This window comes from Phyllostomus hastatus, unplaced genomic scaffold (genome assembly GCF_019186645.2).
Source record: "Phyllostomus hastatus isolate PE091 unplaced genomic scaffold, TTU_PhHast_1.1 phas_contig_137, whole genome shotgun sequence".
Classification (NCBI taxonomy): Eukaryota; Metazoa; Chordata; class Mammalia; order Chiroptera; family Phyllostomidae; genus Phyllostomus; species Phyllostomus hastatus.
The window spans coordinates 8,049,969-8,155,170 of record NW_025333583.1 but is presented as its reverse complement, the minus strand read 5'-3'; the positions used below and the strand labels follow the sequence as shown (position 1 = coordinate 8,155,170).

Genomic DNA, 105,202 nt, shown 5'->3' with positions numbered 1-105,202 from the left:
ATCAATAAAATATATTAAAAAAAAAGAAAGAATCTTAAAAGTAGCAAGAGAAAAGCAGTCAGTTACCTACAGGGGAATTCTCATAAGGCTGTCAGCTGATTTCTCCAAAGAAACTTTGCAGACTAGAAGGGATGGCAAGAAACATTCAAAGTCATGAAAAGCGGGGACCTACAGCCAAAATTGTTCTATGCAGCAAAGATATCATTTAGAATGGAAGGGCAGATAAAGAACTTCCCAGACAAGAAAAAAAAAGAAAGGAGTTCATCATCACCAAATCATTATTATATGGAAAGTTAAAGGGAAAGAAGATCAAAACTATGAACAATAAACTGGCAATAATCTATCAACAATTGAATATGAAAAACAAACTAGGCAAACAAGAAGAACAGAGACAGAATCATGGATACAGAGAGGGTTTTGATGGTTGCCAGATGAGAGGGAGTAGGGGGGAATGGGTGAAGAGGTGAAGGGATTAAGAAGTACAAATATGTAGTTACAGAATAGCCATGGGGATGTAAACTATAGTGTAGGAGATGGAGTAGCCAAAGAACCTATACATATGACCGTGGACATGAAAAATGGTGTGGGGATTGCCTGAGGTAGTGGGGGGTGCTGGGTGGAGGAAAGCAAAGGGAGAAAAATTGGGACAACTGTAATAGCATAATCAATAAAATATAATTTAAAAATAAGTAAAACGAGACCAAGGAGACATGGCAATAAATGCAAGGTATGATCTTGTGTTGGATCCTGGGTGGGGGAAAATGTTACTATGAAGGGCACTATTAGGACAACAGATAAAATGTGAATATAAATTGTGTATTAAAAAGATCATATCAAGATCAAATTTTTTTTATTTTTAAAAATATTTTTTTTATTTATTTTTAGGGAGAGGGGAATGGAGGGAGAGGGTAAGAAGCATCACTGCCCGAGAGATACACCAACTGGTTGCCTGTCGCACACCCCCAACAGGAAATTGGCCCACAACCCAGGCACATGCCCTGGGAATCGAACCAGTGAGTTTTTGGTTTACAGGTCAGTACTCAACCCACTGAGCCACATGAGTCAGGACAAATTTCTTGGTTTTTATCATTTCACTTTGACTACATAAGAGAATGTCCTTATTTTTAGAATATATATTCTGAATATTTTAGAGGTAAAGGGTAATGTTCTCTGCAAATTGTATCAAATAGTTAGGAAATATAAATAAATAAGAATGAGTACATGAATATATGTTGTGTGTGGAGGGAGAGAGAGAATTATAAAGCAAATGTGAGACACTGTTGGGAAGAAATACACATGATAAATATAACAGAAGTTTTCTATGCAACAGATAAACACACTGTAGTATACTCGGATAACTAAACGGGATGAACAACCTACAAGCAAGCACAGAAATATGGGTGAATCTCATAAACAAAATGAGTAAAAGAAAGTAGAGGCAAAAGAATATGTGATGTATGATTATATTTATATAAAGTACATGCATATTGTTAGAAATCAAGATAGTGGCTACTTTGGGGGTCAGGGGAGCAGTGACTGGAGGGGTCTTCTGGGGGCTGGTAATGTTTATTTCTTAATCTGGCTGCTGGTTATGTGGGAGTGTTCAATTTGTGAACATTCATTCACCTGTACACATTTCTGAATGTGTTGTAACATCCAAAAAAAAATTTTCAATACCAAAGTGTATTGATCATCAACATCTGCATAACAAGTTACTCCAAACTTAGCATCCTAAAACAACAAATATCCATTATCTCACCTGTTTCTGAGGATCAGGATTCTGGGAGCAGCTTAGCTCAGTGGGAGCCCTTGTTCAGGGTCCCCCACCAGGTTGCAATGAAGATGCCAGCCAGGGCTGGCTGCAGTCATCTGAAGGCTTGTGTGGGGCTGGAGGATCTGCTTCCACAATGGTGCATTTGCAAGGCCATTGGCTGGAAGACTCAGTTCCTCACTTGCTGTTGCCAAGAGGCCTCAAGTCCTCATCACACTAACTTCTCCCTACAGCTGCTGGAGTGAAATGAGAACACAACAGCTACTTTCTGTGGAGCAAGTGATCTGAGAGAGTGGGATGGAAGCCACAGCGCTTTCTATGACCTATTGTCAAAAGTCACACTCTGTTACTTCCACTATATTCCATTTGTTAGAAGCAAGTGACTGAGTCCAGTCCATACCCTTGAAGCGAGAAGTAGCAAAGAATTTGTGGACATACTTTAACCACCACACCAACCTTATCTAATTGAGGCAAAACAGTTCTTTCAACATTAGAAAAAGAACTCTGAATTCCAAATCACTTATAAATGAGATATAGCTGCATTAAGAATTTGAATGCACAAAAGTTTATTTGTTTAGAAAGCACTGTTGCATTCCACAGACTTCAAGAAGAGGGGGAGATGTCAATGAACAAAACAAGCTTTAATTACAGGAATATTTTTTCTAGTTTAAAGACATTTCAAACAAGTGGGATTAGGAACAGGATGATATTAAAATTAATATAAATTCTCTGCATCAGAATCTCAGCCTATTTCATGAAATTAAAGATAAATATAAATCAGAAAATTTCCACTTAAAAACTCGAGCTTGCTAGAAATTAGAAGAAAAAAATCACATCCACCTAAATAAAAATATTTGCTCAAAAAAGAGCTCTTCTAAGTTATCAAATAAAAGTTGACATTATTTGAACAAGTGTCGGAGAACTATATTTGAAGTTAGGTTTATAGCTACCTCCTTACATTCTCTTGAGTAACCTAACACTAGAGTTTTTCAGCAGCGACAAAAACTTGCGTTAAAAATACTTACAACTTAACAGTGGCACGTTTATGTATTTTCTTTAAATCATTATTTTTTAAAAGAACAAATAATTTTATTTTCAATTAAGTATATTTTAATTTTTAGTTTTTACTTTAATATTTAATTTAATATGCTAATAATTTATATTAAAATAATGTATATTTAACAATCATATTTTTAAAAGATTTTTATTTATGTATTTTTAGAGAGAGGGGAAGGGAGAGAGAAAGAGAGAGAGAGAAACATCAATGTGTGGTTGCCTCTCACTGGGTCCCCACTGGGGACCTGGCCCCACAACCCAGGCATGTGCCCGGACTGGGAACCAAACCAGTGACCCTTTGGTTTGCAGCCCTGCTCAATCCACTGAGCTATACCAGCCACAGCTAACAATCATATTTTTTTAGTTTACAGTTTTACATTTAGTTATGTATTTATTTATGTTTGTCTTTCAAAAGTAGTAAAAATTTTTTCTTTTTTCTTAAATCATCACCTGAGGACATTTTTTCATCGCTTTTAGAGAGAAAGAGAGAGAAACATTGATTAGTTGCCTCCTGGATGCGCCCTACCACGGATCAAACCCAAAACCTAAGTGTACGCCCTGACCCGGGATGACACTCACAGCCCTTTGGTGCACGGGGTGGGCTCCAACCAACCGAGCCACCCTGCCAGGGCTGAGCTCTCATTAACTCTAAGCAGGGTCCCCACTTTGGTTCGGGCCATCATTATTTCCTGCCTGGATTACAGCAACAGCCTCCTACCTAGTCTCCCCTCTCGCAATCTCCGAGTTCCTCCAGTCTCTTCTCCGCTACAAGCCATAGTGACTTTCTCAAAATACAAATCCAGTCATGTCACTCCCCTGCTTAAGGTTATCTAGAGTTTCTCATTGTATTTATGTTAACATTCTCAACACTAACCTGGCCTCCACCCCCTGAGCTGATTTGGCCTCTGCCAGCTCTCCGGCTTCAGTTCTCTTCCAGCCTGCGTCATATACCCTAAGATTCAGACGCCCCAAGCTTTTTAAAAGTTCATTTAAAGAATCTCGTTCTCTCTTTTCTCCGGGTGTTCTTCTCTGCTGTTTCCTCTGCCTGGAGTATCACCTCCTTCCACCCCGTTCCTTTCTCTTGGACTTCACCCAGCCAACACCTCTCCACTCACCCCTCAGGTTTTAGCTTGAATAACATTTCTCAAACCCAGAATGGGATACCTGAAATGTACTGCCACATTACCTTGCCTTTTTCTTTGAATGCATCATCCAGTGACGGGCATGTGGAAGGACACTGGATATATTGTCTGAAGGAAGAAATGAGCTGAATGGCTTCTCTTGGATTTTGGGGAAGGATTGCCCAAGCCAGCTGGTTCATTTTCACTTTAGGTGGGGCTGACTCCTTTCCCCCAAACATGAGACTCAGGCCTGGGCCACAGGCCCTGGCCATAGGGTCATGGGTCAGGGCTACGCAGGTCCCAAGTTAAGGCAATAGGACACAGTCAGGGCTGAGATTAGGCCTTCTGCTTGAGGAACCAGGAAACATGTTTTTAATTTCTACTGGCCTTAGAGATGTAAGGGTGGAAGTAGCAAACACATAGGGAAACAGAACCAAAAGTTGGAGTGGGAGAGAGAGGGGAATAATGAGAAAGGAGTGTCCTCCTCATTCCCATTGTGGCCTGGGTTACCCCTCCATTTTGGAGGACACTGCTGCACTCTAAGTTCATTCCACCTGTTTACTTGTTCCCCGTGGTCAAACTTACGGGGAGATAGAATGTGCCCATCCCCAGGCATGAGAGGCGAGAGGCAGGTGAGAAGCACAATGTGTGGAAGCTGCAAGACCACAGCCTGGTGCTCCCTGAGGAAAGGCAGGACGTCATCAATCCAGCGACTCTCGTGCCTCATTCCAGAAATATTGAATAAGCACTCAGAATATTCAAGGCAGTGTTTTTCAAAGTGCAGTACATGGATAACGTGTCAGAATTCTCTTGGAGGCTTCCTACTAAATCAGCAGCTCCAGGGTCCAGGAATCTGCATTTAAAGCCAGCTCTGTAGGTAATTCCCATTCAAACTGAAGTCACACAGTTCTAGGCACTGTGCTGGGTGCTAGGGACCTGACACAGAACAAGGCAGATGTGGTTCACGACTTCCCTGTATACCTGTGTGTGTAAACAGCTGATTACAATAATAAGATGGTATGGGTGCGAGACAGAACTAGGGAGATGGCATAGCCCGTGTGCTTATCCAACTGGGGGTGGTCAGGGAAGTCTTACAGAAAGGGAACCAAAGCTAAACCTGTAGGCTGGATCTGAAGCTCGGGAGAGAAAGCTGTACTTCAGAGTAATATGGGAATCGTCAGCTTGTGGAGAGTAAGTGAGACCGTGGCCATGAGCACCATGGCTAGGTACACAGTAAGAAGAGGGCGAAGGACCGACGTACGAAAAACCCCAAACCCTTCCAGCCCTCCTTCTCCAACATTTCTTCTGTCCTTGCCTTTGCCGGTCCTTTCGCCCTTCGTGGAGCTAAGCTCGCCACAGGGTAAACTCAAAACCCAGCCTTGAGGTGCAAAAACAAACGGCTATCGGTTCTGCGGGGACGCTCCCCTAGCCGCCCTGCGACTGCGCGAGACGTGCCGCCCTGCGCAGTGACGTCAGTGCGCCGTGCGCGCTAGGGGAGGAGTGGGAGCCTCCGGCCGGGAGGAGCAGAAGCTCCGGTAAGCCCGGCTGGGCGGGGGAGAGGAAGGGGAGGGGCAGGGAGCCCCCTAGAGTGCAGGGTCGCGGTCTGGACTCGTGGCGGGAGTCCTAGAGATGCTCAGCATCGCTTCTTCTTCCAGCAGGCCCTTCCCGGCCCGGCAATGGAGTTTCCGGACCTCGGGGCTCACTGTTCCGAGCCAAGCTGTCAGCGCTTGGGTGAGGGGCGGAGCGCGAGGTGGGGTAGGGCAGGGTGGAGAGGGCTTGGAACTGCGGGTGGGCTCCCGGGGGCTGGAAATGCCGGAGGGGGCGGGGCTCGAGGTTGAGGCGGTGTCCAAGGGGGCGTGGCTAAGGTAATGGACTAGGGCCGCGGTGGTTTGTTGCAAATAAGGTGGGTGTTTTCCTTCCCGAGTGGAAGGCTTAACTGACCCGGAACGATGTCAAGTTCCCGCTGGACCTGCAATGTGATGTACTCTCCGCAGATTTTCTGCCGCTCAAGTGCGACGCCTGCTCTGGCATCTTCTGTGCGGACCACATAACCTATGCTCAGCATCACTGTGGATCTGCTTACCAAAAGGTGGACGGGGTGGTCTGAGGGTGATGGGGAAGGGTGAAGGATGCATGCAGAATCCCCGCAATCCCTTTGCCTCCAGTTTTCTCTCCTTTATGGTCTTTCTGAGGTTCTTCAGGACCAGGGATTTGAAGTGGAAGCGGGTCACAGACTGAGCCCTCTTCCTTCACTATAGGATATCCAAGTACCTGTATGCCCACTTTGTAATGTGCCTGTGCCTGTGGCCAGAGGGGAGCCCCCTGACCGAGCTGTGGGGGAGCACATTGATCGAGACTGTCGCTCGGATCCAGCACAGCAAAAACGTAAGGCAAGTGTTGGAGGGGTTGGCCATGACCCAGCTGGGTCTATGGATGCCTGGAAACCGGAACAGCTATTCTGATTGGGTTGGAAAAGGGGTCAGAGCCTCAGCAGAGACAAACCTTCCCACTCCACCTCAGATCTTCACCAACAAGTGTGAACGCTCTGGCTGCCGGCAGCGGGAAATGATGAAACTGACCTGTGAACGCTGTGGCCGAAACTTCTGCATCAAGCATCGTCACCCACTGGACCATGATTGCTCTGGAGATGGGCACCCGAACAGCCGGGCAGGGTAATTGCAGCTGAGTCTTCTACTTGCCTTTGGGACTGTCCCATCCTTCTGGAACTGACTCAGCCTTTTTCACTACAAGGTGGGAAGCTTGATCCCTATCCTATCCCCTTTGAGTGGGGCAGTCTTAGGTTTAAGTGTGTGTTTTTCCAGATTGCTTGGAGGAGCTCCCTCCCCTCCGCCCCACAACTTCCCGGGTAAGGCCTGGGAGGAGCATGCATGCTGACTGCTCTTGGAGACATGTCAAGGCTGTTTCTTCCCTACAGGCTTGCTGCCATCGCCAGAGCACAGACTCTGACTTCTACAAGCACCATCCCCAGCCCAAGTCGGACCTTGCCTTCATCTACTTCTCCCAGCAGGTAGGTCTGCCCGTTTCTTCTCTCCCTTTTTCCCCTTCACACCTCTGATCTCTGCCTCTTGAATGTCTGCCTTAGAGCCACAGCCCGGTCTCCATCACAGACTGCCCCTCCGGTGATTGCTTTGCAGAATGGCTTGGTGAGTTGGGCAGAGGTTGGAGGAACAGAGGCAAACCCACACAGAGTAGAGTCCAAAGCAGCTGGTTTTGTTTCTCCTTCCGCAGAGTGAGGATGAGGCTCTGCAGCGAGCCCTGGAATTGTCCCTGGCAGAGACCAAACCCCAGGTCCCAAGGTACCTACTCTCTGGTGAAAGAGGGTGGGATATGGGCAAGGGCTCTGTTTGGTAGAGGGTCAGTGGGACCACTCAGACCTGTTGCAAGATAATAGTTAAAAACTTGGCCCAAGATTAAGCTTACTAACTATATGAGCTTTGACCAAGTTCTTTAACCCATTAGGATCTTAATTTCCTCTATAAAATGGGACCATACTAATACCTACCTTGTAGGGTTGTACAGAGATTGAGATAATACTCAGAAGTACTCAGCACAGTGGTGCCTAACAGATCGGATGTTTACATTTTAGATATTATTGTCATCCAACTTACCCTGTCCCTCTCCCCCAGTTCTCAGGAGGAAGAAGACTTAGCTTTAGCACAAGCACTGTCAGCCAGCGAGGCAGAGTACCAGCGACAGCAGGTGTGAGGATGGGGTAGAGGCGGGGTCCTGCACGGGGAGGGTGTAAGGAGTTTGGGGCGGAGGAGTGGTGCTCCCGAGTGGTTGAAAGTTTTGGAATGGGGGTTATCCTTTTGTTTGCAGTATGACTACAGCCCACGGTGAGCTCAGAAGTGAGAACTGTCCCCTCACTTCCTTGACACGGCACCCTGTCTTCCCCTCTCCTTGCTCCAGGCCCAAAGCCGCAGCTTGAAGCCGTCTAACTGCAGCCTGTGCTAGGGCCTTGGGCTTGGGGAGGGAGGCTCACCTGAGGAAGACTGTGGCCCTCACACCTTTAGGGTCCACAGGGAGAGGAGGCCAGGAGCAGCCTGGAGTGAAGACGAGGAGTGACAGAGAGGCTGTTTCCAGGGAGCATTAAGAAAGCCAGCCTGTGGATGGAACTGAGCCAACAGAAGGCCCCGCTGGCCCCTCTGCTGCGTGAGACAGGGCAGCTGTGCAATGTTCCCTGGACGGGCCCTCGGAGGATGCTGGCCAGGCCCCACTCCGCCCCCTGCACCGTGTCGTCCCTCCTACACTGGGGTCGCCCCCACGTGTAGGGACAGGGAGGGGCCTGGGAAGAATAAAGGACGTGGGTAGTTAATAAGACATCCAAGCGGTATGTGTCTTTCTCTTTTCCAACCAAAATCAGAGTCCTGTCAAGAACGCTCACCTGACCTAAGAGTAAAGGCCCACTCCAGTGGGCCACACCGTGAAGTCACTGATCCGAGCACAGTCCACAGCTTTATTTCCTCAGAGAGGGCTTTCCCGAGAGGCCCCCTTCCCTCACTGGAGCCAGCACCGCACCCCCAGAACAGGGTGAAACATGCCAGGGGAGGAGGACAGACACGTCTTCCTGCCCTCTGAGTTGCCCTTTGGGAGGGAAGCGGCCACAACTTTGGTCACCATGCCTTAGACAGGTTTGGTGTCTTCGGAGACTTCCTCCTGTCCCCCCTGCTGCAGCTGCCACATGTCAGCATACACCCCACCTCGGGACAACAGAGCCTCATGCCTGCGGCAGGGAGAAAGTGTCAATTAGCTTTACTACAAGAGTCCTCACCACCAGTGGGACAACTGTAATAACATAACCAATAAAATACGTTTAAAAAATAAAAGTCCTCGCCACCAGCCACCAGCTCACAGAGAAGACGGGGCAGGGGGTTGGCAAGGGCTCCTCCAGAAACCCCTGGGACTTCACAGCCGTATCCTGGGCCCACCATGCGGAGGCCCAGCCCTGCCCACTCTGCTACGTCCCTTACCGTCCTCTCTCCACAATGCAGCCATCCTTGATGACGAGGATCTGGTCGGCACCGACCACAGTTGAGAGCCTGAGAAGCCAGAGACCAGTTATGCAGCACGCCACTGGAGGTGGGCCCTGCTGCCCGCTGCACCGGTCGCATACCTGTGTGCCACTACAATGGTGGTGCGGCCGGTGCAGACTTTGGCCAGAGAAGCCTGGATGGCCCGCTCATTAGACGTGTCCAGTGCTGACGTTGCCTGCAGAGAGGGTCTGGGTGTGACTGCCCCTGCCACCCGAATCCCCCGTGGGAGGAGCATGCAAGCTACTGGTTGAGGCCTTGGGAACCACAAAGAACCTTGTTTGTGCTTGAGAACTGTGAGGTGTTTTGTGAAACATGGATCTGGGGTATATCTCTCCCAGGTGGAAAACAGTGCCCAGCAGGAATGGCGTGTGCACAGGCAGGGCAGGGGGGAGGGGCGAAGGCTGCCCAGGGCCCTCACCTCATCCAGCAGAATGATGTCGGGGGCCTTGAGGATGGTGCGGGCAATGGCGACGCGCTGCTTCTCCCCACCACTCAGCTTCAGTCCCCGCTCGCCCACCTGCGTCTCGTACCCTGTGGATATCGCCCACCTCCCAAGTCACACATGATAAACTTGGTTTCTGTGAGCAGATGAGGCAAGGAAGGGACGGAACAGAGGTCAGAGGGAGTAACGGGGCTGAACCAGGCCAGGCAAGCTTACCTTCAGGGAAACCCATAATGGAATCATGGATGCCCGCAGCCTTGGCAGCAGCCTCCACCTCATCGTTCCCAGCCGTGATGCGGCCGTAGCGGATGTTGTTGGCAATGGTGTCATTGAAGAGAACGGTGTCCTGGGGCACAACTCCGATGTGAGACCGGAGGGAGATCTGGGTCACCTGGGGCCAAGAGACCACATGCCTTGGCCTGTGAGATTGATTCCCCGCAGGCCTGGGAGGTAGGATGGGCCGGCGAGAAGCAAATGGGATGGAAGAAAGGCCCTGGGTAAAATTTCTGCCGCCATCACCCCAAATCCCAGCTGTGTGGGCCAATCACTCAACCTCTGTTTCCTAACGATAAGGAGAAAGTCCACCTCCTCTCCCTGCTTCCCAGACTGCCGCGGACCTTTGTGCCCTGGACGGCACTGTACAAATCATTCCTGTGACTCTTGTCCTCGTGTAGGCCAGATGGTGCTAGAAAGGCTGAGGTCTCCTGCCCCGGCTTTTTGCAGAGGTGCATCTCCTCTTCCTGGGTGCTCAGCACTTACATTCATTAACACACAGGACCCTAAATGACAGTTTTCTCCCAAACAACCTCACCTGTGAAATGTCCTGACCATCTATTCGGATGCAGCCAGAGGTGATGTCATAGAAGCGAAACAGCAGACGCAAAACTGTGCTCTTCCCTGCTCCAGACGGGCCCACCTGTGGCATTGGAAACAGGAAAACCATTCCTGGGCCCGCTGGCTTTCAAGGCTTTCTCTCTAAGAGACCACCAATGTCCACATTCACTCCTGTGACCCATCATGACAGGGGCCTCTGACTCCCAGCCTGGGTCACAAGCAACCAGGGGTGCTGGAATAAGGGAAGGTGGAGGAGGCTGTGCCAAGTGGCTGGGTCTCCCCTTACCAGCGCCAGGGTCTGTCCAGGCATCACAGTGAAGGACACATCCTGCAGGGTCTCCCGCCTGCAAGGGACAGTGGGCATGGTCAGCAGGTCTGCTGCACTCCCAGCGCCCCCTTCCAACAGCAGAGCTCCTACTGGGCCCTGACCCTCCCCTGCCTGGGCTCTCTTCCCAAAAGGCAGGGACGAGGGGGCAGGAAGGCAGTGTGTAAGTGGACAGGGGGAAAGGGGGCCTTGGAGTGGCAGGAGGTGAGGGGCTCACCCATCGGCGTAGCTGAAATGCACATTCTCAAACTCAATCCGGCCCCTCTGAAAGCGCAGGGGCCCTGCTCCAGGAAGGTCCTTCACCTGGGAGAGCGCCACCGGTGCACGCAGCAGTCACAGCTCTAGCACTCTCCAGGCACAGGGGACACCATGCAGGCTCCCCCTCCCCAAAACCCCACCCCTCCAGCTTCACTCACTTCTGTCTCCTCCTTCAGCAGGTCGAACATGTTCTCCATGTCAATGAAGTTGGTCTGGATCATCCTGCAATGAGAGTGCTGGTTGGAGCTCTTCTGAAGCGCTGGGAAAACAATGATGAATGCACCTGGCCAGGTGAGGGCCAGGGGTCAGGTTACCTGTAGTAGGTGCCAAACCAGTTGAGGGGCATGTATAGCTGGATGATGTAGGTGCCAAAGAGCACAAAGTCCCCAACCTGTGGAGATCCAGGGAAGAGAACCAAGTCATAATAGGCCTTTGGTGTCACCCTGCCCGCCCCAGGAGCCTGGTGGCCCAGACACAGGCTCCGGGCCCCTCTTCCCTGTCCCCTACACAATCCCCTCACCTGTAGCTTCTGCTCACTGACAAAGTATGCGCAGAGTAATGAGCCAGCGAGCAGCCCAAGTCCAATCACCAGGTTCTGAGTCTGATTTAGCAAAACCAGCGAAGCGCTTGACTTCCACTCCAAACCCTGTGGGAATGGTACAGGAGAGAGGATTGTCACATATGTGCAGACCATCACCAAAGCCGACACTGGGTCCAGGGACCTTCAACCTCACAGCCCAGATTGTACTCCTTTTGGCCCGGGCAGCTCCGTAAGGCCAGGTCGTTGCTCTCAGAAGGCCTCAAACTAGCATCCTCACCTGGTATTTTAAGATGGCCTCTCGATAGCGATCCACTTCATAACCTTCTGCATTGTAGTACTTCACCTGATGAATTCAAAGCACCACTGTTTGACATGGCTGGAGCACTCGGCACCTGGACCGTTGCCTCCAGATCCCCAATCCCTCCTTCCTAATTTTAAACAGCACACCTCGCACCCCCCAGCTCCTCAGCAGCCCCAGAGATCCCAGACACACTCCTCCACGTTTCTGTGTCTCACACCACTGCCACTGAGGTCTCTGTTACCGTCTCAAAGTTTAGCAAAGAGTCCACAGCTCGTGCCCGGGTAGCATTCTCCTGTGTGTTCATAGCACGTCGAAACTTTGTTCTCCACTCAGTGACCATGATGGTCAGGACTAGAGAGTGGAAGGAGGAGAGGAAAGGAGGAGAGATAGAAATATCACTCCCAACAGCAGAGACTGCATGTGTATGTCTGCTACCTACTACTGCTAACCCTGTACTACAGCCCAGAGACCCAGGTTCTTAAGTAAGAATACCCTACGCTCCCTGAGGGAAGGGGCTGTGTCCAAGATATATCTGCAGCCTGTACAAAGCCTTGTGTATGAAAATGCTTTTAGCCTTGGCTGGGAAGTGGATTTTGGCCTTGGTAGGCTCAGTGGATTGAGTGCCGACCTGTGAACCAAAGGGTCACCAGTTCAATTACCAGTCAGGGCACATGCCTGGGTTGTGGGCCAGGTTCCCAGTTGGGGGCACATGAGAGGCAACCACGCATTAATGTTTCTCTCCCTCTCTTTCTCCCTCACTTCCCCTGTCTCTGAAAATAAATAAATAAAATATTTAAAAAAAAAGAAAGAAAGAAAATGCTTTGGGGGAACAAATCAAAGCAAGTTGCATCTGCTACACAGTGAGGATTCTCCTTGACCCGTAACCACAATGGGTGTCTAATGGGACCAGGATGCTCTGGTCCTCCACCCAGGTCGAGTTAAGGTTCCCTTGGCAGAGGAGCAAGCTCGCCACCATGTGGAGGAATAGCAGGGGACTATTCCAAGCCCACTGATCTACAGCATTCCAAACTGAGTCACCCAAGTGGGTCAGGGCTCACGCCCAAGGGAGTCCTTGAAGAGTTCGGGGAGCCGGTTTCACCGATCAGCACTCACTGAGGTAAAGACTCATGCACAGGAACACAATGAGGCCAAACCAGGCGTTGAAGAACATGCTGAAGTAGACGATGCCGATGATGATGTCGGCCAGCGTGGGGAGAACGTTGAATACCAGGTAGCTGGGAGGGGGGTCAAGGGGCAAAGAAAGGTTTAGGGGCTCCAAGCCGGAGTGTCAGTGCAGTGCTTTGTTTTCAGCAGCCACAGACTGCAGTCAAGCTAAATGCCCCTTAAGAGGTGGGCGGCTAAATGACACACAGCACGCCCAAGCCACAAAGCGCTCTGGGCCAGTCCTAATGAAGAAGGAAGATCTGCACGCTTGGCTGAGAATACGGCTCCACACTGTGTTGTTACTAAAGCAACTCTGGGAGTGATTCCTGTATCATGATACCATTTGTTTTGGGAAAAACCCGCACAACACCATTTCAGCTCTGGGAGTCGGCGCACATACACGTAAAAATGCAAAGAAGCAGAACTCATACTAAATGGAGAGGGAACCTCTGGAAAAGTGAGTGGAATTCAAGAGATTTGCTCACAGTTTAAGCTATTAGGACAGAATATGTACATTAATCTTATTAGAAAAGGAAAGAGGGAGGAGGGGCAGTTCCTTGGGCTGGGTCTACACTGACAGCCCCTCCATCCCTGCTTTTCCAGCCCCGCCCTCCCCCACTCCCTCTCCACAGGCCTGGCACCTGAGCAGTCCGGTGACGCTGGATGTGCCCCGGTCCACGATCCGCAGCACTTCCCCTGTGCGGCGCCCCAGGTGCCAGCGCAGTGAGAGCTCATGCAGGTGGGAGAAGAGGCGCAGCTCCACCCTCCGCGATGTGAACTGCTGCACCTTGATCCACAGGAATGTGCGGAGGTTGCTCACGAAGCCTGGGGAGAGCGGGGGGAGGCCTCAGGAGGGCTGAAGGGCCAACTGACATCGGCCTAGCACCCGGATGTGAAAGGTCGGAAAGCACCAAGGGGCCCAGGGCAGCAATGCCTGTGGGAGGCGAACATCAGGAAGAGGAGAAAGGGTCTGCACCAGCCAGGCTGAGAATCCCTCCTACCTGTACTGCCAGTGCCACCCCCCTGGAGGAACTTGAGAAAGACGTAGGTGGTAACAGTCCAGGCCAGGGAGTTCCAAGGTGCCTTCTCAGTCAGCAAGTTCACTATGGAGAAAATGAGTCAAAGCCCACTTATGGCCCCTAGGACTCTCTTCAGAAGAGGCTGCCCCAGGCACCAGCCATAGCTTCTTTCTGACCACCCAGCTCCCGACTCTGTCACCCTACATTAGGGTCCCCCTAGGTGAGGGTCCCCCCACCCACCAGGCTAATGAAGGACCAGGGCATGGAGCTGTCCCTCCTTCTCCCCCTCACCTATGTCCCTATAGAAGATGGGGACCAACAAGTTCAGTCCCCGGTCCAATCCCATGAGCCCCAGGCAGATGACTACGACAAGTTGCAGAGCTGGACTCCCCTGGGGCCACAGGTAACCACTCAGTAGGCGGAGCTTCCTGCCAAGGTCTCGCCAGGTAGACTGTGGTGGCCCCTGTGTCCACTGATCCTAGGGTAGTGAAGCACATAGGAGAGGGGAGCTCGGAAATCAGAAAGAAGTGCACTAGCCAGAAACCGCCTAGGAAAAATGTGTGGGATTATGGGTCCCAGGGGGCTATTAGACATTTTGGACCCATATGTAATCCCTGATGGGGTCAGAAAGGCTGACTCAGCACAATGTGACACTTGGGAAAGAGAGTTTACTATGGTGGGAAAAATGATGGCAGAGGTGAAGGCAGACGCTAAGATTCAGATATCGAGGTGTACCTGGCTCCTCTCTACATCTTGGTCCTCTTCATTGACCTGAAAGGTGTATGACTGGGGACGAAGTCCAGGGGCCCAGAGCCCCAGGACAAAAAGCCCTCCAGAGACCACATACCGCAGCACCCACAGGCTAAACTGAACCTAGAATGAAATGCGGGGAGAGTATCAGACAGGGCCAGATGCTATTGTTACTACTTATAACAGTTAGGGACTGCTATAGGGCACGCATCCAGGTCCATCTCAGGGGCCCAGCAACTAACAAGCTGCAAAAAAAAAAAAAAATCCCCACAATGACTCAGCACAGACACACCCCACCAGCTGGCTATCAGCTTCCAGCCAGTGCCAGCCCCTCCTGTCTTCCCTTTCTTAGAGTCAGCCCTATGCGAAAAGCCAGTATGATCAGCCCCTGCCACCCACGCTTTCCCTCTCCCCATGAGGTCCCTCACCTGCTGGCCCAAGTCTGCCCTTCCCCACCACCATTGTGGGCTGTTCCAAGACACCAGGGCCAAGTTCTCGGCTGCAAACGCCACAGTCCAGAGGAGCAGGAGACCCGGGCTGTGACTGAATTTGATCCAGGCGCCCATTGCTAGCTTCTGCCATGCCTGGCTCCGTTCCACGATGAGCAGCCCCAAGCCACAGGCGCTGGCCAGAGTCCCCAGTATGGAAGCCAGCAGCAGGTAACCTGGCAGTGGGGCCCCCTGGGCAGTGCCCAGTCGACCAACCAGGCAGGCTAGAGGCAATGCCACCTGAAGTGTGGCCAGAAGGAGCTGCAGCCCGTAGGGAGCGACATGAGGGCCGGCCCTCCAGGACAGCACTTCGGCAACATTTGGCCGCTCCCGACGCTTGCAGGGAAGGGCCAGCACCAAGGCCAGAGCCCCCAGGGCCATCAGCATCGAGGGCATGAGCGTGAAGAAGAAGCAGGGACTCAGGCCACCCTTCACCCAGGCTGGCCCCACAGGCCCTTCAGCCTCGCAGTAGTTGCCCACAGTCACCATGGCAGTGCGTGGCCGCAGGCTGAGGCTGCAGGGACTGCGGGACGAAAGAACGAAACCGGCCGCTGGGGAGGGTCACGGACGCTGGGGATGGGGAGTCTCGGGTCATGGAGCCGCGGGGTCCGCTGTCAGGGGTGCACGTGGACTCAGCCACACCGCCCACTCGCTTCGCGCACGCGCCACCACGCACTCACGCAGGGCACGTATGCCGTCTTCTCCCGGCTGCGCCTAGCTCCCGGCTCACGACCCTCTCAGGCAAGTTCCCGGCGACAGGAATGGTCAGTGTCTGACACATGCGCTGTAATTCGCAGCAGCCCAGCCCACCGTGACTGCCTCCAGTCCCTACCCAGGGTCCCCATTGGCCAAATGTCACCGAAGGGGCGGGGCAAGTGGTACACATGGGGAAGGCAAAATAGACCAGCGGAGGCAACTTGGTCACGTGCTGGGAGCGGGAAATCTGACCGCCAGTCTGGCTGGAGACCTTGACCTCCAAGGAGTCACGGATCGGAAATGGGCGTTCTGCTAAACCAGCTAGCTCAGTGTGTCCAAGCCACTGCTGGGCCCACTTTTCTATAGGGCCCGTCCTGGTCCCAAGCCACTTGGAGGGATCACACGCACTTAATTTTTCTGGTTCCCAGAATTGTAGCCGCGCGAAACGACAAAGCCACAACCTGGTCAAAGTCCCTTCTTTATTAAGGGTTATCAAGCTGTACACGGTCCCCACCGCTTTCCGCTGTGAGTTCAGGAAGCTGTGAGCTCCGGAAGGGCAATTCACTGTTCACCCGCAGAACAGAGCTCAGTGAGGGTGGGGCGGAGGGTAAGAGCTGAGTCCCAGCATGCAATGCGGCAGCCCAAAGCCTAGGGTGAGGCCATCCTGTCGCCCCTTTGTCCCCCTCTAGAGGACAGCCGGAGGCAGGCCACAGCTCTCTTGCTGGGAGGTAGACAGACCAGGGCACTCTCCAACCCTGTCCCTTGTGCAGGTGAGGGGGAGGGGGGTGGTACAATAAGCAGTAATGGGGCACAGGAAGGCCTCAGTCTCCCAGGGCCCCATCCGAAAAATTGGACAGGGCAGCAAAAAATTTCCACCCTGCTCCTGCAATTTAGAAAACTTCCCTCTTAGTGTCAAAAGATAGCATGAGAGGAGCTGGGAACTAGGACCTCTGCGCCAACGCAAATCAAACGCTGAAGAGAAGGGGAGCAAGCGAACAGAACCAGAGCAAGCAGCACACATGCCAGTGATGTGCAGGAAGGAGAGGGGTGAGCAGGCTGCAGCACTGGGAGAGAACTGGGGGTGAGGTAAGGGCCACAGCCTGAGCTGCTCATCTTTTCGGGGCCAGGAGAGGGAGGCCGCAGAGGTTGAGGGTTCAGGCCCAACCCCCCATTCCACAGTTGGCACAGGTTCTCCCTGCTTGGCAGCTTCTGTGGTGGGCAGTCCTCTGGAGATTTGCAGGGGTGGATGCAAAGGTGGCAGTACCGGGACTGGGGACCAGTTTCTAGCACCACACTCTGAGCCACGGGGGTTCCTGGGGATGAGCTTGAGTCCTGTGTGCCCTGGTTCCTAGGCCCCCAATTTCTCTTCTAGGGCTGTGGTGAGCCCAGTGTTGGCACCTCCCTTGGCCAGGCACGGACACACAAACACCACACGCGTGGAGCCAGGCAACACTCAGAGAAGCCCTCCATGGCGGGCGGAGGAGATGGCCGGGCAAAAGAGGCCTCCATCCTGGGGCACAGGGACGCTCGTCAGCCTTGTCTATACCTGCAGAGAGAAAAGGGTTAAGGGTTGGTAGTGGAGACCGTCTTCAGCTGTTCACAGAAGCGTGGACATAAAGGAAAAGGAAACCTTGATTCTTGGGGAGGTAAGTGAAGGAGAAATCAAGCCCTGGATTTCAGAGCAGATAGGAAAAAAAGAGGAGTATACTTTGGAGGGGAGGGTGCAGTATCTGTGCTTGAGAGGCCCACCTCTCTTTGCATGAGAAGCCTTGACCTCAGCCTGGAAGTTCCTACTTCTAGCATTTGTTACCAGGCCCCAGAGTCCTTACCTTGTGCACCTGAGGGGGAAGCTCATCCTCCGAGCCCTCCTCTGGCACGGGCTCTGGGTGCCTTGACACTGACTGTCCATCTTCAGCCCACCCTCCAAGCGGTAGCCGGGAGAGGTGAGAGGGAGCCCTGGGCACTGTGCCAGGATCTAGAGACACAAATAAACACACTCTTAGAATGAATACAAACAGGAATGAGGACAAGGGTTCTAGGGCTTCCCTGGGTGATGGTAGGGAGGAGTTATTCTCCTTGGCCTGGTTCCTCTGACCTTTCTTTCCCAAGAGGCCCCAAAAGAACCACCCTTCCCTGAAGGTTGTGTCCTCCTGTACGCCCACTGGATACCTGTGATGCCCCCGTAGCGTTTCTGGAAGCCCCCTTGCAGGGCAGTGGTCTCAGGTGCTCCAGGCCGGGGTGCAGCACAGGGATAGCTGGCAGAGCGGGGGATAGGTTGGGGGGCTCGGGCCCCCTCTGCCCCCTCTTCAGGGGCACTCTCCCCACTCTCATCACTTTCCCGGCGGTGCCACACGTGCCGCTCCGGTTCAGCCTGAGCCTGCTGCTTGTGGAGCTGAGAAGTGGGGTGCTCATTATTTGGGACGGAAGGATAATCTGTCTGAAACAGCTGCTTCCCACCATGGTGTCAGCCACTTCCTACTTACACCACCTCACCAAGAGTCACTGACCCAGAGTACCTATTGTGCTAGTAGTGCGTAACGTGCACTTGATGTTTCACGGGTTGACTTCTTAGCAGACCCCTGACTGAACCGCTGCACTGGTCATAGTAGCACTCATTGTACGTGGGCATTTGATTCAAGAACAAACTGCACATCTAAGTGCCACGCACTCTTTTAGGTGCTGGGTGTATAGCAGGGAAAAACAGACAGAGATCCCAGGCCTTGTGGGGCCAATACACCAGGGAGGGAGAAGGGCAGACAATAAACAAATAAATAAGGAAAAAATACAGTATGTCAGATGGTGCTAAATACTATGGAGGAAAAGATAGCAGGGAGATTCAGAGGGGTAAACAATGGAGGCTTTTACTCAAGGTGGCCGGAGACGGTTTCATGGAAAAGGTAAGTGCAGAGACCCGAATACGGAGGGAACCATATGGTATCTCAGGGAAGGGGGTCCTTGCAGGGGAAACCACAGTGTGTAAAGGCCCTGGATGAGAATAAGCTTGGCTGAAAGGCTAGTAAGAAGAGGGTGTATGCTGGAATGGAGATTACAGAGCAGGTAAATGACAAGAGCAGGGATTTGAATCTACATATTGCTTCTCCATGTCTAAAACCCTCTATTTTTTTTCCACCATAACAAGGACCCAGCTTTGTCCTCTATTCCAGGGGTCCTCAACCCCCGGGCCGTGGGCTGGTACCGTCTGTGAGCTGTTAGGAACTGGGCTGCACCGCAGGAAGTGAGTAGCCTGCAGCAGGCAAGCGAGCAAAGCTTCACCTTCATTACCACCTGAACTCTGCCTCCTGTCTACCATCCCCCCGCCCCCATCTGTGGAAAAATTGTCTTCCATGAAACCGGCCCCCGGTGCCGAAAAGGTCGGGGACAGCTGCTCTAGTCTATTTTCCAACTGCCGCCTTGGTTCTATGGCCCTACGCCTTGCTGCCCACTCACCTGGTGCATGTAGAGGGCGTGCAGGCTCATCTCAGTGGATGCGTATTCTGACAGCACCAGGCTCTGCAGCTGTCCTTCCCACACGCTGCTCCCGGAGCTGGCTGTCCTGGCGTCTACCCTGTCCCCCCCAGCACACACATACGGCAGTCAACCACATTTCTGAGACACGAGTTGCTAGGTGCTGTACTGCCATGCCCTCCCATCTTGGCCCACCTCTACTCACCCCGAACCTGTCATGGTGCTAGTAGCCCGGCCGGTGGGAACCTGACCAGGCTGCAGAGGGGAGAAGGAGCGCAGGGCAGAGGCGACTTCAGCTCTGTGCCTGGAACCTTGGAGGTCTCTGGGCAGTGAGGGTCCCCGGCAGGACGAGCCAGCTACCACATTGGCAATAAGGCTCAGTGGCTATGAAAGAGAGGGGCAAGTAGAATTCTCAGGGCAGGAGGGAGACCTCTGGGCCCCCCACTATTCTGCACTCAGGACCCAATGGCACAGACTGAACAGACAGAAGGAAAACTATAGGCTGGGCCCTTCCACCCCATGCCTAGTCCTCAACTCCAGTTCCTGGAGTCCACTCGGCCCATCTGCTCCCAGTCCCCAGGAACACACCTCAGACTCAGATTGTAAGGACTGGATGGATGTAAAGAGGGCATTTTCAGGAAGAAGACCCCCTTGGGCAAGGCCCGCAGCTGCTCCGTCCCGCTGAACCTGTTCCTTGAGGAAACCCAGGAAGGCTGTGCTCTCACGTGGCGGCTGCCAGCCAGGGTTGGTGATGGCAAAGTGCATGAGTGACAGCTCTGTCTTCCCATCCTCGGCTTGTTGGTACACGGAGGCCTCGGTCTGACCAGCAGATAACCACTGCACAAGGGAGGCTACAGTGAGGACGGTCCGCTCATAGGAACCCTTTTGTGCTTTTCCTGCTGGGGAGAGGCTCTGCCCCCCGAGGACAGAGACAGCAGCACACTGCTCTGTCTTGTCCAGGGGCCCTGGTTCCTACCCTAGGAGTGGCCACATGCTGGGCTAATTGCTTGGTTTGTGCTTTTCTCAAGGGAGCTTCTTGGCCAAGGGTTCCAGTTTAGGGCTAAAATCCAGCCCAGGCTCCTGTTTATCAGGCAGTGTGTGCCCTGGTACAGGGCTGTCCTTTTGTGATGTGTTGGCTTAGAAGGGTGCCTTCTCACAGTTTGCCAACACCACCTCTCGCCACCTGCCCCCTTCCTCTCCCGGTACCTGGGGATGCCCATGCTGGCGAACATCCATCTGGGCAAAGGAGCAGGTATCTCCAACACCGACGACCTCCACGGTGAAATTACGGAAGAAGTCTATAATCTCCAGGGCCCGCGGACGCAGGCAGAAGATGAGAATGAGGGGTGTGACAATGGGGCTGAGTAACTCCTCCAAGATGAACACCTGAAAGGGAGGGGACCAAGGTCACGACAGCAGGAGGGACCCCAGCCCTCACCACCGAGCTCCCAGCCAGCTTCTAGCAGGCCCTAACTCCAACTCCACTCACTGCCTTGTACTGGAAGAGCTGGGCAAACTCGTCCCGGGTCTGCGAGCGGTGGGCATTACCCTGCCAGTGGTCAGGCATGTAGTGGATGTGAGCGAGGATCACGCGGAGCAGCTGCTCGGGGCAGAACACCATGTGCTGGTCCGGGATAAAGGATCTATGGGATCGGGGTTATGGTGAGAGGTCAGCCTTGCCAGAGAACGCTAGTCGGCTTGCTCCCACCTGCTACCCTGCCCACCTGCACACGGTCACAGTGACCCCCAGGAGTGTAACGGTGGTGAGGACGTGTTCCACGGCTAACACATCTTCGTCATAGATGGTGAGGGCAATAAGCACGGCCAGGATGGAACCAGCAAAGAAGGCACCATTCTTGGCCAGCAGTGTCAGCAGAGGTGACAAGAAGCAATTCATGTACTTGGAGGCGGGCTTGTAGCCACGGTTCAGGCGGGACTGCAGCTCATGCTCCAGCTCGTTGAAGTGGCGGAGGTAGCAGCGGCCATAGAGTGACCAGCAGCGTGCTCCCAGGGCCCCTGGCTCCCGCTTCAGCACCTCAGCGTAGCTGAAGAAGGCGTAGAGGATCTGCCAGATGAGGATGAGGGGGCACAGCAGGAAGTTGGCAATGCCAATCCACAGGATGCGGTTGCTGAGGCGCTGGGCCAGCTCTAGCCGTTGCCCCCCACGCTTGTACTCAGCCTTGAGGCTCCATTCATTGAGAAACAGAGAGCCAGGTCCCCAGAAGAGGATGAGCTCGAAGTTGTACTTGAGGCCACGGGTGAAGAAGACAACTTCCCCGAGGCCGGGCAGGCGGAAGCGCAGGGGCAGGAGGGATTTGTTCACCAGCGCCACCATGTAGTTCTGGAAACGGAGGATGCGGTGGTAGATGTCCAGCTCTGTCAGCTCACGCTTGTGGATGCAGATCTGGTGCTCTTTCTGGGTCTGCACAATCCGGGCCTGCACTTCCTGCCACGTGCAGTATGGAAGGGCTGACTGTGGGGTGGGGAAGAGACGAGGTAAGGAAGGTGGGGCAGTTGGCCTGACCCCTTGCCCTGCATTAGCTGGGAGGGTCGGGTGTCCTATGCTTAGCTGAGTGATACTCCCTGACCTGCCAGTGACGGCCGAGGATGCCCGATGCTTGGGAACACGCCCCGCCCTTCCCAAGCTGTAGGAGATGGCCTGGGCTGTGGTGCTAACTGCCTGACTTCCCAGTCTCACCATGGGGATGCGCAGAGCATGCAGGTAGAAGGAGTGGATCTCCCAGTAGCAGCAAATGTTATAGATGAACTTGATAAGCCGGTGGACCCAGAAGACACCAGCAATGACCAGGATGGTGATGAGGGAGCCATTTTCCTGAATCCTGGTGGAGGAAAGAAAGGAGAAAGAGGGGTGCCTTTAAGGAGTCTTGGCAGACATACTGCTCTGCTGGAGGATCCAGTGAGGCTGAGCCCAAGCCCAAGTCTGTGTTCTAAGGTATGTGTTACTGCCTCACATTCCACTCCATTCCCCGCCTGCTAGCAGAACTATAGGCTCTGATGCCCTCTGAACGGTGGTGGCCCTTACCTGGCACTACAGACTTGGGCAGGCAAAAAGGCATCTGGCAGAGTGACCTTGACGGGCTCGGTAGGGTGGAGACTGTGGTTCACCATCTTGTTGGCAAATAGGATGTCATAGTCCACACAGCTGACCAGAAAGGTGGTGAAGGCAACCACAAAGAGGAACTGCCTGGGGAGTTGGGAAGAGGCGTACAGCCCGAGAGTCAGCGAGGTGCCCGTGAAATAACGTAGGAAAGAGAGAAGTCTGGAAGCAGCAGGAACACGATTATGGAATAGCCTCTGGGGAATGGAAGGGCTGGAGAACTCCCAGCAGGCTACCTCTACTGCTTAGCTCCACAAACAAGCTCCTATTTTTTTCCTTCTTAGCCTCAGGCCCTACAGAATCAGTCTGCTTCCCCACCTCAGCGTAATCTCTGCCACAGCTTACAGGACTCTCTCAAAAGTCTTGTGATTGTTGTCTCTGGATCCTGGTCCCTGCTTTCCTTCTGATCTGGTGGATACTGGGGAGGGAAGGGAAGGTTTCCTAATCCCTTCCTCTTTGGCAAGGCCATAGGGCTCCTTCCTCTTAGAAGGCTCTCTGCCCAGCAGCAGGCCTAAGGTGCAGCCAAGGCAGAAAAGACATGTTTCTCAAGTGGGTGGCATCTCTGAATGAGCCATGCCCATCACACTGGAGCTCTGAGGAAATGATCGAGTCTGAGTTATCTTCATGGAAGAGACAGAACTTGGAAAGTTTTCCTCATATGGAAGATAAAAAAAAGGTGAAGGTTGTAAATTTTGGTGCCATTCCCAGTCCCTGAACTACAAAGGTCTGCTGAATATTGAGCCCAGGACTGAGAGGCAGGTAGGGCCAAGGCTGAGGTCAAAGAGAGGAAAAACTGAGATGTATTCCGTCACCAAATCATCCATCCCTTTTTATACTTACATGAGCTCAAAGATCTCCCCGATGAGCATGCAAGTGAAGCCATTCTTCTGGTGTAGATTATAAACGTGTAATTCTTAAGAAAAAGTGGTTGGTAGAGATAGCAATGAAGAGCACAGCCTTTGGTGTCTCAAACCTGAGCTTAAGTCCTAGCTCTAGGACTTTCTAGCCACGTGACTTTGCCCAAGTACTTAATCTCTTTAAGCTTCCCTCTGTAGTGGTGGGTTGGGAATAATAGCACCTAAGTCAAAGGATTATTAGGTCTAAGACAATGCATGTAAAGTATTTCACACAGAGGTGACACAGAAGGAGTCAAAAGACATTATTATGGTTATTAGAATCCCATCAAAATGGAGGATCACCCTTGGAGAGTTTCCTTATAAATTAACACCACAAAGTGAAAGGAACATAGCTCTTGGTAAACATGAGCCATCACTATCTACAATGACCATTACTTCCTCATTTCCTTTTAGCCTCAAGAGTTCCATCCCTCTTCCAGGGACTGTAGTCAAGCCCACCCAAATTTCCCAACTGGGGCCCTGCTCAGAGATGGGCTAAAGGTCCCAGAGCTCCAACACAGAGACACAAAGGATATTCGAGAGAAGAAGAGGTCAAGGTTTTCGATGTGGTGCCAAGGTGCTGTGTGTGCAAGAGCAGAGATGTCAGAGCCCTGAAGGAACACCAGCCCCTTGCTCCCGCAGTGTTCCTCCAGCAACCCTCCCCCGTGCCCCAGCTCTGGCTGTCATGGCCAAGGACTCACACTTGCTCCCCTCAGGGACGTGCACCAATGGGTCCTCCTCTCCTGGGGGCGAATCGCTGTAGGAGGCCTCCAGGCGCTGGTATTCCGTGTCAAACTGCGCCATCACCACCGCCCCCTATCCACCTTATCCACCTGTCAGGAACAGGGAAGAAAGGACCTTGGGTCAGCCCCTGGTGCTGCTCATCTGCTGCCCTGCCTCCTAAATCAAGAGTGAGAAAGAATCTTTGGTCCCTACTACCAGTCTTCTTGGCTCAAAGACAGAGGAGGAGGAGGAATGAAAGGAGGGCAGCAAGCTCAGGGCTTGGGAGACCAATGAGATCAGTCATTCCTAGAGCCTTTACACTCAGCCAAAAGGCTGAGAAGCAGTTCTTTCTTGGAGCCTTTACTGAGTGTCTGTTGGGGCCTTACTGGCCTGAAGCCAGACTCTGCCCCTTTGGGTGGGGGCTGTTTCATCTTCTATTAGTGGAGAGAAGCAACCCTCCACCTGCCTTCCTGGAGAACCTGGTCTCCCAAGAAACTGGATGTTTGGAAGCGCTTTGCAAACAAAAGTTTGAAAAATAAGCACATGGCCTTACCAGCTCCATGGACAGTGTCTGCTCTACTCCAGCCCTTGATGCCCTCGCTCTGCAGCTGCTAGAAGAGAAGGTGTCAGGCCCCAGAGTAGGGAGTGGGGACAGAAAAAAACCCAACCTTCCCAGGCACCCACCCACCCACCCCTCCTCCCCAACTAAGAGGAGGCCAAACATGGGGTAGGGGGCATCGTTCCAGCCTAGGGTTATGCATTTTCCCATTTCCTCCGGTAGTTCTGTACAGGGCCACCCACTCAACTCAAGAAGAGGCTCACTGGAAAGCTGTGAAGACTGAGCCGGTACAGGTCTGAGGTGGGAAGGCCCCTCTGAACTGTTTCTCCATTGCTCCACCTCAGCCTCAGAAATCAGGCCAACAGAGTCCACAAAGCGCGAAACCCAAAACCCAAGGTGAGAGTCATTTCCGAAGAAGCCCTTCCTGGTCGACCCCTTCCCCTGCGTCCCTAGCACCGAAGGGCCAGCGGGCAGGCACAGCTCCTGGATGGGAATTCCTGACACAGATCCAGGGCAAACTGTGTGTTCCGTTAAGACCACGAAGCCAGGCATGGTCTGGGTGGCACTCACCCAGTCCCGAAGCCCTGGAGCCATGGAGCCCCGGAGTCCCGGAGCCCTGGAGCCCAGCCCAGCCTGGCCCGGTGGGATTCCCCGGGTTAGCAAGAAAACAGGGTCCAAAGGAGCTGACCAAACCCTCGGAGCTCACCACTCACCAGGGCAATGTGAACCCAGGGCCCATGGAACCCCGGCCGGCCCCGCCTGGGCTCAAGGGTTCCTGCAGATGTTGGAGGAAGGAGCCAGTCCGACAGCCGGCCCCCAGGTGGACTGGGTTGCTTCCCCACAGCCAGCAGCCACTACCCGAGCCCAGGGCGCCCCAGGGTCGCCCGTCACCAGGCCAAGGGCTCGGTTCCCTACAGCGGACAACCTTGTGCGCGGGCCCGCTGCCCGCGCGCGCCCCTGCCGGCGCGCCCCCGCTATCAAAACATTCCGGCTGCGCGCCTGCGCCCCGCCCGCGGCGCCCCTACCCCCGTTACCCGCCGCGAGCTCACTTAGGTCTCCGCGGACACCCTTGATCAGGTCGGCCCGAGCCCTGAGACAACCAGTAACCGGTCTCGCGTTTCACCTCAGGAATCGTGACCCGGGTGATTCCAGGGGCTCCGACGGCTCCGTTGGGCTCGACCTGATCCCGAGAGCTAGGCCCGGCGTCTGCCACTCACTGTCACCGCAGCCAGCCTGCCCAATGAGCGCGGGGGGCGGAGACACAGCGGCCAATTCTTGGCCTAGGGGACGGGACTAAGGGCTGGAGGCGGGTCTTGAGACGTCAGAGGACCAATAGGGAGCTCGACGTGGGGCGGGGCCCCTGTGTGGGCGCTACCGTTTGTCCTCTTCGCTGCTCCGTAGTGACGAGATTGCACTGGTGTTGCAGGAATCCGGGTTTAGAACTGAGGATTCTGCGGTGCGGCTCAGCTGCCGGGGGACCGGTGGTGCAACCTCTGAGGGCTGGGAGGAGTACACGTGGATTAGTCATTGCTGGAGCTTGTCGCGCGGTTAACGAAGAGCGGTCGATTAGGAACCTCACTGATTTTATCTCTGTTGAACTCGATTTGAAAGCTGGATGATCCCTCATGTCACTCTTGAGTGGTCCGAGACTGTGGGTTTTGAGAAAGCCGGCTGAGGTTACGTGTCTCCCGATACCTGGGTGAGGGCGGAGGTGCCTTGCTGCGCGTTGGAGACCGCGGCGGGTGGGGGGAGGTCTGTTTTTTTCCTTCTGCTCAGCCATGTCGCCGGCTCCAGCTGCAGCCCAGGCTCCTATGTCGGTCTCCCTGTTTGATCTCAACGTGGATGCCCCGGTCCTTCGGGGCCTGAGCCTGGTGACACACCCTCCTGGGGAGACTCTGGCCCAGGCTCTGCGGACTTCCTGCCCAGGTATCCGGGAAGATTTGGGGTGGACCCACGAGGAACATGACAGGGCTCTTTGCAGCTTATTTTGCTTCTCCAGAGAATACATCCAGTTTGGTATTCCTGGCTTAGGAGCTCTTGTTGACATCTCTTTCCAAGGGATAAATTTTATCTTAAATTCATTCAATCTCTATGTTGTTTCTAGTACAGGCCCCTGAATTTATCTCCAAATAAGTCTCTTGCCATTGTTTATGTCTTGTCTTATTAACACCACTGCCTGCAAAAACACTTCAAAATTCCTAGGTATTTTTCCAAAATTCCTATAGTCCAAGTTTAACTGGATTCCAATCAAATGATTCCTTCATGCTGATATGACACTACATTATTTGATTTTGTACAATTTCCGTTTGTCTCTGGCTATGTTTTTTTTAACCTTTTTTTAAAACAAACTGCACACTGTAATTGGAAATGTAAGCTAAAAAATTGGTATTGGGGGAAGTGATTTTTGCTCGATTAAAAATAACCTTACCAAAATATATTTTCTGCAAGATTATCTAAATCTCTTTGGTGAAATACAATGCTTGATTTATAGTCATGTTGCACATCTTTTCAGAAGTGTATTTATTGTATAAAGTGGTTATTGTGGCATTTATGTCATGATTACTAGACTGTAAATTCCTTGAAAGCAAGGATATGCCATCTCTTTATTTTGTATCCTCCTCTGCTTTATATATTAGACACTTGATATAATTCCAGGTACTATGGATTCGGGCTCCCTTTCCACCTGTAATTGCCCTTCCCTTATTTAGGTTCAGAGGAGAGAGCAAGCCCAGAAAGAAAACCACTCCAGGGTCCTCTGGATATTTCAGGGAAGTTACTTTGCTCAACCTGTGACCAGACCTTCCAGAACCACCAGGAACAGGTAAAAGCTGCCAGGTACAGAACTAAAGGGTGGAAACAAAAGTAAAATGGTGGGTGAGGAGAGGTAGGTATTTGATATGTCTTTAATGAATAAAGATCCATTTTTTTCAAAAGCTCCTCACCCCAAGGGTAGGTTTATTGATTTTAGAGAGAGAGGAAGGGAGAGAGAGAAACATCGATTGGTTACTTCCTATACATGCCCCAGCTGGGTATGGAACCCTCAGCCTAGGTAGGTGCCCTGACCAGGGATGGAACTCACAATGGAACAGCGCTCCAACCAACTGAGCCACCTGGCCGGGACTAAAGGTCCATGTTTTGAATAAGGCAATTAGTGTAACCTGGTCATACTTCCTGGCATTGTTACTGGTCTCGGGTAGCATAAAAGGCTAGGCTGGGCCATATTTCCATATTCTGCTTCCCTCATTGATTCCTACCAGAGGGAACATTATAAGCTTGACTGGCATCGGTTTAACCTAAAGCAACGTCTCAAGGACAAGCCTCTTCTGTCTGCCCTGGACTTTGAAAAGCGGAGCTCCGCAGGTGATGGCTGGTGGGAGACCTTTGTGGGAGACCTTTGTGGGAGTAGGACATAGGGGTGGGAGAAGACCCTCGTTTAGGAGCTCGTGGGAAGCTGAAAGTTGGAGCACCGAACTTGGGTGTCTTATGTTTCAGGAGATCTTTCCAGCATCTCAGGATCAGAAGACTCAGACTCAGCCAGTGAGGAGGACTTGCGGATACTACAAGAGGAGAAGCCTGATTTTGAGAAGTCTAACCAATCCCGAGGCTCCCGCTCCCATCGGGTTCTTTTCCAAAACGCCCAGGGCCAGTTTCTTTATGCCTATCGCTGTGTCCTAGGCCCTCGCCAGGCAAGTGACAGCACAGGTTGTATGGTTAATTCCAACCTTTGGTACACTCAGCCTCAACTCTTCGCTTAGCTCAGTCCATTTCTCACTTCTTCCCCTCCTTCCTGTTGGGTGTGAGTATTGAGCTTGACATCACAGTCTTGGATTGAGCGGCCTGGGTCTTGGAAGGGTCAAGTATAATGGAATCAAGTTTGGAAACAGACCAACCTGGGTTTAGATTATGGTTCCACCACTTGATCTTGACTACCTCTACCAGCCTCCTTATTTGTAAAGTGGAGACAAGCCTCAGGGTGGTTGTATTAAATGAGATGTTGCTTGTGAAGCAGTTAGCACAGGCACTTGGTTTCATACTGTCAATTAATGTGACAGATGTTTGTCCTGCTCCTCTGTTGTCAGGTGCCCCCGGAGGAGCCAGAACTGCTACTACAGAACCTGCAAAGTGGAGGTCCTAGACACTGTGTGGTACTCATGGCTGCGGCCGGGCACTTTGCTGGTGCCATTTACCAAGGGTGAGAGGGTGCTGGGTGGAGTTATGGACGGAGTGGATCCTGCTCAGCTGGGAGTGCCAGGTTTCCGGTACTGAGTCTTTGTTGTCTGCAGAAGAGACGTGGTGGCACACAAGACCTTTCACCGCTACACAGTACGGGCCAAGCGCGGCACAGCCCAAGGACTTCGTGACGCCCGGGGCGGGGCTTGTCGCTCTGCAGGAGCGAACCTGAGGCGCTACAATGAAGCCACCTTATATAAGGTAAGTTAGGCATCTAAGATCTGGTGGTCCGCTAATGCACATTTTCAATTCATTAAATGTTACAGTAAAATGGTTGAATCTTGTAACTTCCAGTCTTTGTTATTTCTGGGTAGACAAAGGTAGAATAGGATGGATCCCCAGGAATCTTAGTCCTTTCCTTCTTTCTGTGTTCATTTCTACCTTTTACTTCCTATACTTGGGGCCATTTTTTGGTTGGAGATTTAAAGGTAACAAGTGAAAAGATACAGGACTGAGTTGCTCTGTTCTCTAGGACGTTCGTGACCTGCTGGCAGAGCCAGGCTGGGCTAAGGCGCTGGGGGAGGCTGGGACAGTATTGCTGCGCGCCCCCCGCTCTGGCCGGTCCTTGTTCTTCGGAGGCCAAGGGGCACCCCTGCAACGGGGGGATCCCCGGCTTTGGGATATCCCCCTCGCTACCCGCAGACCCACCTTCAAAGAACTACAGCGTGTGCTCCATAAGCTGACCACCTTGCACATCCACGGTGAGCCTTTGATCCTGACCCCCAGACTCCCTAGACCTTCCTGTACCTTCTAACCCAAAGCTCGGGCTCTCATTTCTGCATCCAGATGATTTCCTAGCTCTCAGACTGCAGCCCAATCACAGCTTCGTTGAGAAAAGACCTGGGCTGGCTTCTCCTCAGCTAAACTGGAGCAACGTCTTTTGTTTTATGGCAGGAGAAGACCCCCGGGAGACAGTCAGGTTGGCCTCGCCTCAGACACACTGGAAGACAACGAGAGAGAGGAAGAAGGCTACCAAGGAAGAAAACAAGGTCCCCAGTGATGAAAATGAGGCGCTGGGGCAGAACGAGGACTCTCCCGAACAGGGTTTGAACACCATCTGTCAACTCTCAAGTGTCTATCTGGGCGTCTGTCCTGGAAATGCAATAGCAAACCCCCTGCTCTCACTGTCCGGTTCACAGATGAGCCCTTACGCAACATTCACACGGGTCTGATTATAGTATGGGATATGGGGTAGAAGTTACTGAGACGTGTTTAGTGACCTTTCCAAATCCCCTGTTACTGCTCTTGTTCCTTGATATATTATTAGTACTCAGAAAAGTCTTAACATGAAGTTGATTTTCTAGCCCTTGGATCGTAGGCCTTATTGGATGCTAAGGACTGCTTCCCTGGCTGCACTCTTGGCCTGCATAGCTGTCACTGCTCCTATGCTTTCCTCTGTGTGCACTATCCTAAGGCTGCTCATGGGCGAGTCTAGGGACCTTGGTCTCTGCCTAGCTCCTTCTGGACTTGCCCTCGTTTGGGCTGAGACCCTCATTTCTTCACGGGATACAAATGGATTTAGCTCTTGATGTGCTACTTTATCTTGGCTGACAATACAAATAATTTTATTTCAAAGTGACCTGTATTATCTCTGTATGTACATTCTTATGCACCTGGGGCAGCCCCTACCCTTCCACCCTCTGCTTTTTCTTCAGATGGATGTAACATGTCAAGTTTTTCCCTAGGTTCAGGGTCAGAGGGAGAAGATGGCTTCCAGGTGGAGTTGGAGCTAGTAGAGTCGACAATTGGGACCCTGGATCTTCGTGAGTGTGAAATATTGCCGAAGCGGAGGAGGAGAAAAAGGAATAAGAGGGAGAAAAGCCGAGACCTGGAGACTGGAGCACACGTGACTCTCCCCCAGCAACCTCGAGAAGAGGTCTTCTCACAGCCAGCTAGAGCACATGCAGCCCCTTTGGAGCCTTCCCTGGATGAGGACAAGGTCCCTGGTCATTCAGAGCTCTGGGACATGCTTCTCGCTGCTTGCCGAGCTGGAGATGTTGGGATGCTGCAAATCTGGCTAGCTGCCAGCCCCATAGACCCCGAAGTTCTGTCTCTGCTCAGTGCCCCCTTGGGCTCCGGTGGCTTCACCCTCCTGCATGCAGCAGCCGCAGCTGGGAGAGGTTCAGTGGTTCGCCTGCTGCTGGAGGCAGGTGCTGACCCCACCGTTCAGTAAGTATGGGTCCCCACGCTGAGCCCTTCATATAGAGAGGATGATCTGAGGGCTAATGTTGGCATTGGCTACTTGACAGTATTCCCCTTGGTCTTGTTATGGGGTGTTTGGAGATGCACAAGGCAAGCTGAACCCGTTTGGGGTTTTCACACCGAGGGACTCCCGGACCCGGCCACCATATACCGTCGCAGCTGACAGATCAACACGGAATGAGTTCCGAAGGTTTATGGAGAAGCATCCAGATGCTTATGATTACGGCAAGGCTCAGGTCAGCTGGGAAAGGAAGAAGCAGCAGAGTGGGAAGGCATCATAGATCCTGGCTGAATCTTTTCTACTTTCTTACTGTTTTACCGAGGGTAGTTTGTATAGGCCTTACCTCATACTTTCCCGGAAATCCTCCAGGTGCCGGGGCCACTGACACCAGAAATGGAGGCGCGGCAGGCTCTGCGGAAAAGGGAGCAGAAGGCAGCCCGACGGCAGCGGGAGGAGCAGCAGCGGGAGCGGCGGGAGCAGGAGGAGCGGGAACAGGAGGAGCAGCGGCGATTTGCCTCTCTGAGCGACAGGGAGAAGGTGAGGCCGCAGGTCCTCTCTTCCGCAGCGAGACTTCCTTGGAGGTGTAATCCTTTCCAGCGTGCAGCTGTCACTGTAGGGTACGCTGTCCACCCTTGGAGGCTTGTCCTTAACACAACTTCTCTTCCCCTTAGAGAGCTCTGGCTGCCGAGCGCCGACTAGCTGCCCAGTTGGGAGCCCCCGCCCCCCAGATCCCTGATTCTGCAATCGCCAATGCCCAGTATGTGGAGAGGCGGGAGTGATGGGTGGACCATAATGTTGGGGCAAGTCGAATGAGTGCTTACGTAGAGAGCTTGTTGAAGGGATTTGAGGAGTTCTTTGAACCTTTGGAGTGAAAACAGAAATGGCAAGAGGGACGGGGAGAACTTGAATTGGAGAGTTCCTGGGGTACCTGTCCATCTGTTTTTCTTCCTCTGTTCAGACGCTGCTGGAGTTGTGGGACCTCCCTCCAAGGTCTCATTCCCTTTCACTACCTTGACTTCTCCTTCTGCTCCACACGCTGCCTGCAGGAGCACCGCGGCCGGGCGGGGAAGCCCTCCTCCTGACCTCTCACGGCTCCACCTGGGGTCAGCGCTACACCCTGAGAGGGCACATTCACACTGGTCCTAGGCTTCTTCTTCCCCGAGAAACCAGAGTATTTGGAAGATTAGGGTGAGAGACACTCAGGAGCCAGGGCAAAGATGGCCACAGAGGTGTGTGGAGCTGGTACTGTCTCTGGAACTTTAATTACAATAAAGTTTTTGGTAAGGGAACTGCACTTGTTCAGTTCTGGTGGCCTTTGGTTCTTTTTGGCCACTGTGGCCAGCGCCAAGGAATCCTGCCCGCTCCATGTCCCAGGTCCAGGGGTTACCTTTCTTTCAGTGCCCACTTAACTCCATTGGTTGGGGGGCACTTGGTGTGTCATCTGAGAGGGAATAGATATATGTCTTATGCAAGGTGCTATTGAGGATAGGACTATCCAGGAATTGGATTTGGGGTTGGGGAGGCACATTTTCTAGCTCCAGCAATGTGATTTTGTTGAGAGCTCCCCTAGGAAACAGCAGGGGTCTTGGCACGTAGAGGGTCTGTTGCGGCCCCCTCTTTGTCCAGTACCGGCCCAAGTTAAACCCATTGATCCAGACTTGGCCCTGGGGGGAGGGAGGAGAGAGGGAGATAAATGGGCAGTTCTCAAGGTGGTAGAATCACCCCCTTCTGGGCTTGTAATCAGAGGAATAATTTCTGATACCCGTTCCATGATTTTCCCGGCTTACCACCCCCCACCCCAAACCCTCCCTCCCCCCACCCCCAACCATCAGCAATACCTTGGTCCATCCAGGTAGAAAGAGAAATGTGTCTCCACCTGAGTCTAAAATTGAAAATGTTGTAGAGTAGAAGGTGGGGCCAGAGGGAGTTTGAGGATGCAAGCTTTTTGGCAACTGCAGGGGAAACCACCCCTTTACCAGCTTATCAATTTTCAGGGGGAACATCAGCCACTGGGTAAGGATCGTTAGCCCCAGAAGTGGTGCCTCTAATAGGCCCTGTGAAGAAGGCAAATGAAAATTCAGCACTCAGTGACCTCTAAGGTGAAAGGCTCCCTAATCAAGCCCTGAGATGCAACTAGGAGCCATGTCCACATCCCCACGAGACACTACACTTTGCTAAGGATGTGGCTCATGCTTTTCTCTCCCATCAGGTCCCTCTCTTTCCAAGGGAGTGTGGTCCTAAGGACACGGCGGAGAAGGGACGGGCAAAGCTAGCTCACCTTGAAGTCACTGTGGTTAGACCCAAAACTGAGCCTCCCCATGTTCTCCAGCAAGACATCCAGTTTGGCCCCCATCTTCCCCGTCAAAAATAGTTTGTGTTTTGTGTTTCGTTCCAGAACACCCTGAAACACCTGTAGATAAGAGGATCTATGAGGGGAGGGGCTCAGCATCTAGTTCCCGGCCACCAAATAGAAAGCCACGCTAGGACACTTATTTGGAGCGCAAAGAGAAGGCAGCCCATTTGTCAATTACCCGTCCATTCCAGAACCTCACCCCCAGTCAACTCTTGTCCCAGCTTATCCTTGGACCCCCTGCAAATGTGGGCAGGCAGTGGGAAAAGGGAGACAGGGGAACTTAAGGCTGAAGGGTACTTGGGAGGAGAGGAAAGTGGGCCTCGCAGGTAGCCTGGAATTAGGTGCGTACCCCATCCACCATCACGTAGGCACGGTCATGAACTCCATTGTTCGGCACCCAGAATTGTGTTGGCTCAAAAACACTGTGGCTTAGATAGGTCCGGTACAACATGAAGCCAAGGTCCTGGGTGTGGAAGATGAGTATTTAAGATAAACTGCGATGAAAATGGTACTGTGGGGAAGACGTGGAACTCAGGGAACCTTTGGCTATAGCTGTTGTGGACGGTTGCCTTATCTACCAGATGTGGATTACACCTTACCTGCTTGACAGCCTCAAAGGTCATTGGCAACACTGAATGGATGGGCCCTCGAGGGCACAGGAGGTGCAGAAAATCCAGCAAATATCCATCCTATTAGAATAAGGGGATGGCCAAAAAAAAAAAAAGAAGAAGAATAAGGGGGTAGTAACAATAAAAGGGAAGTTTCAGGATAGGGAGCAGACAGGATAAAGGGCTACTTAGAGATTAATAGGACAGAATCAAGCAATAGGGAGGAGCTTACCAGGTACAGGGTCAAAGGTCCAAGCATCATCTTAGGGCTGGGGGGAGGTAAAGGTCCCAAGGGAATTTCCTGAAACTGAGCCCAAATTCTGTCAGGAGCCATAGAAAAACCATACAACTCCTATTTCAAGACCCTAGCATAGGGTTCTTAGCCTGGGGTACAGGGAAGGGCTTCAGGGGCCGTAAAGATCCTGTAATTCTGCACATACTGGTGTGTATCTCCCAGGGAGTCCCATTTGGGCAAATGAGAAATACTTCTATGGGGTGCTCACAGGGCTCTGTGGTCCAGACAACCACAAGTGACTTCTAGGAACCCTTTACAAACAATTTAGGCACTCTCTTCCCCAAATTAATAAAAGCCTTTAGGGCTTAATGAAGTGGTAGGGCACCTGGCTGATGACATTTCGAAGAGCAAAAAGCTTAGGTGTGGCGTCCCCTGCTTCAGATATTGGTGCATCATAGTCATAGCTGGTAGTAATTGGAAGGAAGCGCCCCTTCTCATCAGCACCTGTTGCCATCAGAGGGGCAGCTGTGGCTATATCCAGCTTTCTTCCAGATATCCTAATCCACCCAGCCTTCAGATTCGAATTCCTTGCTAGGTCCCTGCTTCCACCCCTCACACCATCTGGACTCACCATTCCAGTATCCAAAGTTGGTACCTCCGTGAAACATGTACCTGAAGTGGGGGGAGGTGGAGGGAAAGGCACAAGCTGACCCATGGGATCTGAACTTGCATCCCCAGCGCCCAGCTCCAGATTCACGGTGACCCCGTGTCGGCACTTACATGTTCACACTGGCTCCCAGCTTCAGCATGTTCTCCAGTCCTTCGGTTACAGCTCTCACGGACCGCGTGGAGTGGTTCTGGCCCCAGTAATCCAGCCAGCCGGTGTAGTACTCCGAGTTCACCTGGTGGGAGTGAAAGGAGTCATGGGCAAGACGGGGGGAACTGTACTCAACCCATTCCCAACCCCGACTCTCGCCTTAACTGCCCTCCCTTCTGGCTTCTCACCAATGGCCCATGGGGTTCATACGCCCTTTGCAGGGCAAACAGTTGGGTCATGTTTTCAGCTGCAGAAAGGAGGCACAGGTGAAAAAGACGTCACGGAAGAGGTGCCCCTTCCCCAGACTCCACTCCTAACCCTTGCTCAGGAGACCTGGGCCAAAATCTACAGTGGTGTAGAGTCCATTCAGAGAGCCACATTTGAGTCCTTCAGGCCCATCCGTGGTGAAGAGCAAGATCTTCTCTCCCAGCAGCGCCCGGAAGAGCCCAGCCAGGTGCCTCATGTAGCTGAAGTCGCAGGCCCTATAGCTACCGTATTCATTCTCCACCTGCCAGGAGAAAGGAAACGTGGAGCTCAGCCGGGAGGTGGAGAAGGTTCGGCACCCCCGGCACCTCCTTCCCCTTGCCCAGTCAACTCTCCACTTGTACCTGAACGCTTATGATGTTGCCCCCATTGTGGTAGAGCCATGGATATATCTTGGGCAGCAAGACCTTGAACCAGGAGTCCACTGCGGCAAGGAAGTCTGAAGGAAGGGGCAGCACTCTGCTTGTCAGGGCACCACCACCTCCACAGTGCCCACCCCCAGCACTGACGCCAGCGGCTTCATTTAGGGCTGCCTGAACTCCGGCCGAAGTCTGCGTCCCCCTTGTCCACACCTCAGTGTGGGAAACAGTGATTCTTATGAGAAGCAGCTCTCAACCCTAAGTTCTTATATATCTGCACAGCAAGAAAGTTTGCGCACAGGCAAACTTAAAGCAGTGTTTCTTGTAAGTTTATTTTTTAACTGAAAGAAAAACGTTAAACACGTTGTCGTGGGGTTACTATCATGTGATCAGTGTACACTCAAGATCGCTATGAAGTAGCACGGGGATTCACAGAAGGGTAAGATGTCTGACCTGCACCACGATGTAACCCGACAGTCCCGGGGACCTCAGTCATCAATTGAACGACCATTACATTAGCTGTCATGCCTTAAATTCTCAACCGCTATTGTGATTTTTGTTGATTCACCCTCATAGTCTTCCTGAGTGTTATTACCTTTGCCTAACACTTTTTCCTCACCCTCCTTTACCTAGCCAACTCCAACTCGGTCTTCAGGTCTTAACTTATATTTCGCTTCCTCAAGAAAGCCTTCGGTACCCCAGATTTGGGTGGATCCCCGTTACACGCTCTCCTGTCATGTCATACTGCTCTTTCAAGCACATAACCAGTGGTAGTTAAGCATGTGTTTCTGTAACTCTTCTTGGTTGCTCCCCCCGCTAGTGAGCAGGAGCTCTGTCTGGTTCATTTACTTGGTCCCTATCATTGAGGACAACTTCTGCAGATAGCACATTCTCAAAGGCAGACTTGATGAAAGATATTTTGGAGGATATTTTTGTATTCTTAAAAGATTTAGCCCTGGTTGGTGTGGCCCAGTGGATTGAGCACTGGCCTGCAAACCACAGGGTCACTAGTTTGATTCCCAGTCAGGGCACATGCCTGGATTGTAGGCCAGGTCCCCAGTGTGGGGCACACAAGAGGCAACCATACATTGATGCTTCTCTCCCTTTCTTTCTCCCTCCCTTTCCTTTTGCCTAAAAATAAAATAAAAATAAATTAAAAAAGATTTAATTCCTTTATATTTTGTGTGTTCTGTATAAAGGAGGCCCAGGTTTTATTGCCTTCTTTAATCCAAGCATACATTGAATTTCATTCAACAAGTACTTGTGGGTGGTAACTAAGCACCATGTACTGTTCTAGGTGTTAGGGACATTGAATATAACAAAATAGACAAAAATCTCTGCCTTTGTGGAATTTCCTTTCCAGTGAGGGGAGCAGACAATAAATGCGCAGTGGGTTAATGCCACGGAGAGAAAGCAACGCAGAGAAGGAAGGTGTAAAATGATGCAGTGGGGGAGCTCAAATGTTCAAGGGTGGCCCAGGGAAGGTCTCGCGGCGAAGCTGATCTGCCAGAAGCCCCGGGGGGTGTGAGGAACAGCAACGAGGCCAGTGTGAACCATGAGACGAGCAGGCGTCGGGGAGGTGACTGGGCCAACTGGGTAGGATCTAGTGGACCATCTGAAGGAATCTACAGTTCATATTCTGAATGAGATGAGAACCTGCTGGAGAGGTTTAAGCAGAGGAATGACATGATCTGATATATAGTTAAACATATTTTAACAGGATCACGCTGGGTGCTGTATTGAGAATAGACTACATGGGGGACGGGCAAAGAAGGGAAACCATTTAGGAAGCTGTTAAAATGATCTAGCTGAGAGAGGTGGTTTGGACCAGGGTAGTGGCAGTGGAGATGGTGAGAGGTAGTTGAATTCAATATATTTTGAGGGTAAAGCTGACAGAATTTTCTGATGGATTAAATGTGGGGTGTGAGAAAAAGAAAGGCATGAAGAATTATACCATAATATTGAGTCTGATAAGCTGGAAAACAGATTTGCCATTAACTGAGATGGGGCGATTGTCGGAATTGCTGGTATAGAGGAGGCAATAACATGAGTTTAGTTGTATCATTACAAGTTTTAGATCTCCAAACGCAGAAGTCAAGCAGGCAGTTGGATACATGCCTTTGGAGGCCAAAGGAAGGTCCTGGAGATAACATATTTCAGAGTCATGAGCTGTAAGATGGAATTTAAAGGCATGCAAATGGATGATGAGCTCACCCAGGGCACGAACACAGAAAAGAGAAGCAGCCAAGCACTGAGCCCTGAAACACTCAAGCATTTAGCCAAGACTGAGCAGTGGCCAGAAAGATTGTAGGGAGGGAGGCAAAGATGAGAACTGTGGTATTGTGGAAGCTGAGAGAAAAATGTATTTCAAAGGAAAGTGATCAGCTGTGCTGATCACTGTTGACTGGCCAAGGAGGATGAGGCCTGAGAAATCACCATGGAGTTAATAATAAAAAGGTCACTGATTTTCCTGAGAAAAACAGATTGCATGTTAGTGTTCCATCAATACTTTATCTTTTTAAATGCATTTCATAGTCAGTTGAGTTTGGGAAATGCCTTAAGGAACATAAAGCTCTCCAGTACCCCGAAAAGTAGAACAGCAGCCGGAGAGTCCTCAGCAGATATAAAGTGGTACCAGAGCGACCTTTTCAAAGATAAAATTAATCCCTTGCTCTAATGACTTCCTATCTGAACCTGAAACGAAATCCAAACTTCTTGAAATATTAGGCACCTCAGAGCTTAATGCTGAGTTCATCTTTTCCTTCTCTACACTCTGCCCCCACGTGATGTCTCGGCACCCATAAATTTAAGTGCCATCTTTAGCTGGCACTTATTCCAAAATTCAACTCAGACCTCCACCTAAGCTCCACACTCACATATCCCATTACTTACTTCAATATCCTCACTTGAGTCAGAAATGATAAAAATTGAACTATTTTCTCCCCCCAAAAGTCATTCCTTTGCCACTCCTTGCCTTCTCTATCTCCTCCCTGTCAGTAAATAGCACCGCCATCTTGACTGGCCAGAAACTGCATTCCTTTCTCCCCAGACCCTACTAACACTCTCCCCACCCCCACCCTTCCCGTTAAAATCTATCAAGAAGTGCTGGTGATGTCACCTCCAATCTATATCCCAGTTCTGCTCTCTTCTCCCCATTTCCTCTGCCACCACGGTAGTGCAGGAGCCACTGTCTCCTCCACTACCGGTGCAGTCTCCCCGCTGGTTTCTTCGCCATCACTCTCACTGCCCCTCCCGAGACCCACCCTCCACGCCCAGGCTGAAGTCATCTGAAAACAAATCCAATCACGTCACATCTCTGGTTAAACTCTTTCAAAGACTGTCCATTGTGCTGAGAATAAAATGCAAGCTCCTTACAACGGCCTGCAAGGTCCTGCATCGACAGTCACCACCTATCTCTAATTTCACATCACACCACTCTCTCCCTCACCCACTGTGCTCCAGCCTCGCTGGCCTCAACCCTGCCCTGTTCTTTCCCATCTCTGGGCCTCAGAGTACCTTGTCCCCCCTGTCTTCATATGACTAGAGATTTTCCTTGTCTCTGATCAACAGAATGTCATCTTTTTTTTTTAATTTTTAAAAGATTTATTTGTAGAGAGGAAAGGGAGGGAGAAAGAGAGAGAGAGAGAAACATCAATGTGCGGTTGCTGGGGGCCATGGCCTGCAACCCAGGCATGTGCCCTGACTGGGAATCGAACCTGCGATGCTTTGGTTCGCAGCCTGCACTCAATCCACTGAGCTACGCCAGCCAGGGCAACAGAATGTCATCTTTTCAGAAAAGTTATCTCCTGACCTCTCTACCTAAAAGAGCCCCTCTCTATTATTCACTAACTCAACTCCTTGTCTATTTTCCTGTGTGGTATGTTTACAACTCGCAATATTACAGGTTTGGGTTTCTTTAAAAATCTGTTTCTTCCGCTATACTAGAAGTCCCGCTGCACAGGGACTGGGTCTGTCCGGTTCCCCAGTTTCTAGCATTCTGCTGGGCACGAAGGAAGCAATATGATCTCCAGTTTGGGGATGCTCTCTTCTGTTTGGGGCACCCAAGTGACCCATTTGTCATTGTTGTTTGCTTTTTTCTGTGTTAAAATTTTTTTTAATTATTTATTTTTAGAGAGGGGAAGGGAGGGAGGAGAGGGAGAGGAACATCAATGCAAGAGATACATCAATCAGTTGTCTCTTGCACGCCCCCAAGTGGGGACCTGGCCTGACTGCAACCCAGGCTTGTGCCCTGACTGGGAATGGAACCAGCAACCTTTCAGCTCACAGGCAGGCGGGTGCTCAGTCCAGTGAGCCACACCAGCCACGGCTATGTGTTCATTTTTTTTTGTCTCGACTTACCTGGATCTGAAGTTCTCAGACGAATGTTTGGTTTACGAAGCAACCAGGCTGGGAGACCCCCCTGACACAAACATAAAGACAACAAAGAAGTTTGTGGGTTTTGTTGTCTGAGAAGAAGTTAAAGACTGTACTGAAAGTGGCCCTAGAGGGTGGGCAGAAGGGAGAAGCCCAGGAACCCCATCTGGGTGGCTTTGGTTCTATCCCTTCTCCAACTAACTCACCATCTCCCACTCTGCACAGATGTAAGGTCCAGGTCTCAGGATGACCAACAGGTTCGCTAAAGATGCCTCATTCAGAAATGCAATGAGATCCCGGCTGCCATTAAAGTTATAGACCCCAGGCTCTGGCTCATGGTAGTTCCAGGGCACATAACTGAGAAAGGAAGAGGTTAACAGGGCCCAAGGCGGGCATGGGGAGATGCCCGGGAGGTATAAGGGCTCCTGGCCTTGCAGGAAATCTCTAGGAAAAAGCTGTCGAAAGGAGGTCCGGGCCCACCCTTCCCACCCTTTACCTGGAAGTCCTGGAACTCTACCCCCTCCTCATACCCAGCCAGTGTTCCTGTCCCGACCCCCCTTTTTAAGGGGGTGGTAGGAAGAGTAAATCCCATCCCTCTCCTGAGCCCCTCTTACAACTGTATGGCGTTGAGGCCACTCATTCTCATTTTGAAAAGCCGGTCTGCCCAAAGCACCCGAGGTACCCGAAAGTAGTGAAGGCTGCCAGACACGTAGCGGAACGGAGCCCCGTCCAGGAGGAATCTATCATGATCCCGATCCACTACGAACGACCGACTGTCTGCCTGCAAAGGGAGAGATCATGCACAGTAGAGGTCTGGAGGAAGCGGGGGGAGGGGCGGGTGGGCGAAGCGGGGGCGGGGGAGTGGGGAGCCGGCCGCTGTTCTGCTCAGTGTTCTGTTATTTTTCACTTTCTCTCCTACGCCTCACCGCAAACTAGTTCAATCCTCTCATTTTACCTGGGGCAGCAGTAGCGTCAGGGGCAGCAGCAGCAAGGAAGGAAGACCGAGCGGCTTTTTGGGAGCCATGGCGCTTAGACGGCGGCCCAACTGTCACGTGGCGGATTCCTGGGAGGAAACTTCGGCGAGCAAGGAGGGGCGGAGAGCACCTCAAGTTGCCAGGCAGTTAGCTAGCCTGGCTTAGTCTCCGGCTACTATACTAGTTTGGAAAATCCTCTACATCTTGAACCAGTTTCATCGGCGTCACCTGGGAGCTTGTTAGAACTGCAGAGTCTCAGGTCCCACCTCAGACTTACAGAACCCGAATTTGTATTTTAACCAGATTCCGGGGGATCGTAAGCACATTCAAGAGTGAGAAGCAGTGCTCTACTAGACTGAGCTCCCTAAAGGTTGGGGGTGCCTTGTGCATCTCGAATCCTCAGCCTCTAGCACCGGGCAGGTTATATCTAGATGACCGGGGGGGGCGGGGGGGGCGGTGCTAAGACAGGGTCAGAACCGAAGGGAACTGTAGGAAGATCATCCCAGTCATGGGTAAGGGAGGCAGTGGGGAGGTAGGTTACAAAACGGATCTTTTTTTCCTAGAGAGCCCTATTTAAACACCACCCAGGATATTCCATCTTCTCTGGATGTGCACTCCTTTCCAATTTACCCCTGCCGGGCTGCACAAAGAGGGGTCAAGGACAGCAGCTGGGTGCCAAGGCTTAGGAATTTGTGAATTTCCATTACTCCTGCCTTCACAGTCCCAGGTGTGGGATGGGAGGACCAGAGTAATAATAAAAGTAATAACAACAATAACAACAACAATAATTCTGCTTGACACTTATTGAGGGCTATGCATCAGGTATTTTGCTAGGCACTACACACATCATTTAGTCTTCAAACAACTTCATAAGGTAGATAATTATCATTTGCCTTTTACAGTTGAGAAAATTGAGGGATGGAAACATTAAGCAGCCTGTCCAAGGTCACATAACTAATTTAGTAGAGGTGGAATCGGAACTAGACAATCTGTCCTCATGGTTCATGCACTTAACCTTAGGGACTAGCCTATTTTGTAAGTAGGGAAAGTGAGGTTAAATGACTTGTTCGAGGTCACACACCTAGTAGGCTTTATTAAACGACCAGATTTAGACCCTCGTCTGGTTCAAGAGCTTGAGCTCTTAATTAGCGAGACTAGGGTAGTGGGATATAGGCCGGAGCCCCCAGGGTTGTACAGATCAGAGCTCCAGGAATCCAGGTGGCCCCCACCTACTCTTGGGCTGGAGGGTAGTCTGCCACCCAGCGCGCCGGAGGTATGACGCCTCCTACCTCCGGCATTGGGAAATGGAGGTCCTGGGGGCCTCGGGCCGGGCCCGGCTTTGCTCCCCCTTGGTGCAGGTGCTTGCGTCCTGACCCCTGCTGAAGGCCAGGTGTGGAACCTTCACTCGGGTCCCGGAACCCGTCCCACCACAGGCCTAACCCGTCCGCTGGTCAGCTCTGCGCCCCCACATCGCCCGGATGCCCGGCGGTTGCTAGGATACTGCGGGCTGTTACGCAGGCGCGGAATGATGACACAACCACTACTTCCGGTCCCTGGCGCTTCCCTCCTGCCCAAGCCAGGTCAGTGGGGGAGCTGGGCTGGCTTACCTGGGGTGTACACGCAGAGGCCAGGGGTGGGCTCTGCAAACGATAGGTCCGAGCCTCACACCCCCGGGGAACTACGCCATACCCTTGCCTTCGCGGCCCGATGGGCATGGGATCCGGGGCCGTCCGAAGGTGGGCTGGTGGCGGAGGAAGCGCTCTGGTAGTTGCTGCGTGGCCTGAGGCTTTGAGGCACCTGATCCCAACCTCCTTGGAGATGGTATCGGCAGGGCCGGTTTTCTATAGGTTCCGATACCTGGGCCCGACCTCTCCACATTAGTACTTCAGGGGCCGTCTGGATTGTGCCCGACCCGCGATCCTGCCGTTCTTTTCCTTTCAGCATGATCCGGCGGGGCCCCAGCGCATCCCCTGGGAGAGCGCACTCAATCTGGACGAACCCATTGGCAGCCTCAGACCGCCCTTGAGGAGGATGACTGAGACATTATGGGCCACGCGCTGTGTATCTGCTCTCCGGGAACTGTCATCATTGACAATAAGCGCTACCTCTTCATCCAGAAACTGGGGGAGGGGTGAGTGTTTAGAAATCACTAGTCCCCAGGATTATGGTGATTGAAGGACAGCGATCTTCACCTGATAGTGGCAAAGGTTATATTCTGTCACCTATCCTTTAACTTACCTTGCAGAGCCCTAGTGACATGCTAGTCAAGAAAGCAGATTCTGGAACCAGGCCGCCTACTTCACCTTTTGTGACCTTGATAGGGCATGGTTTCTTCATTTGCTTAATGGAGATAATTACTGTCTTGCGTCACTGATGGGGCTGTGAGGATTAAATGAGATAATGCATATAAAATATCTCACCAGTGCCTGGTTCACAGCACTTAATGAATGTTAACTCTTTGTTAATGTTTATGAGCATCTGTTATGTGCAGAGCACTAGGTTATGATCACAGGACCTCAAAGATTACTTTGTCCCAGCTCTGGAGCTCAAAGTACAATGATCTTCCGGCTTCTCTTAGAGTCACGTCTTGGGAGGGTTTCTATTAAATGGGAAGGACACCCCCTGTTCTCCCCAGGGAATTCCTCTGGGTCCAAGCAATGTGGGAGATGACCATGGCCCTTCACTGACCCCTTTGGCCCACAGTGGGTTCAGCTATGTGGACCTAGTGGAGGGGTTACATGACGGACACTTCTACGCCCTGAAGCGAATCGTGTGTCACGAGCAGCAGGACCGGGAGGAGGCCCAACGAGAAGCAGACATGCATCGCCTCTTCCAACACCCAAACATCCTTCACCTCGTGGCTTATTGTCTGAGGGAGCGGGGCACTAAACATGAGGCCTGGCTGCTGCTACCCTTCTTCAAGGTCAGAAAGTCTCCTGGCTGTGGAGGGGTTGCAACAGAGCCACCCACCAAGAGCTATGTGAGCAGTCAAGTATGTGAGGAAGCAGAGGCTATGTCCTGGGTTTGACCGCTTCAAATTTGGAGTTTAGAGGAATCCAAATGGGACTGTAGGGTGTGCGGTGTGTGTGGTGAGAAGGTTGATGGGCTTTTGACATGGGGAAGGGACCAGGCTCAGGGAGCAGAAGCTTGAAAAACAACTGCGGGCATCCTTGTGTTGCAGAGAGGTACGCTGTGGGACGAGATAGAGAGACTGAAAGACAAAGGCAACTTCTTGACTGAAGAGCAAATCCTTCAGCTGCTGCTGGGTATCTGCAGAGGTCTCGAGGCCATTCATGCCCAGGGTTATGCCCACAGGTCAGTGGGAGGGCCCTGTATGCTTTCTGGGGCAGAAAGGAAGAGCTCCGTCCAGAGAAACGAGAAGTCTCGGCTCCCCTCCAAAGGAATAGTCCCCATGATTTTGTTCGTGGCCCCCTCCCCGGGACTCTAGCCTCCCTGTCCAGGGATGCTCATGGGTCATTTCCACTTCCTGACAGGGACCTGAAGCCCACCAACGTCTTGCTTGGAGATGAGGGGCAGCCGGTTTTAATGGACTTGGGTTCCATGAATCAAGCACAGATCCGTGTGGAGGGCTCCCGCCAGGCTCTGGCTCTGCAGGTAAGAGTCTCCAGGTTCCTTTGCCCACCTGTTCCCCATCCCTGACCTCTTCTGGCGCATTCCCCATTTTGGTCACGTGACCATAACCTGTCCCCCACTTTTGAGCTCTGGGGTCACTGTTCCAGGACTGGGCAGCCCAGCGGTGCACCATTTCCTACCGGGCCCCGGAGCTGTTCTCGGTGCAGAGTCAGTGTGTCATCGATGAGCGGACTGACGTCTGGGTGAGGAGCATGCGTGTGGGAGTCTGGGTGGGGAGGAGCGCTGCTCTGTGCCTACTGTGGAGTAGCGGAGGAGGTCTTTGGTTTCCAGTGCATGGGGCCCCAGGAAACATGTATGTCCCCATCGCCCTCGACTTCCTTCCTGGCAACTGTCACTGACACTGTACTTAATTGCTCAGGAAGTGGTATAACCCTGCCCTTTGAACAAGGTTGGTATAGCTAAGTGCTGGGGCTGAAGACAGTGGCTAAACAGGGGGTGCAGAGGCTTCCAGCTAACTGGCCGTTTCTCTGGGCCCTGGTGGGGTCACGTGGCTGAAGTCAGCATAGTCCTTTTAGCTCATATAGTCTCCTTTCACTACAGAATTAAGAGGAGAGTTATAACCTCCATTGATCCCCTTCCATGGAGTAACCAGGTTATGCTCAGTCTCTAGGCTGTGTGTTATATGCTATGATGTTTGGAGAAGGCCCTTATGACATGGTGTTCCAGAAGGGTGACAGTGTGGCCCTGGCTGTGCAGAACGAGCTCAACATCCCACAGAGCCCCAGGTGAGCAGTAGAAGGGCAGCAAGCACTTCAGACTCTCCCTGACATTCCTGGAGCCTCGGCGTGGCGGATGGGTGCCCCTCGGTCACCCTGCGCTCCTCCCTCCACAGGCATTCTTCAGCATTGCGGCAGCTGCTGGCCTCAATGATGACTGTGGACCCCCAGCAGCGCCCTCACATTCCTGTCCTCCTCAGTCAGTTGGAGGCACTGCAACCCCCACCTCCAGGCCAGCACACTACCCAGATCTGACTAAACCAGTGGCCACATGGAAGTGGCCCCTGTGCCTTGGAACAATCTGCCATCCCTCACTGGAAGCTCTGTTCTTTCTGTCCAGGCCTGCTCTCTTATGGTTGGGGGCAGGGGTTTGGGGAGAGTCAGCTCGGTCTTCTCTCTCGGCTGTGTTCTCTTACCCCCAGAACAACTGGACAGGGAACCTGAGTTGGGGTGGGTGAGGGTGGGTATGGGGAAAGGGAAACTGGAAGAATATGGTAAAGGCTCCGAGCAGGACTGCGGAACTTACATCATGGTCTGCCTCCAAGTCTGGGAGCAGGAGAATGTATAAATAAAAGAATAAAGCGAGCCCTGCCTGGTCTGGCTCATTGGATTGAGAGTGGCCTGCGAACCAAAGGGTTGCCAGTTCGATTCCCAGTCAGGGCACATGCCTGGGTTGTAGGCCAGGTGCCCAGTGCGGGGGTGCACGAGAGGCAACCACACTTTGATGTTTCTCTCCCTTTCTCCCTCCCTTCCCCTCTCTCTCAAAAATAAATAAATACAATCTTTAAAAGAAAATAAAGGGAAAGCAGCTTGGTGTGGATCTCAGTCTTATCGTTCCCAGAGTGAGAAAAGATGTGAGGGGCCCAAGGTCTTGTTTCCATTTCCAAGGAACAGCCTGGGAAGAGGAGGGACTGGTGTGGAGTCCGGTCAGGGGGCAGGTATTCTTACATTAAACCCAGCCGGTTGGCAATGGGCAGTTCTAGCTTGTCTTGACACTTAAAGCTGCCCTGGCTTGAGTGGGCTTCTACGCCAAGAACCGGGAACAGGGTCCCCTAAAGGCCCGTTCTGCTCATTCTTCCCTTCCTTCTTTCCCAGGGGTGGGTGGCTTAGTCAGAGCAGCCCAGCTGGTTTGCCGGGCCAGGGCTTCTCTGGGTGGAGACACCTGTGGAAGCTTTGGGACGGCTACATAATAGGTCTCCCAGCCTCAGCCTGGGGGCAAAGGGAGTGGAGGTGGCAGCCATTTGGGCCTAGTCTCTCCCAGACGGTTTTAGCTCACTCATGGTTAATGATTAATGAGGCCGGTGCGGTGTGGCAGTGTCCAGCTGCCACTTCCTGCCTACTGTGCTGAGTAAACAGGGGCCCTGCATATACTGGGCTCACAACCTGTTCCTCAGGGAAGGGCACTGCGTCCCTGAATCACAGGGAGGGAAAGCAAGGGCAGGGTTGGCTTCTCCTGCTCCTGAGATTGAAGCTTCTTTCCCTCAACCCTGCCCACCTTCAACATGCTGACGTCAGTGTGGGTCCTGGGGTGCCTATTAGCAAGGTTGAAAATTTCCCTAGGGCCCCTGAGGGCCCACCAGCTAAAACAGAGGCTGAGGCCAGAAAGAAGGCACAAACAGAGGGGAGATGACCCGGCTTTTAATGGCACAGCCCGAGGCCCCAGCACAGCAGCAAGTCAGTAAGCTACACAAAGCTGTTCATGCGGTGACATAAACAACTCCGGGAGGTGGCCCTGTTCCCTCCCATCCCCCACGCTTATGACTAGGCTCCATGCCAAGGAACTCCAGGGCAGCTCGGCCCCACTCCCGAGCCCTCATAACAGAGGTGCCTGGGCCAGGCCTTGCTTCTAGAGTTGATGAATGCATAAGCCACAGGAAGAACAGCGTCCTAGTCTCAACTCAAATACAGACACTGCTGGACTTAAACTCTCACTTGGAAAGGAAGTGAAGACTCATATCCTTCGATAGTTTGTGGCTGGATGGACAGGTCCAGGATTCAGTCCTCATTTCCTCCCTGTCCTGGGTGTCCCTTAGGATCTTACAGCAAGGACCATGGGGCCATGTTTCCCGGGCCTGGCGAGGGCTCCTTGGCAGGTCTCGCCTTCAGCCATGGAAGGGAAAAGGGTCATAAGCAGCATAGAGTGTGGGCAGCAGCAGAAGCAGCAGCAGCAAGCAGCACAAAGAAGGCAGCAGAAGCTCAAGTACTCACAGAGGGAACCAGAAACCGTGCAAGGAAACTGTTTATTTCGAAAGGATTTTGCAACAAACATAGTAAGTGGGCTCCCGGCAGCTGGTCTATTCTTCTCCCTCATCCTCGTCCTCATAGGAGTCGATGCCCACTTCCTCATAATCCTTCTCCAGGGCGGCCATATCCTCCCGGGCCTCAGAGAACTCACCCTCCTCCATGCCCTCCCCCACATACCAGTGCACAAACGCCCTCTTGGCGTACATCAGGTCGAACTTGTGATCCAGACGGGCCCAGGCCTCGGCAATGGCGGTCGTGTTGCTCAGCATGCACACGGCACGCTGCACCTTGGCCAGGTCACCTCCGGGCACCACTGTGGGCGGCTGGTAGTTGATGCCGACCTTGAAGCCCGTGGGGCACCAGTCCACGAACTGAATGCTGCGCTTGGTCTTGATGGCGGCGATGGCGGCATTGACGTCCTTGGGTACCACGTCCCCGCGGTACAGCAGGCAGCAGGCCATGTACTTGCCGTGCCGGGGGTCACACTTCACCATCTGGTTGGCCGGCTCGAAGCAGGCGTTGGTGATCTCGGCCACCGACAGCTGCTCGTGGTAGGCCTTCTCAGCCGAGATGACCGGCGCGTAGGTGGCCAGGGGGAAGTGGATGCGCGGGTAGGGCACCAGGTTGGTCTGGAACTCAGTCAGGTCCACGTTGAGGGCCCCGTCGAAGCGCAGGGAAGCCGTGATGGACGAGACAATCTGGCTGATGAGGCGGTTCAGGTTGGTGTAGGTGGGGCGCTCGATGTCCAGGTTGCGGCGGCAGATGTCATAGATGGCTTCGTTGTCCACCATGAAGGCGCAGTCTGAGTGCTCCAGGGTGGTGTGGGTGGTCAGGATGGAGTTGTAGGGCTCCACCACGGCTGTGGACACCTGGGGGGCTGGGTAGATGGAGAACTCCAGCTTGGATTTCTTGCCGTAGTCGACAGACAGCCGCTCCATGAGGAGCGAGGTGAAGCCGGAGCCGGTGCCCCCGCCAAAGCTGTGGAAGACCAGGAAGCCCTGCAGCCCTGTGCACTGGTCGGACTGAAAGGCAAGAAGGAGAAAGAGCAATGTACATGGGAAGGGGCCTGAGGAGCTCTATCACTGGCTCCACAAAAGCCTAAATATCTCCAGAGCCAGGGCAAAGATTAATGAGTATTCCATAGCAGCAGCATGCTCTGGAACACGTACAATTAGAGACGACTCCCTGAAAAAGATCTGGAAAAAGAAATGTCCCTTCCCTGACCACTAGCATCATCTGCAAAGCCCCCGCCCTTTCACACCAGACTCTCACCAGCTTGCGGATCCGGTCCAGGACTGGGTCAATGATCTCCTTGCCAATGGTATAATGACCACGAGCATAGTTGTTCGCAGCATCCTCTTTCCCAGTGATGAGCTGCTCTGGGTGGAAGAGCTGCCGGTACGGGCCATTTCGGATCTCATCTGCAAGGGCATAAACCACATCGTCAGGGCCCAGACCACAAGGCTGTGCCCAGCAGGGACCGCCCTCCCCCACTGTGGTATCTGCGGACAGATATGTAGAAGAGTTCATCCTTCTGCCAGGCCGAGATACCAGTGTGTGAGGAGCCCAGGCCGGCCTGCGATTAGGTTGCCTCCTTTAGATTCAAACTGGGTGAGGAGTTTTCAGGGCTGGGAAAGACAGGTCTAGACACCAGCTCTCCAGAAAGAAGCCTAGAATCACTCTCCACTCCCCTCGATCCCAACCCCCCCTCCTTTCTCTCACCAATCACAGTGGGCTCCAGGTCCACAAACACGGCCCGGGGCACGTGCTTTCCAGCTCCCGTTTCACAGAAGAAGGTGGTGAAGGAGTCATCTCCCCCACCAATGGTCTTGTCACTGGGCATCTGCCCATCAGGCTGAATCCCATGTTCCAGACAGTAGAGCTCCCAGCAGGCATTGCCCATCTGGACACCTGCCTGCCCTACGTGGACTGAGATGCATTCACGCTGCGGGATAAAGAGAGGGGACACAGCATAAACCCTTCGTCCATCAATCCCACTTCACGAGGTCCCCACCTCTCCCCCGCCGTATCACCTACCAGCTAGGATGACTCAGTTGGCACAAGTGGAGGCTTGGGGCTGGACATAGGTCAGAAAGGGCTGGCAGCCTGCCCCCTCCCCCCTCCCCATAGGACTCCCCAGCTGGAGGAGGCACCCAGTAGGGCGGGCCAGCCCCTTAGCCTGCTTCTCCATGGGGACCTTGTCACGTGAGAGCTGCGGCTCCCCACGACCCTGCTGACCCTGCCGCACTCATCAGACCCTCAGGGAGGATGCCAAGGGCACGTGCATGTGAGCCCAGCAGAGACTGCAGTAACAGACAAGGACAGGCCCCTTTCCAGCTGTTCCCAATTCCTGCTCCCGCAGACCTAGCTTCTCCAGAGCCCGAGAAAAGACAGCTTTCCCAGACCTGCGAGTTTGTAGCTGGAGACCCCCACTCGGTGAACTCTCTGCTTTGAGGATGAGCCACTAGGATTCCGTACAAGGCTCTCCCCTCGTCTTTTCTCTGGGCTACAGAGGCACCTGGGCCTTCCAGTCTGGCACCAACGGGCCACCGTGCCGTCAGGGCACCCTCTCCCCCACCTTTAAATCCCATCTGGCTCTGGAGAGCAATCCCATCTGGCTCCTCTTCCCACCTCTACCCACACCCGCCCCCCTCCCCCCGCCGGGAAAGTAGCGATAATGCTGGTAAGCGCAGAGGGCACGTGCGGGCAATAAGGGTGGTGAGCACTAGGGCAGCCGCTGCCCTAGGCTCGTCCATGCCAGTCTGAAAGTAACCCCTGGAACGCCGAAGTGGAGCGGCGCCTGCCCCGACCAACACCGAAATGGCGGGGTGACGGCTTCCAAATACTCAGAAGAGGAAGCGGAACCTGCGGTGAGGCCCCAAAGGTAACCCGCCTTGCCCCGAGCAGTACGAGTGACGTCCTGCACCCCCGGCCCCGTGTTCCCCCGTCTTCGAGATTCTTTCCAACTACATCCCAGCGGAAAGCGGGGATTGGATTTCGGCCCCCGTTCCTGGGCTATAAATACCACCCCCTACACACACCTCTCCCCCCTCCCCCCGACCTGGCCTCGGCCCGAGCTCCCGCTCAGCGACAGCTGTCTCTGCCCGTCCGCGCAACCGGGCGCAGGCTGGAGAGGGGCCGGCGCGCCTCACGAGACCGAACCCCATTGCTGGCTCAGAAGCGGGGTGCTGAGTCACGGTGTAGGGAGACTGTGGGTGGGAGGGATGCACACACAATCGGAGGAAAAGGGGATGCTGGACCCAGTAACCTGACCCCTACCACCTTCCCGTGCCAAGCATGTGTCCGGTCAGTTCCCGGGACTGGGTGTGGGGAGGCTGGCGGCGAGGGCAGCCAAGTGGGTCTCCCTCTCCCGCGGAAACCGGGCGCAGGACTGCGTGACGCCCCTCAGGCGGATCAGGGCACAAATGCTTGGTGGAGCCGGAGGGGATTTCCAGGAGGGCTCCTCCTCGCTAGTGAAGAATCCCACTCCACCCGCGCCCGCCCGCCCCTTCCCCAGCCTTCGAAAGCGGGCGACACAGCCCGGCCAAAGTCAGTAGGAAGGGGTGGGGGTGGGGGTGGGGGTAACGCAAACACCCTTGCACCTCCTCCAGACCCGGAACGCCAGATGGCGGTCCCCGGGCATCTCGCGAGGGAGCGGCCCCGAAGGAGAGGGGCAAGGAGGGGGCCGGCAAGAAGATCACGGCGGGGCCGCACTCACCATGGTGAGTCCGGGCGGTGGGTCTCACGCGGAGTCCGGGTGACGGGTCTCAGTGAGAAGTGCGCTAGCTGCACTGCCGCACCGCTCTTATAGGCGGGGGCGGGGCCGCGCGCTCCGCTCGCCCACTGGAGGCTGAGCGGCCCGGAGGCCACGCCCCGGAGGGGTCGGAGTCTCCGAGAGGTGGGGCAAGAGCGGGTCCCCTCCCCCACCGAGTCCCTCACCTGTCCGACGTGCTTTAAGAGTAGCAACCCAGGGTTTACACCCTGGTTCTCGGTTTTGAGCCGACACTCCGGGCTCTCGACCTCCGCTGCAGGTACGCAGGGCGCGGTGCCAGGGTGCGCCTCGCCTGCACCTGCGTCACGGGGGCGCCGGTGGCTCAGGTGTTCTGGCTTAGGCCGGGTGCCACAGAGGCTGTTCTTCCGTCTGCACGCCGCCTGCCGGTCCCCAGCCGGGACGGCTGGCCTTCGCCAACGCCTGTGGGCGGCCGAGGACCGCGAGCTGCACAGCTTGGGCCCCAGCGTGCCGACCCCTTAGAATGCCCCGCCGAGCTGAGCCCTGCAGCCTGTGTGCGACGGCCCACCTGGAGAATCTGCCGCGGACCGGCGGCTGCCCGACGGATAGTGTCCTCGCCATCACCGCCGCGGTCACTATTAGCGAGCCCTTGCCCGCTCTCCTGCCACCTGCCCGCTCTCCTGCCGTCAGAACCACCGGAGCTCCGGACTGAAGTCCTTAGGACCAGGATTCGCATCCTGGCTGCCCTACGTAATCTTGGGCAAGTGACTTACCGCCACTCAGTCCTTGGCTTCTTCAGTGGTGAAAAGGGGAGGACTGCACCCTGAAAGCATTGTTGTGAGCTATCAAAATGTTTGTTGACGCCGAAGAGGGGAAAAGGAAGTGGAGATTCTGACATATCGTGGCCGATTTTGACCTTCACACCCTCCTCTGTACCTCAGCCGTGGGCAGGACCCACGACCCGCATCTGAACACCTTCCGCACAAGCTGGAGGCCTTAGGTGGAAGCTATTCCTTCTTTCTATGTTTCATTTTCGTTTCTTGCAAGAATCGGCTTTGCAACCTGCTTCTGTTTTACCTTACACCCCTTACGTTTTCTAGCTGTCTCCCTTCACTGGGGAAATTCATCAGGAAGGGCCCCTTGGGCCCATGACACACCCTTAAGAAACCTGTCTCCCAGGCTGGTCCCTCGGAAAGGATTCACTTGCCTCTCCGCCACAGTGTTTCCCAGGGCCGTGGCTCTCTGACAACACAACACAGAAGGATAAAATAACTAGCATGGCAACTTTCTATCAACAAAATAGCTAATCGACACCTTACCTAGGCCAGGCATGGAAAGGAATACAGTGAAATATGACAAGGTCTCTCTTCCCAGTGGACTTGCCATCTGCTTGGGAGAACAAGACTCATTCATAAAAAAGAAAACTGACGAGGGCATGGAGCGAGGCTGCTTTGGGAAACGGGGTCATGGTCTCTACAGGGCAGGAACCCTTGGTGATCACAGAGCACACGGCCTCTCGCACACCTTCCCGGGCTCTCTTTTCCCCTTGCGCACCCTTACCCCAGAGAATTGAATATCGAACAAGGTTTCAGCTTAGGCAAAACCCTAAACCTCTTTGACTTTCAGATTCAGGATCTCCATTTGTAGAACTGGGGTAACTTCAGATTGTGAGGACCAAATGAATTTAGGAATGTGTACAGACATAGCAAAGAACTGGATACTTAGCTATGTGGATTCTTAGACCATTTTACTATTATTTTATTTTTACTTTTTAAAAAAGATGTTATTTATTTATTTTCAGAGAGAGGGGAAGGGAAGGAGAAAGAGTAGGAGAGAAACTCAATGTGTGGTTGCCTCCCACACATCCGCAACTGTGGACCTGGCCCACAACCCAGGCATGTGCCTTTGACTGGGAATCGAACCAGCTACCCTTCGGTTCACAGGCCAATACTCAGTCCACTGAGCCACACCAGCCAGGACTTATTCATTTATTTTAGTGTGTATAGCACATCATGCTGCATTTATATTTAGACATTTCCAGCTTACTACATAGCAAACTCATTGAAGGTAAGGATTCTGTCTCTACTCATTTTTGTGTCCCTAGTATCGAGCATGGTGCTTAGCACATGGTGGGCATTTGCAGAGTGTGTATCAGATTGTTTTACATCAGAGATGGGACTTAGGGTAGAAGTCTAAGAAGCCAGAAGTTATAAATTGGCAGCCTGGAGGCCAAATTCCTTCTAAGAAATGTTTTGTTTGGCCTCACAGTGGCCCTGTAACAGTTAGAATATGAACAAAAAATCAGGAATTGTCTTTGCTTTGGAGCATTTCCAAGACCACCCCTATGTTAGGAGATTAGCTAGAAGGACTCACAGGAAGGACTCAGCATAAAATCGTGCTCACAGCTGAGGTTTATCGCAGCAATGTAGGAAGGAGACACAGCTGGATTTTAAGGGGAACAGACGCAAAGGGAGTCTGGGGGAATCTATGCCCTCTGCCTCCCCAAAGGGCTCACAAACGGTATTCTCCCTGCAGAGTAAAAATGGAACAACGCTTCCCTGCAGTGTTTCTGCCCGAGAAAACCCATTAGAGACTCCAAAAATCAAGGGTTTTTGTTGAGTGCTGGTCAACTAGACACCTCTGCCTAGCTCATACTAAAATTCCAGACTCCTAGAAGAAGAGCAGGTGCTCAGCACAAACTATATCGTTAACATTAACGATCTAGGTACCACGAACCATCGTTGTCAGCTAACTGCTGATTGGGAACATCGCAAGAGGCAAGTTCCCAAGTACCAGCCAAGGGTCTGCCCTGTCAGCGGGCCTTTTTAAGGACAGCAACCCCAGGCCTGCTGTGTTGACTCCTTGCAGCAGTCACAGGAAAATGCAGATGTCTCGCTTCTAAGGAAAAGAACTGGAAGGCCTGGCCACACTAGGCCCACATTCCCATTTAGCCACAGAGGTAGGCAGGATAATCGCCCTCTAAGGAGACCCACGTTTGAATCCCCAGAATCTGTGACTTTACATCGCAAAGGCTTTGCAGATGTGATTAAGGTGAAGATCTTGAGCCCTGGCTGGTGTGGCTCAGTGGACTGAGCACCAGCCTGAGAACCGAAGGAAGTGTTGCTGGTTCCCTTCCCGGTCAGAGCACATGCCTGGGTTGTGGGCCAGGTCCCCAGCTGGGGACCTGGGAGAGGCGACCATTTGATGTATCTCTCACACATTGATGTTTCTCTCCCTCTCTTTCTCCCTCCCCTCTCTAAAAATAAAATTTTAAATCTTTTTAAAAAAAATCATCTGGAGATGTGGAGATAATTCTGGATTTCCTGGGTGGCCTCAAGGCGATCACAAGGATTCTTACAAGTGGAAGAGGCGGGCAGGAGAGTCACAGTCAGGGAAGGAGAGGTCAGAGCAAAGGTCAGACTGATGTGATGTTGGCTTTCACGATGGAAGGGAGCCATGAGTCAGGGAATGTGGGCAGCTTCCAGAAGACGGACAAGGCGAGGAACAGGTTCTCCTCTGGAGTCTCTAGGAGGAGGCAGCCTTGCCAACACCTTGAGTTTAGCCCCGTAGGACCTTTGGACATCTGGTCTCTGAAATGGTAACTTAATAAGTTTGTGTTGCTTTAAGCTGCTAAGTTTGTAGCAATTTGTTACAGCAGCATCAGGAAACTTTATGGCAACAAATGGTGCTGGGTGGTGGCTGCCTTATGATAAGCAACAAGCTGCACCAGTTTCACTCAGTCCCCAGCATTCCGTGTCTCCCCGACACAGAAGACAAGTGCCTGTTACCATGTACCATCCCATGCTCGGCCTGCATTCCACTTTTATGTTACCCTGGCCCAGGTAGCAAGGAGTTTACAGTCCCTGAGGAGGCCTTCTGGCAGGGAAAATGGAGAGGACAAAGGTGCAGGGAGAAATACCCAAGGCATGCGAGTGAAATGCAGATTCTGCTTCTGATTTTGTGTGTGCACATGGGCACACACGTGACTGAGTGTGTATGTCCTCAGGATATACACAGATGCCTCTGGATTAGGGTCATCAGCACTGGGTGGGTGTGCAGGTACCATGGACCAGACTGAGAACTTTCAGACATTCACATGCACGAATCTAGAAGATAATTCCAGGCCCTTCTTCACTGTTCCCATCGAATCATCTACCTTACACGGGTGCCCAGCAAGCCACACTCTCTTTGGATCTCTGTCCCTCTTCCCCTCGCCAGTGGCCAGCTCCATCTTCTCTAACCCCTTCCCAGAACCTCACATGTGCATCCTGGAACAGTGCAACCAGGTCCCCAAAGTTTCCAGTCCTCCGCTGACTCCGTCTGGGAGAGGAGGAGCTGAGCCTTGGTGCACACCCTTCTGTGTTTTTCAGGCTGGAGCATCTGCCAGCTGCCCTCCTCCCCACAGCTCGACCTTTCTAAAGGGGTATTGTCTGCTCTCCTCCAGCGCCCTATGCGAGCATGGTTCCCCTGCTCCCCTGAGATGCTCCTGCCAGCTTCTCTGGTGCTCTCCATCTTGCCAAAGCCATAGGTCACATCGCTACCTTTACATTTCTCTGCCTCTCAGCTGTGTTTGACACAGCTGATCCTGCCTTCCTCTTTGAAGCACCTCCTTCTTGGCTTCAACGACACCACCCCCCCCTCCTGGTTTTTGTCCTGGCTACTCCTTCTGGGTGGTCTTTGATGGCTCGTTTCTAAAGGGACTTCCCGTTGCTCAGTCCCAAGCTCTCTCTTTCCTTTGCTTTTGTCCCTGAAAAAAAGCCACTGTGGAAAGGGGGTGATGAGTATATGGGGTTTTATGATATTATGTCTAATTTAAGTGTATTTTAACATGTCCTTAATACAAATGTATAACATTTCTAGGGGTATCCGAAAGGAAAATACCGAGAGTATTTACAGTCCCAAACCATAGTGAAAGAAGGGAATAAAAAGGAGGAACTATCACCTATACGCCGATGACTCTCACATTTGTGTCTCCATTCTGGACCTCTTCTCTGCACTTCAGGCTCATGTGGCTCTTTTGCCTCCTTGGCATCACCGCTTGAAAGCGCCGTCTCAACGTGGAGCTCTCAATCCCCTGGCCCCGCCCCCTGCCGGGCCTGCTCCGGTCCTAGGCTGATGAGTCTGCATGAGCCATGTCCCCTCCCACCCACGTGCTCAGGTTAAAAACCCAGGATCATCAGGCATTCCTCTCCTTCCCTCTCTCCCTCTCCTCTTTTAGTAGTCAGAACTACTTCTCTGGCTGCAGATAATGGGAAGCCTAACTAACTAGCAGCAGCCGAAACAATGAGCATATTTATTACCCCACAAGAAATCCGAGCGTGGGGCGGTCCCGGGGTGACTCAGTAATGTCATCGATAACTCCGGTGTCTCCAGCGTTTTGCTCTGGCATCCTCAGAGAGCTGGTGACGTCTTCCCTCCGGGTCACAAGACGCCTGCAGCAGCTCCAAGCATTGCGTCTTCATTTGACGCTGTCCTGAGGCAGGAAAGGGGGGGTTCCTCCCACACCACTTTTTATCAGGGGGAAAAACCTCTTCCTTAAAGCACTCTGGCAGACTTCCCCTTATATCTCACTGGCCTCATGCCCAAACCAGTCTCTGGAAGGAGGGAATAGAATTATCACGAGTGGTTTAAACTGCTCTGTACTCACCCCTAGTTCTGGGGAAAGGCCGTCTTCCCTGAGCAAGTGGAAAGGTAAGCAACTGAATGAAATCAGGACCCTGCCGGCAGAGAAGTGGAGGCAGGGGGCAGGTGAGACTGCGGGGTGGGGGGGGGCGTCTGCCACACACACTAGCACATCGTAGTACTTCAAACTCAGCTATTACTACTTCCCGCCATCCCCACTCCAGTCCAGGCCCCTCTCCCCTCACGACCGGATGCCTGCAGCAGCAGCCTCTTAACCAGTGTCCTGCGTCTACTCCCGGAGCCCTAGGGCGCCGTCTCCACCCAGCAGCGGCGGCAACCTCTCCCGCACACAACACACAACGCAGGCAACCGTGCTTGCTGAAGCCCTCCCATCACACTGGCAATAAAAGCTATTCTCCTTCCAAGTCCCCTTTACCTCTCTAACCTCATCTCCTATAGCTGTCTCCTTTCCTCTCTGGGTTCCCTCAACCACGCGCAGCTAGCTCCTACCCATGAACCTTTGCACTCACTGCTGTCTCAGCTGGAGCACTCTCACCCAGATCCTGCCAAGGCTGACTCCTTGTCGTTCTGTCTCGGCTCAAATGCCACCTTCCTAGAGAGCCTCTCAGCAGCAGCCCCTACCTCCCATCTCGTTCCGGGCCATTACCCGGGTTTGTTCTCTTCACGTGCTTATTACTCTCTGAAACGGTCTTCTTTATTTGGTATGGGTCTCCCCGTGAAAACGTCAGTTCCTTAAGAGCACAGACTCGTTGTCCACCAAGGTATTCCTGGCATCCGAAACAGTGTTCAGCACATAGCAGACACAGTAAATATTTGTTGAAGGAATTAAGAGCATTGGCTGCCTCCTATTTTATAACTTAGATACATTACTACGCTTTAAAACTCTGTCTCACTATGCCGTTTTACATAAGGCCCCTCCCCCCACCTGCCTTTAGTATAATTTTCTTTCCATACCTTGGTTGACTCTGAGTCCATCTGGGAGGCCAGTTGGGAGGAGGTGAAGGGCTAGACAAGAGGGTTTTAGGCCCAGGGGACCTTCTAGGCCCCCAGTTCTCCCATCTGGACAGTAATTGCTCGGAACGATAATTCCTCGGGTTTATGGTTTCATGGATCGACCCTATGGCAGGCTGGGCTCCCTCACCTCTGAAGTGCTGGCTGGCTGTGTCTTCTGTCTGGGGGATCTTGGCCTCTTAGTTCCAGGGAGGAAAGAGAAGACTTCAGTCCACAACCCAAACCAGAGTTGGCCATCTCGATATTCTGGGTCACTCCCTAGTGTACTCTGAAAGCCCCTCCCTCAAAATGACCCCCGTGATTTGCCACAGCAACTGAAATTTCACATTAGCAACTGATTGATTGGCCAGAAATTCATTTGTTTTTTTTTTCCCCCACACGATGGCTCTAGTAGAGAGCTTAAGAGTCTTTAACTTCATTTGAAACAGTTTTGTGAGATTGTATTGTGAGAGCTGTCATATCAGCGTGCATTTAAAAAAAGCATCAAAATTGGTGAATTTTTGTATAGCCATTTTAATATTGAAGATGGAAGAAAATACACATTTTCAGCTTACTATGCTTTATTATTTCAACAAAGGTAAAAACACAACTGAAGTGCAGCAACAAAAATAAAGATTTGTGCAGCATATGGACTGCAACTGATCGAATGTGTCAAAAAGTGGTTTTGGGCCCTGGCTGGTGTGGCTCAGTGATTGAGTGCGGACCTGCCAACCAAAGGGTCACCCAGTTCCATTCCCAGTCTAGGGCACGTACCTGGGTTGCAGGCCAGGTCCCCAGTAGGGGGCGCATGAGAGGCAACCACACATCCATGTTTCTCTCCCTTTCTTTCTTCCTCCCTTCCCCTCTCTAAAAATAAATTTAAAAAATTTTTAAGTGGTTTGCAGAGTTTTGTGCTGGAGATTTCTCGCTGGACGATGCTCCATGGTCAGGTAGACCAGTTGAAGTTGATAGCGATCAAATTGAGACATCAGTTGAGAACAAGCAACGTTATACCACCTGAGGGATAGCCAACATACTCAAAATATCCAGATCAATAAGGTTACTGGTGAAAATAAAAAAGTGTATCTTTTATTTTATGGAACAAACTAAATGGAGTTTTTGGCCAACCCAACACTTCCTGCGTAAGGTTGCTAGATAAAATTCCTTCATTTGCTAAATCTGGCATTCCTATTCCAGGTCATGGTTGCTATTTGGAAAAGTGACAGGAAAGATTTAGTGTGGTTTCCAGGCAGCATTAGGGTTCATCTGAGGTCATGAATTTGAAGTCAAATCCATCAACGCGGTTCTGGGGTTTTCCACTGTTTCGCTGGATCCATGCGGGCACAGAGCTGGGGAAGACAAGGATTTAACCAGGGCTGTGGTTTAATCAGGCGAGGCTGTCAAAGCTAGAGGGAGGCAAGGGAGTCGGGGGTCATACAAGAGACTGGCCACCACCGACCGTGCAGTTTAAAACGGGGAGGAAGGGCAGGATGACACGAGAAAGGGACGAGGGACAATGACGACAGCTCTGCCACGAGGAAGGAGGAGAAGCACGGAGCCGGCGTCCCAGGTGACTCTTAATTCCACCACTAATGAACTCCCATGTGACCTTGGGCAAGGCAGAAGAGGCTTCCATTTCCTTTTCCTCGCCTCGGGAATCCAGGCCCTGCCTTGCTTACCTCACAAAGTTGTTGAGGGACTCGAAGGCGATAAGGGGCGAAGACGCCTTAACAACTACAACACGCACACAGACGTGAGAGATTAACATTTCGATTTCATGATTTTTGCCTAACGCCCTAGGGCGAATTCCTCTGTGGAGAAATCAGGCCAGGCTAGACCAGCAGCAACTTGCACGGAAACAGGGAGAGACACCGACAAACAGCCTTGAGCCCTGCTCCTCAGCCTGCTTCCCCCGTGGAGAACAGCAGCAATTCCGGTCAAAGCACTTAAGTAACTCAGTTGTTCAATCCTCGTAATACTACCTCTCCCTGTTATACTGATGAGGAAAAAGAGGCAAGCAATTTGAATGCTAGAGATGGAGCTAATGCGGAGCTCTAGTGTGGTATGTTCTCACCACACTAGAAGGCTCCGGGGTTGACCTCTTGCCCCAGGACTCCTTATTTCCAGTTCACAGCACACTCTTCCTAACCCCACCCACAGCCACCGCGCTCCCCTGTTTGGGCCCAGGCCCAGGACTTGCCTGCTGCTTGGTAACCAAGTCAACAGACCTGCCCTCCTGGGGATGTTTCTAACAACATCCCCACCCTGAGAACAGACCAGAAAGTGTAAGGAGGAGGCCAGAGGCTGTGGGCCTCTCACAGACCCTAGACCCTTCCCTGTTTTCCATCCAGCAGCAGACGGACAGCCCCAGCCAGGTCCCAACCAAACACCATGGTGAGCAGAGGTGGGGGGCTAACCATGCAAGTGAGGGTCCCAGTGGGCTCAGGTGGGTGGTATGAGGGACCTTTGGGAGTCCAGATACTCACGGGGCTACGGTGTGTGGACAGATTGTGTGGAGAAGGGAGAAAGAGACTTTGTACCCCTTCCTAAAAGTGCTAGTACGTGGGGGGCATGTGCAGGGCCTGAAGGACAGGGTGGTGAAAACCAGGATGTGGGTGTGAGCCCGGGCTCAGGAGCAGGGCTGCTAAGGGGCTCTGGGTTTCCGGGCAGGGAGTATGGGGTCAGCAGGACTGGGGCATGAACTGGAGGCACTACCTTACAAAGCTTGGGCCCCACCTCCCAGCTGTGGGGATACATCCTCACAGCCCTGCCCAACTGCGGTTACATATCAGTGGGGAGAGGGAGGAGGAGGAGGGAGAGGGTGCTCCCAGTCATTGAGAGGTGGCTAGGCATGGGATCATTTGGTATCTTTAACCTGTCTCCAGACCAGGCAAGGAGAGGAGAGCAGTTAAGAGCATGGTTGGGGCCAGGTCATCCCTGCTTTAAATAGTCCTCATTTTGTTCGTGACCTATTTGCTTAACCTCTTTGAGAGTCAGTTTGCTCATCTGTTAAATGGGTTAATAAAACTACTTACCCAAGGGGGTTGTTGTGAAGATCAAACGAAATAATGTATGTGAAGCACTTAGCATAGTGCCTGGAACCTAATTAAAGCTTAATATATGGGAACTAATTGATGTAATGACAAAGCTTGTTACATACAGGTATGAGATTATGCTATTTTTATAGTCAAGGAAAAGGACCTAGGGCAGCGGAGGTCAAGTAATTTGTCATCATGGACAAATGGGGCTTTGGGGCCAAGTCTGTGTGACCCCAGCGGCTTTCTCTGTCCCAGAGAAAGGGGCTCTGCTGTCCCATCATAAGGGCCATCAGTCCAGTACCTCAGGCATACCCGAGAGGTCAGAAACACCTTGTGTGAACCAGCGGCTGTGGGGGCAATGGCAGTATCTGGCTTTGTGGACAGAGCCTGGCCAGGCTTAGAGGCACAGCAGCCGGCCTTGGCCTTGCCAGGTGGTTGGTGAGCTGAGAAGCTGAGTCAGCTCTCTCCCCAGGACAGGGGATTTCTGAACTCCTCGAGTCTTTAAATCCCTCCCAGATTAATTCATTACCTTCTCTCACTATGACACCAGCAATTGGGGGAGGTGGAGAGGGGTTGGTAGGGGGACCTAACATCTGGTGCGCGTGAAATGAGTCAGGCAACATGCATGCGTTCTTTCATTCAATACTCAGGGGATTTCTAGGAGGGGGCTCCTACTATTGCCCCATATTATAAGGGCAGACATGGACAGAGAGCGAAGACTCTTGCTCAGGATTGGTAGAGAAGTAAAGGGGCTGGGATACAAACGATGGATGAGTTAATCCCAGCCACCTAAAAATCACAGTCAATGCCCTTATGTCATTAAAAATGTCACTGGCATGATAAATTCATGGAGAAAGCATCCTCATTAAGAATTTATGAACTATTTTAGCCCTGCCCCTGGCTGGTGTAGCTCAGTGGTTTAAGCTCGGGTCTGTGGATCAAAAGGTCGCCAGTTTGATTCCCAGTCAGGGCACATTTCTGGGTTGTGGGCCAGGTCCCCAGTAGGGGACACACAAGAGGCAACTACACATTGATGTTTCTCTCCCTCTCTTTCTCCCTCCCTTCCCCTCTGTCTATAAAAATAAATAAAATCTTTTAAAAAATTTATGAACTATTTTAGACATGCAGAAGGTATAAAGACTCATACAATGAACACTTGCTACCCACTCTAAGAACTAGAACCTCTTTTCAATTGCATTCACCTCTACCAAAGAGAACCATTATTGCAAATTTAGTGTTAAGATTTTCTTTCACTTTCTTTATTGTTGCAATATACACACATTTTATACAACTAAGTAGTAAATATATGAATTTGTCTGTAAATGATGCATAGTATTTTTTTTACAAATTAAAGATTTATGTAAATGGTATATCATATGATTCTTCTTAATTTGAGATACATCAATTTAGGCTTCTGAAAGCAGCTTTTGAGAGTTCACATTTGCCCACATCCTTCATATCGCTAAGCCTTAACATTTGGGGAAATTTGATGAACGTGTTCATTGTGTTTTTAAGGTCTGTGGTCATTTCTTCTCAAGCAGAGAGGCACTCGGGTAGCACCCAGAGAAGTATTCCGGGAGATGTACTCTGGTACCCCACCTACTGCACTGTCATACATGTGTTAACATATGAAACTCCCCCTTTCCCAGACAGTGAGCTTCTCGGACTGCATGTTAGTTGTCACGTGTTCCTGGTGTCAGACATGTTCAGAACACGCTAGAGGCTCAATAAGTCTTTGATGGAGCAGGAGGGTCAAGCCTTCTTGATTCTCGTGGGTCTCCCCAGGAGGGACACCGACCTTTCTCTTTCCTTAGAACAGTAGGCTCATCCCAGTCCTGCTTCAGGGGCCAAGAGTTCTTTGGTCTCCAGCCTTGAACCGTGTGGGGAAGGCCTTTCTCCCCAGCCCCACCACGCTCTGGAACCACGCACAGCCGGGAGAGGAAAGAGCAGCGCATGCACATCTGTTGCAGGACCACTTGTCCCTTCCTCACTGGCATTTCTGGTGGCCACACGAATCCAGGGCTCTTTCTGCTTTTACAAACCTCTTCCTTATCTTTTTAAAAAGATTTTATTTATTTTTGGAGAGAGGGGAAGGGAGGGAGAAAGAGAGGGAGAGAAACATCGATGTGTAAGAAACCTCAATTGGTTGCCTCTCACATGCCCCCAACTGGGGAGCCTGGTGGGCAACCCAGGCACAGTGCCCTGACCTGGAATCCAACTGGCGACCTTTCGATGACACCCAATCCACTGAGCCACTTCAGCCAGGGCCTATTCCTTGTCTTTGACCCCTGAAACTTCACTTGGATCTTGCTTCCCACACCAGTGGCCCCTGATTTCTTTCCGAACAGGAGTGGGTCGACTTTTGTGTTCTACCAGACTCATCTGATCCCTTCAACATTCTTCAGGATGCTCCGGCACTGAGCCAGACTCTATAATCTGAGAACTGCCCACATCGTCTGCTTCCCCTGAGGGTTTTGGCCCAGTGCTCCCCACCCCCACCCCCAGCCAATGCCTGTTGGTGCTCACTGCCACCAGTAAATGCTTAGCCACGGGAGGTGGGGCAAGGAGAGCAGAGTCCAGGAACCTATGCCCTCAGCCAGAGAACCGCTCAAGGAAGGAAGGAAGGCAGGAAGGCAGGAACTGTGTCCAGGCATGGTGCCCTTCTCTCTGCTGAGGGTGTTTTCTGCCCTTTGTCCTTTCAGCATGAGTGCATCTCAGTCCACATGGGGCAGGCTGGCATGCAGATGGGCAATGCCTGCTGGGAGCTCTACTGCTTGGAACATGGGATCCAGCCTGATGGGCAGATGCCCAGCCACAAGACCATCGGGGGAGGGGATGACTCCTTTACCACCTTCTTTAGTGAAACTGGGGCTGGAAAGCACGTGCCCCGGGCGGTGTTTGTGGAGCTAGAGCCCACTGTGATTGGCGAGACATGATCCGCCTCTGCTGTGGCCCTGTCCCAGGCACCACAGCAGGTCCTTCTCTGTAGCTGAGAGCACTGGAGTCTGAGGTTCCCAATTGCTGCAGCCAGTTAGAACTCCAGATCTGAAGAACCCCTGTCGCTCGGCTTCAGCATCTCAATGTCACCCCACATCCCTTTCCTTCTCATTGGAGAACGCTTAAAGTCAAGGGCAATAGCAGCAGCCTGAATGGGGCTCCTCTAGGGTAGGGCTCAGGGCCTAGAGACCCCACTTCTACTGGGTACCCTGGGGCTCAGGGAGCCAGGCTGCAAGAGGAGGGGGCCTAAAACTGTCTTCATTGCAGATGAAGTTCGGACGGGCACATACCGCCAGCTCTTCCACCCAGAGCAGCTCATCACAGGCAAGGAAGATGCTGCCAGTAACTGTGCCCGTGGCCACTGCACTATTGGAGAGGAGCTCATTGACCTGGTGCTGGACCGGACTCGAAACCTGGTGCGAGAAGAGCTGAAGGCTGCGGATTCCTGTTGTGTGGCCCGGAGACCAAAGAGAGGAAAGGCAGCTTCAGCCCTTAGGAGAGCGTCCTGGGAAAGTCTCACACATGCAGGATCTGGGCCCTGCACTCTGATCGGGGGAGGCGGAGTATGGGGTGAAGTCTGGAGCTGGGTGTCTTCTTTATCTTCTACAGCAACAGGCCCAGTGCTGGGCAGTGTGGCTGCCAGGACAGACCTGTCCGTGGGTTGCCTGGCCAAGCAATGGGGATCCATAAGCATTCCCAGAATATCACCTTGTATTATAAGGGTGTGGGCAGAGGCCCTGTGAAAAATAGGGGTGCAAATAATGCTGGCCCAAGGCTCTGTGATAGACTTTGTTCTAACCTCCTGAACTGTTGATCTCAGTAGAGAAAACCCTCCAGAAACATCTGAAATTAATCAGAGAGACACAGGTATGGGTGGAGCTGGCAAATCACGATGACAAAAATGACTATGTTACTAGATTCAAGAGAGCTGTATGTTAGGGACCTCAGGAGGCTTTAGGGAGGAAGAGGAATGAGGAAGAGAAAGTGGGCTGACTTTATGAGGATCTGTTCTGTGCCCTTGGAAAAGTCTTCCAAGGATTCCCCTTTTGGGGAATTTGAAACAGCACAAGCTGGTTCTTTCCCGTTTGTCAGCTGTGCTTCACAGCCTGCATTCTCTTTGCCTTCACCTGCTAGGCTGACCAGTGCACGGGACTCCAAGAGTTCCCCATTTTCCACAGCTTTGTGGGGGCACCGGCTCCAGCTTCACCTCGCTCCTCATGGAGCGGCTGTCTGTCGACTACGGCAAGAAATCCAAGCTGGAGTTCTCCATCTACCCAGCCCCCCAGGTGTCCACAGCCGTGGTGGAGCCCTACAACTCCATCCTGACCACCCACACCACCCTGGAGCACTCAGACTGCGCCTTCATGGTGGACAACGAAGCCATCTATGACATCTGCCACCGCAACCTGGACATCGAGCGCCCCACCTACACCAACCTGAACCGCCTCATCAGCCAGATTGTCTCGTCCATCACGGCTTCCCTGCGCTTCGACGGGGCCCTCAACGTGGACCTGACTGAGTTCCAGACCAACCTGGTGCCCTACCCACGCATCCACTTTCCCCTGGCCACCTACGCGCCGGTCATCTCGGCTGAGAAGGCCTACCACGAGCAGCTGTCGGTGGCCGAGATCACCAACGCCTGCTTCGAGCCGGCCAACCAGATGGTGAAGTGTGACCCCCGGCACGGCAAGTACATGGCCTGCTGCCTGCTGTACCGCGGGGACGTGGTACCCAAGGACGTCAATGCCGCCATCGCCGCCATCAAGACCAAGCGCAGCATTCAGTTCGTGGACTGGTGCCCCACGGGCTTCAAGGTCGGCATCAACTACCAGCCGCCCACGGTGGTGCCCGGAGGTGACCTGGCCAAGGTGCAGCGTGCCGTGTGCATGCTGAGCAACACGACCGCCATTGCCGAGGCCTGGGCCCGTCTGGATCACAAGTTCGACCTGATGTACGCCAAGAGGGCGTTTGTGCACTGGTATGTGGGGGAGGGCATGGAGGAGGGTGAGTTCTCTGAGGCCCGGGAGGACATGGCCGCCCTGGAGAAGGATTACAAAGAGGTGGGCATGGATAGTATGGAGGGGGAGGGAGAAGAGAAGGAGGGGGACAAATACTAGGGGAGTCCTTCATGTTTGCCCTAAATAAAGTGCTGTCACCTTATTGTCTCACAAATATCTTCTTCTCTTGGGAAAAAACAAGGTGGGGGTGGGGGGTGGAAGCTTCTTCTTAATGAGAGTTAGGAAGGCTGGTCTCTGAACCTGGGCTCCCCAGAAAGTAGATCTGATTTCAGACTTTACAATAACAAAGGGTGCAATTCCAAAAAGCAGAGTGGGGGCAGAGGGGAACAAAGCAGGGAAAGAGGGAGAACTCACCCTAGAGTAGATGCAGCTGAGTAAATGGCATCTAAGAACTATTCCTTGGGTGAGGGTGTAGGAGTGGTGGTGAGGGAGTGGGAGTTTATGCACTGACTCCATCCTTCCATTGGTTAAAACTTCAGTCCATTAAGCGTGATCCCGCCTGCATTTCCAGGTTACACACACACACACACACACACACACACAAGCTGCAGGATCAACAGAGAATCCCCAGGACAGGAAGTAAGGTGCTGTTAAATTGCACGTGTGTGATGTTGGTCCGAGCCTCACACGACTGCAACCAGAGCCTGGTGAGGCCTGGAGGGTGTGGAATGGTGCCTCAGAGGAGTCTGATGTAGCTGACACAGTCTGACATAGCTGGTGTCCATCCACCCTGTAGACTGGGGTTCTACCGTCTCCAGGAAGGCAGTTTGGGTTTAGGGACACCCGAAGCTGGTATTAAAGCAGAACAGTGGCACAGTGACAGCAACAATGGGAGAATGGTTGGGGAGGCGCTGGGCGTAGCCTCCTGGAAACTCCATCAACACCCAAGAAGACAATCAACCTCCTGATCTAGAGAGAGGGAGAGAAATGCTCTGGCTCCTTCCTCCCTCCCGCCCTCAATCTATCCAGGCGGTGACTCCCACTGGCTGAGTCAAAACGGAAGCTAGTTGGCAAAGGTGCCCAGGAAAAAGAGGGTGCAGCCTGTGAGATATGGAGCAGGGCAGAGAAGGCGGGTGAATGGATCTCAGAGAAAACAGGAGAGTAAAATACATACCCACACCCAGGTCTCACCCTGGAGATGGAGTGACTCCTGCCTTTCCCCAGGGACTCATGATCTGTCCCTGTCGCTCTTGCCCCAATAATTATTTTGTTGTAAGTAGTGGATGGAGTGGAAACCACAGGGGGTGGGGGGGGGGTGGGGGGGGGGTGGGCGGGGCAGGGTTTAAAGAAGAAAACGGGAGTGCCCAGTGTAGCACTTTCTTCTTTCTCGTCTGGAATCCTTTGTCCAGGCGGAGCAGTGTTCTCGACTCCAGTGGGAGGGTTTAAGCTCCCAGGAGAAGTTCTGTCCCGGGAAGAAAGAGGCCCGTAGTTGTGTGTATATGTGTGTGTCTGGCGCTGGGGGCGGAGAGTAATTTAATTCAGAGGGAGTATTTAGAAGCCTATTTTGGCTGAATAGCTCAGCTATATTCTCAAATCTGTTTATTTTTCCACTAGAAGGACTGACTTCCAAATCTTGACTCATGTCAAACTTGGGAAGGGAAGAGAGTTTCTTGGGGAGCACTTTCAACCTCAAGAGATCCCTGTCGTTTATTGAGCATCAACTATGTACCAGGCCCAGTATCCATATTATCTTCTTTAATCCCGAGGTAAATGCAGTTACACCCACAGGACTGGAAGCTTCACGGGAACAAGGCCTGTTCTACTCTCAGCACCAGAATGGTGTCCAACATACATCAGTTAACTCGACATCTGTGGAGCAGGCTTGTTAAATGAATGCCTATTTTATAGATGGGGAGACTAAGGCTCAAAGAAGTTACGTGACCTGCCCAAGGTTTCTCAGCTAGTAGAGGGAGGAGTAAGGATTCCAACCCAGGCCAGCCTGGGCCAAAGCATATGCTGCCCTCCCCTGCTCCAGACGCCCTCCCCTCCGCTCCTGCCCACAGCAGTCCTAGGCACCCCTCCAGACACCGCCCCTCCTGAGCCTGCCAGGTCCCCAGTTCCCAGACAGTGACTCAGGTGCCTAGAAGGCAGGGAGGGGGGTGATACTCCCTTTGACACTATCCTGCCCAGGCTCTGTGGTGGAGGGCGTGTGTTGGGGGGGGTGTAGGCACCCAGTTTCTGGGCTGACCAAGGGCAGAGGCAGAGGCATCTTTGGGGCCATCAGTGCCCTCTAAAAAGCCTTCTCCCTAACCCCCAACATCTCATAGGAGGTGAGGTGAGGGCTTGGGAGAGACCAGCAGGGAGGACCAAGATGGGAGGTGAGTCTTCACCTGCCAGGATGGTGGGCATCCAGAGATGTGGTCAGGCTCCCCTCCTGTCGGCTGTACCAGCCAGCCCACCCTGGGCAGCTGTATGGCCATCTCCACTCAGGCCCCGAAAGGCCCCTCTGCTAGAAACCCTGCTGGCAGGTGCTGGCAGGTCGTGGCAGGGCAAGGTTGGACTGGGTGCGGGTGTGGGTGTGGGGTGGTGGCAACTCTGGCTCTACAGGGCAGCTGGGAGTGCCACCACCCAGCCAGGCTCCTGGGGACTCCCTCCATGCAGGGGAATGATTTCATCCCTGATGCTTCTAAAGCCAGGCTACAATTATCTCTCCTGCAGGCCGACACGGGAGACGGATTCCCAGCCTTGGATCCCACCAAGCACCTCTATTCCCGGGCCTCTGATGTGTCAGGGACGGGCCCGCCTCCAAAGCTGCATTCTCACCATTCCCCCTTCTGCAGTGCCACCTCCCCCTGCTCGATTCAGTGCTGCCATTCCTTCCAGCTGAGGTCACGGTCACCCAGAACCCATCCAGCCCTGGGCAGCTCTGCCTCCTCTAGATTCTCTCGGCCCCTCCTGTGCCTCTGTCACTCCTTCGGTACTTGGCATGGACTGCCTTGAATGGCAGCACTTGGCTCCTTGCCAGTACCCTTTTTTCCCAATGAGACTTTTAAAAAATTCTGTATGTATTTGTACAGTTATTGGTACATGCTTCAGAATTCAGAAAGTACCAAACAGATCTACAAACAGCAGAAATAAGCTTATACAGTGAAAATGTTTCCTTTACTGACTCCCCTCTTGGCAGCCATCCCTGTTAACTTCTTTGTCAGTGTTTCCTTCCAGAGGCATCTGTGTATATACTAATGTGTGTATACACACTTAGATGCATTTCCTTCTCTACCTGCTTTCTTCACTTGATAAATCTAGAAGATACTCGACATCAGAACACATAAACATACCTCATTCTTTCTGGTGGCAATACACTATTCCATTGTATTCACTCCATTACTTATTTAACCATTGTACTATCGATGGGTATTTAAGTTGCTTTCAACTCTTTGCTTTTGAAAAGAATGCTGTAACTCTTGTACATACTCCTTTGCACACAGGTACAACCATAAGTCATTAAAATTGCAATTGCTGATCAAAGGCTATGCACCTTTAGTTTTGATACACCTCATATTGCCCCTTTTAGAAGTTATACCCAGTTACACTCCCCCTACCCGTGTGTGAGAATGCCCACGCCCACAGCCTTGCCCCTATGCTGCATTAAACTTTGTGATCTTTGTCAATCATCTGGTCAGTGAAACAGTATTTTGTCACAGCTTTCCTGCATAATTCTCTTGTTATGAGTAAGACTGAGCATCTTTTCAATGGTTTTAAAGTCAGTGCCTTCTCTTCTGCGAAGTGTCTTGCCTGTGCCCTTTTCCCTTTTAAAGAATGGTGTTGTTTGTCCTCACTAATTTGTTGGAATTCTTTGTGAACAAAGGAAATGGACCCTGTTTTTCTGATGTGTTTTATTGAATTTCCTTTGGCTGTCATTTGTCCATGGCCCAACTGGATTTTCATCGTCTTGAGTACAGGGACTGAAACTCAAACCTCTTCATATTCCTGTTCTTAATATAATATCACACACATACTAGGTGCTAGACAAATGTCTGTGGAGACAGGAGAAGTAAGAAGAAAGAGATTTAGAAGGTTTGGAAGTAATCTAACCTTAACCACTCCTTCCTCTTATACCAAGATCAGCAGCACTCTTGTAAACAGCAGAAGGTAACTCTGGCAAATTAAAACAAGAAGTCATTCATGGACCTGGCCGGGTGGCTCAGACGGTTGCAGCATTTGTCCAGAACACCAAAAGGTTGTGGGTTCAGTCTGCACTCAGGGTGTGTACGGGAGGCAACCGATCAATGTTTCTCTCTCACATCGGTGTTTTTCTCTCCCTCTCTCTAAAAATCAGTGAACATATCTTTGGGTGTGGATTAAAAAAGACAACTATTTTTAAGTATATTTTACTGATTTTGCTATTACAGTTGTCCCATGTTTTTCTCCCCTTTCTCCCCCTTTGCCCTGCACCCCCAAAAATACAACTCTTAAAAAAAAAAGAAAGAAAGAAAACATGAAGAGACTTGGAGAGATACTGGGTAGCTCACGGAATCCATGCAACGGCCCCCAACAGGCCTCTGTAAACGGGTGGGCACCCAGGAAACCTGGGCAGTCAGCACATAGTCAAGGTCAGGGCACAAGACTGCCTGCCTGAAAGACCCCTTGTCCCCTCTACCCCCTGCAGTGAGGCCCCCTCCCAACCAGGCACGGAGGCTGACATTTTCTCCTCCAAACACTAGAGGCCGCTGCTGGCTCCGCTGCCACCACAGAGCAGAAACGAATTCTCAACTGCCCCAGCTTCTCCAGACTTGCCCGTGACTTGATCCAGATTCAAACTCCCACTGGGAGCTCCTGAGTAGCAGAGCTCATGTCTTTTGCCTGCACCCTTGGAGCCGAGAAGTCTAGGAGAGCAAGTGTCCGGGGGACTTTGAGGCAGGTTGTGGCGGGCCTGCCTGCCACCAAGGCCTATGCAATGGGAATTCCCCAGATGGGGGCAGGAGGCCCAGACGGTGGGCAGGCGGGACAACTGGACAAATCACACCGCTCTTCTTTTCTCATATCTGGCGCAAGCTCTTCTCTTCGGTGAAGATTTTCTGGGTCACTAGTCTAAAACACTCTTCTGGACCCATATAACCATTACTGCGTGGGCCAATAATGATGCCAGAGAAAATCTGTACTAAAACCCACTATATGCCCCACCTCATCTGACTTTTAAGCAGCCTTAGATGTTACCTGTACTGGGGGAGGAAAAACAGTTCCCAGAGGTTTTCCCACGTCACGCCGTAGTGCCAGGTTGCAGACCCAGGTCTGACTATTTCCCAAGCCTTGGGTATCCCCAGCGGGCTGCATGAGCGGACTGGTATTTTACCAGGTGGGAGCCCTGGGGCGGCAGGGGTTAGACCACATTCTTCTTTCCATATCCTGGCAACATCCACTATGTAGGAGATGCTCAATTAATGCTGGGTGGATTGGCCTGAATGATATCAAGCAGGAGTCAGTTCTGGAAGGTTCTCTAAATATCCCATGAGGCCTGAACTCAGGAATCACTTTCAGGTAGAAATCTACTCAGGATCACTTTGGGAAGAAAAACCTTGAAACCAGGAATTCTTCCTCCCCGCCCTCTCTTCCTCCCTCCCTCCCCCTCATTTTCCTTTTACCCTTTAACCCCACTTCCCCAAATGTGTCAAAACTGTCTGTAAGAGGTTCACATCTGTCCATTATTTAATCATCCAATGGTTATTTTTGAACCCCGCCACGGCCCTAATACTCTAGTAGAAAAAGACACAAGCTCTGCCCTGTGGAATTCACGTTTCAGTAGGAGAAGTGAAATGTTCATCAGATACACAAATGCTGCTTTGTAGCTCTGACGGGAGCGGCGAAGGACGCCGCAAGGCGCGATGAGAGGCAGCTCTGACCCATTCAGGTGAGTCGGGGCAGCCTCTTTTGAAGACCTGGGGCTACAGCTGGAATTTGAAGGAGGATTAGCTCAAAGGGAAGTCTGGGAGTCCTTGGGGGCCGATTTCCCGCGAGGTGAGTAACCATGGATCATCGAGCCTTGTCTCCAGAAAAGCGACAGGGACCGAGAACTAGGTGGCTTGCTGGCTGGCAAGTGCGTCACGCCGGGACGGAGCCGGCTGGCGTCTCGCAGGTCTCAGCTGGGGATGACGTAGTCTCGGTGCAAGCCCAAAATAGCCGGCTCCGCCCCTATCTCCCGGCAACCCCTGCAGCAGCACTCCCCCCCTCCCCACCGCACCCCCCGTGCCACCGTCCCCCGGGTGACAGGCCAAGCCGGCCTCCTCCGAGTCTCTAGTAGTTTCGGTGCAGCTGACGCAGGCCTGCGCGCACAGCTGGGCCGGCGGCGTCCTACGCAGCAGCCGCGAGCCCCGCAGCGGGTGCCAGACGGTTCCCGGCGGGTTGCAGGGGCGGGGCACCGCAGGAGCCCGAGGACTCTGGGAGGAGGAGGTGCGGGCAGGGTGCCCCGTCAGGCTGGGGGCCCTGGGCCTGGCTGCGGAGTTAGGGGACTGCGCTAGAGCTCCCCGGGCCCAGGCACCGAGATAGCCAGTGGCACCGGCCTGCAGGGGCCGATAAGGCTGCCCGACCGAGCCCAGTCACCCGCGGCGAAAAGAGCCGAGTTGGGCTCCGCTTCTCCCCCCGTGGGAGCGCCTCCCGCCACCCTGGGGGGCTTCAGCCCCAGGGAACCGCCCTCGGGTCTTTCTGCCTGACTTATCCTTCTCTCCTACAGCCCCACGGAAGCCAGCCTGACTGCCGACGAGTTGCCATGGCATCCTACTACGAGATCCTAGACGTGCCGCGAAGTGCGTCCGCTGACGACATAAAGAAGGCGTAAGTGCCTCCGCTGGGCACCACAAAGCCTCTCAAACCCCCAGTCCCCGCCCCCAGCACCGTGGGGCCCTTCAGAGGCAGTGCCCGAGGAACCAGGTCCCTGACATCCGTAGGGAGGAAGGAGACCCCTGGATGGGTAGGAGAAAGTCTATAGCTGCGAAGTTCTGCTGGGAGCTGCACTGTGGGTCCTTCTCCAGTAAGCCCTCCCTTCCACGCCTCTCCCCACCCCTAGATGTGGGCTTTCTTAGGATGCCGTGCAAAGGTACCCAGGCAATGTGACCAGGAGGGACCACTGCCCTCTACTCTCCATGGAACCCCACCCGTGCAACCCCAGCCCCAGCGAGCCCCAGGGAGGGTTTAGGCCTGGGGCCTTCTCACCCTCATATTATCACCTGTCAATAGAAGCAGTCCTAGCACTGGCTGCAGAAGGGAGATAGGGAACCCCCATTAAAACACCGCAGCAGAGGCAGCCCCAGCAGCTGGGGTGAAAGGACATTGGTTGGCTAGTGGGAAAATGGGTCATTCTGTTCTCTGGCGGAAAGTGGCTCCATTTGTCCCTCTCCCCTCCCCTGTGAACCCACTTCCTGCAGGTATCGGCGGAAGGCTCTCCAGTGGCACCCAGACAAGAACCCAGATAATAAGGAATTTGCTGAGAAGAAGTTCAAGGAGGTGGCCGAGGCATATGAAGTGCTGTCAGACAGTAAGGCCTGGGTCTGGGTGGGTGGTACCCATCACCGCCCCCCCCCCCGCCCCCGCTTCTTGCCCTGTTGCACTCCTTCACAAAGCTGTGCCTTTTCCCAGCTGGCATTCAAGTGTCTCTCCCCCCCCCCCGCCCCCACACACAGGGACTCTGGGGCTTTTTCCCCTTTAAATGAGCACCTATACTATGTGCAAAGCATCTTTTCATTCTCCCCCTCATTCCCTGTGCTCAGTGCCTGCTCCCTAGCGTCTGCTACTTGCAGCACGGGCCTTGACAAAGGATAGGCTGCAGGGCAGGCAACCGACATGTCCTGAGCCTCCTCTGCACCAGGCATTGGTGGGTGTGGCCTCTGGGAGTCCTCACAGCCGTCCCTCGAGGCAGGATGTATCAGCCCCATTTTACTGGCAGGGAAGCTGAGGCTGGGAGAGGTGAGGTACCCTGCTCAGGGTCACACAGCTGGAATATGAATCCAGGTCTTTTTATCATTCATTCAGAAAATATTAATTTGGATACTTTTGGGGCTGGGCCCTTGTTGGCTACTGGGGAACCATGGAGGGCAAGCAGGCACTGTCCTCATCCTGATGGGCTTATCACATTCCGCTCGGGGAAGACTGACAGTAACGAAATAAATAAACTGACGAGAGTATTCCAAAGGAAAGTAGCAGGGAGATGTGACAGGGAATGACAGGCAGCGATTTTTGTGGCACTGGTCCCAGAAGGCCCCTCTGAGAAAGTGACATTTAGGCTAAGCCCTGACCAATAATAACACAGTCGTAATAAGCTAACATTTATGGGACATTTACTGCATATCAGGCACTGTGTTAAGCCATGTACATGAGTTATCTCATTTAATCCTCGACCATCCTAGGAGGTAGGCGTTGTTATCGTGTCCGTTTTACAGATGAGAAGGAGTCAGTGGGTGAAGGGCCGAGCTGCTGCTAAAACCTGTAGCCCCTGCCCCCTGTGCACCCTGCTGCCCCCAAATGTCAGCCCCTGGGCAGTCCTCTGAGGGTCTTAGCCCAGCAGGGGAGGCCAGCATGCCAGAGGGAGGGAGAAATGATCTGGTCTCTCCTTCCAGAGCATAAGCGAGAGATCTATGACCGTTATGGCCGGGAAGGGCTGACGGGAGCAGGTAGGTGGGACTGTGGGGCCTGGGGGACAGAAGTGGGTCAGGGAGGTGGTGGGGGGGGGCGCAGACTCTTGCAATGGATGTTCTCTCCGGGCTCCCAGCTGTGCCTTAGGTGGGGTCCCCTGGCCCAGGGGAGTATACCGCCTAAGCCCCCTTCTCCCCCTGCCTGTCCTCCAGGAAGTGGCCCATCCCGGGCGGAGGCCGGCAGTGGTGGGCCCGGCTTTACCTTCACCTTCCGCAGCCCCGAGGAGGTCTTCCGGGAGTTCTTCGGGAGTGCAGACCCTTTTGCAGAGCTCTTTGGTGAGTGGGCTCAGGAGGCCTCTGACTAACTCGGCTTCCCCCTCCAGACCTGCCCTCCATCAGCTGGGAGGTCCTGGGTGTGGGGAGGAAGGCTGAGAGGGAAGCAGAATCCCAAAGACTGGAGAGTTTGTGAAGGTGGATCCAGGGAGAGTGGGGACAGAACCTTACACAGGCCTGAACTCCCATGACCCCGTCGTGACACTTCAGAGACTTGTCTCATTAAACGATAACAATGATACATTGTTAGCCCTCCACAGTGACAGCCAGGAAAGCAAGCCTCAAAGCCTCATGGGACAATAATAATGCCATTGCAAACAACAGCAGATACTGTTTTCTGGAATGATTAACATGAACCCTGCGAGGCAGATAATTTTATCCCCACTTGCAGGTGACTGAGGCACATGTGCTTGCAGACACATGGCACGCGGGAACGCGGGTCTCGCTGCCGTGTCGGCCCGACGCTGTGCCACGCTGACCCGTCGAAGGGGCTGTCTGTCCTCCCTCCCCCTTTCCCTTCCCCCTCCCCTTCCTTTGTTCCCTGTTGTGGACAAAATGCACCAGGGAACTGTTTCATATATAATATTGAAAAGGAATTTACTTTGTAAGTCAGTCCAAGCAGAAAAGAAAAAGAAATCAGAAGTGCAGCCAGTTGCTTAGCAGCTTATGTTTCTAGTCTGATAAGCAGGATTTACATATCACATTTTGGGGGGCAAATGATTGTTCATCTGCTTCTGCTTGCTTGTTGCAGATGACCTGGGCCCCTTCTCAGAGCTTCAGAATCGGGGTGCACGACACACAGGCCCCTTCTTCACCTTCTCTTCTTCCTTCCCTGGGCACTCTGGTAAGTTCTGTCCCCTCCCATCTTTGCAAGCTCCGAGTCCTGGGACATCTCACCTCAGCTCGTGGCTCTCCCAAGTCTTCCCCCTGGTGCACCCAGAGCCCTGCCTCCCTGCGGGGAGAGCCCACAGAGGTTCCCGGACCCTTGTGACTGCAGCCTGCTGCAGACGAGCCCCCTCTAACCACCTCTCCTCCTCTGTCCCAATGCCAGAGTTCTCCTCCTCGTCTTTCTCCTTCAGTCCTGGAGCTGGTGCTTTTCGCTCTGTTTCCACATCCACCACCTTTGTCCAGGGACATCGCATCACCACACGCAGGTGAGGGCTCCTCCTGGGACCCTGCCGGGTGGAGGAGGAGCTGCACTGATGGGAAAGTCACTCCCTTGAGGGCAGAGCCCCGTTGGTCCTGGTCACCGCAGCATCCCAGAACCGCCTCCCAGAGCTGCATCCCAGAGCTGCATCCCAGAACCACATCCCAGAGCCGGCAGGCACACCCACAGCGCTCGGGCATGCCCACGGAGTGACCTGTGCTGTCTCCCACAGAATCATGGAGAACGGGCAGGAACGGGTGGAAGTGGAGGAGGACGGGCAGCTGAAGTCGATCACAATCAATGGTGAGGAGCGGCTCTGCCACTCAGTCCCTGGCAGCAAGCCCCAGCCCCAGGCCCCAAAGCCCCCTCCCCAACCTGCTCCAGTCTGAACTCCCCTGGGGCATGGTGGGAATCGCCACCAGGCCAGACTGGCAGGATCTCCGTCCGGATGGCCATCACACGGAAGGGAGCCAGGACGGTGGACCGAGGAGCCTCAGAGGGCCAGCCAGTCACTGTCGTCATCACTGGGGTGTGCCTCTGCAGAACTCGACTGTTTTGGAAGCACTCGCACACATTCCATGCTCCCGTATTCCTCACACAGCCAGGGGAAAGCAGGGCGGTTGGTGTTTGCCCTAGTTTTCACTGGAGGCGGCTGCGCCTGAGCACAGTTACATGGCCGAGATCCCAAGCACCCCCAGGCCGGAGGCTGTGTCCTACTTAGCGAGGGGGAAATCCAGGAATGAAACTCGGGATTCCTGGAGCTGAACTCTTGCCCCCACACCCAACTGTCCAGGGTGTTCGCCGTGGCTGCCCTTTCATGCCACTCACCCTGGGAACACTATGCTCTCTTGGTTAACCATGGGAACATTTTGACAAGGTAGACATTCTCACCATTCCCGTTTTATCAAGGAGGAAAGGGCAGCTCGGGGAGGTTGAGTAGCCGGCCCGAGGAGATAGCTTATGTACCCGTGGCAGCTGAACACCTGCGCATGGCTGTAACCGCTGTGCTGGGTGTTAAAACATGTGCGTGGCAGATCCCAACGAGGGGCTGGACGTGGTCAGGGTCGTCGCTGCATGTGGCAGCCTGGCAGGACCCCCCTGGCCTGGGCCAGAGGGACTCATGGAGGCCATGACTCCGGCAGGTGTTCCGGACGACCTGGCCCTGGGCTTGGAGCTGAGCCGGCGTGAGCAGCAACAGTCCGTCGCCTCCAGACCTGGAGGCACGCAGGTGCAGCAGACCCCGGCCCCCCGCCCTGACCACGACCTCTCCGAGGACGACGAGGACCTGCAGCTCGCCATGGCCTACAGCCTGTCCGAGATGGAGGCGGCTGGGAAGAAACCGGCAGGTGGGCGGGAGGCACAGCGAAGACGGCTCGGGCATCTCAAGGCTCAGTACCAAGACCGGGGCGTGGGGGGGACTCACGAGAGCGCCAGGGGTAACGCAGCCAAAGCCGGCACACCCCCAGAAGAGAAGGCCTCCCGGTGCCTCATCCTCTGATCCCCAGGCTCAGCCTGCTCCCCCGATTCAGGATGGCCTGGGGTCCCGCTCACTGTTAGAACAGAGAGGGGTGTGGCCCCTCCAACTCTGTGCTCCCTCTACAGGTCCCCCCATGCCACGCTCCCGTGTGGACTCAGGCTTTGCTCCACTGAGCTGAGAGGTCCCCGGTGAAGCCCAGGGTGGGGGCCTCCGGGCTGTGGGAGGGCCTGAGGAGCCAGGGTGTACTTCTTATTTGATGGGGGGCGGGCATCTGAGGGGCATTAGTGGCTTGGGGCAGGCCTTTTGTGCCCAGGTCGTCTGCCACCTGTGTTGCTGATGATGTCAAGGAAGGAGGACTTGGCCTGGGGTTCTCTGAGCGCAAGCCGGCGGCAACGCCGGGGAGTCTGCGGCTCTCCGTGTTCGGCTGCGGACCCCCCACCCTGGTCTCTGCGCAGCGTTGAGCTCTGACTGTCTCTGTTGCTTCCCTTCTGGTGCTGCTTCTCCTTCCTCACACTCTCCTCTCTGCAATTCCCCGTGGGCCGCGTCGCTTGCTTTCACTGCCGTCTGGCTAGGACTCCCTTCTTCCTTCCTTCCCCAAGGAGGCCTCAGTGTGACGAGGAAGATGCTGTGGCCGGTAGGGCCATAAGGTCTTCCGGGGAGGCTAGCTGGGTGGGGCGGGAGCCTCCCGGCCATCCAGATTTGGAACCGGAGCCCACTCCTCCTCCCTTCCTCTTGCTGCCTCAGCCTGCCCCAGGCCTCGGGACTAGGCAGAGGTGAGGCCGGCTAACCCTGGAGCAGTGGGATAGGGCCAGGGTGCCCCAGGAGGGAGGCCTAGGAGGGGACCGTGCCCTGTCCCACTTCACCATGCATCAGGGCTCAGGGAGAGGCCACAGGGCTAGCCCAGGTCTGCATGCTCAGCGGCGCCACCCTCCACGGCTTGCTGCTGACCCTCTCTCCTGTCACCCACCCCCGCTCTCTCCCCAGATGTGTTCTGAGCTGGATGTCCGGGATCCAGAGTCGATGCACAGTTCCAACAGGACAGCGCCCTCCCCTGTGCGCTGGGAGGGGACCCTCCATTCCTCTCCCTCACCTGTGCTAAGCATAGAGCCGGGCCTGGATGGTGGGTGGGAGCCGGGTGGGAGGCGGCAGTAGTCTTAGCCTATAAACTCTTCACTGGGTGTTTGGTGCTGTCTCTTGGGGACTACTAGTCCCAGAATGCAACACACCCTGCCTCATTTCTGATAGATCGGGCTTGTGGGAAGTGGTGTGTGGTTATGGAGCTGTGCATCTTGGGACATGTAGTTCCAGCCCAGGTCAGCCTGTCACTCACTGTGCGATGGGAAGATCTTAGTTATCCTCTGAGTCGTCCCTGGTAGGGGTGATGAGAATGTGGATGAAGGGGCAATGGTCCGAGCCTCCATTTCCCTGACACCTGTTGCTAGCGCCGAGGTTAGAGAGGTTGCGTGTACAGATGAAGGCCCCGTGGCATCTGGGAGCAGCTCTTCTCCTGTGGGCAGTGCTGGGCTCTGAGGAACAAGCTGGGATGGGATCACCAAAAAGCTGATGGGTGCGGACTGGCGGAGAGCTTGCAGGGCAGGGCCCTCTGGGACGTGTGTGCGCGTCTGTGTCCGGGACTGGCATGCAATGGGCACTCCAGGCATGTTGCTGCTTGTGTGGCTTCTCTGGCCGCTGCCCCTGCAGCCCGTTCTCTCTCCAGCACCACAGCCGAGCCGCCTCTCCTCCTCCCTGCCCGGGGAGCCCAGGGGCCGGGGAGGGGAGGGCGGCGCCAGGGCATTGCCAGACCCCGTGACACGGCGTCTCGGAGACCCCTTGAAGCCAGCGGGGCCGAGCGCACACCAGAGGGAAACACTGGAAGCCAATAAAGCTGAGTTTCGAGAGCTCGGCGGGACCCTCTGTGCTGTGTTCTTCCTTCCAGGGTGGCCCGGGGACCTACGGGACCGGTGGCTGACACACCTCCCTTTCTTGCCCAAACATCTAGAGATCGTGAGCCTGCCTAGCCAATGGCAGACGTCCCCTCTTTGACCGGGCTGCCCCCACCCCACCCCCCCGTATGTTGTGGAGCCCCAAGAAATGCTCACGTTCTTCTGCCCTCACCCCCTGGGGCCCCACAAACGGCTTTCCTGAGACAGCTGTGGTCCCCTCACGGGGGGACCCACTGCCCAGTACTCCGCAGCAGCGAGGACCTGACTAGAGAATGACTTGACCGAAAGCACGGGGACAGCCGAAAGCAAGGAACTGCAGGAAAATGCACATAGACTCACCTCTTCCCGGGTCTCCTCGGCCCAGAGCCAGTGGCGCGTCTCAGAGGCCCGTCTCCCCCCGTGGAGTGGTACAAGTCCGTGCCCCTCAGGGTCCAGGCCCCCAGCTCGCCAGGACCCAGGGAGGAGAAAGCTGGGTACCGCTCCTGGTCTCCAGATCCCTGTAGAGGTGCCCCTGCGGCCACAGGGCAAGCACCTTTCCATTGCCGAGCAGGGCAGCCCAGCTCCCCCGCCAACCTCCTCTCCCACTCCAGGGCAAATGCTTGCCCTCATCTTCAAGGGCTAAAGGGCCTACAGTGTGTGTTTCTCAAAGCAAGGAAGCGGCCTGCCCTGAAAGAAGACCTTCAAGCCTCTGTCTTAGAGAGAGGGGATTTGCTGAAGTCGGTGCGGTGGCTGTTTTGACAAACTTCTGGCCTTTGAGAGGTCAGACATGCTGGAATTGGATGCACCTGAACTGAGATCGGGTCGGGCGTGGAGGACCTGCAGCCGCTCACTGGTGCCTCCGCCCCCTGCGTGGGGCGGGCGGTACCCACCCAGTGTCCCATGGGAGAGGACTGAGCCTTGGGGAGATTGAGGGGCCCCCAGGTCCAAGTAGCTCCAGGTCTGAGGCTCATTCTGTCTCTTTATGTGTCCATCACCTTTGCCCAAGGGTGACACACAGGCGAGGGCTCCTCTGGGATCATAGCGATGGACAGTTCTGGGAGCCAGGGGACGGGGAAGAAGGTGTCCCTTGTCACAAGGTGAATGCCCGCTGTGACATCTCACAGGCTTGGTCTATCCGAGTTCAGCTGATTTTTGCTGAAGGTGTGGAAGGCAGTTTGTTTAACTGTATCCTCAGTCCTGCACAATGTACATTATTCCTGAGGCCAAGGGCACGAGGCAGCTACCCAAGAACTGAAAGGCAGTAAAGAGTTTCAGCATGCCCGGGTTCGAATCCTGACTCCACCTCTTACAAGTTGTGTTCCCTCAGGCAGTTTCCGTGCATGCCACAGTCTCTCCACGTGTAAGATTAAACGTGAAGGTTAAACAAATGAATGTGTGTGGACGCCTGGGAATGTGTGTGGACGCCTGCCCGACACTCAGAAGGCACAGCGGAACGGAGGCCTGGTCGCCAGCTCCCATCCAGACCCCGGGGGAGCCTGCGCGTCCCCCGGGGGACACCGGCAGCTGGCTCCAGACTGAGGCTGGGCTGCCGTCTGGAAGCGGCGCGGACAGAAGCGCGTAGGAGCCGAGGCTGCAGCTGCACACATAACACACTAACTTTATTCACACTGATACAAAAGTAGAGTTTTCTGGAAATGTTCTCCTGTGCCAGGGGAAGGGTTGAGTGGCACATGGTGGGAGGGCAGGGGGCGGGGGAGAGGAGCTCCGTGGGACGGGGCAGGGGGCGGGGGGCAGGCTGCGGGTTGGCCAGCCAGACAGCGGGCAGCAGGGGCTGGGGAAGCAGCGGGGGCTGCGTGTGGTGGCCCCTCCACCCTGTTCTGTCTCCACTGGGGCAGAGCCGGGGGTGTCCCCACAAACACGCCAGGAACATCCAGACCGGTGAGAGATGGGGGCCAGGGAGGTCAGGCAGGAGAAGGCTGTGGGCACAGTGGCTGCCCACGACTTCCCTCCTCCTGGCTGGCTGCCAGCTCCCCCATGGCACTCCCCGGGCTGCAGCATGTGGGAGGCCGGGTGGGCCTGCCCCCTCCCACTTCCCTTGCCTTCCTTACGTTCTCCTCTGGCAAGGGATGTGCCCTGGAGGGGCCAAGGTGCGGGGGGGGGGTGAAGCATGGGTGCACAGAGAGATGCTCACACAGGCAAAGGGACAGAGCCTGGCTGCCCACCGGGTGGCCCGGGGCTCACTGGGGCAGGGCCTTGAGGATGGCGTTCACCTCTTCCGCCACAGCTGTCAGGGCAAATTCAAACTGGTCCTGGGAGGGCAGTGGGAGGAGGGTCAGGGGAGGCCTGGTCTCTGCTCCAGCCCTACAGGGGCCTTTAGGAAGGGGAGCTGGGAGGTCACTCGGGAGGGGGCAGTCCTCCGAGGAGGTAACAGAGGCAGGCAGGGGAGGGCAGGGGGAGGGGAAGGCAGGAAAGGCAGGCTGCGGCTGGTCTGCCTGGGGAAGGGAGGCAGTCACCTTCGAGCGCACGAGGCCCGGCCGCTGGTCCCGGACGTGCTCCAGCGTGGCAGCGATGTCGATCTCCTTCACTCCTGAGTGCGGGGGGCACGGGGCTGCTCAGGGGGTGTCCAGAGAAGGACAGGACCCAGAGAGCTGGGCCATCCTGGGGCGGGAGGCTTGGAGGGCCGGGCGAAGCCTGGGCCGGGGCTGTGGGCACCGCGGGGAAGGCCCTCACCTTTTGCCATGCGGTTCAGTACCATGTCGACGAGGATGTAGGTGCCAGTCCGCCCTGCACCATCACTGAAACAGCAGATGGTGACGCTCAGCTCAGCTCAGCTCAGCTCAGCTCAGCAGCCAGCGGAAAGGGGGAGGGGTGCAGCAGCCATGAAGGCCCGGGGCGGAGAGGACACTGGTGGGGCCACGGGCTGGCTCGGGGAGGGTGCGGGTGAGCTGAGGATGAGGGACCGGTTATAGCACCCGGCCCCGGAATGGGCCTTGAGTTGGAGCCTGTGACCCACAGGGTGTCACTTGGGCCCTGGCTCAGCCCCAGGGCGGAGACAGCAGGAGGAAATGGGAATAGGTTTCTGGCCTCTGGCCAGGTTTTTGTAGAACAGTTTTTTCTGTGAAGGGCCAGGTGGCAACTATTCCCAACCTTGCGGGCCACGGATATTTCCTTTTCTCCCTTTAACCATTAAAATCGTGTGAACACCATTCCTAGCTCATGGGCCATTAACAAAAGCGAGATAGGCTGCCTCTGCCCTCGGGCTATTGACTGCTGCCAGGCATCAAGGGGACAGGCAGGCCATGTGCTCCAGAGACGTGCCCCAGGGTGTAGGGCCAGAGGGACCAATTTGAGGAAGGCCCCACCTCAGGGCCCGCCCCCACCCCCTGCCCCACACACCTGCAGTGCACGATGATGGGGCAGGAGCGCCCCCGGTAGCACTTGTTCACCTTCCTGCAACGAGAAGTGGGCGCGGGGTCAGGGGGCACCAGCAGAGGGAAAGGAGAGCCGGGATGCACCCCTGTGGCCCCTCTTTCTCTTCTCCCACGCGCCCGGGCAGAGGAGGGAGAGGGCAGGGAGAGGAGCTGGCTGCAGGCAAAGGACCGGAGGCGGCATGGGTAGCTGTGGGCTTTCCTGGTCACCTACAAGCTCGGTGCCCAAACTGCGCCCTGAACAACTGATCTAACCTCTTTGAGCCTCGGTTTTCTTACCCGTAAAGTAGGGGCGATAATGACAGTAACCCTCTCCTTAGGGTTCTCACCATGATTACATGAGATGATCCATGGAAAGAACTCAGTGCAAGGTCTGGCACACAGTAGGTACTTAGCAAGTGGTCGCTACTACTAGTGACAGTACAGAACAATACGACTAGCCACTTCTGCCGGAAGCACAGGGAAGACGGGCTTTCCGGCGAGTTCAAGGGTGTTAGTCTTGCCACGTCACTGCTCTGCCCCTCTGCCCTCCTCCACAGCTGGCCAGGCTGACCCCTCCCGACTCAGGCTCCCTTTGGTTTGGCCAGCGGGGGACAGTCCCTCCGCTCGGGACACTGTGCTGCTGCCTGTCCCCCGGATCAACCTCACCTCAGTGCAGGTTGGGTGCTGCTTTGCAGTTGGGTCATAGGCAGACTTGGGGTCCACTTGGACCCCAGACTCTTCTCTACTGCCCTGACCACAGCTTACGCAGGACCAGAGGATTTCTCCCTGCCTTGGTGGCCCTGTCTGACCTGCCCTTGCCCCTTATAACCTTCTTGCTTCGAGAGTAACCTGCAGAATCCCGACACCCCCAAATGGGCCAGGACTAGGGAGGACCTTCCTGGGGGTAATGGATTGTTTTAGTGGGAGTTTGGGACTCAGCCGCCCTCCACTCTGATTCCTCCAGACTCGAAGGGGCCAGGTGCTTGGGCTGGTTCAACAGGAATCCCCACGGTTTCCTAGCACATTGGCGCGCACGTCAGAGGGCTGCAGTCTCAGTGCTCTGGAGAACAGAAGTCTCAGTAGTGGTTCCCAGTTGTTTAATAATAATGATAATAAACGGCATTTAGAATTAATTGCGCCTTGCTGTGTGCCAGACACTTAAACTGGATTTCACAGACTTCATCCTATTGATTCCTGCCACAGCCCACTAGTACCGGTCGTGACCCTCGTTTCACAGGTAAGGAAACAGAGGGAGGTCAACGGACTTGCTTGGGGGGGTCACTTTCTGAGACCTCAACAAATCGTTTTCCCTTCCCTCTGGCTGACCTTCAATAAATACTATGTTTATTAAATAGCAATTCATTTGTTCTGGGTGTCTACTGCCCAAAGCAAAGGAACAGAACCTTCTAGCTTACCTGTGCACCCTTAAAATGGGTCTGTGTTCTCTACGGGAGTTTTTTAAAATACGGGGAACAGGAAAGAGCTCTGATGCCCCTGGCACGGCTCGGAGAAGCCTGTGCCCCAGGCCCTGTGGGCCTCGGTGAGAAACCATTGTCCCGAGGCTCAGAGACTATCCCCAGGGCCCCACCCCAGCTCTGCTCCTCTGCTCTCTGCCCAGCCTCTAGAGACCGCAGGCCAGCCTGGCAAGGGGCAGAGAAGCAGGAGGAGGCCGGGGGGCAGGGGCGGGCCCTGCCAGCGGCAACAGGCTTCTCAGCAACCTGTCTGGGGAGGGAAAGCAGTGGGTGCTGGAGGCCCGGCCTGGCTGTGGCTTCTGTGTTAGAGCAGGTAAGCCCCTCAGCCAGCTTCCAGCCCCGCCCTTCCACAGGGTCCCCAAGAATCCAGAGGTCCTCAGGCACCCCCTTGGGTAGTATCTGTCTCTTCTCTGTGTCCCCCCAAAGCCCAGCCCTCCCAGCAGCCTTTGGGGTGGTCCCTGGGTCCATGTGTCCTGCCTGTCCTGCTCATGCCGCAGCCACACCTGCCAATGGTCACTTTTGTGACTATGCAGCTGGAGCGAGAACACTAGCTGCAGATCACAAAAATGACACTGGCAGCTGTGAGACAGAGAGAGAGAGAGAGAGAGAAAGACGCAGAAGAGGGAGGGGAGAGGGAAGGACAGAGAGGGGGAGACAGACCGAAGGAGGGGGGGCAGAGACATAGAGGGAGACAGAAGGGGGAGGACAGAGACAAAGAGAGGCAGAAACAAATAGGCAGAGATGGGAGGGATGCGGAGAAAAAGAGGGGTGGGGAGAGACAGAACTGGAGAGAGGTGCGGATGGAGAGAAGTGGGGTAGAGGGTAGGAGTGAGGCCGTGATGCAGAGAGATGAAGAAATAAGGAGGAGAGGGCGGGTGGAGGGGAGACAGAAGAGGAAAGGGAAGGGAGAGAAAAAGAAGGGAAGACAGAGAGGAAGAGAAATGAAAGCGGGGGCAACGAGATGGGGGGAGATCACGAGCGGGAGATGGGCAGGAGGGAGGGAGGGGCAGGGAGGGGACAGCGGGCACAGAGGACAGTGGGAGAGGCTGGAAGGGAAGAAGGTCGGGAGGGAACCAAAGGAGAGCCCGAGTCCGCGGGCAGGGGCCGAGGAGAGGGGGAAGAGGGAGGGAGGGGAGGAGCCAGAAACAAGGTGAGCCTCTCCTGGGGGGCGTGGGTGAAAGAGGAGCCAGACAGAGAGGCAAGGAGAAAAAGAGGGCCCGAGAGGGAGACAGCAAAGATCCCAGAGAGCTGGACCACAGGGGTGGAGGGACGGGCACTTCTGTGCTTGGAGGCTGTCAGGAAGGGCGGGGGGCGGGTCAAAGGCCAGGCTCTGGGTCCGGAAGGGTCAGCCTCCCAAGGCCAGGAGGAGCTGGTGGGCTGGGAGAGGGTGAGGAGCCCAGCTCCCGGCCCCCTGCTCCTGTGCTGCTCGCTCCCCGGCTTCTCCAGGACTGCCTGAGGACGCCCCACCACCGCCCGCCCGGCCCGGGCGGGCCCGCGACCCGCAGGGTCCCAGGGCGCTCACCTGCGGAAGTCCAGCAGGGGCCGGGTGGAGGCCGGAGTGCCCTCTGCCGGCCAGCTGAGGAAGTGGAACTGCGTGAGCGTGCGCGTCTCTTGGGTCTGCACGTTCTTCAGGTAGAAGCTCCGCACCAAGAAGTCCTCGCACCAGATGTGCTCAGACACCAGGTTCACCTGCCCGGGAGTGGGGGTCGGGCCGAGAGCGTCAGGGCCTCTCCTCGTCGGCGTGCTCGCTCGTCGGCCTCTCCAAATCCTCCCGGCCTCTTACGCCACCACCAATCCTAAATCCCCTATGAAGCTTACCCAACCGCCTGCTCCAACTGTCCCCAAGAATCCTAGCTGTCTGTGTCGCTTATTCACCGCTTAGGACAACCGGTGGCTTTGCCACCCGGACATAACTATTGTGAGCTTCTCCAGGCCAGTTCCTCCTCCCTCTTCTTCGCATCACTTAGCCCAGTGTCTGTGCCTCACACACATAAACTGAAGCTCCGTCCTATTTTCATTTGGGCTCTTCTTTTAACCACAAGCAAGACCAACAGACAACCTTTTTAAAAGGGTGTTGAGCGTTCACCTCGTGGTGAAGAATCTACTGTGCAGTGCCCATGCGGTGACGAGAAGCTTCCGTTGCCCCTCGGGTCTTACCGGAGGGCCACCTCCCATGCTCGGGCACTGCCCCTCCTGTCCCCGCCTTGCCTCAGCCAAGTTCCCTCCTGTCCTCTCTTCTGATAAGGAAGTTTGTTCCTATTTTTTCATAAGCAACGTGTGACTAACGGTATTTCTTCTTTGCTTTGGCCTCCGGGAAACTCAGAACTAAACTGGGCTTACTTAAAGTAGGGGTTAATCAGGGTCTCAGGGCACCCTTATCTTCCCTGTCTCTCGGCTCTTAGCTTCTGGCCTCCATTTCAGCAGTTTTGTAGTTTTATGTCTGTGCCATTCATGATAGGTCCTTACAAAAATGCTTTTGGGCCCTAGACTGGACAGACACGCCCACACACAGATATATGAATGTGAATGCAGGTGTGCACGCACATGTATGTTTACATACATATATTCACATATGTATCAATGATTATCATCCACTTTCCCCACTCCCATTGTCTCCTGGCCGGGGGTCCTGCTGACCTCATATATGTGGTACAGGGAGGAGCCCTCATCTGGCCAGTAGCGATCACATTGCTTGACACCATCCTCCACCAGTGGGGTCAGCATAACAATGACCGTGCAGCCACTCTCCCACACCATCTAGGGACAGAGACTCAGGTAAGCTCCGTTCTTAACCCCTGGTCTCCGGACAAGCCCCTCCTCCAAGAGCCCACCTGCCAGAAGTCTGCGATGGTGTGGGACAGCGGGCCCTGTGTGGCTATGTAGGCCGGCATCCGAGGGTCGTGCTCAATCTGGGCGCGAGGAAGACACGGCATGAGCCAGGATGGGGAAGTGCCTCTGTGGAGAGGCTCGGTCAAAGGGAGAGAAGGCCAGGGTCCGGGGGAGCCTGCGAAACCCCCACTCCCATGCTGGGATATCAAGGCCCACAATTCTAGGACCTCAGGTGGGGTGGGTAGTGATCACAGAGGAACGGGGTTTAGGGGAGAGGAATAAACATGGGGCAGAGGGCAGGGGAGGAGCCAGGGCCACTCACAATGGGGCTGGCGTTGATGTAATCATTCCGAGAAGGGCTGCTCTCCACCTTCAGCTTGATACGGGCGTGGTCATCTGTGCAGACCCCACACCCCATCCCCGGTGCCCCTCCAGTTACTGGGGTCCTGCCACGTCCACCACCCAGTCCAAGCCAGGAGCCCGGCCCCCTCCCCCAGGCCCTCCGGAGCTCCCGCTGGGAGAGGGCTGGCCCAGGTCGGCCAGCAGAACGCACTCACAGGGCACGAAGTCCGGGTGGCGGTTCTTTTTGAGGTTGCCCTCCCCCTGGGCAGTGGCGCAGGTGTTGGGCTCTGCCTGGTAGGCACACAGGGCCTGCCACTCCTTGGCCAGGCGATCCCGGTTCCGCAGGTGGTCCTCCATGTACGCCTGCAGGGACACCGCCGCCTGGCTCTGGCCCACCCTCTCAGCCCTGCCTCGCTCGTCATCTTGTCCCCTCTCCCCTCCGGGCCCAGGCCGGGTCCTGACCAGAATCATGTGTCCCGTGGAGATGTCCATGTTGGCCTGGGCAGGCTCCTCGCACCAGGACGGCGTGCTGCTGTGGGAGCTGGGGCTGGCCTGGGCCGCATCGCTGAACTGGGAGGACACGCTGCTCACCCGGGAAGGTTCCGGCGGACCCTCCGCCCGGTTGAACAGGGACTTTGTGGCCATGTGCTGGCGGCACAGATCCTGCAGAGAGGATGGAGAGTGGTCCGAGGGTCTCCTGAAGCCTCCCAACAGGATCTCGGGTTCAATTCTGGGTCCCTAAGCTGATCCTTGATTGATTTTGAATGACACCCATCTCCTCTGGGGTAGAGTTTTCTGCCAGGCCTCTTGTCCTTTTGGGGGCTGCTCTGTGTGGGTGGTGCCTATGACAACCCCAGATATTACAGAGTGGTGTCCCAGGGCCCCAAAATTGTAGCACTGGGAAGAACTTAGGGACCATGTGCTCCCAATTCTCACCCATTCAAAACACCCCACAGCACCCCCAGTGGGACTCCTCCAGCACCCCCAAAACATTCCAAGGGATGGGTGCTCACCCCCCACCCAATTCCCCATCCTCATCCCGTGTGAGACCCAGGACCCCAAGCCCCTCCCATCTCCTCTCCTCAACAAGCTCCTGGGGCCGCACACCTGGTACTCAAATGTGGAGTCACCATGCGCCCCCTCGGGTCCCAGGGCTGCCAGGCGCTCCTTGTCTCGTTTCCTCGCATGCTGCCGCACACACAGAGCCACTGCCAGAGCCACCAGCAGCCCGGCCACGCCCGCCAGGGCCACCAGAGTGAGCAGCACCGAGCGCAAGGGAGAGGCGCCGTGGGCTGGCCGGGGAAGGACGGCAGCTGCCTCCTCTCTCTGTGGGAACAAGGGGTGGGGGGTGGTCAGTGGGGGGAGATTTAGGAGCTCCTTCTTACCCCTGACCCACACCACGCTCCCAGCTGGGATAAATCTTGGGGCAAAGCTGGGAGGGCAGGGGCATGGTGGCACGGGCCAAAGGCCTCAGAGGGTCCCAAAGTCCTCCTTCTGGATCCACATCAAACCAACTCGGCCACAGTGTACTGCCGGAGGCCTAGCGGGTGACCCCACCAGGAGCACTTGCATTTAAAAATGGACATAGAGAGGAGAGAGAACCCAAGGCATTGAAGGATAGACTGTGAGGAATCCGTGTTGGATGCAGAATAGAAATATATTTTGAGTTTAATGTCCTCTCTGTGCATGGTTGTCCCTTGGAATTTAGAGGTTGCTCGGAGGGCCGTGGGTATCTCAGCTAGTTCTTGCCCAGCATGCTGCCTTCCTATAGATGGAAGACCGGTCCTGCAGGGAGGGGCCACTGGGGCCATCTGCTGGCCAGGAAAAGAACTGCATGGGGGGAGGGCTGCTTTGGAGAAGCGCTGCTTTGGAAAAGCAGGCGAGCCAGCCAAATGTAGGAGGTTTCAGTTCTGGATCTCCTGTCAAGTTTGCCTCTCTCTCTCGTGGGCAATATCAGACCGCTGGGGCTTTGATGGATTCCCCAGTTAGCTCATACCTGGCCCACTCCTGTCTGCAAAATCTGGAGCCGTGTCTGTGCCTCCAGTTCAGACTTCACCAGCCCTGCAGAGAGGACGGAGGCCAGGCTCTCTCCAGCCCCACGTGGCCCCCACCCCATGCCATGCTATGCCAGTTGGCAGGCAGGGCCCACGTGGACTTGGACTATTTCAAGGGGAGCATCAGCCATGGGCCTGGGTATGTCTTCCTAGGGCTGGGGCTGGGGCTGGGGCCAAGGATTTACCAGCTTGCTGGGTCACATCAGCCAAAGACAGGTTCTGTTCATTGTGCCGGATGCGAAAGGTGAGAGCTGGGCCCACCACGCTGCCGAATAGGAGCGATGTTACTGCCTCACCCACCCTAGGCCCAAGACTCTACAAGAGAGGCCAACTCTGACCCTCTCCTGGTTGGAGGATGGGGCTGGAGCCGATCAGAGATGCCCCGTGGGGGTGTTTGAGGCCAGGGAGACACTGGGTGCGGCCAGCAGCAGGGCTGGGTGTGGCTGTGCCTTCACTGCAGCTGGGAGCACCTCTGACCCCACCTTGGACGGTCCCCCTCTTCTCCCGAGCCCCTCCAGCCCCCTCCCCACCCGAGCTGCCTTCTGGAACCCTGCCTCCCTGGCCAGCGGCCGGCCCCACCTGATGTTGATGAAGCTGCCCGAGGATATGTGCACATGCTCGGCCAGGATCTCCAGCAGCTTCACTCCTGCAGCCAGACTCAGAGGCCTGGAGTGGGCAGGAGGCAGAAGGGAGAAGGTGGGGACCCTCTTGGCCACTTTCCTGAAACAGGCCACCCCCCCACCCTTTCTTCTTCCCTGCTGGATCTCTACTCCCTGCTTTCTTTGGGCAGGCCAGCCCAACCCCCGGGGGCTGGAAGGATTCCCCAAGCTGGAGCCCTTACTTCTGGTCAGTGACAATGTAGCCATACTCCTCTGCCGACGGCCGAGCTAGAGGCTGCCCTGCAGCTGTGGGCTGGCTCTGGCCCAGTAGACTTTTCTTCTCCATCAGGGCAGGCATGGCAGGGGAGCCAGCAGCTTTGGGAGGCGCAGAGGATCCAGAGCTCAGCACCTGCTGGGCTTCATCGGAGGTGGGGTGGGCAGTGGAGTATCCAGACAGGGAGGGTGTAGGGGACAGAGGCTCTGCTGTGTCTCTGCCCTGCACCTGCTCCTCCATCGTCTGTTTAGAAGAGATGGTAGAAATAGGTCTCTGGACAGTGGAGGGGGTGGGGAGGGGCTAGGGAGTGCTAGGGGTCTACTCCCTGGACTCTGAGCTCTCTAGAGTGATGACTGTTTCTCTCTCTATCTCCAGGGCCCCGTGCAAGGCTTGGTACAGAGAGGGCACCCAGAAAAGAAAGTCAAATAGGTGAATAAATGAAGGATTAAATGGGTGGAACAGGATCAGTAATAATCCCCAGGATGGGGCTGGAGAGAGGAGGGAATTTCTGGAGCATGGTTAGGGTAGACGGTGAGTAGGCAGGCAAGGGGTTTTAGGCTTTGGTTTAGCCACAAAATCTTAGACATGAAACAGATGGGGTTCCTCAAGTTCCAGGGGCATCAGGACCCCGTCCGCTCACAGCTCCCCTCTCCACCTAAGGATCCTCAGAGCATGGTCTCAAATGACTGTATTGAAAACAGCAAGGAATCAAGAATTCTAGCTTCTAGTCTGAGCTCCGCATCCACTTGAGGTGAGACTTAGGCAATGGCTCGCAGTCTGTGGGCCTTGGTTTTCCCAAAACGAGGGATTGGATGTTACAGATTCTGGGTCCTGATCTTGGGGCTTAGATTTCGGCAAGGGGGTTTGCTGCCATTGGGCACGTATGGGTCAGAGAGGTGCCGGGAACTCACTTTCTTGATGTCAGCTCCAATGTTCACAACCCCTCCTGCAGAGACAGGGAAACCAAGGCTCTGGGCACTGGGCCAAGGCCAAGGTCCACACAACACAGGTGGGAGAAAGGCACAGAGGTCTGACCCTATGACCTCTGCTGTGGCCTCTTTCCTCTCAGTCAGTGACCAAAACCCTGCCATTGGTCTCGTCTTTAGCGTGGCCTCCTGTCCCTGTGCTTCAGCCTGACCTGTTTTATTCCCTCGTCCCTCTGTCACTGGCCACACCTCTCAGAGCTATTTGTGTAGCCCTCCCCCTACCCCAAAACACCGCCTTCTCCTTCTGATCGGCCACGCCCCTTTAGGCCCTCCGCATCATCCACCCCACCCGTCTCAGTGCCTCCTGGTTGCTGCTCACTCACGCTGCTGACGTCTTTCTTATTACTTCCACCCTCCAGTCCTCACCTGGCCTAACTCCTCAGCTCATCACTGCACCCCCTCGCTCCCTGCCCTTTGCTGGCAATGACCCCATGTCTTAAAAGAACTCTCTTCCCTGACCCTGACCTTTCCCCTCCAGGCTGCTGCATTTGGTCTCGACAGGTGGGGCAAGAGGCCATTGCTAGTCTCTCTGCCGGGACACTCACCCGGATTTCGTCCTGCGCCCTTGGGCAGCAGCTGCAGCAGGGTCGAGAGAGTGGAGAGCTGCTCGGGGGCCAGCTGATGCAGCTCCACCCCGTAGCCCGCCAGCACTGCTGCCAGTCTTTGCAGAGTTGCATCTGCTGGGAGCCAGACACAGAGCTAAGGGCTGCTGGCAAGATGAACTTGGGGCATTCAGATGCATGAGTTGGGGGTGGGGGAGACTAGAACACTTAAGAGCTTTTTCTCAGATACCAGGACACTAATGCCCTCCCCTTCCAGCCATTGTCCACACTTTGGGGGAAAAGACCTTCCTGGGGCCAAGACCCAAGTTCATGGACATCTTGACTCTCCAGCGGAAAAAGAGTCATGTCAGCTCCCCCCCAACACCCACACCCTCCATATCCACACTGCCTTCCTAGTGCCTGGCATAGATCTGGCTGTCAGCAAACATTACTTAAGCGTATGCATGACTTCAATGACAAATGAACAAGTGCAGGGACAGTCAGCAAGGAGCTCCCCCAAAGCAGCCCCCACAGGCAGCGAGTAGGTGCTGAGGACCCTGTTACCTGGCTTCTCTGCTGCGGAAGGAGGCTTCTCCCTGAGACCCTCGAGTCCTCCCTCCTCATAGCCCTCTGAGGAGTCCTCCACCTGGCTGCTGTCCCCTTGCTCCGGCGAGCTTGGTGCCCTGGCTCTGCTGGGCACTGGCAGCTCCTCGGCCAGGTAGAGCAGACCTGCCTCCTGGAAAACCTGAGCAGGTGCAGGCCCGGGAGGGCCCCCATAGGAGTAGGCAGAGTGAGCCCCGAACATGCCCTTGGGGGCAGTTCTGCTGAAGAGGGCAGCGGGGTCAGCCTTGGACAAGGAGCCGGCACTGCCCATCCCTGCAGAGCTCTCCGAGCCCCGGGAACTGTCACGGGAACCAAACTGCGGGAAACCAGAGATGCGGGTAAGAGCCGACTCAGGCCTGGGGGATCGGGGTGGGGGTGGGGCAGTGTCTAGGGCTCACCTGGCGGAACAGGTAGGGCTGCAGCAGGGTGGGTTCATAACTCAGGGCGGGGTGAGGGGGCTGCGGGGGCAGCAGCAGATGCTCCAAGAGAGGGGGCAGCAGCTCAGTCTGCATGGGGGACAGGGGGGACCCAGCCCCAGCTCTGTCCCCACCCGCTGGAGGTCGAGGAAGTCGGTGTGGGGCAGCGGGGGCAGAGCCAGTGGGGATGCCCTGCAAAAGCAGCTCCCCAGCGGGACCGGGTCTCCTGGGCACCAAGCCAGATCTGGGGAGGAAAGCACAAGGTGTGTGGGAAGGGAGAAGGCGGGCTGTGCGGGACAAGGGTATCCGGGACCTACAAAGCAGAGCCGGTGGGGCCAGACAGGCTCAGCAGCGTAGAGGAAGCCTGACCTCTTGAAAAGGGAGGCAGCCTCAGCGGAGGAGAGGACATGCAGAAGGGCCAGGAGGCCTAGTTGGGGCAGAAGCTGTGGCCTCCCTGGCGAGCATGCCTAGGTCCCCGGAAGGGATCAGGTGCTAGGGTAACGTGAGGCTAGGAGTGGAGAAGGGGAGAACAGCAGCAGGGGAAGGCAGCTGGCGCCTCTCCCGATGAACTCTGGCTGCAGCTTCCCTCCCTGCCCGTATGCATGCCCCTGCCCCCACCCCACACCCCTGGCTCTCCTCCGTATAGGTCCAAATAGTTACTGCTCTGCACCTCGCCCCACTCTGCCTGCCTCTTCCTGGCATCGCCCTCCGCGCCCCAGGCCCTCACGAACTTCCCTCTGCTTCACCGGGGCTGGACAATGCTTGCAGAGGCCCTCACCACGAAGCGATGGCACTACCTCCCACCATACACAGTTCCGCACGGTAATGAAGCTGAGCCTGAAACCACTTCAGTCCGACAACATTCTAATTTTCCCATGGTGACTACTTTGAGGATTCTTTGAAAATACCAACTATCCCAGTTTTTCACAACATTCAAAAAATGCCCTGGTGGTGCTGGATCCTCAGGGATGAACTCAGCTCCGACTGGGAGCACGCCCATTCCTGAACCTCTGACGCCCATGCCTCAGCCCGCTGACCTCGGTGCCCGGTGCCCAAGTCCTCTCCCTTCCCTCTGTCGCCTGGGAGACTGCAGACTCGCCAGCCTGGGCTAGTGGCTGAGAAAGGATGCCTACCTGTCCCTTGGATGGGGCTCTGGGGGGCGAAGCCTGGGGATGCGTTCCATCTCCTGGGAGATCACGTACTGGGTGAGGTCATCGTGCCAGGACAGCCCTGCCAGGGGACAGGACAGGGTAAGGTTTGCTTGGGATGGCCTGAGGGCCCGGGAACCGGGATCAGTGGAGATCAAAACTGCACCCCCTTCCCTGCAGTGCCTTGGGTTTGGCAGGGCAGAGGGGCAGTGGGAGGGGGTCTGGAGAGCCGGTGGGTGATCTGAGCTGTCCTCGTCCCACCCTCAGGAATGGAGTTTGGAGTCAGACGGCCCAGTAAGATGGTGTTTGAATCCTCTGCCATTTACTAATTGTATGACCTTGGGCAATCTGCTGAACGTGTCTGAGCCTCAGTTCTATCGTCTGTAAAATGGGCATTTATGCCTCCTAAGGTTGTTGTGATAATTAAAATAACACAATGCAAAATGGTTAGAACAGTACCCACCACATAGTGAGCTCTCAGTAGATGCTACTATTATAATTATCATACTTAGTCCTATTCTTCTTCTTTCAGTTGATCCTGATTCTTAGTTTTCTTTATTTTTAAAGTGGAAATAACATACACTTTGTGGGCCTATCATGATAATCAGATGTGATCAAGGAAATGAAAGTGATTAGAAAATGCCAGGACACTATAAACCTGTTTCAAACCTCCTCCTCCTCCACCTCCTCCATCTTCATCATCATCATCATCTTATCTTGAGGCAGATCTGTTTGATCTCTTCCCACAACAAAACTGCTCTCAGGAAGGATCGGTCACTTACTCTACAGGAGCAGTCCCTGACTCCCCACCTGCACTCCTTCTTCCCTGATTCTGGATCAACAGTCTGTGTGGCTCTTCAGCCCTTTCTGGGACCTGCCGGCATCCACGCCTGCTTTTACGCCTATGAACATTAGCTGCACTGTCTGTGTTCTTATTTAAGGCCAACTCCTCCACTTGAGCACTAAATATCATCCCGTTACCTATTCAAGAGCATCTTCCTCACAGTTCTCTCTCATATCCCACATCACCCTCTCCTGTTCTCAACGGAATTACTCCCATTAGCACGCAAACACGATACAATTTCTTCCATCTTAAAAACAGTGCTTGAGCTCACATCCTCCTCCGTCACCCCATTTCTTTGCCTTTCTTTATAGCAAAATTCCTCGAAAGCTGTTATCTATACTGGCTGCATCTAATTCCTTTCCTCCCACTCCCTCTTAATTCACTCTATTAGAGATTTTATTCCCAACTATTCTTTTAAAAAATATTTTATTAATGTTTTGTTAGCAGAGGGGAAGGGAGGGAGAGAGAGAGAGGGAGAGAAATATCAGTGTGTGGTTGCCTCTCACACGCCCCCTACTGGGGACCTGGCCTGCCACCCAGGCATGTGTCCTGACTGGGAATTGAACCAGCGACCCTTTGGTTTGCAGGCTGGCCCTCAATCCACTGAGCCAGACCAGCCAGGGTTTTATTTCCAACTATTCTAACAAAACTGCTTTCATCAAGATCACCAGCAACTTCTGCATATCTGAATCCAGTGGTCAATTCTCAGATGACATCTTACGTAACCAACCCTCGTCATGTGACCCTGCTGATCACTGCTTCCTCCCTGATACACTTTCACTTGGCTTCTCTGATAGCAAACACTGTTGTTTCTCCTGCCTCACTTACCTCGCTACCTACCTACCTTCCCAGTCTCCCTTCTTGGCTCCTCTCCTTCTCCTGGTCCTTTTAGGGCCCTTCTTGATTAACACTCAATCCTTTGATTATCTCATCCACCTCAGGGGTTTAATTACCATCTATAATATATGTCAAAGAACTCCAAATTCATATCTCCATTCCAGATCTCTCTCTTTCTTTTAAAACCCAATCTTAACCCAAATGCTTCCCACTCTACTTGAATGGACATTTTAAACTCAATATACTCAAAACTAAACACTCTTTCCCTCCAGTTGATTTTTCCACATAATTAATGTTCTTCATCAACCCAGTAGTTTGGTCAGTAAAACCTGGGAGTCTTCTTTCACTCCTCCCTTTCTTTCACAGCCGTATCCAATATTTCATGAAATCATGCTCACTGTCTTAAAAAAAATATATGTAGGATTCTGTCATTCCTTGCTGTCTCCCTGCAGCCATCCTGCTCCACATCACATTTCTCTCTTTTTTTAAGATTTTATTTATTTATTTTTAGAGAGGGAAGGGAGGGAGAAAGAGAGAGAGAGAGAAACATCAATGTGCAGTTGCGGAGGGCCACGGCCTGCAACCCAGGCATGTACCCTGCCTGACTGGGAATCGAACCTGCAACACTTTGGTTCGCAGCCCGCGCTCAATCCACTGAGCTACGCCAGCCAGGGCTGCACTTCTCTTTTACATGACTCGTTGTGGTAGCTTTTAGTGTTTTCTCTGTTTCTACCCTGGGCTCCCTAAATTCTATTCTCAACGCAGCAGCAAGAGTGTGTTGCTTTTTTAAAAAGTAGGAGTGAGATTATGCGCCCCTATGCTCAAAACCTTGTGATGGTTTCCTCTTTTCCTCAGAGTCAAGCCAACGTCCATACATTCCTATAAGGCTCTACAGTGATCTGCATCCCTTCCCCATTATCTACATGATTGAGTTTTTTTCCTCTTACTTTTTAAAAGTTTTCATTGCTGTTCAAGTACAATTTTCTATCTTTTACTCCCACCCCAGCCCACCCACCCAGCCCTTCCCACCGCCCTCCCATTTCCACCTGCCCCTAGTTTTTGTCCATGTCATGTGACTGCATCTGCTACTCTGCCTCTCTGTCCCTCCTGTGCAGACGTACCCTAGAGGTGTTCTCTACAGTGTTCCTCAGTTCATGCTCCTGCCTTAGGGCTTTGGCTCTAGCTCTACGGTCGGCTTGAAATACCCTTGCTCCAGACAACCTTCTGGAAAACACTTCCACCTCCTTGACGTCTCTGTTTAAATTTCGTAGTCTCAATAAAGTCTATCTTGATCACTCAGTTTACTACTGCAGCTTCCTACCTCACTGTTTTCCGATCCCTTTATCCTGCTGTAGTATTCATTTCTTTCATGGCACGTATTACCTTCTGATACACTATCTGTATTGCCTCCCCTCAGCCTTGAAGGTAAACTCCAGGAGACAGATCTGTGTCTGTTTTATTCCCTCCTACCTCCCAGGTACCTAAAACTATGCTTGCCACATAATAAGTACCCAGTAAGTACTTGCTAGGTGAGTGAACTGCATGATTGGACTGTTCTGGTTGAGGACTCCAGACTTCATGGCTCTGGAGCATTCCGTTTCGGGGAGTGGGATGGTCCTAAAGAGATGAGTGGGTCTCTCCCAGTGGCTTCTTCTGGAAGCCTCCTCTGGGCCTAAGTGTCAATAGCCCATCTCTAGGGTCCCACCACACTTCTGCCTTGCCTCCTTCTGCAGCAAGGTCTGGGAAGGTGAGGCTCTGGGAATAAGTGTGCTAGAAATGTTCCATGAAAGAAATCCTCGAGTCAGGTAGCCCCTCATTCCCTCATCCCTGTCAGATTAAGTTCCAGTCTCTCTCCTCCACTGCGCCCAGACCTCACCTTGGGACATGAGCTCTCGGAGCACACCTTGTAAGCGCTGAAGAACGGGGGAGGTGACTTGCAAAAGGGGCCGAGCCTGCCCCACTCCCGCCTGGCACTGCCCAAATAAGCCATCTAGGAGCACAAAAGTTGTGTAAATAAAAGACATGAACACAAGGCCTTCCAAAGTCCAGACGGCAAACGGGCAGGACTCTCTTCGCCTCTTTTCTTGGCTTCAGAGGGTTCTCTTCCTCCAGGCCAGTCGCCCTGCTGCCCAAGCCCAGCACCCCTTCTTCCTTCCAGGCCTCTCCCCCAAGTCCTCATTGTGCCCCCCCCCATCTTGTACATCCTATGCCCGAGCATCACTCACCCTGAATACAGACCTCAAGGTGGGAGCAGAGTCTGCGGTCAAACAGGCAGCCTGTGGAAGGACAGGGGAGCAGGGATTCAGACAGCCGCACACTCAGAATGGGCAGAGGAGTGCACAGGCTGGGAAAGGGGGGAGCAGATGAGTCCACTGTTTCGTCCTAGGAAGGGTTTAAGCTGAGAGGAGAGGAGGGAAGGGGCCTGGAATTCCTAAGGAAACACAGGATCTGGCTTTGGATTTTGAGGATCTGTGAGTCTTGGATTCTTCTTCTAAAAGGTTCAGCTTGACCAACTAAGTGATGGGGAAAAGGACCTTTCCAGACACATCGGGGAGGGATCATACTCTTCTATTCTCATAGAATTACTATGGGGGAGCCTGTGACCACATTCTGAGGAAAAGGGGACTTTCCTTCCCGAATCTCCAAGAGCATCCTAACTATGGTGGCCTGGGACTCAGAAGAGGCAAAAACCCTAGCACATCTCCTCTCTGCGTGGGAAAGGGAAAAGGGTGGGGTGACTCTAAGGCTCCCCACACCGTCCCTCCTGTGCGTGGCCGGGCCGCTGGCGCTGTCCGCGGTGCTGAAGCCCTGAGCCGGCGCTGCCCAGGGCTTGCCTGGAAGCAGTTACGGAGGAAGGAGGGGTGACAGGGCGAGGAGAGTCTCCACGGGACGTGAGCGCTCCACCGCTCCAGCCTTCACCTACCGTCCTATTAGCACAGCGCCACAGGAAGTACCCTTCATTAGCCTCCAAGCCCGTGGTGCAGGAGGGCGCCAGGCGGCTAGGCTGCGCCCCTTCCCCCCACCCCACCCCCCGCGCGCCCCCCACCCCCACCCTCCCCCAGCCCATGAGTCAGCGCTGACTGTCTCTGTCCGCCAAGATGTGAGTCAGCACCCGACCTGGCAGTGGGGGGGGGGGCGGGAGAGGACCCTGCCCTCTTCACCCTCCTTCGTCCCCTACCCCAACTCTCCCCCTCTTGCTGGAGATCAGATCACAGCAACGGCCCCTCTAAGGGTAAAGGGAAACCCTGACTCTTCTCTCCGCCTGATTTTCTACCGGGAGCTGGGACTCCGATGGACTCCTACCGCCCGAGCTCAGGGTCCCCCGCCCTCCTCCTATCCCCCTCTCCCCGCCTTCAGCACCGGTGGTCACTTCTTTGGCGCCTCGGCAGGACTTGCTTCTCCCGGGGACTTGGAGCCTCTCTCTACGTCCCTCTGTCCATACGCACCCCCATTCCTCCTCCCAACCCCGCGATCTTCCCGGGCCCACTTCTCCGAGGTCCCGCCCCCGCATTCCCTGCCCCACCTCCAGGCCTACGCCCCTTTCCTCAAAGAAGCCCTCTCACCTTCCCATCTCGCCGTGCCTGCCCCGACCCCACTCCACACCTTCCGCCCGAGCGTCCCGCCTTCAGCCACTTCCCTGCCCCCGCCCCCCGCGGAGTTTTGCTCCCGACACCATCCGCCTCCACCCCAGCTGCCCCTCTCCTCCTGACCGTGGGCACTAATGGCGCTGCAGCCTCCCGGGCGGCAGCTCAGCAGCAGGAGGCAGAGGAGCACCCGGAGACCCCCGGAGCCCCGGGCACCCCCAGGCCGCCGCGGGCGCCGCATCCTTCCGGGGTCCGCGCGCTCGCTCCCCAGCCGGCGCCGCAGAGACGCTGGCAGGAGCCTACCCGAGGGTCCAAGGCGGGGCCTGCCACTCCCCACCCACCCGAGAGGCGGGGTCTACGCGCCCCTCTCGCGGCTAATGGGCCAACCCCGAGCGGGTGGTGACGACATCTCCACCTTCGGCTCTTACGCTTATTTGCGTCATACGTGGCGTCAGAGCACTGTCATAGCGTGGGAGCTACCGCCCCCTAGCCCTCCTGCACCACCTAGTGTGTGTTCCTCCCTAGAATTCCCACTGGGCCCTACCCATTTTGACAGACGCTTTTCCCCGAGGGCCACCACCTCTATTACCCAGTGACAGGGTTGATGAAAAGGTTATAGTTGGGTGGGGACCAGGAGAGATACGTGAGTAGAGTAGTAAAAACCCTGATGAGAAGCAGAAAAGTGAACAGAACAGGTTACTCATGCATCTCCACTACGAGCAGGAATGGTTGTGCGTGTTGCCTGGTTCCAGTTCTAGCAGCGCCCACTACTGAGGATACGACTTGGGGAAGGTTGCTTACCCTCCCTGCGCCCACATTTCCTGATGTGCAAAGTGGAGGGGACAACAGCACCTAAACCACAAGGCGGTGGTGAGGATTACAGGAATTCAACACAGGGGGGCCTCTTAGAGCAGTGATTGCACTGTCGTTTACGAGACAATCGATGAATACTTGATTTTGCTGTTAGCCTCGCCTCTCCTTCTTTTGCCCGCTTTCACCTCGAGTCTATCAAAAAATCTTGTGACCTACCTGCAAAATGCTGTCCCTCCCCTGGGTCCACGTCTCTTCACACTCATCATCCTATCTAAACCGCTGTGCTCTTTCCACATGACTACTGTCGTGGTTTAGTACCATAAACCAGCTAGTGTTTGGCTTCCACTTTCGTCACCCGTCGAGCCGGGGAGTGAGCTTTCTAAACTTCACGTTTCATCACGTTACTCTCTCTTTTCAGTAGAAGTTTTCCAAAATACAAAAAAATGAGAGTAGTGCACAGTAAATACTCATGCACGCATCATCTAGACTTAAGTTATTCATATTTTGCCATACTTGCTTCCTTTTAGTACTTAAAAGTAAATAATAGACATATTTCCCTATAAATATTTCAGTATACATCTCCAAGATATAAAGATGCTTTCTCACATTATCAAAATGCTATATGGCATCCAATAAACTTAATATGACCAAATATTATTTGATGCTCAGTTCATATTCAAATTTCTCAAATTGTTTTTTAAAGATTTTATTTATTTATTTTTAGAGAGGGAAGGAAGAGAGAGAGAGAGAAATATCAATGTGTAGTTGCTGGGGGCCATGGCCTGCAACCCAGGCATGTGCCCTGACTGGGAATCGAACCTGCGACACTTTGGTTTGCAGCCTGTGCTCAATCCACTGAGCTATGCCAGCCAGGGCTTCAAATTATTTTTTAAAATGCATTTTCTGGTTGATTTGTTCAAAATAGGAGTCATAGACCATCATTTCATTTAGTTGTGTTTCTTAATTCTGTTTAAATTAGCATATTTAGGGTTCCAACCCTTCCTATCCCACCCCCAATTTTTGATATTTTCTGGTTGAAGAGATGAGGTCAGTTTTTCTTCTGCTGTTGTCCGATTATTTACTCATGATATATTTCCCCTGTGTATAACCTGTATTTCCCCCTTATTTCCTGTAAACTGGAAGTTACCTCTAAAGTTCTGATTGGATCAAGCTTAAAAAATGTTTAAGCAAAATGCTCTATAGGTGATGCTGTATGCTTCTAATTGAATCATTTACAGAGAATAGAGTTGATATAGCCTTATTTCCTTTTCACTCTTTTAAAAATGTGACTACTAGAAATTTTAAAATTACATATATAAATATATATTATATTTCTGTGGGACAAGCACTGGCTCAGAAAATTCTCTTTTCTATTCTTCTCAGGAGAGACAGTGGAAGATGTTTGTAGTCATGTGGTGGCAGAAAAAAAATGGTATACCCTAAAACTGTCTTACTTTAGCTCTAAGGAAGAGCTTATAGATTTTCTCAATTTAACGTATCAAATGTACCATATTTCACTTTATTTTCAGCACCTTTGTTTCCTCTTTAAGAAACCTTTTACAGCCATCAGGATAGGAAGTTATTGTCTTGTACTCTCCTTTAAACGCTTCATCCACACGGTTTTGCAGGGTAGGAGTTCGGGGAAATGAAACACAACCATCAAATGGCCTACAGTTATGGAATAAGCGTCGCTGTTTAATTCTTCACATTGACCTATAATCCCCTTGGATCCTGCTTGTGTGTATATCTTAAGTCATGGACATAAGCGACTTTTTTATCTACAAGGGCACCAAATGGTTCCCGAACTGTTTGTTGGAAAGATGGCCCTCTTCTCTGCCACCTTTGCCGTGAAGCATCCACACCACGTGTCTGACTCTGGGACCTTCGCTTCATGGAGCTTCCCATCTGCCCTTTCGTCAATGCCACACTCTGTAAATGGCTAGTTTTAGACTAAGTCTTCGTATCAGGTAGAGCCAACGATACCAACTTCTTTCCAAAAGTAATTTTTCTTTTATTCACTCCCCACATTGTTGAGGGGTTCATAGTTATTTATTAAATTATGACATATCTGGTGAAGTTTAAAAACTTGTTTATAGCTATAGAGTGATTATAAGTATATGTTTACAACTCCGCTACCTCTTGGAGACACTAAATCCGAATACCTGCCTGTTTGCTTACACCTGCAAATATCCAATCAGTGAGCGCACTTCAAGGAGTAGAAAGCTCTGCAAATAGCATATTCCAGTGTTTGGTTGGGTTGATCATGGGGTAGGATTACCCACTCCCTTTAAGATTTTTTTCTTTTATTTATTAGAGATAGAGGGAAAGGGAGGGAGGGAGAGAAATATCAGTGTAAGATAGAAACATCGATCAGTTGCCTCCTGCAGGCACACTGACCAGGGACCAAACCCTCACCCGGGACATGTGTCCTGACCGGGACTCTAACCTGAGACCTCCTGTTCTATGGGATGACACCCAACCAACTGAACCACATGGGCCAGGGCCCTGTTCCCTTTTAAAAATTTAAGCTACTAGGAACAAACTGGCAAGAGCCATTAGAACAGTTAATGCGTGCACACTTTGTAGCACTTCCCTGTTGATTATTGGGAGCAGGATGAGTGGGAGAGCCCTGGCAAGAGGTGTAATGCCAAAGGTGAAGACTCATAAAACAACAGGGTGCAGGCCCATGTGACATGGGCAACTAAGCCATACAATGTAGCTGGGTGCCGGTGGGAAGGCTGACCTTCCAGCTGTAGCCCCACCCTCACTTCCCCGACTTCAGGACTGGACACGGGGAGGAAAACAAGACAGAGACCAGCCTCCATCTGCACCAAGGGACTCTGCTCTCCTCACCTCCACTCCCTTTCCTGGTCCCCTTTCTCTCACTTTGGAGGCTCTGGCCAGGTCCAAACCCCACCCATCCTGCCTCAAGACAAGTCACAGGAAGAGCTGGCATGAGAGTCCACTTTAATGACCCAGATTTGGATCATCCTAGAACTGCCCCCCTAGAGGACAATGGGGAGCGCATTGGGGCAGAGAACTTTCACACCAGGTCTCAATCAGCGGCGAGATTGCGTTCCACAGTGGAGGGTGGCTCAAAGAAGCCCTAAAACAAGAAGAAACAAAGGATTGGGATCAGTAGGTGGCCAGGTGGCCCCTTCCTCTTCTACTCTTCTTCCCCAGATGCTTCCATAACAGCCTGATGGAGTAAGCCCATAGTGACTCAGCCCACCAATTACCTGTCCCCTTGGCTTCCACATATAGTTCACCCTCCCTCCTGTGATTTTCCCCTTGGGCTCAGGGTTGGAAAGAATGACAGCATCTTGTTTGCATTCGCAGAAGCACCATAGTAACCGGTCCCTCACTGGTAGGTCTGTCACTTAGCTCTGAGTGTGTTGACCCAGCAACCAATCCAGGCTTAGAGAGCCCAGGTGCCACCTTACAGGAACGGGAACCAAGGGAACCAGTTTCCTAGGAGAGCCTGGAAGCCCCCTGCGGTGCAGGCGGCCTCTGGGTGGAGTGCATGGCCAGCTGGGGGCGCTAGTTCCACTGCCACTGCCCCAGTCCAGGCCAACTCAAGTAACCCCCCTCCCCATCAGGATTGTGGTTCCTTCCAGGCTCCTTAGTTTTTAGTCTTGCTCTTCACAATCCATTCCTTAACACCACTAGAGTGGCCTTTGGATAAACTCATATGTCACATTAGGAAACCCCCTTCCTTAAAATTTCCCAGTTAACTTGCCACTTGGAATAAAATCTAAGTTTTTCACCAGGATCTATGAGGCCCTATATGGTCAGTCTTGGGGGCCTGCTTCTCTAACCTAATCTCCTACCCCTGGCTTCTCCATCTGCTCCTTGAACTGGCCATGGTGTCCTTGTCACAGAACACTTGTCATTGCAGTGCTCTCTGTCTGAGAAGTCCTTCCTTCATATCTTCCTCCAGCTGCCACCTTCTTATAATTGAGGTTTTAGTCCCCCTCCCCCCACCAGACTTTGGTCAACACGGAGGAGCCTGATGTTTGGAACAGCCCAACCCCTACTGTGGTCCCAGAAAGGAAAGGCAGAAGCCGCAGGAGCCACAGGGGCCACAGGAGCCACAGGGGAAAGGGCTGGATCCAGTGCTGGCTCTGCCCAGAGCCTGCTGTGCAGCTTTGAGCAAGTCCCTTGACCAGCCTGCACCCCAATGTCTCACCTAAAAGATAGATGGGAGTACTGGATGGGTGTTTCCAATCTAGATTTTGAAGAGTTCGAGCATCTCAAGGAAATAACCCTGAACTTTACCAGCCGACTAGCCCAGGTCACAGAGTAGAGGGAGATGGGGCGTGTGAGTGTGTGCATGTTCTGAATGTGAAGGCCTCTGGGCTGCCTCTCCCATTTATCTAAAGGAGCTTTGCTACCACTTGCTATAAACAGGGAGTGCATGGAGAAAAGGAAAATTTTTTACCTAATTTTGAAAACTCTGCAGGTCCATGCTTATACTTGATCTTATAGACCATCTCATTCTTGGAGGTTCCCAGCACCTGCCCTCCCAAACTCCCACACAGATACCCACAGGTGGTCTGTAGGGGAGAAAAGGAAAGGGGTACGCTTCAACTGGGAAAGAAAAGATCTTTCCTTGGGCTTATCCATTCATGCCTCCATACTCATTCCCTTCTTCATACCTGCCTCCCTCATTTAAAAAGGCCCTTGGGGGTTCCAATCTCACCTTGACAGGGTTGGCCACCTGTTATTTCAGGGCCTTTGAAACCATTTTGGAGGTAAAGCACTGATCCCTGTTCACCTGGACCATTGGGCTCTGTGAGGAGGGAAGCCGGGGGTCAAGAAGGAGACAGAAAAGGGTGGCAGGGCCCCAGAGGAACAGAGAAGGGACCCAAAATCAGGAATTTAAAATTCTTAAGAAGACACATAAGTCTCACCTTGGGGAATAGGAGTTGAAGTTTTTCCTCTTGCTTGCCCCTGGAAGAGAAAGAAATGACCAATGGAACCTAGGCTTGCTAATATCCACCTCCTCTCCCTTTGCAGG

General features: G+C 53.7%; 10 protein-coding genes and 1 pseudogene across 28 annotated transcripts in view; 5 read left to right on the top strand and 6 right to left on the bottom strand.

Annotated features, from left to right (window-relative positions):
• Positions 1-5,418: 5,418 nt before the first annotated feature.
• Positions 5,419-8,291, top strand: ZFAND2B (zinc finger AN1-type containing 2B). Of its 3 annotated transcripts, none has more exons than XM_045854290.1 (10): positions 5,419-5,483; positions 5,607-5,679; positions 5,943-6,037; positions 6,207-6,338; positions 6,469-6,620; positions 6,884-6,976; positions 7,052-7,112; positions 7,198-7,265; positions 7,596-7,668; positions 7,879-8,291. In XM_045854290.1, exons 2-10 carry the CDS (start codon positions 5,625-5,627, stop codon positions 7,921-7,923), a joined length of 774 nt encoding a protein of 257 aa, XP_045710246.1. In that variant the 5' UTR covers positions 5,419-5,483; positions 5,607-5,624; the 3' UTR covers positions 7,924-8,291. The 3 variants fall into 3 exon arrangements, with proteins under 3 accessions (XP_045710246.1, XP_045710237.1, XP_045710256.1); XM_045854281.1 differs by having other exon boundaries at positions 5,420-5,483; positions 5,604-5,679; XM_045854300.1 differs by having other exon boundaries at positions 5,431-5,483; positions 5,604-5,679; positions 7,983-8,291.
• Positions 8,292-8,392: 101 nt separating this feature from the next.
• Positions 8,393-15,906, bottom strand: ABCB6 (ATP binding cassette subfamily B member 6 (Langereis blood group)). Its single transcript, XM_045854266.1, has 19 exons — positions 15,065-15,906; positions 14,622-14,759; positions 14,178-14,364; positions 13,869-13,970; positions 13,509-13,692; positions 12,817-12,938; positions 11,945-12,054; positions 11,680-11,745; positions 11,382-11,507; positions 11,176-11,252; positions 11,020-11,083; positions 10,821-10,906; positions 10,565-10,622; positions 10,256-10,360; positions 9,661-9,835; positions 9,421-9,533; positions 9,083-9,177; positions 8,940-9,008; positions 8,393-8,692 (listed from the first exon to the last, which is right to left on the bottom strand). Exons 1-19 carry the CDS (start codon positions 15,611-15,613, stop codon positions 8,593-8,595), a joined length of 2,526 nt encoding a protein of 841 aa, XP_045710222.1. The 5' UTR covers positions 15,614-15,906; the 3' UTR covers positions 8,393-8,592.
• A 379-nt stretch (positions 15,907-16,285) lies between these two features.
• ATG9A (autophagy related 9A) lies at positions 16,286-25,798 on the bottom strand. Of its 7 annotated transcripts, none has more exons than XM_045854504.1 (16): positions 25,631-25,798; positions 24,576-24,633; positions 24,001-24,132; positions 23,836-23,879; positions 23,244-23,308; positions 22,329-22,490; positions 21,984-22,125; positions 21,010-21,758; positions 20,775-20,928; positions 20,492-20,671; positions 19,874-20,122; positions 19,491-19,669; positions 19,268-19,385; positions 17,990-18,212; positions 17,650-17,795; positions 16,286-17,366 (listed from the first exon to the last, which is right to left on the bottom strand). In XM_045854504.1, exons 3-16 carry the CDS (start codon positions 24,101-24,103, stop codon positions 17,361-17,363), a joined length of 2,520 nt encoding a protein of 839 aa, XP_045710460.1. In that variant the 5' UTR covers positions 24,104-24,132; positions 24,576-24,633; positions 25,631-25,798; the 3' UTR covers positions 16,286-17,360. The 7 variants fall into 7 exon arrangements, with proteins under 7 accessions (XP_045710460.1, XP_045710471.1, XP_045710475.1 ...); XM_045854515.1 differs by having other exon boundaries at positions 24,576-24,630; XM_045854519.1 differs by having other exon boundaries at positions 25,705-25,789.
• A 182-nt stretch (positions 25,799-25,980) lies between these two features.
• ANKZF1 (ankyrin repeat and zinc finger peptidyl tRNA hydrolase 1) lies at positions 25,981-32,303 on the top strand. 2 transcript variants are annotated; one of them, XM_045852469.1, is made up of 14 exons: positions 25,982-26,280; positions 26,376-26,507; positions 27,290-27,402; positions 27,839-27,941; positions 28,074-28,267; positions 28,661-28,773; positions 28,865-29,012; positions 29,284-29,512; positions 29,706-29,855; positions 30,497-30,980; positions 31,138-31,249; positions 31,384-31,551; positions 31,686-31,771; positions 31,973-32,303. In XM_045852469.1, the coding sequence occupies exons 2-14, from the start codon at positions 26,393-26,395 to the stop codon at positions 32,094-32,096; spliced, it is 2,139 nt and encodes a 712-aa protein (XP_045708425.1). In that variant the 5' UTR covers positions 25,982-26,280; positions 26,376-26,392; the 3' UTR covers positions 32,097-32,303. The 2 variants fall into 2 exon arrangements, with proteins under 2 accessions (XP_045708415.1, XP_045708425.1); XM_045852459.1 differs by having other exon boundaries at positions 25,981-26,507.
• Positions 32,304-32,392: 89 nt separating this feature from the next.
• GLB1L (galactosidase beta 1 like) lies at positions 32,393-42,425 on the bottom strand. Of its 3 annotated transcripts, none has more exons than XM_045852480.1 (17): positions 42,288-42,425; positions 40,980-41,087; positions 40,639-40,805; positions 40,231-40,381; positions 40,010-40,070; positions 35,636-35,730; positions 35,361-35,535; positions 35,216-35,274; positions 34,991-35,112; positions 34,842-34,882; positions 34,596-34,714; positions 34,208-34,282; positions 33,967-34,056; positions 33,717-33,830; positions 33,293-33,424; positions 32,853-33,068; positions 32,393-32,678 (listed from the first exon to the last, which is right to left on the bottom strand). In XM_045852480.1, the coding sequence occupies exons 2-17, from the start codon at positions 41,046-41,048 to the stop codon at positions 32,409-32,411; spliced, it is 1,956 nt and encodes a 651-aa protein (XP_045708436.1). In that variant the 5' UTR covers positions 41,049-41,087; positions 42,288-42,425; the 3' UTR covers positions 32,393-32,408. The 3 variants fall into 3 exon arrangements, with proteins under 3 accessions (XP_045708436.1, XP_045708445.1, XP_045708455.1); XM_045852489.1 differs by having other exon boundaries at positions 40,980-41,098; positions 42,288-42,413; XM_045852499.1 differs by lacking the exon at positions 42,288-42,425 and having other exon boundaries at positions 40,707-40,805; positions 40,980-41,084.
• A 23-nt stretch (positions 42,426-42,448) lies between these two features.
• STK16 (serine/threonine kinase 16) lies at positions 42,449-45,953 on the top strand. 3 transcript variants are annotated; one of them, XM_045852512.1, is made up of 8 exons: positions 42,449-42,578; positions 42,940-43,129; positions 43,702-43,921; positions 44,180-44,313; positions 44,493-44,613; positions 44,739-44,834; positions 45,256-45,377; positions 45,485-45,953. In XM_045852512.1, the coding sequence occupies exons 2-8, from the start codon at positions 43,044-43,046 to the stop codon at positions 45,621-45,623; spliced, it is 918 nt and encodes a 305-aa protein (XP_045708468.1). In that variant the 5' UTR covers positions 42,449-42,578; positions 42,940-43,043; the 3' UTR covers positions 45,624-45,953. The 3 variants fall into 3 exon arrangements, with proteins under 3 accessions (XP_045708468.1, XP_045708487.1, XP_045708478.1); XM_045852531.1 differs by lacking the exon at positions 42,449-42,578 and adding an exon at positions 42,584-42,651; XM_045852522.1 differs by lacking the exon at positions 42,449-42,578 and adding an exon at positions 42,592-42,734.
• Positions 45,954-47,589: 1,636 nt separating this feature from the next.
• Positions 47,590-51,444, bottom strand: LOC123828105 (tubulin alpha-4A chain). Its single transcript, XM_045852732.1, has 4 exons — positions 51,331-51,444; positions 49,335-49,557; positions 48,885-49,033; positions 47,590-48,634 (listed from the first exon to the last, which is right to left on the bottom strand). The coding sequence occupies exons 1-4, from the start codon at positions 51,331-51,333 to the stop codon at positions 47,663-47,665; spliced, it is 1,347 nt and encodes a 448-aa protein (XP_045708688.1). The 5' UTR covers positions 51,334-51,444; the 3' UTR covers positions 47,590-47,662.
• An 8,907-nt stretch (positions 51,445-60,351) lies between these two features.
• LOC123828109 lies at positions 60,352-66,141 on the top strand (annotated as a pseudogene).
• A 6,073-nt stretch (positions 66,142-72,214) lies between these two features.
• Positions 72,215-80,824, top strand: DNAJB2 (DnaJ heat shock protein family (Hsp40) member B2). 2 transcript variants are annotated; one of them, XM_045854692.1, is made up of 10 exons: positions 72,215-72,415; positions 72,696-72,796; positions 73,387-73,496; positions 74,575-74,628; positions 74,803-74,925; positions 75,674-75,766; positions 75,974-76,076; positions 76,302-76,372; positions 77,212-77,415; positions 78,531-80,824. In XM_045854692.1, exons 2-10 carry the CDS (start codon positions 72,732-72,734, stop codon positions 78,539-78,541), a joined length of 834 nt encoding a protein of 277 aa, XP_045710648.1. In that variant the 5' UTR covers positions 72,215-72,415; positions 72,696-72,731; the 3' UTR covers positions 78,542-80,824. The 2 variants fall into 2 exon arrangements, with proteins under 2 accessions (XP_045710648.1, XP_045710640.1); XM_045854684.1 differs by lacking the exon at positions 78,531-80,824 and having other exon boundaries at positions 77,212-77,704.
• A 286-nt stretch (positions 80,825-81,110) lies between these two features.
• On the bottom strand, positions 81,111-99,637 carry PTPRN (protein tyrosine phosphatase receptor type N). 5 transcript variants are annotated; one of them, XM_045851281.1, is made up of 23 exons: positions 99,496-99,637; positions 98,011-98,061; positions 97,662-97,775; positions 94,090-94,186; positions 92,939-93,200; positions 92,502-92,856; positions 91,941-92,075; positions 91,321-91,355; positions 90,378-90,652; positions 90,116-90,202; positions 89,722-89,801; positions 89,479-89,543; positions 88,590-88,808; positions 87,945-88,145; positions 87,698-87,845; positions 87,463-87,536; positions 87,143-87,220; positions 86,949-87,068; positions 85,834-86,000; positions 82,826-82,879; positions 82,160-82,224; positions 81,943-82,016; positions 81,111-81,738 (listed from the first exon to the last, which is right to left on the bottom strand). In XM_045851281.1, the coding sequence occupies exons 1-23, from the start codon at positions 99,608-99,610 to the stop codon at positions 81,667-81,669; spliced, it is 2,943 nt and encodes a 980-aa protein (XP_045707237.1). In that variant the 5' UTR covers positions 99,611-99,637; the 3' UTR covers positions 81,111-81,666. The 5 variants fall into 5 exon arrangements, with proteins under 5 accessions (XP_045707237.1, XP_045707248.1, XP_045707267.1 ...); XM_045851292.1 differs by having other exon boundaries at positions 91,941-92,072; XM_045851311.1 differs by having other exon boundaries at positions 81,112-81,738; positions 98,024-98,061; positions 99,496-99,580.
• A 3,600-nt stretch (positions 99,638-103,237) lies between these two features.
• Positions 103,238-105,202, bottom strand: part of RESP18 (regulated endocrine specific protein 18) — a 6,039-nt gene continuing 4,074 nt past the window's right edge. The window contains 2 exon segments of the mRNA XM_045852298.1: positions 103,238-103,288; positions 104,885-104,974. Of these exon segments, the coding sequence (XP_045708254.1) occupies positions 103,238-103,288; positions 104,885-104,974 (141 nt within the window).

What these genes read in the sequence shown, in the direction of transcription:
- ZFAND2B (XM_045854290.1), top strand. Translation starts at nt 5,625, where the DNA reads ATGGAGTTTCCGGACCTCGGGGCTCACTGTTCCGAGCCAAGCTGTCAG. An exon ending in TCATCTACTTCTCCCAGCAG is followed by an intron (nt 6,977 to 7,051) that starts GTAGGTCTGCCC and finishes TGTCTGCCTTAG; the next exon opens with AGCCACAGCCCGGTCTCCAT. An exon ending in ACCAAACCCCAGGTCCCAAG is followed by an intron (nt 7,266 to 7,595) that starts GTACCTACTCTC and finishes CCTCTCCCCCAG; the next exon opens with TTCTCAGGAGGAAGAAGACT.
- ABCB6 (XM_045854266.1), bottom strand. Translation starts at nt 15,613, where the DNA reads ATGGTGACTGTGGGCAACTACTGCGAGGCTGAAGGGCCTGTGGGGCCA. An exon ending in TGGTTTGGCACCTACTACAG is followed by an intron (nt 11,084 to 11,175) that starts GTAACCTGACCC and finishes CTCTCATTGCAG; the next exon opens with GATGATCCAGACCAACTTCA. An exon ending in ATGGTCAGGACATTTCACAG is followed by an intron (nt 9,836 to 10,255) that starts GTGAGGTTGTTT and finishes TCTTGGCCCCAG; the next exon opens with GTGACCCAGATCTCCCTCCG.
- ATG9A (XM_045854504.1), bottom strand. Translation starts at nt 24,103, where the DNA reads ATGGCGCAGTTTGACACGGAATACCAGCGCCTGGAGGCCTCCTACAGC. An exon ending in TTGACCTCTTCTTCTCTCGA is followed by an intron (nt 23,309 to 23,835) that starts ATATCCTTTGTG and finishes TAAGAATTACAC; the next exon opens with GTTTATAATCTACACCAGAA. An exon ending in ACGCTACGGGGGCATCACAG is followed by an intron (nt 17,796 to 17,989) that starts GTATCCAGTGGG and finishes TTGTGTCTCTAG; the next exon opens with ATCCTGGCACAGTGCCCAGG.
- ANKZF1 (XM_045852459.1), top strand. Translation starts at nt 26,360, where the DNA reads ATGTCGCCGGCTCCAGCTGCAGCCCAGGCTCCTATGTCGGTCTCCCTG. An exon ending in TCTGCGGACTTCCTGCCCAG is followed by an intron (nt 26,508 to 27,289) that starts GTATCCGGGAAG and finishes TCCCTTATTTAG; the next exon opens with GTTCAGAGGAGAGAGCAAGC. An exon ending in TGAAAAGCGGAGCTCCGCAG is followed by an intron (nt 27,942 to 28,073) that starts GTGATGGCTGGT and finishes CTTATGTTTCAG; the next exon opens with GAGATCTTTCCAGCATCTCA.
- GLB1L (XM_045852480.1), bottom strand. Translation starts at nt 41,048, where the DNA reads ATGGCTCCCAAAAAGCCGCTCGGTCTTCCTTCCTTGCTGCTGCTGCCC. An exon ending in TCTGAGAACTTCAGATCCAG is followed by an intron (nt 35,731 to 40,009) that starts GTAAGTCGAGAC and finishes CCCTTCCTTCAG; the next exon opens with ACTTCCTTGCCGCAGTGGAC. An exon ending in CAACTTTGGATACTGGAATG is followed by an intron (nt 34,715 to 34,841) that starts GTGAGTCCAGAT and finishes TGATGGCAACAG; the next exon opens with GTGCTGATGAGAAGGGGCGC.
- STK16 (XM_045852512.1), top strand. Translation starts at nt 43,044, where the DNA reads ATGGGCCACGCGCTGTGTATCTGCTCTCCGGGAACTGTCATCATTGAC. An exon ending in TGCTGCTACCCTTCTTCAAG is followed by an intron (nt 43,922 to 44,179) that starts GTCAGAAAGTCT and finishes CTTGTGTTGCAG; the next exon opens with AGAGGTACGCTGTGGGACGA. An exon ending in AACATCCCACAGAGCCCCAG is followed by an intron (nt 45,378 to 45,484) that starts GTGAGCAGTAGA and finishes CTCCCTCCACAG; the next exon opens with GCATTCTTCAGCATTGCGGC.
- LOC123828105 (XM_045852732.1), bottom strand. An exon ending in CCTGGAGCCCACTGTGATTG is followed by an intron (nt 49,034 to 49,334) that starts GTGAGAGAAAGG and finishes ATGCCCTTGCAG; the next exon opens with ATGAGATCCGAAATGGCCCG. An exon ending in TGGACCGGATCCGCAAGCTG is followed by an intron (nt 48,635 to 48,884) that starts GTGAGAGTCTGG and finishes CTTGCCTTTCAG; the next exon opens with TCCGACCAGTGCACAGGGCT.
- DNAJB2 (XM_045854684.1), top strand. Translation starts at nt 72,732, where the DNA reads ATGGCATCCTACTACGAGATCCTAGACGTGCCGCGAAGTGCGTCCGCT. An exon ending in CCCTTTTGCAGAGCTCTTTG is followed by an intron (nt 74,926 to 75,673) that starts GTGAGTGGGCTC and finishes TGCTTGTTGCAG; the next exon opens with ATGACCTGGGCCCCTTCTCA. An exon ending in GAAGTCGATCACAATCAATG is followed by an intron (nt 76,373 to 77,211) that starts GTGAGGAGCGGC and finishes TGACTCCGGCAG; the next exon opens with GTGTTCCGGACGACCTGGCC.
- PTPRN (XM_045851281.1), bottom strand. Translation starts at nt 99,610, where the DNA reads ATGCGGCGCCCGCGGCGGCCTGGGGGTGCCCGGGGCTCCGGGGGTCTC. An exon ending in CCACGGGACACATGATTCTG is followed by an intron (nt 87,846 to 87,944) that starts GTCAGGACCCGG and finishes GTGTCCCTGCAG; the next exon opens with GCGTACATGGAGGACCACCT. An exon ending in CCCTGTACCACATATATGAG is followed by an intron (nt 86,001 to 86,948) that starts GTCAGCAGGACC and finishes ACTCCCGGGCAG; the next exon opens with GTGAACCTGGTGTCTGAGCA.